The sequence below is a fragment of the Hyperolius riggenbachi genome, chromosome 1, assembly GCF_040937935.1.
Source record: "Hyperolius riggenbachi isolate aHypRig1 chromosome 1, aHypRig1.pri, whole genome shotgun sequence".
NCBI classification, from domain to species: domain Eukaryota; kingdom Metazoa; phylum Chordata; class Amphibia; order Anura; family Hyperoliidae; genus Hyperolius; species Hyperolius riggenbachi.
The window spans coordinates 417,893,990-418,005,814 of NC_090646.1; the positions used below are offsets into that span (position 1 = coordinate 417,893,990).

The following is a 111,825-nucleotide window of genomic DNA, read 5'->3' on the forward strand; positions in this document are numbered from 1 at the left end:
TGGGTGCAGAATAGCGCAATCGGTGGTAGCGGCGAGAATGTGTGGCAGCAATGGTGAAATCTACGTCCTGTCAGAAACAAGTTGCTACAAACAGGATGTAGATTTCAACTAGCGCTGTCTGGAAATAGTTAAAGAACATATGAAGCGAGAAGGATATTAAGGCTTTCATATTTATTTCCTTCTAAGCAATACCAGTTGCCTGTCTATATTGCTGATACTCTGTAGAGATGACCCGAACTGTTCGCCAGCAGACGAGTGTTCGTGTTCACGTCAGCAGGTGAACACATGGCGTGTTTGACCCTTCCCTTTACATCATCATGGAGTCAAAACTTGACCCCTCATCCCAGAGTCAGCAGGCACATGGAAGACATTAAGCTACCCCTCCCTCCTGAACCCCCCCTGCCTGTGTGCTGTGTGAAGCAGTTAAGGGAGAGAGCTGTGCTCCAGATAGGGAAAGTGGTAGTTAGGCCTGTGTTCCGTGTCCCCAGTGCAGTTTTTTTGCTGCTTCAGTACCAATTCACCATCTACATAACCCCAAGAGCCCTTCTAAGGGCTGTGTTTTTTTCTTATGATATTGCTGTTCAGTGTGTCCACACAGTGCACTTTATCTTGTTTCAGATTCGGGCAGTCATTGCTTAGTGCTACAGTAATTCACCCAATCGCCCTTCTAAGGGCTGTTTTTCTTTTTCTTGCTATTGTTATATTGCAGTTCTGTGTGTTCAGTGCACACGATATCTGTTGGAGACAGGTGTGCTGGTCCTAGTAGTGCACCGACCATAACCTAATAATCCTTCACCACCACTAAAGGCATCTAGTATCCATTACTGCGCTGCATAAGGCCTCACTGGCAGGGCCTATATTTTAAGTTGGTTGAACAAAATGCACCTTTTATTTCCAAATAAAATATGGGCGCCATACATTATACTAGGGAAATATTTTAAATGTTGCAATAACTGGGACAAATGGACAAATAAAATGTGTGGCTTAGACATGCAATCTGTCTCTGATGCCTTGGCACCTCTCCTCACACAACCATTCACTGACCCTGACTCGTCAGCTGCACACTATCACTGCTCAATCACGCAAGTCATGGATGAAATCGCACCCCTCACCAATGTCCACCCGCACCGTGTCAGTGGCCAACCCTGGCTGACCAAAGCTACTAAACAGCTAAAGGGGTGCTCTAGGGTAGCTGAACGCCGTTGGAGAAAAACTAATACGAATGAGGATTTCATTACTTACAAAAAAGAGTTGAACAAGTTTAAAACCGCTCTCTCTTCTGCAAAACAATCATACTTCTCCTCCCTCATATCCTCCCACTTGCACAATCCAAAGCGCCTGTTCAGTACTTTCAACTCCCTTCTCCGTCCACCCCCTCTTCCTCCTTCTTCATGCTTATCAGCTGAAGAATTTGCAACATACTTTACAGATAAAATTGCAAAAAATCCGTAGTGTGTTTTCCACGCAGACATCAAACTCCATCTCCACTCCTCTTGTTGACTGCTCTCTTTCCAGTTTCTCTCCACTCTCTGAACATTCGCTCTCTTCCTTATCTCCAAATCCCATCTAACCACCTGTTCTTTGGATCCTATCCCATCACATCTCATTCCACAGCTATCCACATCCCTCATCCCTGCCCTAACATCGCTGTTTAACCTATCCCTCTCCACCGGAATTTTTCCATCCTCACTCAAGAGGGCTGTTGTAACACCACTACTTAAAAAAACATCTCTAGACCCCACCGAACTTGCTAACTACCGCCCAGTGTCACTTCTTCCATTTGCATCTAAATTACTTGAACGCCACATCCATGCAGAACTAAGTCAGTATTTATCTGCAAATTCCTAGCTCGATCAGTTCCAATCTGGCTTCCGGCCAAACCACTCCACAGAAACAGCCCTCACCAAAGTAGCTAATGATCTCCTCACAGCTAAATCCAAAGGCTATTATTCCATACTCATCCTTCTAGATCTGTCATCAGCATTCGACACTGTCAACCACACTCTACTCCTACAGATCCTTTCATCTATAGGAATAAAGGACCTCTCTCTCTCCTGGATATCTTCCTACCTCTCTGGAAGGTCTTTCACTGTTTCTTATTCAGATCAGGCCTCCTCTTCACATCCTCTGTCTGTAGGGGTACCTCAAGGCTCTGTCCTCGGTCCCCTCCTCTTCTCCATCTACATGCACGGTCTTGGTAACTTAATCAGCTCATTTGGTTTCCAATACCACCTATATGCAGACGATACACAACTGTACCTCTCGGCCCCAGACCTTAACTCCCTCCTCACCCGGGTTCCCGACTGCCTGTCCGCTATCTCCTCTTTCATGTCCTCTCGTTTCTTAAAACTTAATATGAATAAAACTGAACTAATAGTCTTTCCACCATCCCTGTCCACCCCTTTGCCTGATATTACAATAAATGTTAACAACACGTCTATAACATCAGTTCCCAAAGCACGGTGCTTGGGGGTAATATTTGATTCCTCTCTCTCATTTACTCCTCACATTAACTCCCTAACCAGCTCCTGCCATTTCCAACTGAAAAACATAGCACGTATCCGACCTTTTCTCTCCCATGACACAACCAAAATGTTAGTACATGCTCTTATTATATCTCGATTGGACTATTGCAATATATTGCTTGGTGGACTTCCAACTAACCGACTAACACCGCTCAATTCTGTACTGAACTCTGCTGCTCGACTCATTCATCTCTCCTCTCGCTCTTCCTCTGCTGACCCTCTCTGTCAAGCTCTTCACTGGCTACCAATTAATGAGAGGATTCAGTTCAAACTCTTAACCATAACCTACAAAGCTCTCCACAATCTCTCTCCCCTGTACATCTCCTCACTAGTCTCCAGATACCAACCCAACCGCAATCTCAGATCTGCACACGAGCTTCTTCTATCCTCTTCTACAATTACCTCCTCACATTCACGTGTACAAGACTTCTCACGTGCCTTACCCCTCCTCTGGAATGCCCTTCCACAACAAATCCGCCACTCTCCCACCTTCGAAATCTTTAAACGCTCCCTCAAAACCCACCTTTTCCGACAAGCATATTCTCTAGCTTAGGCCATGCACCCACTAAATAACCTAATTACGCACTGCCTGTACATATACTGTATACATCCCCACCTCTTGTTTCCACCCCATTCCTTTAGATTGTAAGCTCGCAAGGGCAGGGCTCTCACCCTTTTGTGTCATGGAATGTTACTAATTCAATTGCTTGCACACTGTTAGAAATTTATACATTTTAGTCATCATGTTAAATCAAGTTGTAATCAGCAGTGCTGTATCTTGTATCAGTGTTCATATTTCATGTATAGCATTGTCTGTATCATTATGTATCCCTTGTTTGTTTTCTTGCATTGTACAGCGCCACGGAATATGTTGGCGCTTTATAAATAAATACATAATAATAATAATAATAATAATATACACACTAGTTATTTTAAAACTATAAATGGCCAAAAACTGAGAAATAATTATTTTTTTTTTATTTTTTTCTTATTATTCCCATTAAAATGCAGTTATTATAAAATAATTGTTAGCATAATGTACCACCCAAAGAAAGCCTAATTAGTAGTGAAAAAAACAATAGATATTTTGTTGTGATTAGTAGTGATTAAGTTAATTGCGAAAGAAAGGAAGGAGCGCTGAAAGGTGAAAATTGCTCTGGTCCTAAAACCTCTAAGTGATCAAGTGGTTAAAGACTAGCTGAAAACTTGAACACATTAGGTGGTTACTGATGACACAAAACTGTGTTTTATTATGCAAAATAGACCTTAGTGCAGCTCTGATCTGGCAGCATCTTATTACCTATAACAGGCTAGAAGCCTTTGGGGTTCTTCTCCAGCTGCTTTGATTGCAGTGTAGCTCCTGTGACACCAAACATACAGCTAATTTCTGTAGCATCAGAAAAAGCACCAAGAATCCTAGTAGAGATGATATGGCCATCACCAAATTTTGATCTCTCAACATCATTGAATGTCTGAGTGTAACGATCGGTGTCAGCACGCAGAGAGGATCTGATTATTGGTGATCTGCAGTATCACCAAGAATACAGATCTATACCTGATTATGGATGATCTGCAGAATCACCCATAATACAGATATAGTGCTAACCTCTGGACACCTGTATGTAATTGTGAGTGTTTGGTGTAAAAGTATGACTTTGAGTAACGCACATGCAGAGCAGGTGATATTAGGCAGTATGGGCAATACTGATCTTAGAGAGTACAGAAACCTTCCAGCAGCCTGAGACTCTCCAAGGGGTGGAGTCAGGCTGAAGGTAGGAAGGACCAGAGAGTGAGTGACACCTGAAGGTGGATGTCACTGACTGATCTTGGAGACTATCTCTTAAGTGGAGAGAGATAGCTCCCGAGGTCGAGCAAGCCAGGTCGGCAACAAACAGACAGACAGAGTACAAAGACAGAAGGCTGATTCGGTATCCAAGACAAGCAGGGTTTGGCAACGTAAAATCAGATATGCGTGGTACCGAATCAGAAAGCAGAGGGATAGTCAGAAAAGCAACAGGTCATAACAGATATCAAACAATGCCTAGTCTTGGGTGTGAGGTCCGTGGTCTCTACACCCTGGAACTAGTCTGGAGTATAATAGAATGATAATACAAGTTCCCTAGTCTTGGGTGTGAGGTCCGTGGTCTCTACACCCTGGAACTAGTCTGAAGTATAACAGAATGATAATACAAGTTCCCTAGTCTTGGGTGTGAGGTCCGTGGTCTCTACAACCTGGAACTAGTCTGAAGTATAACAGAATGATAATACAAGTAATCTGGCTCAGTGTGAATTCCCAGGTCCTCCTGGTTCAAACACACTGTTGGATCTGACTAAGGTCTGAGTGCTTCCGTGTAGTGATTGCAACGGCAGACAACTTGAGAGTGGCCAGCAGTAACCATATATAGCGCAGTGCTCTCTGGCGCCACCCTGAAGTGATCAACCAGCTCTGAGGTCAGCTGATCCCTCCTTGGCCATCATAAAAGTTCTACCTTTCAGTGCGCGCGCGTATTCCTAAACCTGTGTGAACTAACAGGCTCAGCCACACTAGCTGCACACTGTTGCGTGCAAACCGCCACGCTGGATGCGGAACCGGCCGCCTTGCTGTCAGTACATGCGGCGGCTTTTCCGCGTTCTGCCATGTCACTAGATGCACAAGATGCACGCTTCCGCGTGCAGACCGCCGCGTTGGACGCGGAATCAGCCGCCTTGCTGTCAGTACACGCGGCGGCTTTTCCACGTTTTCTCACACTGAGATTACCAGAAGAGAAAGTAGCAGCTGGCACATTCTAAAATTCACAGGGGAACTGTAGCTATGGATATTTCATCCAGCTCACCTCAGGGTCTTGTTCCAGTGAGTGAACTGATGTTGAGTCGTCTGATAGACATCATGCCAGTTCACCAGCGGTAGTGTTGTACGGGGCAGCTGCAGGAATCTCAGTGGAGAAGGACTATGGGAAAATGGTGTATGAAGCCCAGCACTGGAGTCTATTTGTGACTCCAGTGCTGTGCTCTCGCCACCATTTTCCTGTAGCCCTGCTCTGCCTGTTGGCATAGTGCAGGAGATATGCATCCGGAATTGCTGCAGTGAAGATCAGGGAGCACAGCTGGAGGACAAGAGAGGAGTCACCTGACAGGTGGGTAAATTATTTTCAGGGGGAGGGACATAAATAACAAAATAACAATGAAAGGGGATGTTTTATGGGGGAAACCCTGTCTAAAGGGAGGGGGGGGGGGGAGATGTCATATGTTTTTATATGTATTTTTGAGGGAAAATGTTGCCAATTGTGTGGGTAAATATTGAAGCATTAGGTGTATTTTGTGGGGAAAAGCTGACACATTATGTGGATTGTGTGGGGAACATTTGTGCATTATGTCAATTTTGTAGGGAAACCCTATTGCATTATGTGTATTTTGGGCGAAATGCTGCTGCATTATGTGTATTTTGTGGGAAACAATGCCACATTATGTGTATTTTGGGGAAAGAGCTGCTTCATTATGTGCATTTTGTGGGGAAAGGCCGTCACATTATGTGGATTTTGTGGGTAAATGCTGCTCCATTATGTGTATTTTGGGAAAGACAATGCCCAATTATGTTTATTTGGGGGGGAGGGGGGGGAATGCTGCTAACTATTCGTGTTTCTGGGTCAACTTATACTTCTAATACTGGGGCACACTGGTTAACTTCAACTGGGGAGTGGGATGCTAATACTGGGGCATACCTTGCAACTTAAATGGGGAGGGGCCTGATATTACTGGGGAACACCTGGTAACAAACTTGGGAGGGGGCTGCTAATATTGGGGCACACTTCGCTACTTAAACTGGGGAGGGGCCTGCTAATACTGGGCCACATCTGACTACCTGTACTGTGAGAGGGGGGTACTTAATACTGGCTGCAAACCTGTGCACCTATACGGGGTTGGGGGAGAGGTCATCGTTTAACTGAACTGGGGCCTGATAGATTACACTAAGATTAGGGGTACATTTGTTTTCCGGGATGGAGGGGATCACATCGGCTACCTACCCTGGCCCTGCCCCTCTGTCAAATTTAAGATCGCTTTCTGGCCCACGAATCAAAATGGTTCATTATATTTTTTTTAATAATACATGTACATTAAAAAACGTTATTTTCCAAAATCACCCTGGTAATTTCTTTCATAGTTACTTTCCCTTTATATTGGCATTTGGGAATAAGGAATTAAATCATTTATTTACGTTTGACAATGGCATACCATTTAGCGTGCCATTAGCACTCTTTTTTGTAGATAAATACTTTTACTGATGTCAATCTTTACACCAGATATAAAGCAGACAACAGAGGTTGAAAGAGGGACAGCGAAAATGTGATTCTGAAAGAGGGAGTGCCCATCCGAAATAGTTGCAGCTGAGAGTTGTGACAAACTGAACCTTGTTAACCACTTGAGGGCCCAGCCTTTACCCCCCCCCCTTAAGGTCCAGCGCTGTTTTTTATGATCTGTGCTGGGTGGGCACTGCAGCCCCCAGCACAGATCATGTTACATGCAGAGCGATCAGATCGCCCCCCCCCTTTTTCCCCCCTATGGGGATGATGTGCAGGGGTGGTCTGATTGCTCCTGCCTGCCTGAGGTTTGCAGAGGGGGGGCACCTCAAAGCCCCCCTCCGCTGCGAAATCCCCCCCGCCCCTGCCTCTCCTCCCTCTCCCCCCTGGTGATCGGCGCTGCACAGGACGCTATCCGTCCTGTGCAGCCTGTGACAGGATGTCCTCTGTCACATGGCGGCGATCCCCGGCTGCTGATTGGCCGGGGATCGCCGATCTGCCTTACAGCGCTGCTGCGCAGCAGCGCCGTTCAATGTAAACAAAGGAGACATACGTCTCCTGCGTTTGATCGCGGCTCGCAGGCTATTCACGGAGACCCGCTCCGTGATCTAACAGGAAACGGCCGGTTAAGCGAGCGGCCTTTCCTGATTAATTAGGGAGGCACCTGGCGACGCAGATGTGCGTCGCTGGTCCTCCAGTTACCACTTTGCCGCCGCACGGTATGAGTGTGCGGTCGGCAAGTGGTTAAAGTGGACCTGAACTCTTGCACAGGACAGAAGGAAAACATAAAGAAATGCACCCTGTATATATTTAGAGAGTTTAGCCTGTTTGTTTAATTCCCCCTCATTTGTGTCTAATCACAGGTTGTAATTTGATCCCTCCCCTGTGTCAAATGGCAGAGAGATGGCAGATGAGCTCATTTGAAAGCAGAGGCATGTTAACAATATGTCTGCTTCCATGAATAGTAGAAACAAAGCAGATTTATTTTAGGATTTGTATCAGCTGTAACAAAGAAATGCTTCTTATTTAAAGGTTATTATGCTGTCGTGTATCCTTTAGAGCAGAGAGGATGTAATCATACCTCTGTCTGTGTATTCTGCTCTACTCATCACATGCTGCGATTCTTATCTTATCTAGAAATAATGAAAAGTTTAACAAGGTCTAGTAAACAAAAAACTTTCAGGCTTGTACACATGTGCAACTTTTCCGCCCAACTGTCATCCAAACTTGTTTATTGGACGATGGGTTGGGCATGTTTATGCATCACAAATGACTAGACTAGCGACTGATAATAGGCAGTTTTCCCGCTTCAACTGGTCAATAGAGATGACCCGAACTGTTCGCCCGCAAGCAGTATTCTGTGAACATCGGCTGTTTACATTCGCGGCGAATAGCGAACATTTGGCGTGTTCGATTCGCCCCCTATACATCATCATTGAGCTAAACTTTGCCACCTTACCTCGCAGTCAGCAGACACATGGCAGCCAATCAGCTAGCAACCCTTCCTCGACCCCCACCCCCCTATCAAAAAGCAGTTGCGGTGGCCATATTGGATTAATTCTCTGCTGGCTGTTGACTGTTAGTTACCGCAGGGTCAGACTTGCTGCAGATAGGTAGGGATAGCACAGTGGCGTACCTAGGGCATTTGGCACCCGGTGTTGGGTATTAAAAGACACACACCCCCTTAAAAATGGGCGTGGCCACAACCTGTGGCGTGCTTCGCGGCAAAAAATGGGCGTGGTCATGACCGGATGAGGGCGGAGCTAACTGTAATTTAAAGTATTAGCTAGTATAGTTGCCCCAGTATAGCTAGTAGTTTCCCCCAGTATAGTTGCCCCCAGTGAAGCTAGTATAGTTGCCCCCAGTGAAACTAGTTGCCCCCAGTATAGCTAGTATAGTTGCCCCCAGTATAGCTGGTTTAGTTGCTCCAGTATAGCTGGTTTAGTTGCCCCAGTATAGCTAGTTTAGTTGCCCCCAGTATAGCTAGTATAGTTGCCCCCAGTATAGCTGCCCCCAGTATAGCTAGTATACCTGCCCTCAGTATAGCTAGTTTAGTTGCCCCCCAGTATAGCTAGTTTAGTTGCCCCCCAGTATAGCTAGTTTAGTTGCCCCCAGTATAGCTAGTTTAGTTGCCCCCAGTATAGCTGCCCCCAGTATAGCTGGTATAGTTGCCCCCAGTATAGCTAGTATAGTTGCCCCCAGTATAGCTGGTATAGTTGCCCCCAGTATAGCTGGTATAGTTGCCCCCAGTATAGCTGGTATAGTTGCCCCCAGTATAGCTGGTATAGTTGCCCCCAGTATAGCTAGTTTAGTTGCCCCCAGTATAGCTAGTATAGTTGCCCCCCAGTATAGCTAGTTTAGTTGCCCCCCCAGTATAGCTAGTTTAGTTGCCCCCAGTATAGCTGCCCCCAGTATAGCTAGTATACCTGCCTCCAGTATAGCTGCCCCCAGTATAGCTAGTATACCTGCCCCCAGTATAGCTAGTTTAGTTGCCCCCAGTATAGTTGCCCCCAGTATAGCTGGTATAGTTGCCCCCAGTATAGCTGCCCCCAGTATAGCTGGTATAGTTGCCCCCAGTATAGCTGGTATAGTTGCCCCCAGTATAGCTGGTATAGTTGCCCCCAGTATAGCTGGTATAGTTGCCCCCAGTATAGCTAGTTTAGTTGCCCCCAGTATAGTTGCCCCCAGTATAGCTGGTATAGTTGCCCCCAGTATAGCTGTCCCCAGTATAGCTAGTACAGTCCCCCCCCCCCAGTAAAGATGCCCAGGAGGGGGAGAAGCAGCGCTAGAAGAAGGGGCAGTGGGGGCAGCGGTGGGGAGGGAGGAAATATCCCCCCCCCCCTCCCTCACCTGGGACCCCTCCTTCTGCCTCTCTCTCCCCCTCCAGAATAGCTGCGACAAGTGCGGGGCGGCCGGAGGCGTATAGACAATTACTCACCTAATCTCCGCGTTCCCAGCGTCATGACTTTACAGGTCTCCGCCTCCAATGCCGCCCACTGTGCTTCCACTAATCAGGAAGCACGGTGGGCGGCATTGAAGACAGAGACCTGTGACGTCATGACGCTGCGCTCCACGCTTGGAACGCGGAAATCAGGTGAGTAATTGTTCATACGCCTCTGGCCGCCCCGCACTTGTCGCCGCTATTCTGGAGGGGGAGAGAGGCAGAAGGAGGGGTCCCAGGTGAGGGAGGGGGGGGGGATATTTCCCCCCTCCCCACCGCTGCCCCCACTGCCCCTCCTTCTAGCCCTGCTTCTCCCTCCTGCTGTGCTGCTGTTGGGGGTCGTGGTGACACCCCCCTGGGTGTCTGACACCCGGTGCGCCCCGCCCCCCTGCGCACTATGGTAGGGACGACACTGGGATAGCATTAGCTAGGCCTGTGTTCTTGTTCCTCACTTGCTGTGAAAACACTTCAAACAGCCCTATCGAGGGCTAGCACATCGGTCTCCTGTGTTTTTTTTATGTGTGACACTCCACAGCCAACTGATACCCAGAGCCATGTGCTCACTGCTGCTGTTGCCTCATTAAGTTGCAGGCACAGAACCACTCCAGTGCATTATTATTTCACTGTATTCTGATACTAGACAAAGACAAGACAAGACAAATAACATTTATATTGCGCTTTTCTCCTTGCGGACTCAAAGCGCCAGAGCAGAGCAGCAGCCACTAGGGCGCGCTCTATTGGCAGTAGCAGTGTAAGGGAGACTTGTAAAAGGTCTCCTATTGAATTAGTGCTGGCTTACTGAACAGGCAGAGCCGAGATTCGAACCCTGGTCTCCTGTGTCAGAGGCAGAGCCCTTAACCATTACACCATCAGCCAACTGCTACTATTGCATTTCTCTGTGTGTGACACTCCACAGCCCACTGACACCCATAGCTGTGCATAATGTGATTCCTGGCCTTTAGGGATTAAAACCAGACTTTGCGTCAACTCCGTAATTTTTGGTGAGACTTTTGGCATGGATCCCCCTCTGGCATGCCCCTGCCCATGTGTCATACCCCTTGAAACATTTTTTTCATCACATTTGTAGCTAGAAGCAGTCTTTGTAGGTTTTAAAAATCGCCTGCCCATTGAAGTCTATGGCGGTTCGCCAGATTCGCCTGTTCGCAAACAGTTTTCAGAAGTTCGCATTTGCCGTTCGCGAACAGAAAATTCTATGTTCGCTACATCTCTACTGGCCAATCAAATGACCAACTATTGTGCAGGTTGGCCACATATGCACAGGTCAAGACCTGATTTTTTTTTCGAATGTGGATATGTGGGCTGATTCACTAAGCAGCATTAAAGCTACCATGCACAAGCAGTGCTGGATAAAATCAGTACGCACAGTCTTTTCTTTAATAATACGTGTACATTAAACTTTTTTTTTAAAAATCACCCTGGTTATTGGACAGTGGAATGTGATTCTGAAAGAGGGAGCGCCCATCCAAAATAGTTGCAGCTGAGAGTTGTGACAAACCCATCCTTGTTATCTAGGTAATTATACCTCTGTCTGTGTATTCTGCTCTACTCATCACACACTGTGACTCTTATCTTATTTAGAAGGAATGAAAAGTTTTACAAGGTCTAGTAAATAAAAACTTTAACCACTTGGGGCTTGATTCACAAAGCGGTGCTAACTGTTAGCACGCCTGTAAAAACCCCCTTAGCACGTCTAAACAAGCTTTTCGCGCATAAAACTTTACTCGCGCAAAACTTTATGCGCGTAAAACTTTATGCGCGTAAAACTTTATGCGCGTACTGCACAGAGCACAGGGCGCACCGCGCGAAGTGCCCATTAAAGCCTATGGGACTTAGCGCGCGTAAAACTTTGCGCGCGTAAAACTTTACGCGCGCAAAGTTAGCGCACGATCTGATTGAGAAATCCGGTGCTAACCTACTTAGCACCCTGGTTAGCGCTTCTAAAGACTTTAGACGTGCTAAGTAGGTTAGCACCGCTTTGTGAATCAAGCCCTTGAGGACTGCAGCATTAAACCCCCCTAAAGACCAAGCCATTTTTTGAGAAATTGGCCACTGCAGCTTTAAGGCCAAGGGCCACACCACGCAGCGTACAAGTGATTTCCCCCCCCCTCCCTTTTCTCCCCACCAACAGAGCTCTCTGTTGGTGGGGTCTGATCGCCCCTCAGATGATTGTTTATTTGTTTTTTTTTCAATAAAAAATGTGTTTTTTCTTAATTCCTTGTTCTCCCCCCTCCCTCCCCCCGCCAGCCAAACCCCGTGATCAGCTGTCATAGGCTTAAGCCTATGACAGCCGATCACTCATGTGACTCTGGAGGGGACAGCCGTGTCACACGGCTGTCCCCAGTACAGCGCTGCTGTAAAACGCAGCTCTGTACCAGTAATTAGACGGCGATCGCTGCTCGGAGACTGAAGGCGGAGCGGATGCGCACGCAGCCTGCACGTGATCTCCTGCAAAACAGAGCCCCAGGACTTTACGCCGATCGGTGGTAGGCGGTCCTGGGGCTGCCGCCGCGGCCACGCCCATCGGCATGATGCGGTCGGCTAGAGGTTAAGGCTTGTACACACGTGCAACTTTTCCACCCAACTGTCTTCCAAACTTGTTTATTGGACAATAGGTTGCACAGGAGTATGCATGGCAAACGACTAGAAGACTGCTAAGAGGCGGTGTGCCCGATCCAACTGGCCGATCAACTGCCCAACTATCAGGTTGGGAACATGTGTATAAGTTGTTTGAAGCCTTTTTTTTTTTTTTTATGCGGATATGCGGGTTGATTCACTAAGCAGCATTACAGCTACCTTGCAAAAGCAGTGCAGGATAAAATTAGTGAGTGAACACTACATGCGGTCTCAGGGGCATAACTAGGAATCACTGGGCCCCCCTGCTAAACTTTGGATGGGGCCCCCTCCCTTCTCCCTCACTTTCTGCACAAGTAAACTGTTATTCAATTGGTTAGTGCACACTCTAATGTGTTTTCCCCATGCAGATAAAAACTGACAACAGTGAAGCACTGCAGGCATTTTCTCTAACAATTACATAAGCTTTGTGATAAAATGGGCATGTTTTCACACATACAGACAGACATGGTATGCAGAAAACGCATACAGAAAACGGACAGACGAGTGTGCTCCCAGCCTCAGCTTATTACACTTACTCTGTCCATCTCTGATGGAGCAGAACTGGCTCTGCAGACTTTTCCAGCATCACTACAGTACAGAGCATTTCGGGATGGGTAAAGAGGTTGGGGGTAGGGCCTGTACACAAGACCCTGCTGAGCACTGAATAGGGACTGTCTACAAATCTTTGCAAACAAAACTTTGTAGGATTGCTTATCGGTGGCCGAGCAGATGCAGTCATGTGCCGCAATTACAAAGAGCACATAACTTAAGAACGCACCCTACGCAACAAAATTGCGGGTAGCGTGCGCTGATTTTATCCCACGCTGCTTGTGCGCAGTAGCTTTAACACTGCTTAGTGAATCAACTCGATGGTGTGTGCGCGCAGCATTTAAATGAATTGGTTGTTTCGTTGGTCATAATGGTCATGCAAACAACAAGTCGTGCGGTTCGTCATGTTAATCGGTTGGTCATGCATTAATTTGCACGTGTGTACGCACCTTTAGTTAGCAGTGGATTAACACAGAGAAAGCAAGTAAAATAGGACTTTCCTTTGGTGGGAGTTGTAGATGAGCTCTGCAAACTGAATAGCCAGTCAGAGAGCTGGAGGAACATCCTTGTGTTGCTAGGTGTGGCTTAGTTTGTACCATCTTGTGAAACCAGAAGCCCTAGGCTGCATTCTTTTGCTCGGCATTCTGTGATACGGATCTACCAGCACTTAACCAGTAAGTATAATATCATTTTATTTTACTTTTTCTCTGTTAGTTCTGTAAAACAAACTGTACTTTTTCAGCAGCGTTTAGTAGAGGTGCATGAGTTAATGCTCAATTTCAGACATACGTGGCATTATAGTCATCTGTAAATCTAGCTGCGTGCAATTTCCTTCACTGTACGAATTACCTCCATAACGGTAACATTATAAAACTTTAAAAAGTATAACGAAGACAGTATAAGCTTTGACTGAATTCTTTTTTACTGTGGTTTGCCTGCAAAGGAAACATACTGGAAATAAGCCAAAGAGTGACTAACACAGATGTAACACGCCCATCTACTGAACTCGGAAAACTAGTTTTTAAAGCATTTCCAAAGTTTCCATCAGACTGCAACTGATAAAATCTTCTCACTGTAATATGCATTCTTTTTTAGAGCCAACTAAATAAGGCATGAGAATAATTAAAATGGAAATTTCTTTTGTATTGATTGTATTACTGGTTTTTCGGGTTTGGAAAACACTAAACTAAAATTGCCTTTAAACTGTAACAGTCACAGGCATAGCTCTGTGTTGAAAAGGCTGCCAGCTATCATACATTAGACCCACTACCTAATTCTCACCTGTAAGGACAGCCATTGCACTAGGGGCACTATTGCTAATTTCATCTTTTTTAGACACTTATACATTCATATGTCTTTCTGGAGTAATGCTCTTGCTAAGTATATAGTCCTATTCAAATGTAATTGTTCACTGACAATATGCATTTAGAGCCAGGCAGTCATGTCAGTAGTTTTACCTTTCCGACGCCAATACAGCCTAATCCTTTTTATAGTAGGGAGGCAGAGGGAAAAAACTACGGACGTGACTGCCTGGCTCTAAATGCATATTGTCAGTGAACAATTACATTTGAATAGGACTATATACTTAGCAAGAGCATTACTCCAGAAAGACATATGAATGTATAAGTGTCTAAAAAAAGATGAAATTAGCAATAGTGCCTCTTTAATCAGCCATTAAAATGAAATTGCATCCAAGATGAATTACAAATGTAAAACTATGATATATTTACTTTATTGAGTATGTGTATACAGAGTCGGGGCAAGGTCCTCCAGCACCCAAGGCTAAGACACCAAATTGATCCTCCATCCCTCCCACCCCAGCCATTACACACTGATTGCTATTACAATAAGAGGGCCCCAGCACCTTCATCTCTAGTTATCTGGCTTTCAGTCACTGCCATGTATCCCCTTTTCTTATTTCTCTCAAACGCAATAGGGGAATGATAGCTGAGTGAGTTGTGCACCCCCTTCTACACTGCGCCCTGAGGCTGGAGCCTCTCTCGCCTCTGCCTCGTCCCGGCCCTATGTGTATGCAATCAGCATGATTACCTTTTTGGTAATTAATCAAAAATTGAGAAACTGAGAAACTCTTTGTTAGAGGCAATAAGTAAATATGATGGAAATCTGATTTATGAAGCCAAGGGGTTGCAATATGTGATGTGAAGTGTCCTGCACATCAGGTGCCCCGCCTAGTTGCATTGAAATAAATAGGGAAATAATGTGGATACATGTACATTTCCTTATTTTTATCCAGGTGTCACATTGCCTGGCGAGTAGGCAGTTGGCATCATTTATCAAATAATGAAATGCTTGATGACATTTCTTTAAACACTGTGCACATGTTTGCATACACCCATGTGCGGTGTATCAAAATTGGGACTTCTACAAGAAAAAGATTGGGGCCCTAACTAAGCCTAATTAACTTCTTTATCCACCATGCTGTCTGGGATTGGTCAGAGGGTGGAGCCTGTAAGCATGGAACTCCACCGCATATCAATACCAGCCAACATGGCTTTTAACAAAAAGAGGGACATCAAGAGCTCAATATAGTGTAATATGCACTGGTAAATGAAAATGTGTGGAAAGAGTATGTGCAGTATACTCACCAGTCAGGGTCACCACATAGGCAACGATTGTAAATGCAGGTGGGGAGATTAGACCTGTCCCCACTCAGGATTAAGAAGTCGCTCTCCGTAGATCAAGGAAAAAAGGGGTAACACCCCCTCCATCAAGGGTGGACTTGTACAATGTAGTATGGATACAGAGGCACCAGAAGGATAAAAAGATCTAAAACATTTAAAAATTAGGAGGTAGTGGTGGTCCACCACTACCTCCTCATTTTTAAACGTTTTAGATATTTTTATCCTTCTGGTGCCTTTGTATCCATACTACAACATGGGTTTTAACATTGGAGTGGTACCTCCCCATGCAAAGTGCCATTGTCCAAATAATAAGGAAACGTTTCCTACCTGCCTGTTGAAGGTTTTCAGGGTTTTTCTCCAGTTCCCCTGTCTTGATCCGCCTCTTTTTCTAAGTAACTAGAAGACTTTTTTTTATTTTTTCATGGCATTTGATGAATATTGTCAACTATCTTGTAGACTTGCTTGAAGAGACACTGACTCCAGCATTTGTTCTTTATGCAGATTCGACCATCAGATAGATTTCTGTCAGATGCCTGTCAAGTCCAATCTGACAGGAATCTATCACACTAGGAACAGATTTCCAATAGATTTCAGAATGAAATCTATTGGAAATCAATCTAAATGCATTATTAGACCATTAGATCCAATGCAACTCAATGGGCCATCGATCTGCTGCCAGCAGCAGATCGACCTAGATCTTCCATCCTGTTAGATCAAATCGATCAAAATCAATTGAAATCGGGAATTTGATACAATCGATTTCTGATTGATCGATTCTATAGAATCAATCGATCGTTCAATGGCTGAAATCGAACAGTGTATGGGCCCCTTTTAGGCTCTGTTCCCACATGATGCGGCTGGAGCCCGGGGCTTGTCAAAGTATATCCCAACTTTCCAGTGTCCCTCTATTATAACCCAGCAACTCAAAATCTCACCTATCTGTCTAGTCCCACCAAGTGTGCCCCTTGGCGTGTTTCCAAACTTTGTAATGCTAAATAACCATAGACAGAGCCTGAGACTACCTGTAAATCACAATTGATACCTTTTCGGAGGAAAAAAAGGGATACAACTTAACTTTTAATTCATAATCCTAAAACGGGTCGGATGCAAATACTACTAATAGTGAACACGTGATACAATTGGGTTGGCAGATATAAGGTTATTAGTCATGACGACAAGCCTTCCAATTTCCCATTGTATACTTATTATAAACCCCACACATTTGGTGTGGGGTTTATAATAAGTATACAATGGAAAATTGGCAGGCTTGTCGTCATGACTAATAACCTTATATCTGCCAACCCAATTGTATCACGTGTTCACTATTAGTGGTATTTGCATCTGACCCGTTTTAGGATTATGAATTAAAAGTTAAGTTTTTTTTTATCCCTATTTTTTCCTCCGAAAAGGTATCAATTGTGAATTTTGCGAAATCAGGTGCGTTGTAAACTACCTGTAAGGGCTCGTTTCCACTATCGCGAATCTGCATGTGTCCAACACATGCGGATTCGCACATGTAATGCAAGTGGATGGGCCTGTTTCCACTGTAGCGTTGTTGAGGTGCGTTTTTTTCAGCGGTAAAAAAACGCACAAAAGAGTCAACGAATTTGCCTGCGAGTGGAATGCATGCGAATCGCCGCTAATGTATTTAATAGGGAAATCGCATGCGGCTTTGTCATGCGGATTTCCCCGCGATTTCGCATGCGATTTCGCATGAAAGCCAATGGAACTTAACACAGGCAGTGACATGGTTAAATTCGCATGGCTCCTTGCCATGCGAAATCGCATGCGAAATCGCGAGGAAATCCGCATGGGGAAACGCAGTCGCATGCGATTTCTTCAGCGGTGGAATCCAGGCGATTCCGCACCGCTACAGTGGAAACAAGCCCTAACTGACTGATTTTGTGGCGCCACTGTGACAGCCAGGAAAATCACCGGCCGGGTGGAGCAACTCTCTCCCCCCCCCCCCCCCCCTCCCCAACAAAAAAGGACTGGTGCTTTACATTCACAGCTATACATGCAGAAATAATGTAAACGTTTATGTAATTTCCATTGGGTCAAAGAGACTGCAATGTCCGCAATGATACATACCAAGCAGTAGAGCATTTACTCTAAAGAGTTAGACAATCGAGTAACAAGAGAACTCAGCTGCAGAGCAGGCTTTGTAAATTACATGTTGTCATGTCTGTGCAAGAAGAAGTATGTGGGAAACACCATGCAAGAGTTACGCTTCAGAGTAGGATAGCGTAACAGAAATATCAAGAATAGATATAATAGCAGCCCCATGTCTATGTGTTCTATCTTATTCAGCAGACAGCAATTTGTTATGTTTTATGGTTAAGTTACAAGCTTGATTACAAGTTTGATTATAATATTAAATGTTTGATTGTAAAGTAACATGAGTACAGAGGATCATGAGGATTATGAGATTATAACAGTCAGTTTTTATGCATAGAGACAGGGTGGATACAGTATACCAACTCATTACAATGAAGCCAATAGATTTAAACAATGATCTGAATTTGAAACCCCATTTGGTGGACTGATGGGTGCAGTGGCGTAGCTAAGTAGTTGTGGGCCCTGATGCAAGTTTTACAATGTCCCCCCCCCCCCCCCAAGTACTCTATACATAGCAAGTGACATGGTGCACCAAAACCTGCCAATGGCAACTACAGTGTCAGAGGAGCAAGAAGGGGATGGGGAGCAGTTTAATAATTACCACTATTCAAAGTATCTACAGAAGTGATTATTATGAGCACAGGACCAATAGAGAGCTAATACTGTAGTTGAGAGAGGGCCCTTTGGGGCCCCTCTGGCCCAAGGGCCCCGATGCGGTGGCTACCTCTGCAACCCCTATTGCTACTCTCCTGGATGGGTATTTGGAGAAAAATGCAGTGTATGCTGGATTATTACTATTATTTTTAGTGTTTTTTATTATATATGTTTACCTATTTTCTAGTATAACCTTAAAGAGAACCCGAGGTGGGTTTGAAGAATATTATCTGCATACAGAGGCTGGATCTGCCTATACAGCCCAGCCTCTGTTGCTATCCCAAACCCCCCTAAGGTCCCCCAGCACTCTGCAATCCTTCATAAATCACAGCCGTGCTGCTGACAAACAGCTTGTCAGAGTTGGCTGTGTTTATCTCTATAGTGTCAGTCTGCTGCTCTCCCCGCCTCCTGTAGAACTCCAGTCCCCGCCTGCATCCCTTCCCTCCCTGCTGATTGGAGGGAAGGGACGGGGGCAGGGACCGGAGCTATGCAGGAGGCGGGGGAGCAGCTGAGACTGACACTACAGATGTAAACACAGCCTCACAGCATAGCTGTGATTTATGAGGGATTGCAGAGTGCAGGGGGACCTTAGTGGGGTTTGGGATAGCAACAGAGGCTGGGCTGTATAGGCAGATCCAGCCTCTGTATGCAGATAACATTCTTTAAACACACCTCGGGTTCTCTTTAAAATTTTGTCATTATGGGCCTGATCCAATCCAGGTTTTCTCCTGAGTGATATTTTCACATCATATCAATAAAATGCCTTTTAAGCCACCAGCAAGCAAGAAAATACTTAGACATTTTTGCAGTACTTTTTCACCTACGTTATGGTTCTATTTCAGTTACAGAGTGCTGAAAAGTTATTGTAACTAAAAGAGGAAAACTTATCTCCTAGGAGAAAACTCAGGAGGAACAGTGAATTGAAGTATGTTATTCAGTAAAACAAATATTGAGGGCTATGGGCATGATTTAAAGAAATAGTTCATATTGCCTGGCTGTCCTGCTGATCCTCTGCCTCTAATACTTCAAGTCATAGACCCTGAACAAGCATGCAAATCAGATGTCTATGACAAATCTGACAAGATTAGCTGTATGACCAGAAAGATCAGTAGGACTCCCAGCCAACTGGTATTGTTTAAAAGGAAATAAATATGGCAGCTTCCATAGATCTCACACCTCGGATTCCTTTGAAATGAGTTTTTTGTCGAATTCATCCTCCAAACCATGTATGCTCCGACATCCCCAGTGTGTGTAGTCCCACCCCTTTACAGCAAAATACCATGGTATTCTCTCTGATTGAGGTAGAGAGTTCCACATGTCTCTGTAAGAGGGCGGGGCTATGTGCCAGAAGTCGGCACACAGGGCTTGGAGGATGAGTGTTGATATCAAAGACTGTACATTTTTGTTAGATTATTATGCACTGTATATGCATTCCTCACATGTAATTGACGGATGTGGTTGTTAGCCTGCATATATGTTTGTTGGTGTGTGTACTGTTTGCAACTGGTTGGTACATAAAAATGTCATAAATAAATCAATTTCCTGCTTTTCTCCATATGTGGTGCTCCATATAAGTACATATGAGGCAGAGATAACTAAAAGTGGAGACTTAGTGTCTCCTAGAATGGGTTAGACTATAATATTAAAATATGTAAAAATCTGACAAAATAAACCGGCAAGACTGCATAATTTACACAATCACTAAGGCGTGGTAAGTTCCGGCTTAGCCAGACCGCATCAAGCACAATATAGTGTTTAATGAGCTCAACTGTGAAGACACAAAGTTGTGAAATAGTTGTTTGGCAGTGTATACAGACTGCTAATCCTATTCTTCGGATACATTCGTGCAGAAACTCCAGCTAGAAAGATGCCGGGAACCGCCCCTTTTGTGCAGTATGAGAAAACACACAAAAGGGGCGGTTCCTGGCTTGAACTGGAGGAGGTTCTCTATCTTGTGTGATGTTTACCTTGCTGGAAGTGGTTTTGGGACCCCTATTGTACGGATTTAAATAGTACACTTTATGGTTGTGTGTCTGTGCAAAACTGAGTGTAGGAAGGCGTGTAACAAAGGAAAATTGCAAGTGTGAACTTAAATAATTAAAGGATTTATTTTCAGCATACTGTTTGCTTGCAGTTCTATACTGCCACTATAGAATCCATCCTCTGCTCCTCAATCATTGGGCTTGATTCACAAAGCGGTGATAACTCAGTTATCACGCCTAAAAGACTTTAGGCGTGATAAGCCGTGCGAAGCTGAGTTATCCCCGATTTTTGCTGCTCTTCGCGCGAAGCTCCCGCGCGCAAAGTTTTGCGCGCGCAAACGCACAGGCGCGCGCGCAAAGTCCCATAGGGTTCAATGGGCGCTTCGCGCGCAATCGCAAAACTTTGCGCGCGGAAAATTTGCGCGAGTTTCTTCTTATCATGCCTAAAGTGAGTTTAGGCGTGATAAGGGGCTTTTCACAGGCGTGCAAACACTTTGCACCGCTTTGTGAATCAAGCCCATTGTATGGTACATGGGTGCAACGGCCAGCGAAAAACACAAACTGCAGAGAGTCATAACTGACGCAGAGAGGATCATCGGGTCTCCTCTCCCACCACTTGATCTCCTCCACTCCGCTAGGATGATAAAGAGGGCCACTGCGATCTCCCGTGACTCCTCCCACCCAGGCAGATGCTACTTCAAGCTTCTCCCATTGGGCCGCCGCTACAGGACTATACCATGCAAAACCTCCAGACGGAAGAACACCTTCTTCCCCCAAGCGGTTCGGCTGCTGAACTCCAACCTCCCCCTGTCAGGCGCGCCTTCTGGCATGCCCTAGCTGGGCCTTCCAGCCAGTTCTCGCTGCCCTGGGCAGTATGGGGGTCACCATTAATCATCATCATTATTACTATTATCATTACCATCACTTGTATCACTATCAGTATTGACTGTTCCTGCACGACAGGAAGAACACTAATCTGATGACCGGGGTCTGCTACTAATGTGGGTTAGACCTATACCATTACTGTAACTCCAACTGTTTGTGTTGTGTTGTGCGTTTTTGTTTTCCTATACTACGCCTATGCCATGTGTACCACAAAGAATTCCGAGTACAGCTCTGTTGTACTTGGCGAAATAAAATTGATTCTGATTCTGAGTGGAGTCACAACATTCCTAGTTCTCTTAAATCTGCACACATCTTTTTTTAATCCTTTTCAAACATGCTGCCAAAGTAAGACTTTCAGGATATGAGTCACTTCTTTAGCATAATATGTGAAAATGCTACAGCGCTTACTTTTAAGTCTGAAATTACCAAATTAAGTCATAGAGACAAAAACGCCCAAGATAAGCCCCTAAAACTTTTTTTTTTTTATTAAATTAAACTATGGAGAGGAAGCAAGTGTATCAATTAACATCCTATCCATTGATATGAAGCCACTGCTGCTACTGATAATGATCTTTTAAATCTTCTAGGTTGCCATATCACACATGCTATTGCCAGTGGTCTCTCTTGCTGCCAGTGCATTGTAGGATGGCTGAAAAAAATGAGGTTACAAATATTAAGTAACAATTGGATTAGTGGTGTTGCTGCCCAAAGAAACCTGCTAAACTAGGCAAAAATGTAATTAATGTGTATGTAGTTTCCTTATACTGTGCTGTTAATTTTTTTCTAAGTACTTACAATCTGTAAGTTTATTTTCCTTCTTTTTATGTGATGTTAGGTCTGGCTGTGTTGCCCTTGACTTTTTGACTTTATTCTGACTTTACCAGGTGCTTCTAATGGCCCATACTCAGGGGCAGCATTTGTGGCCTGTCGCCAGCACACGTGAGCGTGTGGGCGACAGGCCGGCGACAGCTCCTCGCCAGGTCCCTCCGCGTACACACGCAGAAGAGGGACCAGCGGCGCGACGGAAGCTTGTCGCCGACGTTCCTCCTCCCCCCCACCGGAAGCTCCGTAGACTTCAATGGAGGTTGCTGTCGCTAGTCTGCATACTCACGCGGACTAGCGACAGTTGCGGCGGAGTTGCGGCGGCGACTGTCGCCAGGCAATTGACCGCGCCAATCGCCTGCCGACATCAGCGACGGTTTGGGGTGCGCGCCCGTGCAACGCCGCATACTATTAGGGCCTGTTCAGGCGAGTGTCTGATCTGGCTGCCCGGTGTTTCCCCTGAATGTGCAGAAAAGCATTCATCGATTTTAGTCAGCTCCTGATAGACACAGCAATGTGCCACAAAAAAAACCCTGAAGGAACCTGTAGCTTCCAGGGTCGCCTGAAACGATGGTGAAAATCGGGATCAGAATGCATCATTCACGCAATCAAAGGTTTAACACTGACAATGACGGTTTAACACTGCCCATTTATTTGGGCGGCAGTGCTTAATGATGAGTGCCACGGCTGGCGGTAAATATCGTACAACTGAACTGTCTATTTGAACCAGTGTAATCATTCACTTTTCTGTTTCTACAGACACAATGGCATTTCTACAGGCATTCCTTGCACAAGCTTCCTTCTTGCAGGACAATCCTGATGCTTGTAAAGTAAGTACCTGAACCTAAGCATTGCTTCACTTACCTCCTCCTTTGTTGTGCCTCTTAAATAGGGGCAGAGAGTGTCCAAAGGTAGTACTGTATTGGGACTATATTTGCCAATGAACAAGGATTGCCATATTAGGGGATAGGAAGGGCAGGAAACATTTACATTGGGAAGTTAGAATACCAAAGCAGCTTGGGGTGACCGAAAACTACTAGGAAAGTAAAGGGGACTAAAAGAGACTGAAAAGCCCTCCTACTAAAAAAACAATGCTTAGTGCGGTTTGCCTTCTTTAAACAGAAGGTATTTGCAATAACTCAGCTTTAAGTGAACATCCGTGGTTACCCACAATGCACCGCTACTGAATATGCAAATTATAAATATGCAAATTATCTCTTTATGCCCCTGAAGCTAGGCTTACATCCAGATCCGCTGGTGTATAATAAGCCTATAGCTTATAAATTTTACAGAGCCACAACAACCCAACATGCAGACAGCCTGTTTTGGACTTTTGGACCTTATTAGTGCATGGCATGAATTGATATGGCTCTATGGGATAGGGCTTGGACTAGTATAACACAGTAACCAAGTAGTGACCTAAAACCACATGGAAAGCATAGGGGATTAAAAGAGACCGATGGGAAGTTAGTGATAGGTCAGTCTATGAGTCTGGCTAGGGTTAGGATGGATTAAAAAATATAGTTGGATTGCTGCCTTGTCGGGGTGGAAGGGCTTGTGTTGCTCTGTGAAGCTATGAGCCATGTAAATTACAAAGAAGGGCAATTCAAAGGAGTGTTCAAACTACAGACCAACTGACCAATTGCCCTCATTTCACAAGCTAGCAAGGCAGTGCTGAAGATGTTGCAGGCTAGGCTTCAGCAATATGTGACCCAAGAACTACTGGAAAAGCAAACTGGTTTCCAATGAGGCAGGGGAACCAGAGATCAAATTGCCAACATTTGCTTGATTATGGAGAAAGCAAGGGAAGGGGGTTCCAGAATGATGCAACTCTTAGGGCTGGAACCCACAGGAGCGCTTTTGGCAGCGTTTTGGCAGCACTGCGATACGCTAGCAGTTTGCCAAAACGCTGGGCTAATGTTAATGGATGGGGCAACTTCCACAGGAGCGTTTGCGTTTCCCAGAAACGCAAACGCAGGACCTGCAGCATTTTGGGAGCGTTAGCGCTTCAATGTAAAGTATTGAAACGCTCAGCAAAACCTAAACTGAGCGGTTTTGCTAACGTTTTGCGGTTCAGCACACTGTAACAAAATTAAAAATAATTCACAGGACCAATCAGGATAAAAACGCAAAACGCTACGCACCCGCTGGGCAAAAAAATACAATGTTGCAAAACACGACCAAAAACGCGCATGAATCCGCTTGCAAACCGCTCAGACAAAACGCTAGCGGTTGCGTTTTGCGTTTGCTGATTTCAGTGGGTTCCAGGCCTTATGGCAGAAAGTGAGAAGAATTAAGAAACTTCTTGATGAAGGGGAAAAAGGGGAGTGCAAAAGTTGGTCTAAGGATCTAATGTTTAATGTTAGTAAAGCTTTTTACCATAGCAATGATCGTGCTACTGAATAGTACAACACAAATGTATAGGATTAGTACAAACAATTGGGATAAGTGAAATAGTAGATTTAAGCATTGCACATGCATTTAGTAAATGTACCATCCTCTAGTAAATATCTCATTTTTGGGGCAAATATATTTTGCACCTAATATATAGTCATATTATGTTCTTCTTTCAGCAACAAGCTTCTGGAGGTCTTCAAGCATTCCCAGGGTATGATGCATCTGCAGATGCTGCTGCTTTAGACAAAGCCATTAAAGCAAAAGGTATGTCTGTTTACTGCAGGATATATAACTGTGATCAGCACTTTAAGGCAGAGACGGAGTACTCCTACGACCGCATAAAACGACCTTAGTTTTCTGTGGACAATTTTTGTTTACAATGTGCATTTAAACGAGAGCACCATCTACATTCACTGACGGCACCTGAACTTTTCGCTAAGGGGAATCACACTCAGTGTGCAATATTATTCTGTAGACTGTTTTTTTCTGGATCCAAAATTGCATTTCAAGTGTTTTTTATCCCATTGACTTAACAGTTAATAGTTCTTAAAAAGCAAAAAAAGAAAAAACAAATCTACTGAACCCATGTACCCAGGGAATGCCCAGAAAGCTCATGGTGAGTCAGAACCACCTCGAAAGTATAAAGGGCTAAAAAGAGACCAAAAAACCCTCTATCAAAAAATAAAAGCTAAATGTAATCTTAAAACAAAAGTTATTTGTGATAATTCAGCTTTAAGTGAGCAACTTTGGTTTCCCATAATGCATTACTCCTAAATATGTAAATCATTTTTCTATGTCACTGAAATGAAGGCTCTATGTCACTATGAGCTGTCTAGTATTCTTTAGGACTGGTCCATGGTGATCCAGATGCCCCCTTTCAGGGGCAGAAAGAGATGATTTGCATATTGAGGACAAATGCATGGTGGGAAACCAAAATTGCTCACTTAATGCTGAATTACCACAAATGCCTTCTGTTTTACGAAGGCAAAATTATATTTAGCTATGTAACTAGGTAGGACTAATGTGCATGCTGAGTACTAAAAGCAATCTCTACATACTATTGTGAAGGATGTTATGAAAGGTGAGATGTAAATTACAGTATTTGAGGAATTGGTTGTCTTGTAGACATGGAGTTGAAAATCACCATGAAACTAGTTTATGCATGCTGTGCCTAAAGTACAGGCATTAATAATATAAGGCAATATTTCTGTTCCAGCTGCATACACCAGTGAACACTACCTATTGTTTTTACTGACCAGTGTGACCACATGTCACTTCCTGTGTGCATTGAAAGCATTGTGTCTGCTGTACACAGCACTGCCAGGATAAACTGCTGGAAGCAGACATGAGGCTGAGTTTTCTCTTTTTGAGAAAAGGCGAAATACATTGTCATGTCAGGGAAGTGCAGCAACCCCTGGCAATCAAGCAGCATTCACTTTTGTATGTACTCAGTAAATGCAAGCACCTGTGTATCAGAATCAATTTATTTTTTTTTTTTTTCGCCAAGTAAGTTTGCACCTACAAGGAATTTGTCTTGGCAGTTGCTTAACAAACACAAAGAAAAACAATACAAGGACAGACAGTATGTACTCAGCAGGGGCATAGCAATAGTGGTTGCAGAGGTTAGCGACCGCATCGGGGCCCCGAAGAGCCCTCCCTCAACTACAGTATTAGCTCTCTATTGGTCCTGTGCTCATAATAATCACTTCTATAGATACTTTGAATAGTGGTAATCAATAACAAACTGTTGCCACATCCCCTTCTTGCACCTCTGACACTGCAGCTGCCATTGGCAGGTTTTGGTGCACCGTATCAATTGTTATGTATAGAGTGCTTGGGGGCCCCATTGTAAAACTTGCATCGGGGCCCACAGCTCCTTAGCTATGCCACTGGTACTCAGTAAAGGAATTTCAATATATAGATGTCTATATTTGCTTCAACAAAATTTCCTGTATAAGGTGGTTTATTTTACAGTAGCTCCCACAATTATCTCAGAGCCATGTAAATGTATTAGCTAATTATGTTACGTTTGTTATATCTATGTTTTCTAGGTGTTGATGAAGCCAGCATAACTAATATTCTGACCAAGAGAAATAATGCTCAGCGCCAGGCCATAAAGGCTGCTTACAAGACATTAACAGGAAAGGTAATAAGCATTAATCAGTAATTTTAACCACTTCACCACTGAGGGGTTTTACCCCCTGACCACCAGAGCAATTTTCACCTTCCAGCGCTCCTTCCATTCATTCGTCTAAACCTTTATTATTACTTATCCCAATGAAATGAACTATATCTTGTTTTTTTCACCCACCAATTAGGCTTTCTTTAGGTGGGACATTATGCCAAGAATTATTTTATTCTAAATGTGTTTTAATGGGGAAATAGGAAAAAATGTGGGAAAAAATTATTATTTTTCAGTTTTCGGCCATTATAGTTTTTAAATAAAGCATGCTACTGTAATTAAAACCCATGAAATGTATTAACCCATTTGTCCCGGTTATAAAACCATTTAAATTATGTCCCTATCACAACGTTTCAGGCAAAGGCCCATTCTCAAGTGCTTGAGAAAGAGCCTTTGCCGAAACGTTGTGCTGTGTGTGTGCTATATCACCGCAATGTACGCATTAAAAATCTGTTGATTTAATCTTGGAGGGTCGAGTCCTATGTGGATGGTGCGATTTACTGCCTTATGCTTTATGCATTGGTATACTATTGCAATCACACAACTAGAGCCTGTTGTGTTCCCCCAGCAAGTGACAGCTATCCGATGAGAAGAGGGTGTGGGTACGAGTGGAGGCACAGCAGAGGAGTTAAAGGATACCCCAACTGAAATGTGACATAATGAGATAGACATGTGTATGTACAGTGCCCAGCACACAGATAACTATGCTGTGTTCCTTTTTTTCTTTATCTGCCTGAAAGAGTTAAATATCAGGTATGTAAGTGGCTGACTCAGTCCTGACTCAGACAGGAAGTGACTACAGGGTGACCCTCACTGATAAGAAATTCCCCTTTTTTACCTCTTTCTTGCTCTCAGAGGCCATTTTCTGCTAGGAAAGTGTTTTATAGTTGAGTCAGGACTGAGTCAGCCACTTGCATACCTTATATTTAACTCTTTCAGGCAGAAAAATAAAAAAAGGAACACAGCATAGTTATCTGTGTGCTAGGCACTGTACATACACATGTCTATCTCATTATGTCACATTTCAGTTGGGGTATCCTTTAATGATACCTAGAGTCAACCTTATAACTAAATATGTATCTGGACAAGAAAGCTATTCCTCCTCTGTTCAACAAGCAAAAATAGTGTTGTTTCAATCTGTAGTAGTACATTTTCTAATGAAGGGAATTGTAGTCATGTGATTGCTTCCTGCTCATAGCACTGTAGCCACCCGAACTCTTGAGGACTTCATGGGAGGGGGCATGGCGACCTTGTCTGGCAGCCCAGGACAAAATAAAATTACATCATAGTACGACAGAAATCTTAATTTAAAAAGGAGTGCTATTTCTCCTGATTTTTTTTCTTGTTACCTGTTTCCACGGATGAGGAGGAGCAACACTGAATAGCAGGTGATTCCGAGTAACTTTTGACCTAGCAAGGTGTTTGTCGATTAATAATCTAGTGAACAGGCTGACCTCCAAATGGATAAATTGGTCTCATCTCTGTTTCTATGCAGTGTAGCAAAGGTGTGTGAATACAACACTGATTGAACATACATAAAATATATTTTGGCAAATGAAAAAGTTGAATTTCACGTATATTTACAGTGTGCCCACATTCTGTTTATAGTGCTATTCTATTTTACAACATTTACTTGATTAGTAGATTTGAACATCAGCTTTTGCTTCTAGCCTTTGGATGAAGCGATGAAGAAAGCTCTCTCTGGCAACTATGAGGAGGTTGTTATGGCCTTGCTGAAAACTCCAGCTGAATACGATGCAGAGCAGCTGAAACATGCCACAAAGGTAAATACATTATTCACAGCACAAATATAATATCGTAAATAGCATTGCGTCTGATGACTTAGGTTCTCTGAGATAGAGAACATTGGAGAACATGAATGATCCCACAAACCTAGTATGATTTTACTAAAAATTGGGCAGGGAGGTTACAACCTCCCTTATAGCCAGTGATGCTCGGATACCCCCCAATCACGGATTCGACTATTCGGCCGTGATTGAAAAAAAAATCCGGAAATTTCGTGATTAATTTCCGGATTTGAAGCGGACTCACAAATTCGACCCGGATTTTTTATCCGTGAATGAAGCAATCACAGAAATTCACGGCCGTGATCACAGAAATGATCACGGAAAAGCGTTTTAGCTAATAGCAAGGCCCCCATACACGCTACAATACCCCAAATTGCATGGATTATAAAGGTGATAAGGTTCTACAACTTAAACAAAAAAAATCCAAAAAGAACTTTTAGTTTTTGAGAAAATTCATTTTAAAGTTAAATCAACACTTTAAATGTGGCTATTGATTGGTAATAAGTGGTTCTAACCTCCCTAGCGTTCTGGACGAGCTGAGCTTGTCCAGAGGCACTAGAGGGCACCGCTCAGGCCTCGCTGGGCTGATTTTGATTTTTTTTTTTTTTCAAACCTGCAGCTAGCACTTTGCTAGCTACGTGTTTGCCCCGATCGCCGCCGCTCCGCTGCTACCCGACACGAAAGAGGGCCGCCCCCGCAGACCCCGTGCGCAGCCTGGCCAGTCGCCGTCAGGCTGATCTTTGGGGTGGATCGGGAGTCCCTGTGACGTCACAACGTCGATCACGTCACTCCGTTTGTCGCCATGGCGACGGGGGAAGCCCTAAAGCAAATCCCGTTCAGAACGGGATTTCCTTATGTGCGTGATAGCCGGCGGCGATCGGAAGGGTGGGAGGGAGGGGGCAGAAAGGGGACAATCATGTAGCTAGCGCTAGGCTGGCTACATGATCAAAAAAAAAATCGGGCGAAAAAAACCCTGGAACGCCCAGCAAGTTTAAACTGGGAAATACACTTTAAGCCAGACATAGGGCCTGATTCACAAAGCGGTGCAAACTTTTTCGCGGACTTTTGCGCGCGCAATTACCGCTTTGTGAATCAGGCCCATAGTGTACACTATGCACAAAATTTCGAGGTGGAGAAAGTGTGCTGCTTTTTACTGTCAATACGTGTGTTTTGGGCCTGGGGACAGATGGAATATAACAGGGGGCTTTTATTGATTTTTCAGAAAAAAACAAAGAAAAAACTAACAAAATACTGAATACAGTAAAATAAAACACGAAAATCAGTGGACAGTGCAATGGTCTGCCTGCACTATGCGCACAGCAAACTAACCGGCTGCACGCTAGTAGCAAAGTACAAGGTCACTGACTAAACTTAGTGACTGAACAACTGTGGCAGTGACTGCAACTAACTGAAGTTGATCACTGGCTGGCTGGCTTAGCTAGCTAACAAGTATACAGTAATAGAGCAGTAGAATCAGTGTGATGTTGAACCTGCCTGCCTGCACTAAGCACAGCAATCAGTACACTCACTCACATTCTCAACTACACTACAACTAACGTAAGTAATCACTCACTGGCCAGCTAGCTGAATACAAGTATCAGATACAGTATAAGGGCATTGTAAGGACTGAAAACGCTCTTGCTGATGCACAATATGGCCTGGAGATGATCCTCTCAGTGCCACAGAGTCTAGCAATCACTGAGCTCTGGAAATGGCACCCACTTTATATACAGGAGGGGAGAGCAGAGCCTCCCCTCCTATGATTGGTTGCTAGGGCCTGGCTGGGGGCCTCTGATTGGCCCAGGGATGTCAATTCTGCCCATTTCCGCCCAATCACGACCTAATAATGGATTTCCCACCGCAATCACGCCCACAACCGCATTCTGAATATTTGCAATCACGGAATTTCTGTGGCTGATTTCCTTGATCCAGAATCGATCATGAATTCGGAAGTCGAATAATGAAAAAGTGCTCGTGAATCACGGCTATTCCGTGATCACGGAAATTATCCAAGCACCACTGCTTATAGCTATATTTGCAATTTTTTTAAAAGGTTTTGACCAATGACCATATGCTATAGTTCAATTAATGGTACAGTTTAATGGGGTCGCAAAAAGTCAGCTTACCTTGCTCCCAATGAAATCCCCAGCAACGTAAAATACTTTTCCCCCTCTGAGTTGTAGCAGTTCGGGTGGGCACATAATTTGGGATCAGACCATTGGCAGCATCCATAATACAGCTACGCGGGCGCGGACTATAGCATTGCAGTTATAGCCTCTCCGTTATCAAGTGCTACGTGGCGCCAATGTGACCTGCTTCACGAAAGGGCCACCTTTGGATGGAGAGCAGAGAGGAGATTAGGTCAGGTGTGCCTATTGCAGTTACAGTGGTATCATTAAAGGAGTTATCAAGGCTAAAATAGTCAAAATGAGCTTTACTCACCTGGGGCTGTCTCCAGCCCCTTGCAGCCGACTGTCCCACGCTGACCGCTCCCCGCCACTGTCCCGGTCTCCGTTCTCGGTATTCAGGCCGACCACGGCACCAGGTGAGTAAAGCTCATTTTGACTATTTTAGCCTGATAACTGGTTTAAAGTACACCTGACCCAAAGCAAAGCTATATGGATGGCTATATGGGCACATAAATGGCAGATGAAATTCAATGTTGAAAAATGTAAAGTCATGCATTTTGGTCGTACCAATGGTCTAACACAGGCATGGACAAACTTGGCCCTCCAGCTGTTGAGGAACTACAAGTCCCACAATGCATTGCAGGAGTCTGACAGCCACAGTCATGACTCATAAAGGCAAATGCATTGTGGAATTTGTAGTTCCTTAACAGCTGGAGGGCCAAGTTTGCCCATGCCTGGTCTAGCACCATACAAAATAAACGGGATACAGATGGGGACATCAAACTTGGAGAAGGACTTAGGAGTACTCATCAACAACAAATTAATCGTATTCAATGCCAAGCCACTGCAGCTAAAGCTCTCTAGCAAGACCACATCTGGAATATGGAATTCAGTTCTGGGCACCACATTTCAGGAAAGATATTGCAGTTTTAGAGCAGGTGCAGAGAGGAGCAACAAAATTGATACGAGGGATAGGTCTCACTTACCAAGAAAGGTTAGATAAACTGGGTTTATTTAGTCTGGAGAAAAGACGGCTTAGAGGGGATCTAATTAACATTATATAAATACATCAGAGGGCAATATAAAAGCTTGGCGGATGAGCTTTTTGTCCCTACGGTTTTACAAAGGACTAGGGGACATGATTTGCGCATGGAGGAGAAACGTTTTAGCCATTTATTTAGGAAAGGGTTGTTTACAGTAAGAGTGATTACCATGTGGAATGCATTGCCACAGGAAGTCGTTATGGTAAGTGATATATCTGCATTTAAAGGGCTTAGATGCTTTCCTTGTGTTGAAAGACATCCATGGCTATAATTATTAGGTAATGCCCAGTGGTGTTAATCCAGGGATTTTATCTGATTGCCATCTCGGGTCAGGAGGTATTTTATTCCCTTTTGGGGCTAAGTGGACCATGCCTTGTAAGGGTTTTTCGCCTTCCTCTGGATAAACAGGGATATGTGAGGGAGCAGGCTGGTGTTGTACTTTATTTTGTGGTTGAACTCGATGGACGTATGTCTTTTTTCAACCTAACCCAAATAACTCTATGTAACTTTGCAGCTAATTTTGTCAGATTTGTAGTAGGCATCTGATCTGCATGCTTGATCAGGGTCTATGGCTTAAAGTATTAGGCCCGGGTTACATCTGCGTATTTTTGCGTAGCGTAACCAAAACATATACTGTACAAACGGAACGGATGTGAAAGGATCCAATGTTAACCTATTGGACCGTTCACATGCGTCCGTTGGTATGGATACGTGCCGTACATTCCGGTCCCCGGATCAAAAAATTGCTGCAGGCCCTATGTTTCCGGACCGTTCTGCCCAATGGAACCTGACAAAAAATGCTGCAGCATTGGGACAATGGAAAACGGAATGTTTCTTCACGCTAGTGAAGAGACGGACCGTTCCACGTGGGGCTGAGGGTATGTGGGGATGTGAACCTGAGCAGCGGGAGGGTGAGGGGGGACTAGTCACATGACGCACTGTGTAGTCACAGCGAAGAAGAGGAAGCCTCTACCGTTGGCTGCAAAAGAGCATTAGGTATGTATTTGCCGGCAAACTGAGTGAAAACAGATCCGATCGATCGTTGATCAGATCCGTTTTCACTTTCCGTTTGCAGTGTGCACAGAGCCATCCGGATCCAGTGAAGCGGAGACCGGATCCGGTCACCGGATCTGTTTGGCTCACAAACAGCCAGGACAGTCAGGTAATGTGCATTATTTAAAAGTACCATAAATAATCATAACTAAATAAACAAAGTAAACAGCCTCTACCTCGGGTTCTCTTTAACCAAGCTGGACACTAAGGGTCGGTTCACATTCGAAGCGCAAATCGCGAATCACGATTTGCTTTTTTTTTCTCAAATAATTTTTTATTGGAAGTTTTTAACACATACATATAAAAACAATCAAACTGAGAAGAAAGGTTAGCATCAATGATCAGGTTGTCCAATAATGTACGGACACCCAGGTCCCGTTCATGTAGTGAGATTTTGGTTTTAAGCGGTCCTTGTCTGTGACTTAGGCAGTCTATTAGAGTGTAGATAGATAATGATGTTCCAGGTAACTTGAATTGACGGATCTTGATTAACTAGTTTCGCACAGGGTGTAAGCGAGTATATATTGTTTCTATGTGCATAGTTCCTGTTAGTATTTTCCTGGAGTCGCTGATATAGATGCTAGGAAAAAAGAGGGGAAAAGGGGGGATCTGGGGAATGGGGAAGGTAGGAGGCAGAGGAGGGCTGGGGAATGGGAGTAGGGGAGGGGAATCGTCCTGACATCTGCAAATGGGTGAGTTGGTTTTGGTCTCGTATTTAAGTGGAGTGGAGACCTTCCCGCATGAAGGAAGTACCCTAGGTTACCATAAAAGCCCTCCCTCTGTCAGAGTCCCTAAAGTCTAGCCACACTGCCCATCTTGAGACAAAGGCCTCGGCATTATCCTGCACTGGAGTATAGAGGTCTTCCAGGTGCATAATGTTATTTAGTTCCTTGTATAGTTCTATCATAGTTGGGGTCGAGGGTGATTTCCAGTGTCTGGCTATTAACAAGCGGGCTGAGGACAATAATTGGGGGGTCAAAGATTTTTTGATGGAGGAAGTTTTCCCCGGGAGTAGTGTAAGCAATGCTGTTGAGGCCTGGAAGGACAAAGGTGTACAGTATAGGAATTGGTGAATTTTGAAGACCTTTTCCCAGAAATTTTGTATTAGGGGACATGACCACCATATGTGAAGGTATGTTCCGACTGATTTTGTACATCTCCAGCATGTGTTAGTGGTGTCTTTATTAAATTTGGCTACTTGAACTGGGGTCCTGTACCATCTGGCATAGATTTTGAAGTTTCTTTCTTGGAAATTCAGAGAGACTGATGATTTATGTGTTAATTCAAATATTTTTTTCCCAGTTCTCAGCAGTGAGGGGTCGGCCTAGGTCATTATCCCATATATCAGTTAGCTTCAGTAAATCTTTCTCACTATTGGCACATACCAGGTATGTGTATATAAGAGAGACTTTATGTTCTAGCGATTTGTCTGATGAGCAAAGTCGTTCGAAGGGAGTTAGGTTTCTGTGTATATTTTCCTTGTCTGTGAGGGATCTATAAAATTCTGCGAGTTGTAGCCAGAGCAGCCAGTTTATATGTGGGGGGGCTTCTGGGTTGCCCATCTTGTCCCTAGGGGTAAGTTTACCTCCTGATATGATGTGTTTGACTTGGGGCCAAAAATCTCGGTCCCAACCCAGGATAGAACGTTCTTTTATGCCTATTGCCAGGGCAGGGTTATCTAGGAGGGACATGAGAGGGCTATGTTTAGTGGAGAGGTATAGGGTGTCTCTAAGTTCATTCCACCTTTTAATGACTAGTGGGGTCCAAAAGGCGAGGCTGTCTGCCTCAAGCTTTGGATTACCTTTGGTCCATAGTAATGCTCTGGGGTCTAGGTGAGATAGTGTTGTTTCCAAGATAACCCATTGTTTATTTGTCCTGTCCTGGAACCAGTTTAAGATGTGTGTGAGTATGACTGCGTTATAGTAAGCTTTAATGTCTGGGAGGCCCATCCCGCCCTCTGATTTGGGTCTAGTTAGAATTTTAAATTTTGTCCTATGGGTTTTTTGTTGCCAAATGAAATTTAACATTAGTGATTGGAGTTTTTTAAGGTAGGTTGTTGGGAGTCTGATAGGTAGCGCCTGTAGGGTATATAGTGTTTTCGGAAGAGTGTCCATTTTAATTATGTTAATCCGGCTGGACCAGGTGAGTTTGAGGTTGGACCAGTTATCTAGTTCCTGCTGGAGTTTAACTAGGAGATTGGGATAGTTAAGATGGAAGAGCTGGGATGTTTCGTTAGGAATGTACACTCCTAAGTATTTGATGTGGCTAGGTTGCCATCGGAATGTAAAGGAGTTTCTGAGGGTACTGACTGTTCGTGAGGGTAGAGTAATATTAAGTATTTCCGTCTTACTAATATTTATCTTAAAATTACTGACATTTCCAAATTTTTCTAATTCTGCTAGGACATGTGGGAAAGCTATATGTGGGTTTGAGATGTATATTAGGAGATCATCAGCGAACAGTGAGAGTTTGTAATGATGTTCCTCTGTTTGTATCCCCCGTATGGAAGGGTTTTGTCTGAGGGCAATGGCTAAGTGTTCCATGCATATTACATAGAGTAGTGGAGAGAGGGGGCATCCCTGTCTAGTACCGTTTGCTATATTGAAGGCATCCGACAGGGTCCCGTTCACTCTGATTCTGGCACTAGGATTTTTGTATAGGGACATTATTTTGTTTTTGAAGTTTGTACCTAGGCCCATCTGGGCTAGGGAGAGCTCAAGAAAGAGCCAGTGGACCCTGTCGAATGCCTTCTCAGCGTCTACTGACATGATGCATAGAGGGGTTTTGGTTTTTTGGCATGATGTATCAGGGATACTGTTTTCAGGGTGTTGTCCCTAGCTTCTCTACCCATAACGAAGCCTGATTGGTCGGTGTGAATAATATCTGGAAGTAACGGTTTTAGCCTCTCTGCTAGGAGTTTGGCAAAGAGCTTTAAGTCAATATTTATTAACGAGATGGGTCTATAATTTGCGCAACTATTGGGGTCTTTTCCTGGTTTGGGAATGACAGTGATATGAGCCGTTGACGTTTGTGGGGTGAATGTGTGGGAGTCGTCGATGGAGTTAAAGGTTTTGAGTAGGATTGGGGATAATAAGGAACAGAATTGTTTATAAAAAGGGCCTGTGAACCCGTCTGGTCCGGGGCTTTTGCCTTTCTTTAGGGCTCTGATTCCAGATGCTAATTCGATTTCGGTGAATTCTTCCTCTAAGGCCTGGAGGGATTCTGGGGGTAGTGTCGGGAGGGGAGAGGATTTGATGTAATCGGCTATTTTTCCTTTTAGGAGTGTAGGGTCCATATTATGGTACCTACTTTTGATATTGTAGAGGTTAGAGTAGTATTGATGAAATTCCTCAGCTATTTCGGAGGTTTTATATTTGGTACGGCCTTTGGAGTCTCTAATAGTGAATATGTTTGTGGAAGAAGGATTGGGATGAAGGTATCTGGCTAAGAGTGTTCCACATTTCCCTCCTTTATGAAATAAGGTACTACGAAATCTCTCTCTGGCTGATAGGGTTTTCTGGTCTAAAATGGCTAGCAATGAATGTCTGCTGTTTGATAGTTTAAGGTCCCCTGCCGAAGTGTAATTGTCCTTAAGTTCCTGCTCCAGGAGGTTGATTTCTTGTAGGAGGTGTGTAATCTGGGTTGATTGTTCTTTTTTAAGTCTGGAGCCATGGGAGATAAACACTCCTCTTAGAACGCATTTCAGCGCTTCCCATTTAATGGTGTCAGAAGTGTCGTCTGTTGAGTGGTTGATGCAGAAGTTTTCAATAGATTTTTTGATATCTGCTACACACTCTGGATTTTTAAGAAGGTTATCGTTTAATCTCCAATGGCTCTGCGTGAAATTATTTTTACCTAGGGAGAATGAGCAGAAAATGGGGGAATGGTCTGACCATATCCTATTTCCTATAGATGCCTGGACATCGTTTTCTAGAAGTCTTTGGGATATGAAGATGTAGTCTATTCGGCTATGTGTGTGATGCACAGCAGAGAAAAAGGAGTAGTCTCTTTCTGTGGGATGAAGGATCCTCCAGGCATCTACAAGGCTAAGGGCTCTTAGTTTGTTTTTTAGATTAGTTAAGACAGAATTAGGTAAGGGGGAGCGTTGGGAGGAAGCGTCCAACCCTGGGTTTAGGCAGAGATTGAAGTCGCCTCCCAATATGATGGGGCCTTCAGCAAAGTTAGTTAGTTTGTTTAGGTAGGACAGAAGAGTGCGCCCTTGGTTTTGGTTGGGGAGATAGAAATTTGCCAGGGTGTATTTGACTTCATGTATTTGGATTATGATAAAGAGGTATCTCCCCTGTGTATCCGAGAGGTCTTTAATAAAGGTATAGTTCAGGTTTTTATGGAATCCTATTGAGACTCCTTTGGTCTTGCTCAGGGGATTAGTGCTGTGGTGCCATTTATTGTAGTATCTAGATTTGAAGAGAGGGACATGGCCTTCTTTGAAATGTGTTTCTTGAAGAAACAAAATGGAGGCTTTATGTTTGTGTAGGTGGTGCAATACTTGTGACCTTTTAGTAGGTGAATTAAACCCTTTGACATTGTAGGAGGCTATCTGATATCTATCCATTTTGAGGACCAGAGGGGGTTAAGAATTGTAATGATCCCTTAACAGAGGAATTTAGGGGTAAGCTCCAGAGACCTTCCAGGTCGTAGTTGTTATTGGTCAGGACGATGGGGGGGAAAGGGAGAGGAGGCCCTATGGGAAGGGGAAAAAGACAGAAAGTCATAAAAGAAAAAAACAGTAACAACATAAATGTCAGGTGAAAAGTCAGCCTGACTAGTTTTGAAGTTATCTTCAGGGAACACCACTTTGGCAGTGCTAGCAGTGCCAATGTGGTGAGCAATTTGGTGGGGAGTGGAAGCATGACACCGGGGTCGAGAGCTTCCAGCTAACCCTGAATTATTTTGTTAGTCTATTTAACATGGGTACATACAGCTCTCTTAACTCAGGGATGTCTAAGTGAAAACCTTTGTACTGTAATTGTATATTTAAACAAACACATAGACACAGGTGGCGTGACCCGGGAGGAGGAACCTCACATGTTGCTTCATGTATTATGCCCAGCAGAAAGTCCAAGGGGTTATTTTAGTAGCTTGGTATTAGTGGGTTTTGGACCTTTCTGAGGGGTGTTAGATTGGTTTGGTTCCTTTTAGGGGAAAATATGGAGTGTGTATATACATTCTCTAGAGAGAGGATATGGTAGTGGTATAGAGATTTATGGTATTAGTGATCTAATCCCTTCCTCCCTGGGACGCCACCCGTGTGGAACCATTATAACATAACATCACAACAATTGGTTTAACCGGTTCTCTAAACTAGTAACATATCTGACCTTACAGGTGGCAGTTATGTGACCCTGAGCCTCCTGGAAGGGCCACCTTAACAGGTGTAGTATGGTTACATGAGTACTGAGGATATATTTATGCTAATGGTCCATTTCCTAAGAGGAGAGGACAGTGACAATGACAATCGGGCAGCAAGTAAGTCAGAAAAGGCCAAAGATACTTAGCGGTTTGTATTAGCTCGTTGTAGCCTGTGCTTGTTAGGAACTCTTCTCCATCTTTCTCTTTGTGGCATGGCCAGGGTTGTTGGTTGGATTGGCCATTCTTCTAATTCAATTGCCGGCAAGTCGAAAGTGTCTATGACCTTTTGTAGGTCCTGCGGAGAGGCGAAGTTGACAGTTTTACCATCTTTCCCTATATTAACAGAAAAGGGGTAGCCCCAACGGTATGGAATTTCCTTTTCTCTGAGGGCCTCCAGCATAGGCTTGATGGCTTTACGTAGCTGGAGAGTTAGGCTGGAGAGGTCCGGAAGTAATCGGATTGTTGCTCCATCAAAATCGATTTCACCTTTAGAACGGGCAGCCATCATGATCATTTCTTTTTCCTTAAAATAGTGAACCCTGCATAGGATATCTCGGGGTCTGGCGGGATCAGTGCTTGTGGGACCCGCAGTTCTGTGGGCTCTGTCAATCTCTATCTTGTTCCCTGCGGGAGCATCCAGGAACTTATTGAAGATGGCTTCCGTAGTGGCCATTATGTCAGGGGCTCGAGTGGTTTCAGGAACTCCTCTAATACGGATATTGTTCCGTCTCTGGCGGTTTTCCAGGTCGTCTATCTTCAAGTATAAAGCGTTAATGTGACCTGAGTGAGCATTAATGGTAGTCTGGTGGCTCTGCAGGGTTTTTTTTGTGTCTTCCTGCTGCTTTTCCACCTCTTCTACTCGTGTGTTCACATGGCTAAAGTCTTGACGGAATTCCGCCATCTCCTGTTTATACGAGTCCATGATGCGTGTGACACAATTTTCAAGGTCTTGCTTGGTCGGCAGAGACCTGATATATTCATGCAAGTCTACTTCTATGCATGATTCAGCGCCCTCCGAGACGGGAGAGAAGGTGGCCGGTATAGTGTGATTGGGAGATCGGGGGGAGTTACGGGGAGTGGATGGGCCTACGGATCCGTTTGAAACAGAGTCCTGCGTGAGTTGCGGGGATGCCGGGCTCGTACCTTGTTTAGGGGTATCTGTCTTTTTCTGCGTCCGGGAGTTGGATGTCTTGGCCTGAGGTGAGGGCCGTTTGAGGGGATTTGGGCCCGTTGTTCTAGGAGCAGGGCTTTTGTCAGCCGGGGTTTCCGAGTACCTCAGAGAATCGTGCGCCGGCTGGTAGGCCTCGTCGCCATTTTGTTGCACTAGCTCCGGCTGGACCTCTGTGCTGTGGGTCGATTCAAGTGGGGTGGAGATTTCTGCCAGATGGTTCACGGCGCCGGTGGGAGACTTGGAGGTGTGTAGGCCGGTGTCCGGGCTGTTGGGAGGTGAGCGGCCTTTGCTAGCCTTGTGTACGTCTCGGCCTGTGTTGTCCTCTGGTGTCTCCGCCATGTTATCGATCTCGCGCTCCTGGAGTCTTCTCTCCAGGGGACGAAGGAATCGTCTAATTTTTGATTGAGATGGTTTATTCTTTTTGGTATTGCCTCCTCTCTTCTTATTGCTGCCCATTAGCAATTTTTGTCTCCGCTGTAGATCGTAATGGGATCAGGGCTGCGGGAGCTCTTAGCAAAAGCGTCTTCACGCGGCCATCAGCAAGCCACGCCCCACGATTTGCTTTTTGATTCACGTTCAATAGAATGCTGAAGTGAGAATGATCCCATAGGAATACATTAACAGTGCTTTGCAGATCGCTACCGATCAGCAAATCGCTGAACCAGCCCTTAAAGGGACTCTGTAACAAAAATTACAACGTTTTTTCTACCATCCTACAAGTTCCTAAACCTATTCTAATGTGATCTGGCTTGCTGCAGCTCTTTCTACTATAACCATCTCTGTAATAAATTAATGTATCTTTCCCCTGTCAGACTTGTCGGCCTGTGTCTGGAAGGCTGCCAAGTTCTTCAGTGTTGAACTGTTCCTCTATGCACACTCCAGTGTGTGTTTTATTTACATAAGCCAGCAGCTTCTCTGCTATCTTATCAGTGATAGAAGAGAGCTGGATAAAAATCCTCCTCTGGAGGCTGTGAAAGGAGCTGGTCTGTCACATACTGAGGAATTAACGACATAGGCAGAGCTGTCTGCAGGAAGCCTGTAATGTTCAGTGCATGAGAGAAGCTGGGGACAGAAGGTAAACACACACAAGTGATCTCTTGAGATTCAGAAGTAAGGCTGTATACAGCCTGCTTGTGTATGGATGTATTTTCTATGTGTGGACATGCTGTACATCAACCTACTTCCTGTTTTGGTGGCCATTTTGTTTGTTTATAAACAAACTTTTTAAAACAGTTTTTGACTACTTTTAATGCGGCGGGGAGCGGTGAAATTGTGACAGAGGGTAATAGGAGATGTCCCCTAACGCACTGGTATGTTTACCTTTGTGCGATTTTAACAATACAGATTCTCTTTAAAGTGTGTATCCATTTTCATGAAGAAATACAAAACCTTATCTAATAATCTATATATTTAAAATATTTAACAAATTGTTATATACATGCATACTTGAGAGTATTCTCATGTCTGTCCTGATTTCTATGTGATGCTACAGATATGGGAGTGATTACTTTAATGCTGACAGATATGGGAGTAATTACTTTAATGCTGCTCACACATCCTCAGCATCAACAGGATCTGCACAATGCCTCCACCTTGTGGAATGAATGTGTCACTGAGGTCATAACGGGCAAAGGGATGCAGTATGTTTTACTTCTCACTTTGCTCAAACGTATGAGAATTCTGGGTAATTTGCACAGGCATATGCTGCTGCTATAGTTTCCAACAAATTTATGTTAAAGCTTTCAGCAGATAGAGACGGAATTTGAAAGATCTTTTTCGGGTACAACTGATCTGTGCAGTAATGATTTATGTTATGTAGGTTTTTATCTTAAAGTGGAGTTATCCTTTCAGTGTGAGAATTATGTTTGTGTCTGAACTTCAGATTTAGATGTGATTTTTGTGGTATGGTGAGATTAACTTCCATATGTTTCCAAAGGGACTAGGAACTGACGAGGACACATTAGTTGAAATAATAGGATCAAGAACAAATAAGCAGATCAGAGACATAAAGGTGGTCTACAAAGAAAGTAAGTATTACAGGAAACTGTTCCTTTCAGTTATTTTGTAAACGTACATAAAGGTCATTTTTGATGTGTATACAGTATATGTTCTTTTTAAAATATGTATATTTTAACCGCAAAGGGGGATTTTATGAGGCTTTATTACCTGCGAAAGGTTTTGTATTCATGTCTGACGGTAATTATAAGATACAGTGGAAGTTTAGAGTGGCTTATATCTGATTCCTCCCAAGACAATTTTGAGTTAACTTTTTCGCCGTTTTGTGAGTGACTATACCCCATTATTTTTGCTGCTGATTGAATCCTTAAAGCATACCTGAAGCGGAAAAAAACGTATGACATAGTGAATTGTATGCGTAGTAGTTTGGATATTGAATAAAACATTAATGGCTGGACAGTGTAATGGTTAAGGGCTCTGCCTCTGACGCAGGAGACCAGAGTTCGAATCTCGGCTCTGCCTGTTCAGTAGGCAGCACCTATTCAGTAGGAGGCCTTAGGCAAGTCTCCCTAACACCGCTACTGCCTATAGAGCGCGTCCTAGTGGCTGCAGCTCTGGCGCTTTGAGTCCGCCAGGAGAAAAGCTCAATATAAATGTTATGTGTCTTGTCTTGTCTAGTAGCAAAGAAAAGAGTCTCTTTTTTTTATTTTCGGTTATATAGTTGTTTTTTTTATAAAATTGCATCATTCTGTCATATTTGCAGTTTACAAACCACACTGTGCATTTTAAACTATGACCCTTTGAACTTTACTGCAGTAAAATCTTATCCGAAACTATCCCTCACTGTTTCTTGGCTGTGTAAGTGCTTAAAGAGACAATGAATTGTATGTGTAGTAGAGCTAAGTAATAGAACATTAGTAGCAAAGAAAAGAGTCTCTTATTGTTTTCCAGTACAGGAAGCGTTAAGAAACGTCACTTGTTATCTATGCAAAGAGCTTCTCTGACCTTTTCGACCCAAGGTGGGTTGAAGACAGTCCTGTTTTCTTAAAGAGACTAAGAGATAAGTGTCACAAGAGCCCCACTGGCCGTGAACACGCAAAACCGTCCGATCCGATTCTAGCACACAGATTGAGAGCTATGGACGCAATCTGCGTAGAATTGGCGGAGTTTGAGCGTCACGACGCAGTAGGGAGCCTGTGAGGTTACGAAAATACACTTTTACTCCAACCCAGGGGTAGATTTGCCACCATCTCTGTTTTCTATCAGCCCAGAGAAAACTGCTAACTGGCTATAGACCTGTGAAACAAACAACCGGTTAAAACTGTGCAATTCCTATCTATCTATCAAAACAGTAGCGTCCCTTCGGAAGTTTAGGTCTCGTCTGTGTATACTGAATAGAAGGTTTTACTGAGAGGTAAAGACCTTTTAAAAAGCCTTTATTTGTTACAATATAAATAATTAATATATACAGACAATCGTGAACAATTAAACGATGAGAGACAGTGATAACACAGTACATAAAAGAAAAAGGGATAAAAAGAACGAATACTTATGATTCTGTGGAAAGTCCGTTCGGGAAAAGACAAAGTTCCTTTGTTGCAGTTAGTTCGCAATATGGCCGAACCACATGGCCGTTGCTCCGCCTGCAAGATGGCCACTGCTATTTCCCCAAGCAGTGGCAGTCTTTTCGGTATGATGGAAAGTGGGGGAATTGGCTGGGGGTCCTCATGCAATCAGTTTTGAGCACTGACATTTCTGGGCGGAGTCTCAAGCTCAGCCCAGGGGCGTGTCAGGCAGTGAGTTCTCAGGGGAGGAACTTCCAGCCATCCACAAAATATGTCCAATTCCATACCCCGCCGGGGTTTTGTCGCACATGCAAACCGATTTCATATTCAGATTGGGCTGAGAATACACGTTCATAGGACATCAAACTTGCAATATTTGGGGCGCACGGGGACCCCATTATTCATATCTCAGCCCCTGCTCGGGTTACCTGGCTATGTCTAGTATCACCATATTCTACAGAATTAGGGAAACAAAATTATGTAATTTTCATATTCCTCCCATGGATGGTATTTGCAAAATGTGACAAAGTTATCAACACCATGCATTCCATACTCAGTTTAGTCGGTGCCGTCAAGACTGGGAGGAATGTAGGTGTCAATAGACCTCATGCTGTGCTAGCTTCCCCTGTTGAATTGACTCTGTTGGTATTTCAGCTCTGCCCAATTAGCACATTAGTGTCACCAGAGCTTTTCCGGGAGCCTTAACAGGATTTCTTGCTAAACCAGGTTGCTTTAGCCATATGCTAACGCAGGCCCATTCAGCCCTCATGGCAAAAGGGGGGGGAAGGCAGGAAGGAAAAACTTCTATTTTAAAAATAAAGAATGTCAGTTTTCCGATCACGGTTGCGATCGGACAATCGGCCGCGAATCCTCGGACGACTGGGCGTCGCCCGGCGTCACACCTCCCCCTTCCCGAGCTCTGCTCAGGGAGGTGTCAACAGGACGCCTTCCGTAGCAGCTATTGGCGCTGTTGGGTCGGGTTCCCCCTGACACCGCGACAGCCCATCAGCGTTTTGGTGTCGGCTGCCTGCTTTGTGTTGGATCGTAAAGTCGTACTGCTGCAATGACAGGCTCCACCGTAGGAGCTTGCCGTTGGTTCCAGCAGTACGGTTTAGCCAACTCAGGGGATTGTGATCAGTGACGATCGTGAAGGAGCGGCCGTACAGATACGACTGCAGTTTCTGTAGGGCCCACACGATCGCCAGGCACTCCTTTTCAGTTGTGGAGTAGGCTACCTCTCGGGGCAGGAGCTTCCGGCTCAGGTAGAGGATAGGGTGTTCATCCCCCTTTCCATCCACCTGGCTGAGGACTGCGCCGAGACCGTAGTCAGAGGCATCGGTTTGCACCACAAACCGTCGACTGATGTCTGGGGCCTGAAGCACAGGGGCGCTTGCGAGGGCCTGCTTCAAGGCCTGGAAGGCATTCTCGCAAGCGGGGGTCCAGCTAACAACCTTGGGGTGCTTCTTGCTAGTGGCATCGGTCAGGGGCTTCGCCAGTGTACTATAGGCGGGAACAAATTTCCTATAGTAGCTGGCGGTCCCCAGGAACGCCTGGACCTGCTTTTTCGTGATAGGTCGAGGCCATGCCAGGATGGCGTCCACCTTTCCCGTGTCAGGTTTCAGGGTGTTACCCCCCACCCGGTGACCTAAGTACTGCACCTCGGTCATGCCAATCTGACACTTACTCGGTTTAACCGTCAGATTGGCCATGGCCAGCCTCTCTAGTACCTGGGACAGGTGTTTGAGGTGTTCTTCCCAGGTGGGGCTGAACACCGCAATGTCATCCAGATACGCTACAGCGAACCCTTGCATTCCCTCTAGCAGGTCGTTCACGGCCCGCTGAAACGTGGCGGGGGCGTTCTTCATCCCAAAGGGCATCATCGTGAACTCGAAGAGGCCGAAAGGGGTGATGAAGGCCGACTTTTGCCTCGCGTCAGGTGCAAGTGGTATCTGCCAATACCCCCGACTCAGATCCATGATTGATAGGTACCTGGCTGATGCCAGTGTATCTAGCAGCTCATCAATGCGAGGCATGGGGTAGGCGTCTGTAGTGGTGATGGCGTTCAGTTTCCTGTAGTCTACGCAGAACCGAGTTGTCTGGTCCTTCTTGGGGACCAGGACAACAGGGGCTGCCCAGGCACTACTGGACTTTTGAACCACCCCTAACTCCAGCATCTCCCTCACCTCCTTCTGCATGTCCGCCTGTACCTCGGGAGAGACACGGTAAGCGGATTGCCTGATGGGGGGATGGGTACCTGTATCTACCCCATGCACCGCCATACTGGTCCGCCCCGGGATACCGGAGAAGGTGTGCTGGTACTGGCCCAGCACCTTCTGTAACTGCTCTTGCTGGGCTGAGGCGAGCTGTGGATTGACGTTTAGGTCGCCGTCCACATCTCGTACGTCAGCCAGCAGGTCTAACAGGGGGTCTGCCTCTCCCTGCTCTAACCGGCTGCACACTGGCAGCGCATACTGGGTCCTGTCATGGTGGGCCTTCAGCATGTTTACATGAAAGCTCTTCTGCTTCCTGCCCCCCATGTTCACTAGATACGTCAGAGGGTTTAACCGCTGCACTACAGTAAAAGGCCCCTCCCAGGCTGCTTGCAGCTTGTTCTGCCTCACGGGAAGAAGGGCATATACCTTGTCACCCACATCAAATGACCGCTCTCCAGCAGTGCGGTCGTACCATGCTTTTTGTTTGGCCTGAGCCTGGGCCAGGTTGTTGGTCACTACTGCGGACAGGGACTCCATTTTGTCCCTGAACTTGAGGACGTAATCGACCACGGAGACATCAGTGGGGTCGCCCTTGCCCTCCCATGTCTCCCGCATCAATTGTAAGGGTCCTCGGACATTCCTCCCATACAGGAGTTCAAACGGGGAAAACCCGGTTGACTCCTGCGGCACCTCCCTGTACGCAAACAACAGATGAGGCAGGTATCGTTCCCAGTCCCCACCTTGCGACTCAACAAACGTGGTCAGCATTTGCTTCAGCGTCCCGTTGAACCGTTCACACAGTCCATTGGTCTGCGGGTGGTAGGGACTGGAGACAATGTGCGTCATGTGTATCTTTTTGCACAGGGCCTCCATGAGTTCGGACATAAACTGGGATCCCTGATCGGAGAGCATCTCCGCAGGGAACCCGACTCGGGAGAAAATGTTAAGTAGCGCGTCTGCTACCTTGTCCGCCCTCAGGGAGGAAAGCGCCATGGCCTCAGGATAGCGGGTGGCGTAATCCACCACCGTCAGGATGTACCTTTTGCCACTGCTGCTGGGAGTGGGCAATGGTCCAATTATGTCGACTGCCACTCTGTGAAAGGGCTCACCTATGATTGGCAGTGGACACAAGGGAGCCTTGCGGGGGTTCCCAGCCCGTTTTACCTTTTGGCAAACAGTACATGAGCGGCAATAGTTGGTCACATCGATCCGCATCCTGGGCCAGTAGAAATGACCCTGGATACGGTCAAGTGTCTTGTGGATTCCCAAGTGCCCTGCCAGGGGAATGTCATGTGCGGACTTCAGCACATGCCCCCGGAAGGCACTGGGTACCACAAGCAACTTGGTACCCACACTTGTTTCACCTTCGGTGGGCTGTACAGGCTCGCTGTACAGCTTACCACCTTCCCAATATACCTTGAAGGTATCTTCATTCGTGAGGGGCTCCGAAGCCTGTCTTCTGAGTGCCTCGAGGCTAGGGTCAGTCTGGAGTGCTTGCACAAATGCAGCACTCTCGCTCTCAGCCAGCTGGCCCGTGGCATATGCAGTTAGTGGCTGAAGGCTACCATCCCTGTGGTCAGAGGAGGGGGAGGAGGCCGGAACCTCTTCCACCTGCTCTGAGCCCAGGTTCTGAGCAGCGCGGCTGCGTGTTACTGCCAGTACAGGTACACCTTCAGACTGGCACATACTGGCATTACTCACATCCTGGCTGCATGCATGAATTACAGTGACAGGTACAACAACATTTTCATCACAAACAATCGGTATATCAAACACAGGTACCTGTGACACAGGTACTATTGGACTCGGTACCCCTGGACTGGGCACATTCAACCCACCTCCCCCCTGTTCTTGCCCCTTGGTGCAAAGTACCTTAGTGTGGGCGGAGAGTCCGTCTCCCTCCTGGCAGTCTGAGGGGCTTGGGGCAGGTTCATAATAGGACACAAGCTTGCCCAGGTCGGTCCCCAACAAAACTGGGACCGGCAGTTGGTCCAGGACCCCAACAACCTTCTCTTGAACCCCCACCCCCCAATCGATGGACACCCGAGCCTGGGGAATGCGAGAAAGAGTGCCCCCCACTCCAGTGAGGGTAAGGTATTTGTCAGGGAGGATATTTTCCGTCGGGACCAGGTGCGCACGCACCAGGGTGACATCCGCTCCAGTGTCGCGGAAACCGGTAACAAGCTGGTCGTTCACTGTAACCAGCTGGTGGTTGCTCGTAGCGGAGTGGATCCCTCTCCCACCTGCGAACATGACGTTGTTGGGTGCTCCCGGCTGGGGTGCGCTGGCTGGCGGCAGTTGCCGTGGGCGAGGTGTAGGAGGTGCAGGAGCTGGCGCTGTCTGCCTCCGCTCCGGGCAGTTAAACTTCATGTGTCCGGGCTTGCGGCAAAAGTGACAGGTGATGCCCTCTGTTACTGCAGGCCTGGACGCAGCAGCTGCGCTGGAGGGCCTCTGGGGCGCACGGCTCACAGAGGTAGGAGAGTCTGCAAAATTGTGGGACTGACCTCCTCTCCAGCTAGATGGGGCAGTCCTGCGGGTCTCCGGCACCCTGGTCGTTGCAAAGGTCTCAGCGAGGTCTGCAGCGACCGTCGCTGACGCCGGTCGGCGCTCCAGCACAAACTGGCGTACATCAGCCGGGCAAATGTTCAGAAACTGCTCCAGGACGATTAAGTCCTCCAGGACACCGTAAGACCCTTTAGTGAGGCCTAGCGTCCACTGGCGGAGTGTGGTGAGCAGACTGCTGACCACATCTTGATAAGAATCAGTAGATTTTTTCTGCCAGGACCTGAACCTTTTCCGGTAGGCTTCTGGCGTCAGCTGGTACTTAGTGATTATAGCCTCCTTTATAGCGGTATAATCATTGTCCTTTTCCACAGGCAGCTCTGAGAAAGCATCAAGCGCTTTGTAGCGCAGCAAGGGTGTCAGATGTCTGGCCCACTGGTCTTGGGACAGACGATACTGACGGCAGGCCTTTTCAAAAGACCTCAAAAACAAGTCAATGTCAGTGTCTTTTTCGATAATAGCAAATTTAAATTTTGCACTTACTGGAGCGGCAGTCCCTTCAGCAGGGAGGCTGGGCGTTGAACTCCGGCTGGCTTGCTGCACTTTCGCCATGTTCAGCTCATGCTGTCGTCTCTCCCGCGCCTCTGCAGATTGGCGTTCCTCTCGCTTTTGCTCCGCCATGTACTGCAGGTACTTGTCCACATCAGTTTCCATCAGCTTTTGCAATGCCTGCTGCATTACTGGATCAACATAACTGGACAGTCCAGTACTGGCCGGTTCCAGGCGAGTACTTTCAGGGGTTCTGGGGTCGGGGATCACACTGACAGCCTCCTGCGTATCTGTTGCCGCATTGCCCGCGGGTTGCTCAACCTCGGTACGCACAGGATCTTCAGTCTCTGGTTCCCCTCGACTTGCGTTAGATGAGCCGGTGTCCTCCACAGTGGACACCTCCAGCGTCCGCAGATTCTGGCTATCCCATCGGTACAAGTCCGTTATCAGGTCCTGCTGTTTCTTGCCGCGGATGTCCATGCCTCTCGCCTCGCACAGACTCTGCAGGTCGGATAGGACCATGACCTTGTAATTCCCGGACATTTCCATGCCAAATAAAAGAAAACTTAGGGGAGGGGTACTGGTTACACAGTCTCTCTGTATATATGAAAAATATATTGCACTCAGTCACTACCAACGAATTAGTTCGTTTCTCGATAGGGCTAATTCGATAGCCCTACCTGAGATACTATCAGCACACACAGATCCCAAACGCTGCCGACCACTGTCACAAGAGCCCCACTGGCCGTGAACACGCAAAACCGTCCGATCCGATTCTAGCACACAGATTGAGAGCTATGGACGCAATCTGCGTAGAATTGGCGGAGTTTGAGCGTCACGACGCAGTAGGGAGCCTGTGAGGTTACGAAAATACACTTTTACTCCAACCCAGGGGTAGATTTGCCACCATCTCTGTTTTCTATCAGCCCAGAGAAAACTGCTAACTGGCTATAGACCTGTGAAACAAACAACCGGTTAAAACTGTGCAATTCCTATCTATCTATCAAAACAGTAGCGTCCCTTCGGAAGTTTAGGTCTCGTCTGTGTATACTGAATAGAAGGTTTTACTGAGAGGTAAAGACCTTTTAAAAAGCCTTTATTTGTTACAATATAAATAATTAATATATACAGACAATCGTGAACAATTAAACGATGAGAGACAGTGATAACACAGTACATAAAAGAAAAAGGGATAAAAAGAACGAATACTTATGATTCTGTGGAAAGTCCGTTCGGGAAAAGACAAAGTTCCTTTGTTGCAGTTAGTTCGCAATATGGCCGAACCACATGGCCGTTGCTCCGCCTGCAAGATGGCCACTGCTATTTCCCCAAGCAGTGGCAGTCTTTTCGGTATGATGGAAAGTGGGGGAATTGGCTGGGGGTCCTCATGCAATCAGTTTTGAGCACTGACATTTCTGGGCGGAGTCTCAAGCTCAGCCCAGGGGCGTGTCAGGCAGTGAGTTCTCAGGGGAGGAACTTCCAGCCATCCACAAAATATGTCCAATTCCATACCCCGCCGGGGTTTTGTCGCACATGCAAACCGATTTCATATTCAGATTGGGCTGAGAATACACGTTCATAGGACATCAAACTTGCAATATTTGGGGCGCACGGGGACCCCATTATTCATATCTCAGCCCCTGCTCGGGTTACCTGGCTATGTCTAGTATCACCATATTCTACAGAATTAGGGAAACAAAATTATGTAATTTTCATATTCCTCCCATGGATGGTATTTGCAAAATGTGACAAAGTTATCAACACCATGCATTCCATACTCAGTTTAGTCGGTGCCGTCAAGACTGGGAGGAATGTAGGTGTCAATAGACCTCATGCTGTGCTAGCTTCCCCTGTTGAATAGACTCTGTTGGTATTTCAGCTCTGCCCAATTAGCACATTAGTGTCACCAGAGCTTTTCCGGGAGCCTTAACAGGATTTCTTGCTAAACCAGGTTGCTTTAGCCATATGCTAACGCAGGCCCATTCAGCCCTCATGGCAAAAGGGGGGGGAAGGCAGGAAGGAAAAACTTCTATTTTAAAAATAAAGAATGTCAGTTTTCCGATCACGGTTGCGATCGGACAATCGGCCGCGAATCCTCGGACGACTGGGCGTCGCCCGGCGTCACAATAAGTCTCACTGAAGTTTTTTACTTACCCGGGGCCTCCTCCAGCCTCATACGCATGGATGTGTCCCTCGCCGTCCTCCTCAGCGCTCCCGTTCTCCCACAGTCAACCCCCGGTACGCGTCTCAGTCGGACTCAGTCTGACGGAGTGACGTCAGCCGGGGCCTTCTGGCTTGCTCAGAAGATCCACCGCTGACATCACTGAGCTTACTGGGGCTCACCGCAGTTGAACGGGACATCGTAGGAGGACAGCGAGGGACACAGCCATGCTTATGAGGCTGGCGGAAGCCCCGGGTAAGTAAGAAAAACTGTAGTGAGACTTATCTCTGAGTCTCTAAGAAAACAGGACTGTCTTCAATCCAACTTGGGTCGTAAAGCTCAGAGAAGCTCTTTTGCATAGGTAACAAGTGAAGTACTCTTCCTGTACTGGAAAACAAGCTACTAATGTTCTATTTCTTAGCTATACCACACATACAATTCATTATGTCACAAGTTTATCTTCGCTTCAGGTTTGCTTTAAAGGGAAGGTTCAAGCAAAATAAAAAAATGTGTTTTACTTACCTGGGGCTTCTGCCAGCCCCATGCAGCCATCCTGTGCCCTCGTAGTCTCTCACTGCTGCTCCAGTCCCCCGCTGGCAGCTTTCTGACCTCGGAGGTCGGCGGGACGCATTGCGTACATTTTTACGCATTCCCGCGAGTGCAAGAACATTAACACATACATTTTTACGCATTACTGGTTTCATGCGTAAATTTTTACGCATTGAACCAGTAATGCGTAAAAATGTATGTGTTAATGTTCCTGCACTAGCGGGAATGCGTAAAAATGTACGCAGTGCGTCCCGCCGACCTCCGAGGTCATAAAGCTGCCAGCGGGGGACTGGAACAGCAGTGAGAGACTACGAGGGCACAGGATGGCTGCATGGGGCTGGTAGAATCCCCAGGTAAGTGAAACACATTTTTTTTATTTTGCTTGGACATTTCCTTTAAAGCAATTCTGTAGCTACGAGGAAGCTGCTGTATTAGCTTTAGTTTCTGCCCTCCAGGGGGTATATTCACTAAACTGCGGTAAGCAGAATAACATACGTAAAGTCTTACCACGATGAGTAGAGCAGAATGCAATACATGACATGCAATGCGTTACGCTCTACTCATTGCGCAGTAAGACTCGCAAGATGCACTTATATTTCTTGAAGTGAATGGGCGACCGCATTTTTTAAAAAAATGAAGCAAATACTTAAGGAGAGGGAAGGCTCTGGGTCATATAGAGCCTTCCGTTTCCTCTCTCGGTCCTCTCTATCCTGTGCTGGCTCACCCCCATTTCAGTCCCCCGCCGAAAGGGTATTTGGAAGTCTTCGGGAGACGTGTCCTCCCGAAGACGTGTGGCTCCATACTGCACAGGCGTTAGCGTGCAAGAGAGCGTGCTTGCGCAGGTGCAGTACAGGGCCGCCCTTCTTCAGGAGCACTCGGGCTCCCTGAAGACTTCTGAAGCCTCCTTCGGCCGGATAAAGCAGTATTTGAATAATTTAGTCAAATACTGCTACCGGGGCGAGCCAGCACTGGATCGAGGGGACCAGGAGAGGAGCCGGAAGGCTCTATAGGACCCAGAGCCTTCCCTCTCCTTGGGTAAATATCTGTCTCATTTTTTTTAAATGCGGTTCCCATTCACTTTAACACAGTTTACTAAATATTCCTCTAGGATTGCTGAGAACCAGCAAAAATGGAGTTTGGGTGTTCAGTGGTCAAGTTACTCTCAGTAATGATAGCCCGACTGGCTAGCATGGCTGTTGCTGACCATATCTGGTTACCGTTCACTGCAAGAAATACCTAATAAATACCATTAGAATAAAAAGCAAATAATCAGCTTTATACATGCAAGTAGTGAGATTTCGGATATAAACAAAGATCTCATTGGTCAGGAACCCCTGGCCAATCAATCTGTTCATTATTATCAGAGCAGCCAGTGAATTACCTTTGAATGCACACCACCCAGATTGCTGTAGTATTTCTGATCCCAGCAGGAGCCTCATACAGAGAAGATCACATACAATGGAAATGGATGTAGTGTATATTATTAGTTTATGAAATATTACTCTGGGAGTGATGAAAGGGATGGGGACACACAGTGATTCTCTTCATTCTTTCATTGCCTCCTGGGGATAGATTTTAATAAACTCAATAAATTACCTTTGCATATGTCATTAGAAATTATAGGGCTCCTGAATTATAAATTATAGGGTTACCAAAGCAGACCTGCTACTACCATTGGAAACAAGTAACAACTCATCCTCTGTCACTATATAATCCTAACAAATAAATGAAAAGGAGCAAAATGCAACATGGAGGAAGACTATTGCCGGTATTCAACAGCCGGCTTTGGTTTACTTATGTATAATTAAAGAACCCTTTTCTAATGTAGTAATGTAATTGTTTTGTTCCAGAGGGCAGTGAAGAGGTTGTGGTGAATACAATGTGCTTTACTCCCTTCACCACCACCCCAAAATTAGGGTGTTCAGTCTTCAATAAACTGCTGTAGTTGTACTAAAGAGGCACTATAGTGACATAATGTAGAATGTAAACTATTCAGGATACCCACTTTTTTGGTATGTTACCCCCCCCCCCCCCCAGTAATGATTAGCCTAGGCTGTTTAGATATGTGGAAAAAAAAAAAAAAAACAGAAAACACCAGGAGTGCCTGAAAGCGTAGATTTCCAGCCAATTAAATAATGTGTGAAATGAATACTACCTACAAACCTGGGTTGCTGTAAGGCAGGGGTGTCAAACTCAAATACAGAGGGGACCGACATTGTACACTGGGACCTAGTCGCAGGTCAAACTCAATGTCTACTGGCCACCTTCCTCCTTTTATAAAGTTCCCAGGTGTCTAAAGCCCCCCTCTAACAACTATACAGTTCCCTTGTGTCTAGTGGTCCTTCCTCCCCTAATCAGTTCTCTAGTGTTTAGTGCTTTCCCCCCACTTCCCCATATGGCTTTCCTGGTGTTCTAGGGCTTCACCTCCAATATAGCTTCCCTGGTGGTCTAGAGTGGGCCAAACATAATGCAAATTGGGGAAACCAGTTTCGGGCCAAATTTCATGGTTCTGGGGGCCAGATTTGGCCCGCGGGCCAGAGTTTGACATGTATGCTGTCTCCAAGTGGATTGGGGATCCTCTTCAGGATATGTCGAGTTGCGCTCCAGAAAAAGGACCATTGGATAATTATCACATGGGACATGGGAAACTACACAAAATGGAATTAGGTGCCCCAAAGTAGTATGCAATGGGTAAACTTTGGTAATGAAATCTTACCTCAGGTAGGAGGTTTAAAGATGATCATTTTATTGGACACAGGAAAGACACATGTTTTGTGGGACCTGCCCGCTTCCTCAGGTCTACTGTACGGTGTTGTATTATTTGTACTGGTTTCGGGACACAAAGTATACATTCCACAGTCAGCAGTAAAGATGTTGTTGTTAACTGTGATGAATTTTAGAATGTAGATCGGGGCGAGGTAAGGATGAGGGAAGATTTCACGATAGGCAAAAACACACTAAATAATTTATAGCTACCGTAAATAATATAAAAAATAAGCACTTTAAATTCTATCCATTACCCATTCATCCTGTATGGTCACAACTGTCAACTAATATGTATAAAAAAGATTGCTTTAAAAAGTACCTTAAATTTTTATGTTTCAGTGTATAAAACTGACTTGGCAAAGGACATAACATCAGATACATCCGGTGATTTCCAGAAAGGTCTCCTTGCTCTTTTAGAGGTAAATGTCTATATATGTTTTTCTTTAACTTAGTTTTTTAGTAGTGTTAAAGGACAACTGAAGCAAGAGCGATATAGAGGCTGCCATATTTATTTCCTATTAAAGGACCAATATCGGGAAAAAAGTAGGCAGTTAATATCTGACAGAACAGACAGGTATTGGGCCAGTCCATCTCCTCATGGGGGATTCTTCTCAGGGTGTTCTTTGTTTTCAACAGTATTTCCTAAACAGCAGTTGCAAAGTCTAACTGACAAAATAGTGTGCAAGTGATTAGGGAGGCTGGCTGGTATCTTACTACTGTATTTTGTCAGTTAAACTGCTGTTCAGGAAATGCTGTTGAAAACAAAGAAAACACTGAGAATCCCTCATGAGGAGATGGACTGGCGCAAAACTTGTCGGTTCTGTCAAATTTTAACTGCCTACTTTTATCCCGATAGTGCTCCTTCAACCTCCCTGGCAGTATTGATGGATATGCACGTCAATACAAAACATGCTGCAAACAGTATTGAATTGCATACCTGTCAATACTCTCCTGCACTGTACAGTATACTAGACCCTTGCTAGACACATTTTGGCAAGTTACAGGAAAAAAAAAAGGTTATGAAAATTAATTGCATCACTTTTTGCACAGAATTCCTGGGGAAATTGAACACCAGGGAGGTTAAGCAATACCAGTTGCCTGGCTGTCCTGTAAATCCTCTGCCTCTAATACTTTTAGCCATAGACCATGAACAAGCATGTAGCAAATCAGGTGTTTCTGACATTATTGTCAGATCTGACAAGATTAGTTGCATGCTTGTTCATGGTGTTATTCAGACACTACTGCAGCCAAATAGATCAGCAGGGCGGCCAGGCAACTGGTATTGTTTCAATGGAAATAAATATGGCAGCCTCCATATTCTCCTCCTCACTTCAGTTGTCCTTTAATCTTGATGGGTTTGTTCATTTAGGTATCTTTAGCTGTGAATTCACTGTCTGTCAGCTGCTACTGTGCATTGGCTGGGTACTTGCTTGAGCTTGACAGAGGCAGTGGAGCAATGGCCATCATATTTAGTCACAGCGTAGCTGTGCCATATTTTTTTGTCACTGGATAAGGGCCGGTTCACACTTGTTTTAAAAACATATCTGTGGGATACGTTTTAAAGCTCTGCAGAAACGCTGGAAGCGGATTCTATGTTAAAAATAGGACCCGCTCCTAATCGTGCAGAAACACGTGTCACACACGGATCCGTGTTGCACGGAACGAAAACATTGCAGAGAATCTGGATTTGACATTTTTTTCCGGACTGGAAGGGAAAACGTGTCCAATGCAAGCCTATGAGAACGGACTAGTCACCGCATCCGCGTCACCCATTTCGGCCACATTCCGTCGCTGTCGTGACGTCACACTCACGCGTCCTGCCATCCATCATCGCCGCTCAGTCCATTCTGAATACCCTGAGGCTGACAGAAGCATGGGGATTCTCCATTGGGCTCCAATAGACCAATGGGAATCCTCAGCAACAGAGAACAAATGAAAATACTCCCTGTTGCTAGGCAGAATTGGCCTGTTGCAGCCTATGGAGAGCCACACTTCTGCTGGCCTCCAGGCTATAGAAGGGAGCGAGCAGCGAGACAAGCGGGTAGGACAAGCGGTGGCGGCAAGACAGATGAGCGGTGATACATATGTACCGATGCGATCGATGTAAGGAAGCGGAACATGCCCTACCATCCAGATCAGATCTTTGTCAAACGGGTCAGTTTTTCAGAAAACCTGATCCGTTTGACACAGATCCAATCTGGAACCTGACAAGTGTGGATCGGCCCTTATTCTGCCATATGTCAAACACTGACATGCGTGAGGTTACAAACGCTGCCATTTGACTGCATTAAACTGTCCAATTAGTGCAGAGTCCAGCTGTCTGTTTGAAAGAGGCTTTAGCTTTGTATGGTCATATACGGTAGATTTTATTTTATTATATACTTTTATGTATGTATGTTTTTTTTATTTTTTATTAAACTGGTCTCCCTATTTTTAAAAGAGGATAGCAATATTAGATTCCATGTTCCTCTAAATTCAGGCTTCTAGTTCTCTTAGGTCAGGATAATAAGGGGATTATGAACTGGTTTAACGATACCTTTAAAAATGTACTCATCAGAGGCAAGGGGATTTAAGGAACTGGTTAATTAGTGCTCTGTTGTCCACGTTTGAAACAATCCTGTACAGCGAGATTATGAAAGCTACTGTTGTTACTGTTATGCCTATTATGCTATTATTAAGACTTCTTTTTTTTTGAGTCACACACTCAGGCAGACACCTACATTTAAAATGTAAGGCCATACATCAGGCGACTTGGAGGCCGATCAACCATCTGATTATTGTTGAATCGGTTGAAAATCGGTGCATGCTCGATGGAAGGTTCAACTGATTTTGGGCTGAAATTGGTTGATGGTATCTATCGGACATGCTGGGAAATCTTGGGCCGACATGGTTGATCGGGTGTGCAGTGGTTGCAGTATGCAATAATCGCGTATGACAAACATGATGGAAGCCCCGGTGGTTATCCTCCCTAATGTAAATATGCCGCCTGTGCATTAAAATACTTTACCTGTCAGCTGTCGCCTGCTGCAGTGCCCATACATCTGGCGTTTCCGCATTGCTGCCTGATGTGGCTACTGGCATATAGCACTTGGGGCACGTGTGTGATGTCACACATTCACCTCATATGCTATATGCCGGCAGCCACATGGGGGGGTTATGTGGAAGAGGACGATGTATGGGCTCCGCGGCAGGCGACAGTAGACGGGTGAACTATTTTAAATAATGTATGGGGTACACATTTACATTAGGGGTACAGAGGCAGCGAGATGACAGCTGTGCAATAACGAGGCAGTTTTACAAAAGATTTCATGCAGATTCAATCAGAGAGATATCTGTCTCTTGGTCTTATCGCCTATCATCGCTAGAGTGAAGGCTTGTACAGACACTGAATAGTTGTGGCCCAAAATGTTTGCAGTCAGACATGCTGCTCTGCCACAGTCAAACAGTTGGTCCTGTTCTGCGGAGAGGAAGGGGTGGCAAGCATAAACAGGCACCAAATCATAATAGTCATTTATTTGTTCCAGTATAGCACATCTCAGTGGCGTAGCTAAGGAACTGTGGGCCCCGATGCAAGTTTTACAATGGGTCCCCCAAGCACTCTATACATAACAATTAATGCAACGCACCAAAACCTGCCAATGGCAACTACAGTGTCAGAGGTGCAAGTAGATGGGGAACAGTTTGTTAATGATTACTACTATTCAAAGTATCTGTAGAAGTGATTATTATGAGCACAGAACCAATAGAGAGCTAATACTGTAGTTGAGAGAGGGCCCTTCGGGGCTCCACTGGCTCAAGGGCCCCGATGCGGTCGCTACCTTTGCACCCCTTATTGCTACACCCCTTACATCACTAAATTATCTTGCATTAGCCCCTTACTGATGATAGTTTTTGAGATGATTACTGCCATCTGTACAAAGCATAGGATAGAGTTCAATTAGAAAGAATACCTGATCTGTATACACATTTTCAGTCTGTGACTCAGAAAGTGTTTAAATCAAAGGATCACCATGACAGCCAGGTAAGTGACATTTTATAGACCAAGTCTCCGAGACAGACGTTTTAATAACCTCTCAGTACAAAACAAGTGGAAGTCTGTACCCCATCCCATTGACAAACTTGCTGAGCAGGTCTGTTCACCATCTCGAGCTCAAGAGAAAACCACAATCACCCCTATTCATGTCAGTGTGTATTGATGTTTTTTATTATGTGGGGCATGCTTGTGTTGCTTTTTCTAAAGGATATATATATATATATATATATATATATATATATATATATATATATATATATATATATATATATATATATATATATATATATATATATATATATATATATATATATATATATATATATATATATATATATATATATTATATCTATCTCTCATATTGCAGTGTATTTAACAACCAAGTATTTTAATCTTTTGTAGGGTTCAAGAAGTGAAGACACGCGTATTAACAGTGACCTGGTTGATAATGATGCTAGGGTAAGGCAGTTGTTATTGTTAATATTTATATTTTAACAAGACCTGCTTTAGTAGATATAATACAACTGTCTCCCTGACTAAAATGATCTGATATTTATGAAAACTTTTCACAGGAATCAGGTCTTGCTTTAGCCACCATGGGACACTGGGCACAATTGATGAAGGTTGCCCCAACACCCCTTTTATTCTGATTAATCCTGGGGCCCCTGAGTCAGCTGTTGGCCCTCCAGGTCTTGACCTAACTGAATTGTGATCCCCTGGGTCCCTGCAGTGGCATAGCTATGGGTGGGCAAGAGAGGACAGATCTCCCCGGGCGCAGCACTGTGAGGGTGCTCAGCATGGCCGTTGCACCTCCACGTGCATGAGGGGTGGCTCGCTGGCTGCCTGAAGTGCCCCTGCTTCTCTCCCTCCCTCTGCAGAGGAGTGCAGAAGCATTTACAGCAGCAGAATAAGGCTATCTAAGGGGGGCACATCTGGCTATCTAAAGGGGGGCACATCTGGTTATCTGAACGGGGTAAGGGGCACATATGGCTATCTAAATAACATTTGACTCACTCCACCCATGGTTTCGACCACATTCTGATGTGGGACCACGCCCATTTTGTCCAGAGGGGGATGCAAAAACTGTCTTTTGTCCCTGGGCGCTGAAAACCCTAGCTACGGCTCTGGGTCCCTGCAGAATTTTCAGCAGCAAAGCAACTCACCTGTCTAGCCAACATGCTCCTCCATCAGTCTGTGTAGTCCCGTCTTCATCCTTACAGGGGCGACTTCTCTCAGTGACCTGGCAGCATGTTATTATGTAATAGCATGCAGTCAGCACATGGAGAAGATGCAGCCAATGGGGATGTAGAGCACACAGACTAATGGAGGAGCGAGCTGGCCGGACAGATGAGTTGTTCCACTGCTAAAAACTCTTCAGGGGCCCAAGTGACACAATTCAGTTTGGGGGAGACCTGAGAGAGGGGGGCAACAGCAACCGGCTTGAGCTGTCTGGGCAGTTGCTCAGTTTGACCCTATTAAAGCGCCTGCCCTGACAGGATTTTAACTTAATTCAAGGATTTCAATTAGTAGCTGAGTATTTTGGCCCTATTGTTGAGGGACCTGAAAGAGCTGCTATTGCCCTTTATTTGTCAAGCACCAAAATATTCTGCAGCACTTTATGATTGTAGTAAGAGTTAATGCACTGTGGAAGTGCACAAAAGTATTTTTCCGAAAATACATTGAATGCAATCTACTGTTTAGTGAAAATTCTCATCTTCATGATGAAACCATTTTGCAAAAGAAAAATGACCATTACTTTTGTGTAATTAACTAATTGTTTATTTGTAATAACTAATAACATAAATGGCATTAAGAAAACAAACATGGTTTTTCCCCTTTTATAGGCTCTTTATGAAGCTGGTGAAAAGAGAAAGGGGACAGATGTAAAGCTATTTATTGACATCCTGACTACTCGCAGCTATGCCCATCTGCAGAAAGGTGAGTCTAGATTGGATTAAAAGGCCAAAGTGCAAAGATTTTCTATGTAAAGAGCATATAGGAAGGTTTTTCCTGGTTCTATATTAGCATGATTAAATGCAAAAATGTATTTAGACCATTAAGGTGATCATTTGTGTGATGCATACATTTTCAACAAAGTAAACTCCACTGAAACGCGAGTGATTATTTCTGGCAGGAAAGTGAATACAAGTTTTCATTCAGTATCTACTCTATCTATCTATCTATCTATCTAAAATATTGTGTTGATGTATCACATAACCAGCCAACTGGACAATATCAGTAAGAAGTATTAGAACAGTCAGATTCCAGTCAGAACTAGCAATAAGATATTAAAGACTGCACACATTGAGAGTGAGACCGCGCTATGTTTTTTATACATTATGAATTTAGAGGGAAGTGTGGCAGACACAAGACTAAGGCTATGTGGAAAAAGACACAGCATGTACCCAAATGTTTGACTCTAGTAAGATCCATGAGAAAAATGCAACATTGGGGTCAGTTTAAAGTACACCTGTAACAAAAAACAGCCCCTATGGGTGTACTTACCTTGGGAGGGGGAAGCCTCAGGATCCTAATGATGCTACCCTGTGTAGCAACGCATGGTAATATTTACATTCAGTAGAGCGGACCCGATGGGGTTCAGCTATTTCTACCGGAGCCCGATTGGAAAGCTTCTACTGCACCTGCGCTGGAGCCCAAAAGGTAAATATTGCCTCACGTGGAGTTCGGGGGCTTTGTATCCATGAGGCAGAAGAGGATAGGGAAGCCTCCCGAGGTAAGTACTCCCTAGGGACTGTTGTTTTCATTACAGATTTCCTTTAATTCAAAAGTAGGTGCTAATGCTATGCTACAATGTTCTTTTTACCTCCATCCTTCCTTGTCTGCATTTGCTGTGATGTGCTCATTTGTATTTTGAATTGTGTAAACTGAAAAAAAAACAAGTGTTCAAGCAACTACTAAATATATTTTCTCTCTGCAGTCTTCCAGGCTTACACAAAATATAGTAAACATGATGTCAGCAAAGCCTTGGATTTAGAGCTTAAAGGAGACATTGAGAAACTTCTTGTTGCCATTGGTATGTAACAAATGAAACCTAGAACTTGGAACGACTGTCAATTATGTTAACAGTGCCACAGAATAAAACACAACTACGATACATTTTTACAGGTTATTGAATTTCAGCCTGGACACATTGAAAGCTTTGCATTCACTTTTCTCACACTACAAGTATGCAAACAAAGACTGACATCTTTGTAGCAGCCTAAGGTGGCGTAGTGGTTAGCTCTCTCGCCTTGCAGTGCTGGGTCCTTGGTTCGAATCCCAGCCAGGGTACTATCTGCAAAGAGTTTGTATGTTCTCTCCGTGTCTGTGTGGGTTTCCTCCGGGCACTCCAGTTTCCTCCCACATTTCAAAAACATACGGATAAGTTAATTGGCTCCTGCTAAAAATTGGCACTAGACTACAGTACTTACACTACATAATATAGACATATGGCAATGGTAGGGATTAGATTGTGAGCTCCTTTGAGGGACAGTTAGTGACAAGACAATATATATACACTGTACAGCGCTGCGTAATATGTCGGCGCTATATAAATACTAAATAATAATAATAGTATACACTTCAGCGGCACTGACAAGCGGCATCCCCCTACCTAACCCGATCGCCGCCGGCGCTCTCTGAAAGCAGGAATTCCCGTTCAGAACGGGATTTCCTGCTGGGCTTCCCATGGCGACGGGGCGGGATGATGTCATGGATGTCGGGACGTCAGAGGGAATCCCGATCCAGCCCTCAACGCTGCCTGGCACTGATTGGCCAGGCTGCGCAAGGGGTCTGGAGGGGGGGGGGGGGGGGCGGCGAGGCGGGTAGCGGCGAATCGGCGGCGATCAAAATATGCACGCAACTAGCAAAGTGCTAGCTGCGTGCAATAAAAAAAAAAATTGTGAAAATTGGCCCAGCGGGGCCTGAGAAATCCTCCTGCGCAGGTTACCCCGAGCTGAGCTCGGGATAACCGGCAAGGAGCTTAAAAAAGAAAGAAGTGATTGATATCACGACAGTGGGGTCTGGAGAGCTTAGTGTAGAAGCAGGATAATACAATTTACTGTGTCTGTGCCAGGCTGGAACTGTATTAGGCTCCCTGCACACTGCATGCGAATCTGATTTTCAATCGTTTTTTACATCCAATTCCGATTCTGATTTTTAATTGTTACTGCATGCTGTGTTTTTTCCTCCGTGTTTCTGTTGATTGCATTCAGGGAAAATTGGAATTGCAAATCAGAAACGGAATCAGAATCGGAATCGCAAAACGGATTTGCAGTGTGCATGGAGCCTTATGTGGTGCTATAGCTAAACTCACACTCCACTAATGTACAATTAGCAGGGGCGCGACAACAACCCAGCGCTCCCCTGTGAAATTGTAATAGGGCACCCTGGGATCCAAATTTCTGCATGCAGTACCCATCCCCTGTCACACACACACTTACATCATTGCAGAGAAGGGCAGGGAGCGGAGAAATATTTACCTGTTTCCAGTGCTCCATGCCTCACAGCTGCACACTGTCTGCTGCCATTTGCCAGCTCCTGATTATGTGTCTTGCATCAGTCATGTGATTGGGAGCCAACAAATGGCAACATAGAATGTGCAGCTTTGATGCATGGAAGCGATCGGCAGCACAGGAGCAGGTAAATATTGCACCACACTTGTGCTTCTCTGCATTCAGGTAGGGAGAGGAAGGAGGATTTGCCCCCATAGCCCCACCCGTCATTATCACAGGTGTCGCAGGTGCTATTGATACACCCCTGGTACAAAGAGGCTTGTAATATGGATACTCTCCAACTTTACACTTAGGGCCCATTTGTATTTGTGCCAGTGTGCGTCTCCATGACGTTCACTGACATTTGTGATGATGGAAGTAAGCTTCCAAACCCCTGAGCTGTGCCATGAATAGCTATGAGGATTCATATTCACATACATAATGCAAAAAAAACCATGCTGCGACATTTATTGTCCCGCGAATTTGGAAGTAGCTTATTGATTTCAGTAGGCTGCGATTCCCCATTTGAATTTGCAAGCGGGGAATCGCTCCGAATCGCCCCTAGTGGAAACGAGCCCTTGCGATATCTGACAGTTAGTATACATTTAACCAACATACGATGTTGGATATATGATCCTTATTTCTTTTTTCTTTTCAACAGTAAAAATAGCTGTGTGTGCACCTGCGTTCTTTGCTGAAAGACTTCATGATTCAATGAAGGTATAGTATATTTGTAGAAGTTATTGAAGATAAATGAAATGACAAGGATAACTGCTGTTTTTATTAGTGCATTACTCTTCCAAAAACTTTCTATTTAATCATTTTATGTGCAAGTCATCTTTTCGCACTACAAATATTTTAGCAAGCTGTGGGGTTGATGCACAAATTTGAGGTAATATTGCTGCATGCAGACAGCACACAGCAGTATTACCACAGTATTGTGCATCAATCCCTGTATTACACAGAGCTAGCTTTTCTCACTCTGGAACTGGGGTACAGTCAACAATGGCGCCTGTGAAAAATGGCGGGGTGATGCCGATAATGGCATCTTGCTACTAAAGTTATTTAATATTTCAGAAATGTCCTAAAATGTTAAATAACTTTAGTAATAAGATGTCAACGGCATCTCTCATATATTACCTGGCCCCGGCGATCCCGTCTTCTCTTCACTTCCTGTTTAGTTTGCAAGAGTCCTGCAGCCAGCCAATCGCCATGTGGGGACTGAAGTCGCATGGTGATTGGCTGGCTGCTGGACTCATTCAAAATTAAGTAGGAAGTGGAGAGAAGACGCGATCAGGGATCAGGTCAGGGGCGGCGCCAGGGGGGTGCAAGGGGGTGCTCGAGCACCCCCTAGAATTGTCCAAGCACCCCCAAAGCACCCCCTGGAGTGAACTGACTTCAGGCGTCTAAAAGACGCCAAGTCAGTTCACACAGCGGCAGCACGGAGCAGCAGGCAGGGCTACGGTAAGATGGCCGCCCGGAGCCCTGTTCTGCAGACTTCGAGTCTGCAGTGCATGGCTTCGGGCGGCCATTTTCCCGTAGCCCTGCTCTCTGCATGCAGGCAGGAAGTCTCGTCATGACGTCGGGAAGGAAGAGGATCGTGGGCGCGCGGGCGCTGCGCGCCACAATGAGGTCGGGACTCGGGACAGGAGGTCGGGAAAGAAGGTCTTCTGGCTGTAGGTGAGTAAATGGGTTTTTCTTTTCTTTTTCAGGTGATGCTGATTGTGCATATTGGGGTCATATCTGCTACGGATTGTGCATATTGGGGTCATATCTGGTACGGATTGTGCATATTGGGGTCATATCTGCTACGGATTGTGCATATTGGGGTCATATCTGCTACGGATTGTGCATATTGGGGTCATTTCTGCTACCGATTGTGCATATTGGGGTCATTTCTGCTACCGATTGTGCATATTGGGGTCATTTCTGCTACCGATTGTGCATATTGGGGTCATTTCTGCTACAGATTGTGCATATTGGGGTCATATCTGCTACGGATTGTGCATATTGGGGTCATATCTGCTACGGATTGTGCATATTGGGGTCATATCTGCTACCGATTGTGCATATTGGGGTCATATCTGCTACCGATTTTGCATATTGGGGTCATATCTGCTACCGATTGTGCATATTGGGGTCATATCTGCTACCGATTGTGCATATTGGGGTCATATCTGCTACCGATTGTGCATATTGGGGTCATATCTGCCACCGATTGTGCATATTGGGGTCATATCTGCTACCGATTGTGCATATTGGGGTCATATCTGCTACCGATTGTGCATATTGGGGCCATATCTGATAACGATTGTGCATATTGGGACCATATCTGCCACCGATTGTGCATATTGGGACCATATCTGCCACCGATTGTGCATATTGGGACCATATCTGCCACCGATTGTGCATATTGGGACCATATCTGCCACCGATTGTGCATATTGGGACCATATCTGCCACCGATTGTGCATATTGGGACCATATCTGCCACCGATTGTGCATATTGGGACCATATCTGCCACCGATTGTGCATATTGGGACCATATCTGCCACCGATTGTGCATATTGGGACCATATCTGCCACCGATTGTGCATATTGGGACCATATCTGCCACCGATTGTGCATATTGGGACCATATCTGCCACCGATTGTGCATATTGGGACCATATCTGCCACCGATTGTGCATATTGGGACCATATCTGCCACCGATTGTGCATATTGGGACCATATCTGCCACCGATTGTGCATATTGGGACCATATCTGCCACCGATTGTGCATATTGGGACCATATCTGCTACCGATTGTGCATATTGGGACCATATCTGCTACCGATTGTGCATATTGGGACCATATCTGCTACCGATTGTGCATATTGGGACCATATCTGCTACCGATTGTGCATATTGGGGTCATATCTGCTACCGATTGTGCATATTGGGGTCATATCTGCTACCGATTGTGCATATTGGGGTCATATCTGCTACCGATTGTGCATATTGGAGCCATATCTGATAACGATTGTGCATATTGGGGTCATTGGACGTGTTTTTTGTTAAAATCTGCTCACATTACGTGTATTTTCTTGAGAAAACCTGCACAATTATGTGAATTTTCTTGGAAAAGGGTCACCAAAACTTGGGCCCTCTGTCTTTGCGTTGCACTTTTAAAGGGAACCCGAGGTGAGAATAATATTGAGGCTGCCATATTTATCTCCCTTTAAGCAATACCAGTTGCCTGGCTGCCGTGCTGGTCCTCTGCCTCTTATTCTTTCAACCATAGATCCTGAACAAGCATGCAGCCGGTCAGGGGTTTCTGACAATATTGTCAGAACTGACAAGATTAGCTGCATGGCTTGTTTCTGGTGTAATTCAGTTCACTACTACAGCCAAATAGATCAGCAGGGCTGCCAGGCAACTAGTATTGTTTAAAAGGAAATAAATATGGCAGCCACCATATCACTCTCACCCTGGGTTCACTTTAAATTACAGTTAGCCCCACCCTCATCCGGTCATGACCACGCCCATTTTTTCGCCGCGGCGCGCTTTGCGCGCCGCAGGTTGTAGCCACACCCATTTTTTGCCGCGGCGCGCGAAAGGTCGTCAGCTCCCCTGGAAATTGGTCCAGCACCTGCATAGCACCCCCTAAAAAAAATTCCTGGAGCCGCCACTGGATCAGGTAATGTATTAAAACCCCTCTGCCTGTGTCTGCCTCTCTCACACTAAACCCTCCCGCTGCCTAACACTCTCCCCCTCAGACCCCACTGCCAAACTCTAGCCCCCCCATGGATTTTTTTAACACTTATAATGCTATTTAGTGTTATAAGTGTAAGTCACACTGCGTGCACCATCTTTTAACACTGAAAACGCTAAATAGCGTTATATAGTGTAAGTCAATGCGGCGTCATTTTTATAACCTCAGCGATGTGCGCCATTTTTATCTGTCCTGCTGCAACTGACCAGGTAACACACTGCAATAGTTTCCCTGCAGAAAATTTAAGTAATTCACACAAAAAAAAATATGATAATCTCATTATCACCACACATATGTGCTCTATTTTGTATGCTACTGAAAAGGATCCATTTTAATTCTTGATTTCTACGATTAAAGGAAATCCCTAAACACAAATAGAGAGATGAGAGTTTATTCAATTCATATACACCAATCTATATTCTGTTGCCATGGTTAAAGCAACTTTGGTTTAAAATTTTTCCCAGTATTAAACGTTATTATAGCTTTAATCTGAAATTGAAATTTTTTAATAATATTTAATAAAAAATGATTTGTTGTTACCAGCTGCTCCTCAGTTCAGTGACTATGCCCCTTAGAGACATGACTATGTACTTTGTAATACACTGTGGAAGATGTCAGTGGTATATAAATCAATAAAACTGTAATACTCTAAACGTTTCCACTACTTGTGAAAGAGTGTAACATTTAAAATGTGTGTGCATATGTATACATTGTACATGTGTTACAGAGTAAAATGTACTGTAAATTTATTTTATAGGTTGTAAAAATCTGATAGATCTGGCAGTTTAAGGACTAGCCCATTTCCTCATGGGGGATTCTCGGGGGTTTTCTTTATTTACAAAATCACTTACTGAACAGCGGTTGCTCAGTCCAAATGAAAATAGCGGGTAGGTAGGTAGGCTGGCTGCAGCCTCGTTTTTAGCAGCTGTTGGGGCGGGTCCCTGCCTGGGGCGTCACAGCAGAGGGGGCGCAGTGGCAGGGGGAGCAGTAACTCACCTCTCTGAGATCCACAAGCTGCGTATCGTCCTTATCCTTCTGTCCATTCCATTGCAATGGTAACAGCGTCCCCTGTGTTTTTTCACCACAAGGGAGTGCTGTTATCAATGCAACTGAACGAACTGAAGAAGGAAGAAGATATTCAGCATGTGGATCACGGAGGGATGAGGTCCTACCAGAGTAGTGGAGGAGGAGGTAGAGAAGACCTCTCTGGCCACCTATACTGTGGAAGGTGCACCCTGGCTATTTATACGAGGGGGGGGGGGAGCTCACTGGCTTCCTATATTGTGGGAGGGAGGGAGGGTGGCTCTCTGGCCGCCTATACAGAGGGGTGGAAGGGGGAGGCTAAATGGCTACCTATACCGTGGGAGGGAGGAACTCCCTGGCTACCTATACGGGGGGGGGGGGGGGGGTACTGGCTACCTATACTTTGGGAGGGGTGGCACCCTGGCTACCTATACTGGGGGGGGGCTCACTAACTACCTATACAGAAGGTGGTGGGGGGGCTCACTGGTTGCCGATACTGTTGAATGTTAAATTGGAGGGGCTCCCTGGCTACCTATACAGAGGGGAGGGTCAATGACTACCTATGCAGAGGGGAGGGGAGCACACTGGCTACCTATACAGAGGGAAGAGGGGGATCTCAGGCTACCTATACTGAAAGCGGGGAGAGGGACATCTGCATCTGGCTACCTAATACTGGAGGCCACTGTGGCTACCTATACTGAGAAGCTGCAGTGTACTTGAGTCTACGGAAAGGGGGGAGGGAAGGGGGCAATTTTTACACTCTTGCCCTGGGAGCTACATAGCCTAGAAACTGCCCTGGTTGGCTGCCATCTTTGTATCGATCCTTTGAAGTGAGTGCTTTTGTAAAGAATAAAAGAGGTACTTAGAATCCTCTGGTAGGAGATGGACTAGTCCAAAACATGTCAGATCTGTCATAGTTTTACTCTCTACTGTAAGCGATAGCAATACATGACAAAAGTATTTATTGTGCCTTTTACTAGAAATATTTAAGAATATAAGAAATGTACTTCTTATAAATATGTGTACACAGTATACTGTAGGTATTTTTAACTTTCAGACCATTGCAGTTGCCAGTAAGGAGTCTTGTAATTCTCTTTTCCTATTGCTATCCTCGTCTTTCAGTAAAACACTCCCTTATTCCATACACAGGGCTCTGGAACAAGAGACAAAATTTTGATTCGAAATGTTGTGTCCCGTTCGGAAATAGACATGAATGAAATCAGAGAAAATTACAAAAGGATGTATACAAAAACCCTGCGCCAGGACATTTTGGTATGAATAATTCTGTTGCTTCCCATGGTTTCTGAATGTTGTGGATAATATTCCTCGGGATAAATGTAAAAAATAAATATGAAAAACAACAATAAGTGTATGTTTACAATGCAAAGTTATGCAGCTACATCTTGGTGAACCTATTCTGGATGAGCCAGTCAACATCATTACAGCAAAAAGCTGCTCCTGCGGCCTAAAGCTCCATCCTTACTCCCAAAACTCTTGTTTCCTGCTTTGTACCAATATCCTCTTCCTGCTTTTACATTTTATTTGCATTGGTAAGCTGCCTAAGACACAGTGTAGGGCGTACATCAAAAAAGGGCGTCGGGAAAAAAGGGCGCGTGGTGTAAACGATAAGTAGTATTATCGTTTATAAAAATATTGTGTAGAATTTCGTTTACAAATAGTGTTTTAACAATTTATAAATCATTAAATAATGTGTATGAAATCGGCAATTCTTAAAACGTTAATCTTCCCTGTTTCTAAACTGAAACTTATAATTACGTTTGTTAAAAAAAAGTAATATTTGTTTAAACATTATAATTATATATTGTTATGAATAATCTTGATTTATCGTTTATTATTATAATAAAATGTGAAAATATTGTTTATAACAATGATATTAATATAAGTACATTCATAATAACTGTTGATTAGTATTATTAAAATTGTACTAAAACTATACCTAACCCTACTCTCACACAGAACCCTCCCTGTACCTATCTCTAACCCCTAGACCCCCTGGCGGTCCCTAAACCTAAGACCCCCCTGGCGGTCCCTAAACCTAAGACCCCCCTGGCGGTCCCTAAACCTAAGACCCCCCTGGTGGTGCCTAAACCTAAGACCCCCTATGGATAATGTTTTACAAACATTAATAAATAAAAAAATTAAATAAAAACATTTAAATCATTTTTTTGGGTGGATAATAATGTTTTAGAAATGTTTTACAAATAGTGATTGTAAAAAATATATTGCAATTTACTGATCGCTTTATTTTGTGAAAAATAATGTTTTACAAACAGTAAGGATTAAAATGTTAAATAATGTTTTAATTAAATAGGATAAAGTTTAGTATTTTTATAAACGTTATTCGTCACAGGCTCATTTTGTAAAGTTAAATCATCACAAGCACAGTTATAAAACATTAAAAATCTCCGGGCGCCATTTGTAAAACGTTAATAATCTCCGGCGCCCTTTTTTCCCTGTTCGGCGCCCATTAAACGATATTTACAGTGGGAGTGAATGGGGCGCCCTTTTTGTCCACTTGTCTCATGCGCCCAAATCTCCTGCTTCCCAGTGTAGGTGTTACTAGAAATCTGAGATACTGTATGAAAGGCACCATGAAAGAATAGTATATAGACACAGTATGGCATTGGTACGCTAGATCAAAAGGAGGGCACTGAAAAGATTTTACCGGTATACTGTATGGATGGGCAGTGCACTGCAAAATTGTTTTGTGCCATGGGTGCACCAGGTGCCAGCTGTTATGATCACGTCTGCAGCATGTACTGCTGGCTGCAGTTTTACTGAAGACAAGCAGTTTTTGATGTCACTATATGCATTTGCTTGCATAGTTTGGGTTGCACTCAAACTAGTTGCTGATTCCATCTGTTGTGGCTCTGCAGTTCTGGCCAGCTCAGGATTGAATAATTACCATTCACCTGTGTGGGAATCTGCATGTCTGCTCCCATTGGATGACCTCGGTATAAAGATCTGCTTCCTGCAGGGCTCCTCGGGCTATCATAGTTTAAGATCAGTCTGTTACTCTGTCTCGGCCCCCCGTTCCTAGTCCGTGTGGACTGCACTGACTCCTGCGCAGGGGTCAGTGAGTCCTTCTAAGTTCTGTTCTGTTTATCAGTAATTGTTACTTTGCTAGTCTTGCATCATATATCGGTTCATCGCCAATATATACGCATACTAGCGTGTTTGTTATTTTCCTTGTATTTGTGTTACGTTAATACATCAGTGTCGCTGATATATACGTACTCAAACTGTTTATATCCTTTGTTCAGTCAGTCAGTTTCCAGCACGTTTTGGTAGGTTGCGCGTATCGTGATCACCCGTGCTTAGCTAGTACAGTCCTGTTCCTGTTACCTTGCGTAGATTGCGCTCACTTCTGCATAGTAGTGAATCCTTCCTAGTCCTGCTCCAGTTCTTAGTTAGTGTTCCTTGCTTATGTCATATATCGGTTTATCGCCGATATATACATATGTCAGTCAGTCGTTTGTAAATTCATTGATAGCTGTAATCGTAATACGCTAGGAAATCATACCTGTTGTATATTTGTGTGTATTACGTCTGCCTTCTTTGACTCTATTTCCAGACTTTTCTGTCCTGTCCTTGTGAGGCACGCCACCGCTGCAATTGCATTGGCTGGCTCATTCCAGTCTGTCTTGTTATGGACGCTTGCTGTCACTTAAGCAGTGACTAGTTAAGCAAGCGTTCATTCTGTTACCTGTACTGAGCTTCTGAGAATTGGTTTATGCGCTCAGCGCTACCTTTTGCTGAGCCACTATAGTGAAAGGATTGTTTGTGGCTGTTCGGATCTACGCCTGCTCTGTGCGCCACATCTCCTGTTGGATGCAAAAAGTAAAAAAGAACTAGAAGTCCACCTTATCAAGATAATAATCAAGCAAAAATGAGCAAACCAAATACAGGATGCATGGAGAGTACAACAAATCTTTATTCATAAGCCAACCATGATTAAAAACAATTAAGAACAAGGCAGCCAGACCTGAGCCTTAAGCCCCTAATATGCCAATATAAAACCGCAAGCCCTGTGTCTCAGTAAATGGTAATATGCCTGTGTGCGCCTACCTAGGGATCTCTGCAGAAAATATGCATATATATAAATATATATATATATATATATATATATATATATACATATAAAGATATGTGTAACAGTGCCAAAAAGGGGTTCAATTCAAAAAATGCAAGATAATTAACACAGTATTAGGGCACTATACTGCAGAGAAAAAAAAACCCCAGGGAGGCACACACATCCGTGTAAGTATATAATCTCAATATATCGCTGTCACCAATACAATAATGAGGTGCATGTGCAGTGAGATACATACAATATCAATTATTAATAAACAAAAACATATATATATATATATATATATATATATATATATATATATATATAGTGCAAAACCATGTCAGGAAAAAGGGTAATGAGGGAATGAGGTAGACAAGGAGAAAAGGATTATAATCAGGTGAATAAGAGGGAATATTCCCAAAGTGCAGTGAAAACAAAGTTAGATTGAGTAACAGCAAGAAAGGAGAAGATGGCTGCGCAAGGCTCACCTAATGAATGGAAGAAGGATATACACCACGTGCTGACTGTGGAGAATATACCACCAAGCGTAACACCAGCCTAGGTGAGGGTGACAGGTGAGGAGGAGGGGAGGACAGCGTGAGTCGGTGCTATGCGTCTGCAGGACGCATTCTAACCTGTAGTATAGCTAATTGTCATGGGAAATCTTCAATCAAGGTAATTGAAGATCGCAAGATTGGAGGATACTGTAATGGTTGGATCATTTACCAAGGATATTGGCGTGGGAATTTTTTTTAAATGTACAGGTAAGTGTTTCTAGGTTAATTAAGAACATTAAAGGGCTTTTTTGTGATTGTGTTTTTATTTCATTTAACCCTTTGTGGAAATGGGTAAGGGGTACTTTGTACCCCTATAATCATTTCTCCTGTGAGGGGGGTGGGCATCTGGGGTCCCCTTCTTAAAGGGGACTCCCAGATGCCACCATGAACCCCCCCCAGGAGTCGTAACCCCCACCTTCTCCTGGGGCACTGGAGGAGGGGAAGATCCCCTTGTCCATGGATTGGACAAGCGCTCGGGGGAGAGGGGAAGGCTTGGGCGCCCCTCTCCCCCGGAGCCCCCCCATACCATGGACCATGCGGGCTGGTATAGCTCAGGGTGCGAAGCCCCAGTCGGCCGGGGCTCCGCATTCTGGCTATCCCAGCCTGCATGGGGGACAAGGGGTTACAGAGGCTTAGGAAGATACAAAGAAAACCGAGAGCCCAATATGGTGTAGTATTTCAAGGTGAATGGAGTATAGTAAAAATAATAATGATATACTCACAAGGCTGGGTTACCTCAAAGGCAACCACTGGATGTGCAGGTGGGGAGAATTATGACCTGACCCCACTCAGGTAGTAAGAAGTCGCTCTCTGTAGACAGGAAAAGATGGGGATACACCCCTCCACCCAGGGTGGACTAGATCAGTAAAAAAATGGTAGTAACAGAGGCGCCAAAATAGAATAAAATAGTTAAAAACAGTTTAAAAGGAGGGGGGTAGGTGGACACTACTCTCAGGCATATAATGACCAACCAATGAGTCGTTATAAAGAAACAATAATTTACAATTTTATTGTTTCTTTATAACGACTCATTGGCTGGTTATTATATACCTGAGGGTGGTGTCCACCTACCCCCCTTCTTTTAAACTGTTTTTAACTATTTGATTCTATTTTGGTGCCTCTGTTACTACCATTTATCTACCAAAGGGGTTACAGAGGCTCGGATAGGGGGACCCCACGACATTTTTTTCACACTGTTTAATTTTTTTTTTTAAATATTGTTTCCCACTATCTTTTTACCATATCCTTCAAATTTGGTGTTGCTAGGATGTTAAGGGGCCTTTGCTATTAACTGCTGGGAAATATTTCCAACACTCTTTAATGTATTTAAATGTGTGTTCGCCGCAGCTCCGTCCCGGTCCCCGGCGATGACTTCAGGGCGACCTCCAGGTCACCGCCACGTGGGCGCCTGCGCAGTCCACTCCGGCCCACGTGGCGGTGATTGACATCGCCGCTCGCGCGGGTGCAGTACAGGCCGACCTGGAGGTCGCCCTGACATCATCGCCGGGGACCGAGACGGAGCTGAGGTGAATGGCTGCGGGGAGAGCTGCGGCGAGGGACATGCTGGGAGCTTGGGGCTGGAGGAAGCCCCCGGTAAGTAGCACTTATTTTCTTTAATACTGCCTGATGACTCCTTTAAGGGGGCTTTGCTATTAACCGCTAAAGTCGGCGGGCGTTTAATTTTCCCACGGTCAGAAGGAGAATTTTAAAATCGATTTTCTGAAAAAACGATAAGGTCTTTGGGACTTTGCTATTAAACGTTAAAGTTGGCGGGCAGATATTTTCCAAATGGCAGCAAACCAGGGCTTAAAACGATAAATAGCGTTCAGGCAGAACAAAAATGATCTGGTTTTAAAATGATAAATTACGTTCACAAGGTCGGCACCATTTTTTTAACATTTAAAACGATATCATTTGATAATGTAAGTGAATGGGACGCCATTTTTATCTGGCTCGTGAAAAGTTAGTATGACAAGTATAGAGGGACCTAGAAGCTGTGACAAGGCAGAATCTGGAAACCTGTGATGGGTAGTAAGAGATGTAACATACAGTGGGTTGCAAAAGTATTCGGCCCCCTTGAAGTTTTCCACATTTTGTCATATTACTGCCACAAACATGAATCAATTTTATTGGAATTCCACATGAAAGACCAATACAAAGTGCTGTACACATGAGAAGTGGAACGAAAATCATACATGATTCCAAACATTTTTTTACAAATAAATAACTGCAAAGTGGTGTGTGCATAATTATTCGGCCCCCTTTGATCTGAGTGCAGTCAGTTGCCTATAGACATTGCCTGATGAGTGCTAATGACTAAATAGAGTGCGCCTGTGTGTAATCTAATGTCAGTACAAATACAGCTGCTCTGTGACGGCCTCAGAGGTTGTCTAAGAGAATATTGGGAGCAATAACACCATAAAGTCCAGAGAACACACAAGGCAGGTCAGGGATCAAGTTATTGAGAAATTTAAAGCAGGCTTAGGCTACAAAGAGATTTCCAAAACCTTGAACATCCCTCGGAGCACTGTTCAAGCGATCATTCAGAAATGGAAGGAGTATGGCACAACTGTAAACCTACCAAGACAAGTCCGTCCACCTAAACTCACAGGCCGAACAAGGAGAGAGCTGATCAGAACTGCAGTCAAGAGGCCCATGGTGACTCTGGATGAGCTGCAGAGATCTACAGCTCAGGTGGGAGACTCTGTCCATAGGACAACTATTAGTCATGCACTGTACATAGTTGGCCTTTATGGAAGAGTGGCAAGAAGAAAGGCATTGTTAACAGAAAGCATAAGAAGTCCCGTTTGCAGTTTGCCACAGGCCATGTGGGGAACACAGCAAACATGTGGAAGAAGGTGCTCTGGTCAGATGAGACCAAAATGGAACTTTTTGGCCAAAATGCAAACCGCTATGTGTGGCGGAAAACTAACACTGCACATCACTCTGAACACACCATCCCCATTGTCAAATATGGTGGTAGCAGCATCATGCTCGGGGGGTGCATCTCTTCAGCAGGGACAGGGAAGCTGGTCAGAGTTGATGGGAAGATGGATGGAGCCAAATATAGGGCAAACTTGGAAGAAAACCTCTTGGAGACTGCAAAAGACTTGAGACTGGGGCGGAGGTTCACCTTCCAGCAGGACAACGACCCTAAACCTAAAGCCAAGGCAACAATGGAATGGTTTAAAACAAAACATATCTATGTGTTTGAATAGCCCAGTCAAAGTCCAGATCTAAATCCAATCGAGAATCTGTGGCAAGATCTGAAAACTGCTGTTCACAAAAGCTGTCCATCTAATCTGACTGAGCTGGAGCTGTTTTGCAAAGAAGAATGGGCAAGGATTTCAGTCTCTAGATGTGCAAAGCTGGTAGAGACATACCCTAAAAGACTGGCAGCTGTAATTGCAGCAAAAGGTGGTTCTACAAAGTATTGACTCAGGGGCCGAATAATTATGCACACCCTACTTTGCAGTTATTGATTTGAAAAAATGTTTGGAATGATGTATGATATTCGATCCACTTCTCACATGTACACCACTTTGTATTGGTCTGTCACGTGGAATTCCAATAAAATTGATGCATGTTTGTGGCAGTAATGTGACAAAATGAGGAAAACTTCAAGGGGGCCAATACTTTTGCAACCCACTGTATATAGGAGGTATGCATATGCAGTGTCACAGGATATTGACATGCCTCGAAAGATGCAGTTGCTCACTGCTTGGACATGAAAGTTTGCAAACGATGAACCCACTGAACAGGGGCATAACTACAGGAGAGCAGCCCCTGCAACTGCAGGGGGCCACAGAGCTGTGAGGGGGCCCCAACTACTAACCTTCCCTTTCTCCAACAAAGGGGTATTCAGTATCTGTAAGAAATCAGGTGTTTTTGTGGCTACACTTGTAATAGGTGTGAAGATTATAATGGCCACACTTAATTAATGAGTATTGCAAGATGCTGTGAGGGTCACTAAGGGTAGGCAAAGGAAAGGGTGTAAACATCGGGGGGCTTATAAAAGTTCTGCTGGGGGGAGGGGGGCATGAATTGTAGTTATGCCCCTGCCACTGAATAATGTCTGTTATCCTGTAAACACGATTTTTGGGTGGTTAATCCTTGCATTAGATACAAGATTCTAGCATAGCTGGTACTTCTCATGTGACAGTTCATGGCCTGCTTTCCTATTTACTGCTTCATCAGTCAGCTGGCAATCATATGATGTATGAATAGTGATATTGTAACTTGGTTCAGATATAAAAAACCAGCATTACTTACAGTATAAAACATTGCCAAGTCATATGTAAGGCTAGTCTTCTTCAGTAGTACTGGAGGAGTAATCTTAAAGCAGAACCATAATAAATCATCATAAAGTATATGAAATAGGGAGGCATATAGAAAAGTATCTTTACAATGATCATCCTCATAAGTGATGAAGTGAACATCAAATTTTCAGTTTGCGAATTTACCAAAAATGTTTGTAAAACGGCCGTTCGCAGTGGGCTCCATACACTTAAATGGCAGGTGAATGGCCACCGACTTTAGCGGTTAATAGCAAAGCCCCCGTATGTGCTAGAAACACCAGCGTATGTTAAAGAGGAGAGTGGGAACAAGAGGGGGAAAAATCAAAAATACCTTATACTTTTTGAGAAAATTGATTTTAAAGTTCTTGTTCTGAGTGTGGGACATGTTTCAACGGCCACCAACTTTAGCGGTTAATAGCAAAGCCCCCAGATGTGCTAGAAAAAAACAAATTTGCAGGGTATGCTAAGGAGGACATTGGGAACAAGAGGGACTTTAAAAAAAAAAAGTATGGTTTTTGAGAATATCGATGTTAAAGTTAGAGGAAAAAAGTTACTGCGGTAAAATGACAAATAATGTATTAACATGTAAATATTAAAATATGTGGGGTCCCCTCTTTAACCCTTGTCCCCATGCAGAGCTGTTATAGCCAGAATGCGGAGCCCCGGCCGCGTGTGTCTTCGCACCCTGAGCTATACCAGCCTGCATGGTCCAAGCCTCCCTCTCTCCCCCAGAGCCCTTGTCCAATCCATGGACAAGGGGCTCTTCCCCACCTCCGGCGCCCTAGGAGAAGGTGCAGACGACAACACCCTGAAGGGGTTCATGGTGACATCTGGGAGTTCCTCTTGGGGCACTGGAAGTGTGAAAGAGCCCCTTGTCCATGGATTGGCTGACCCTCTCTCCCAGAGCCCCCTATACCATGGACCATGTGGGCTGGTATAGTTCAGGGTGCGAAAACCCAAGTGGCTGGGGCTCTGCATTTTTGCAATCCCAGCCTATATGGGAGACAAGGGGTTAAAGAGGCTCGGGAGGGGGGACCCACATCATTTTTTTATATTTCCCACACTCTGAACATATATAAAAAATAAATACATTTATATACATGTTAATACATTATCTGTCATTTTAACGCAGTAACTTTGCTACTTTTTTCCTCTAACTTTAACATAGATTTTATCAAAAACTATTAGGTCTTTTAGAATTTCTCCCACTTGTTCCCCCTGCCCTTCTTGACATACCCTGCATATTTGGTGATTCTAGCATGTAAGCGGGCTTTTCCATTAACCCTAAAGTCGGCGGGCATTGACTTTAATAAAAAATACGAACGCAAATGTTTTCAAAAAATTATTTTTTTGAATAAAAAAAGTTTGCCAGGAACTGTCCACTGGTGAACTGTTTGGGCCATCTCTAATCCTCATTTTCCATTGTTCTCTTCACTTTGCAGGATGACACCAAAGGAGACTATGAAGCAATATTGCTGCAACTGGTTGGAGGCGCATAAATAAAGTGTGATCTGGTTTGAAGAGAAAGCAACATAATCAAAGCTTTTCACTACAGCCCAGTTATGCCGAGCTTCAGTATGCAAAAGAATAACGTTTCAGTTTAATAAAAAAAACATTTTTTACACAGGTTATTTTACATTGTTTCATTTCATATCATTCTGTTATTTCAGTAAAACAAAAAAATCCACAAAGCCTAAAACACATTTATACCCCAGGCTGTATACATTATTGCAATGCTTTGTGAGATAACTGTTCCCTTACAATCTTTAAAAGATGACTTAAATATGCTTCTTCTGTCCCTTTAAAAGGTAAGGTGACTAAGGCATTTTTAATAAATTTGACATTAGGCTGGGTTCACACTACAAGGCTTCAGTGCTGGGGATGGTGCCACTGCCAACACACAGAACATCCATTGTGCTAGTTGCCTCGGATATGTCATAGATACTGTAGAATGCTATCTATGACATATGAAACATCTATCCAGTGTCCTTAACGTAAACCTGAAGTGTTTTTAAAATAAAAAAACAGATACTTACCTAAGGAGGGAGAAGGGTCTTTGTCCTATTGAGCCTTCCCGCTCCACTCCTGGTTCCCTCTTTCAGCGCTGTCTCCCTCATTTGTAGTCTGTGGCTCACTTCCGCCACAGGAGGCTTCAGAAGTTTTCAGGACCCTGAGTGCTCCCAAAGATGGGCAACTCTGTAGTGCGCTTGCACAAGCTTCCGCTCTCACGCACCCATGTATGCGCATTATAGAAGCACTCAGGCTCCCAAAGATTTCCGAAGCCTCCTGTGGCGGGAGATTTGAACGGGGGAGATAGTGGTTAAATGAATGGACTGTGAGGTCAATAGAAAGGCTCAATAGGGCGCAGAGCCTAAGTGTCTGTTTAAAAAAAAAAAAAAAAAAAAACACTTCAGGTTTACTTTAACCTGAGACAGCCACTGATGTCTGTAGGTGTTTTTGTGTTTCCGCATCCATATGCCACAGATGTCCAAAGGTGGTTTAGTACAAAACTTTTTTTGCCTGCTTCTGTTGTCTATAGGCATTGTTGTTTCCCCATATTCCTGTGCTGTGGACATCTGAAAGTGTTTAGTACTAAGTTTTGGATCAGTGCCGGTTTCGCTATTGCGTCATCATTGGCTTGCAAAAGTCGGGCTAACGGATGGCAGATGGGAGGACTGCACCCCACTGGTATTAGATACGTGCTTGTCTTTTGAGGGTCCCTGTCACAAGGGCCCTTAAGTAAGTGCTGGAGGTGCTTTTATACGCAATAAAGCTTGATTCTTTTTAATGTAATACATTTAGATATGTTGTGGTATTGGGCAATAAGCTCCTGTACCATTTGATTGAAGATACCTGACAGTGTGACATCCAAGGGGGATCACAGAGAAGGACAGCACATCACTGTGACCAAATTGTACGCTCAGACCTTATAATTTGGGTCTCTTGGATAATCGGTAAGCCTACACTTTGAAGGCTGTTTGGTGATGGATAAATGCATTTGAAGGCCCATGCAGCACTGAAGTTTATTTGATTTTATGCATGTGGAGTCTATCTGAGGACTTTTAACTTCTGGCAGATTATGGGACCTAGGACAGTCTTTTGCGCAGATATCAATTTTTATTTAACACCACGCCCCTGTTGACTCACTCTCTCGGGAGATGCATGCATCCATCAATGTCCAGTGATAGAGCTGGCAAGCTCTCAACCACTTGCCCAAAGTCCAGCTATATCCCAGGCTGTGCTGGTATTGCTGCCTCCCATTGCTCTGCCTCCCCCGCTGGACCCACTGCCACCACTGCTGTTCTCTTTTTTACCTGGAGTCCCAGCAAAAGGTTCTTTAAAGTTCCCACTGGGGCTCCACATTCGTACACTAGCTTGGCCAATGAAAATCAGGATTATTTGTGAATAATTGGGGGCCCCGGTGGGAGCTTCAAAAATGCAACAGGTCCTGCAGAATAACTAAAGGTGATGATACCAGTAAAGCCTGAAATGCAGCGCTGACTTCGGGTAAGTGATGAGGACCGGCAGCCAGAGGACCCTACAATCAAGACTTAAAGAGAACGTAAACTGAAAATAAAAAGTCAAAATAACCATACACAGGTCCTACTTACCTCCCATGTAATCTACTACGCAATCTCTTTCTCCTCTCCTGCATCCCATTTGTCCACTGTGATTAATGGATTTCTCCGTCCTCCATTTTAAAAATGGCCATTACCCCCTAACAGCTTCCTGGTCAGCACACTGTTAAACTGGACATTACCTTGCACATTCAGTTGTAACTGACAGCTGCTGATATATAACTGACAGCAACTGGTATATTTTAGTTCTGACAAAATATTGTCAGAACTGGAAGGGATCACTGTAAGAAGAAAATGGTGAGCTTCTGAGAGGAACTGACTGTGAGGTTAGTGTATAATATAAATTTTTAGCTGTCATGTGTTTATTTTAAATAATTGTCCTTGCTTCAGGTTCCCTTTAAAGGAAAAGAATGACAAAAGAAGTAAAAGAAAAAAAAGACATGAAAAACAGAAGTCTCCCCCCAATAAAGTTTGTTATTTTATTGTTAAACATTAAATAGGGTCAGTGGCGTAGCTAAGGAGCTGTGGGCCCTGATGCAAGTTTTACATTGGGGCCCGGCAAAGCACTCTATACATAACAATTGATACGGCGCACCAAAACCTGCCAAGGACAGCTGTAGTGTCAGAGGTGCAAGAGGGGGATGGGGAGCAGTGTATTAAGGATTACTACTAGTCAAAGCATCTATAGAAGTGATCATTACAAGCACAGGATCAATAGAGAGCTAATACTGTGATAGAGGGTGCACCCTTCGGGGCCCCTCTGGCCCAAGGGCTCCGATTCGGTCGCAACCTCTGCACCCCCTATTTCTACGCCCCTGAATAGGGTCATAAGTGCAAGACATCTGGGGTTCCCCTTATTAAAGGAGGCTAAAGGGAGTCATTAAGCTTCGGTGGTACAATTCTAATGATACAATAACATTTGTAAAGCACTTTTCTCCCATAGGACTGAAAGCGCATCAACTGCTGTAATTCTACCAGCTCCACCTATACTTATAGACTTAGCTTGAAGATGAAGAGGGATGGTGCATTCAAACAACCCCCTGCCATTTGATCTGAGTATAAATATAGGCAACAAGATTGGTTGAACACTTTAGTTCAAAGAGGACACACTTGTGAGCAGATATTTTACTTCATAAATCCATAATAGGGATTTTTTTTCTGGAGCTGCCATGCACATTTCGGCAGTGCGTATGGTGTGCGATCAGCAAGAACATCATAAGTGCATAGACAGCACTTCTGACATTCAGACTATGCACACTGCACAGCAGTGCAATGCGCTATCACACTGCTGCATGCATTTTCGGCAAAGCGTATTGGGTGATCTCATTCATTGTAATGAATGGGATCAGCAGTGCAACACACAGCAACGCAGATGGCGTGCGATTGCGTGTGCTTGCATTTCATCTGCGTTGCCTGATATGAACAAGGCCTAACCAAATCAAGCCCAGTGTCTGAGTAGAAGCTCTCTGATTAGCTGATGTGAAATTGTCAAGAACCTAGACATTAGTCACTTTCTGCCTCACAGACTGTCATTGCTGTAGGTTGCAACAGGGGCGTTGCTAGGATCCTAAGAGATCTTGGGCACCTTTGGGCACTCCAGACAAAAAATGGGTGTGGATGTAGGTGTGGTTATGGGTGGAGCCAAATTTACACAAACTTAACAGCGGTGTAAGTAGGCCTGCCCAGCTAATTGTTTAATGACGCCCCCCTCTACACTAATACAAAAATTAATACATAAAAAATGCAGCATATCACATAAATACGCAGCTTCACTTAAACATAACTAGGCAGAGTTACCTGGCTTCGGTGCTGGCTGGTCTGGCTTATTACTGGGCATGCAGGCCTGCTGCCAGGTTGTCTGGCAGTCCTTCCATAGCATCCCCTAACCTTCTACTGGGACCCCCTCCTATGCTCCCACAGGCCTCCCACTGAGGCACCACAACTCCTAGCATGCCCCCATAGAAGAACCACAGCCCTCTGCATGCCCCCCATAAAGGTATTACAGCACCCATCATACCTCCATTGATGCACCACAGATTCCAGCATGCCTGCCATTGAGGCACTGCAGCTCCCAACATGGCTCCATAGAGGTTCCACAGCTCTATGGGGGTATGCTGAGAGCTGTGGTGCCTCAATCACTCCCTAGTAGGGTGACCATATTTTGATTTCCAAAAAAGAGGACAATCACAACAGCATGTGGGCGTGGTCATGGGTGGGGCCAAATATACAAGACCTTAGCAGTGTGCTTGGAGGTCGCAGGTTCACAGGAGTGTGGGAGTGCTGGCGTGTGCGTGAGCCGTACCTGTGAGACGTTTCGGAAGGGCGCCCCGGCTGCCACTTGCCACCCGCTTGGTGCTCTGCCTTGGTGTTCCGCTCTGCTTGCCGCCCGCTTGTTGCTTGCTCGGTGCTCTGCCTTGTCCTGTCTACCTGTCGTTCTCTTGCCGCTTGCTGTTACTTGTTGCCCTGCATTACTTTACTCCTGCCTGTGTGTGCCATCTGTGTCACGTCTGATGCGTGATCTGCATGCCGGGGATGCTGTGGGCCCTCGGTTCTGAGTCATGAGCTACTGATCATGAGCTGGATTGCGAGCCGTTCAATGAATCAGCCGTCCTGAGCCATCCTCAGGGCCGGGTTTACAGCTCAGGAGCCTATAGGCACATAAGCTCTGGTGCCCTAAACTCTGGCCATTAACACAGACCACACCCCCTTTTTCTACATGGTGGTGTAGTGGATAGCACTCTCGCATTTCAGTGCTGGGTCCCTGGTTCCAATCACAGCCAGGGCACTATTTGCATGTAGGCTGTATGTTCTCCCTATGTCTGTGTGGGTTTCCTTCAGGCACTCCGGTTTCCTCCACATCCCAAAAACATACAGATAAGTTAATTGGCTTCCCCCAAAATTGCCCTAGACTATGATATATACATTACATGATACATACATAGACATATGCCTATGGTGGGGATTAGATTGTGAGCTCCACCGAGGGACAGCTAAATGAGAAGACAATATACTGTGTACAGCGCTGTGGTTGGAAGATGTTGGTGCTTTATAAATACTAAATATTAATATGCCAAATAAACTGCAGGAGATAGTAAGAAAAGTGTAAACCTAAGTGAGTGACCACCTTTTAAAAACACAAGAGAAAAACCCTGATGTTGCAAATTAAGTGTAGCATGGTAAGAAAACAGAGCTCCAAGGGTTAAGGCAGCAGCATGAAAGGAGGGAGGGGGGTAGGGGGACTGCTGGGGGAGAGGTGATGTCTGATGAGCAGTGTGCGAGTGTCTGTGTCAGGGGCGTCGCTAGCCCTGTTTTAGGGGGGCACGTGCCCCCAATCTTTCCTGGGGTGCCACGGATCTCCGCCCGGCCGCCCCCTCTGTCAAGACTCAGCGGCTCCCTCCAGCCGCCGCGTCACTGACAGTCTCAGACCTCAGGATCGGGCGGCGAGCCGGCGACCAATCGTGCGGGCGCTAGGACCCAGCGCCCGCACTGATATGCGGAAGTGACATCACTTCCGCATATCAAGCGGGTGCGTCCAGCGCCCGCTCGTACATCTGGTCGGGTCGCCGCTGATCCTGAGGTCTGCTGAGAGGTAGGGGGGGAGCAGCGGCGGCGGCGGCTAGAGGGGGGGCCTCCCTGTCACTCACTCACTCACTCACTCACCAAAGGGGCTCCCTGGCACGCACTCACTCCCTAAAGGGGCTCCCTGTCACTCACTCACTCCCTGAAGGGGCTCCCTGTCACTCACTCACTCCCTAAAGGGGCTCCCTGTCACTCACTCACTCCCTAAAGGGGCTCCCTGTCACTCACTCACTCCCTAAAGGGGCTCCCTGGCACGCACCCACTCCCTAAAGGGGCTCCCTGGCACGCACCCACTCCCTAAAGGGGCTCCCTGGCACGCACCCACTCCCTAAAGGGGCTCCCTGGCACGCACCCACTCCCTAAAGGGGCTCCCTGTCACTCACTCACTCCCTAAAGGGGCTCCCTGTCACTCACTCACTCCCTAAAGGGGCTCCCTGTCACTCACTCACTCCCTAAAGGGGCTCCCTGTCACTCACTCACTCCCTAAAGGGGCTACCTGTCACTCACTCACTCCCTAAAGGGGCTCCCTGTCACTCACTCACTCCCTAAAGGGGCTCCCCTGGCACTCACTCACTCCCTAAAGGGGCTCCCTGGCACTCACTCACTCCCTAAAGGGGCTCCCTGGCACGCACTCACTCCCTAAAGGGGCTTCCTGGCACTCACTCACTCCCTAAAGGGGCTCCCTGTCACTCACTCACTCCCTAAAGGGGCTCCCTGTCACTCACTCACTCCCTAAAGGGGCTCCCTGGCACGCACCCACTCCCTAAAGGGGCTCCCTGGCACGCACGCACTCACTCCCTAAAGGGGCTCCCTGTCACTCACTCACTCCCTAAAGGGGCTCCCTGTCACTCACTCACTCCCTAAAGGGGCTCCCTGGCACGCACCCACTCCCTAAAGGGGCTCCCTGGCACGCACTCACTCCCTAAAGGGGCTCCCTGGCACGCACCCACTCCCTAAAGGGGCTCCCTGGCACGCACCCACTCCCTAAAGGGGCTCCCTGGCACGCACCCACTCCCTAAAGGGGCTCCCTGGCACGCACCCACTCCCTAAAGGGGCTCCCTGGCACGCACCCACTCCCTAAAGGGGCTCCCTGGCACGCACTCACTCCCTAAAGGTGCTCCCTGTCACTCACTCACTCCCTCAAGGGGCTCCCTGTCACTCACTCCCTAAAGGGGCTCCCTGTCACTCACTCCCTAAAGGGGCTCCCTGTCACTCACTCCCTAAAGGGGCTCCCTGTCACTCACCCCCTAAAGGGGCTCCCTGTCACTCACTCACTCCCTAAAGGGGCTCCCTGTCACTCACTCCCTAAAGGGGCTCCCTGGCACGCACTCACTCCCTAAAGGGGCTCCCTGGCACGCACTCACTCCCTAAAGGGGCTCCCTGGCACGCACTCACTTCCTAAAGGGGCTCCCTGGCACTCACTCACTTCCTAAAGGGGCTCCCTGGCACTCACTCACTCCCTAAAGGGGCTCCCTGTCACTCACTCACTCCCTAAAGGGCCTCCCTGTCACTCACTCACTCCCTAAAGGGGCTCCCTGTCACTCACTCACTGCCTAAAGGGGCTCCCTGTCACTCACTCACTGCCTAAAGGGGCTCCCTGTCACTCACTCACTGCCTAAAGGGGCTCCCTGTCACTCACTCACTCCCTAAAGGGGCTCCCTGTCACTCACTCCCTAAAGGGGCTCCCTGGCACGCACTCACTCCCTAAAGGGGCTCCCTGGCACGCACTCACTCCCTAAAGGGGCTCCCTGGCACGCACTCACTTCCTAAAGGGGCTCCCTGGCACTTACTCACTTCCTAAAGGGGCTCCCTGGCACTCACTCACTCCCTAAAGGGCCTCCCTGTCACTCACTCACTCCCTAAAGGGGCTCCCTGTCACTTACTCACTCCCTAAAGGGGCTCCCTGTCACTCACTCACTGCCTAAAGGGGCTCCCTGTCACTCACTCACTGCCTAAAGGGGCTCCCTGTCACTCACTCACTGCCTAAAGGGGCTCCCTGGCACTCACTCACTGCCTAAAGGGGCTTCCTGTCACTCACTCACTGCCTAAAGGGGCTCCCTGGCACTCACTCACTACCTAAAGGTGCTCCCTGTCACTCACTATCGGGGTCCCTGTCACTCACTACCTAACTGGAGGCGCCTGTCACTCACTAGCTAACCTGGGGGTCCCTGTCACTCACTACCTAACTTGGGGGGTCACCATATTAAGGGGGCATTCTGCCTATTTATGTGAAATGCTGTCTATTTATGTGCCTCATGACTGCTGAATGTGTCTTGTTGGGAGCCTTATGATTTGTTGGGGGCCTCATGATTGCTGAATTTGTCTTGGTGTGGGCCTCATGATTTGTTGGGGGCCTCATGATTGCTGAATTTGTCTTGTTGGGGGCCTCATGATTGCTGAATTTGTCTTGTTGGGGGCCTCATGATTTGTTGGAGGCCTCATGATTGCTGAATTTGTCTTGTTGGGGGCCTCCTGATTTGTTGGGGGCCTCATGATTGCTGAATATGTCTTGTTGGGGGTCACATGATTGCTAACTGCGAGACTATGGGAAAAGCTGAATCCTTATCATATGAGACAATAGCATTAAACCTACTTTTTTAGCGTTTTAAAACAGAAAATAAAACTGGGAGGTTCTAAAAAATTGAATACATTTTTCAGGAGTAGGATGGATGAAATTGTTTATCTTCACAGTTTATTTTCAACTTGGATTTTCCATAATGTTCATGTATGAGTTAAAACGTTTGCACAGTATTTAGTTTAAATTGCTGTTGCCACTTTGCGATAGATACCGGTAAGTGACTTTTGGGTTGCAGTTTGGGCACTCGGCCTCCAAAAGGTTCGCCACCACTGTCCTAATCTGATGTCCCACCATTGCTAGGTTCATGTAAATTTGTCTCCACCCGTTACCACACCTATATTCTGGTCCATGGCCCACCCATTTTTTGGTGCGGCGCGATAAGCACGCCGCACAACGTGATCGTCATATTTTTGGCACGCTAGCTGCAGTGTGCTGAATTCTGCTGCCTACAGTATGTACAGTATACGCTGTTCTCTAGTGCTTGCACTGTGTGCTGATTTACCTCCAGTGTGTACAGTGTAAGGTCCTACTCTGTGCCTTTATTGATTGTAAACCAGCTGTATTGTATGCTGATCCCTGCTACTTTCAGTATGTACAGTATTAGCTGTAAAGCCTGGTACACACATACAATTTTGATTAGCCAATTTTAGCTCTGTTCATAAAATTCATTGTCTGTTGGCCCACTTACTGCACGGGGGTGGGAAATTGGGGGTCAGTGATTGACCAATCAAAATTGTATGTGCGTATACATCTTTGATCTATGCCTATACTGATTGTAAATGATCGAAATAAAGGACAGGGGGCTCCGTCCAATATTTCGATGGGCAGGCCCGTTATCCGTAGCTTACACCGCTGCTAAGTTCATGTACATTTGGCCCCACCCATGACCACGCCCACTCACCGCATGGCCACGCCCATTTTTGCCATGTACCTCCCCGCCTGGTGCCCACAGGTGCCACTGATCTCCAAGGACCCTAGAAACGCCCCTGGTCTGTGCAGAGAAAGGAGTAAAGGCAGAGCACAATGAGAGACAGCTCACCAGGGACCAATTGGCTGGATGTCACACTATGCTGTGCTAAGCAACTTTGGGGAGGGTGAAGTGTCCCTGCACACTGGAGCAGACTGGCTGGCTGGAGGGGAGAAGGAAAGGGACAGAGCGTGTTTCACAGCGTGGCCACAGGAAACAGGAAGAGAGCCTTGTTTCTAAGGCAACACAGACGCTCCTGCCTCCTGCTATGCCAATAAACAAGAGTAGGAGGGGGCGCATGGAGCACTCATAGAGCAGCTGGTGGAGCGACTCACTCCAAAGAGCCGGCTCCTGTTCAGCTCCTAAACGGCTCTCTTCACTACCTACCCGGACATTTCAAAACCCCGCCCTGACGCCCCGGACAGGTCAGAAAAAGTGGACCTGTCCGGGCAAAAGAGGACGCCTGGTCAGCCTACTCCCTAGGAGCTGTAGCATCTTATTCATTCTCAGACACTAGGGGGAGAAGCCTGGAAGAGAAGATGTCTGCAGAATCTGGAGACCAAGCAGCCGGAGGTGGGTACTGCGCGTACGTCAAAAAGGGGCGCTGGGAAAAAAAGGGCGCCGGGTTTTTAACGATAAGCATGGATAACGTTTAAAAATGTATTGTACTGTATTTCGTTTAAAATAAATGTTTTTTAAAGTTATAAATCATTAAATAATGTGCATTAAATCGGCAATTGTAAAAACGTTAATCTTTCGTTTAAATACTGAAACGTATAATAACGTTAAAAAAAAAAAATTACTAAGTAACCCTCCCTGTACTTACCCCTAACCCCTAGACCCCCCTGTTAGTGCCTAAACCTAAGACCCCCCCTGTTGGTGCCTAAACCTAAGACCCCCCCTGTTGGTTTTTTCGTTTAAAAATAATGTAAAAAAAATGTACTGTTTTTCGTTTAAAAATAATGTTTGAAAAAAAATATTGTACTGTTTTTCGTTTAAAAATAATATTTAAAAATGTATAAATCATTAAATAATGTGTAATCATGAGAAGCAGTAATAAAACATTAAGTCTCCGGGCGCCGCTTTTAAAACGTTATTTTTCACCGGCGCCCTTTTTTCCTATCGGGCGCCCATTAAACGATATTTATTATAGGAGTGAATGGCGGCGCCCGATTTGTCCACTAGCCTCAGGCGCCCGAATTTACTGTTTCCGGGTACTGCACCTAGCCGCAGGACTCTGCCTGTGGGACATCCGGGGGAACCCCAGAATAGATCCATGGCATGTGCCACTGATCTTTGGGGCTAGCAATGCCCCTGGGTTGCAATCTTTTAAGAGAGATTAAAGTTGGCCATACATCTATCGACTTGGTAGCCGATTGACCATCCGATGCGATAATTGTTTTTGAGTTGGATGAAAATAAGCGATATTGGGACAAGCGATGAATGCAACAAAATCCCGACACTGACTCCCCTAATGTCAAATGTGTCGTCGCCCCCCCCCCCCCCCCCAGAGTGCCTGGTGTACTATACTTTACCTGTCCGTGTCCGCTGCTGGCTCTGGGCTCCTCCGCAATCCACCTGCACACGCCCCACGTGATTGCCGGAGTGACATGGGCACATGTGTGGTGTGACACTCAGGCTCACATATACGGAGGATGTAGTGTCACAAGTTCGATTCCTGGTCACTATAAAATCGATAGGGAATCGGCCTGCGGTGTATGGGTGGCCAACAGATCTCTTTCTAATTAGATTTGATCAGAGAGAGATTTGTCTCTTGGTCGAATCTGCCCATCATCGCTAGATGCATGGCTACCTTAAAGGTGCGTACACAGGCAAAGTGGTTGTTGCCCAAATGTACTGGACTCAATCCCTGTGACAGTTTGGAGGCTGAGTGCTTTACAGATGGCTCGCTCTGCTGTGACAGGGTGACTTCTCTGTTTCTATGGGTAAGGAAAGAGAGATGGTAGTTTGGAGTATGACGGAATGTCTTCTGGTGGAAGTGGTAAGGAGGAGTACAGTGTTCTTGGGGGCCACTGCTGTTTAAAGTTGAGGCATTTATGATCTATAATCACGCTCAGAATACATGAACACCCCAGCGCCACTGTCAATCACTAGTATATGTTTTTTTCTGCCTATGCCTTGACAAAGGGGACCCCTAAAGGCCCCAGAAACGATTGTCAGCCAAAACAGTCAGATGAACATTGCATGTGTGTAATGAAGCAATAAAAACGTGTACTTTTTGCTTCACTAAGTTTGTGTGCAAACCCCTCCTTTAATAACTTGTTTATGCTGCCTAGGAGTCCTGCACCAGCACTCGCACAATAAGGTATGCGGTTCTTTTTCTACACTGTCAATCACTCACATGTGGTGTGGAGTGCACTGCGCCTGTGCAGTACACTCCACTCCACGTGCCAGTGAGTGACAGTGGCGTTCGCGCAGACGCAGTAGAGGACGACCTGGCGAGGTCGGCCTCTGCACTGTCGGGGACCGGGAGCCAGTGGCTGAGAGTGGAGCTGCGGCGAAGGACATAGCGGCTGCTAGGGGCTGGAGGAAGCCCCGGGTAAGTAGATGTCATTTTTTTTCTCAGTTCGGATATTACCTTTAAAGTTTGTCTGGACTTTGGTTGACAGATGAGAGGTATAAATAAGTGTAATTCTATGTTGGTTTAAAACTTGAAGTAATTTGATTAAAGATTTATAACTTAAGATTAGAGTTCTTAGCTGATAAATGTTTTAAATCAATAAAGAATTCCACTGCCTTTAAATTCCAGCCTGAAGTATGTGTCTTATATGTTATTGTTACTTATTAGTGTATATTTAAGTACAATGGGTTTTAACCACTTCACCACTGAGGGGTTTTACCCCCTGACCACCAGAGCAATTTTCACCTTTCAGTGCTCCTTCCACTCATTCGTCTATAACTTTATTATTATTTATCGCAATGAAATGAACTATATCTTGTTTTTTCCGACACCAATTAGGCTTTCTTTAAGTGGGACATTATGCCAAGAATTATTTTATTCTAAATGTGTTTTAATGGTAAAATAGGAAAAATGGGGGAAAAAAATTAATTATTTTTCAGTTTTCGGCCATTATAGTTTTTAAATAATGCATGCTACTGTAATTAAAACCTATGAAATGTATTTGCCCTTTTGTCCCGGTTATAAAACCGTTTAAATTATGCCCCTATCACAATGTTTGGCGCCAATATTTTATTTGGAAATAAAGGTGCATTTTTTTCAGTTTTGCGTCCATCCCTAATTGCAAGCCCATAGTTTATATAGTAACAGTGTTGTACCCTCCTGATATAAATATTTAAAAAGTTCAGTCCCTAAGGTAACTATTTATGTTTTTTTTTTATTGTACATTTTTTAAAAAATTTTTAATTACAAAAAAAAAAAAATTGGGAGTGTGGGAGGTAATGAGTTAATTTTTTGTGTAAAAGTAATTTATTTGTATGGGAAAAATGCTTAGAGTGTAGTTTTACTATTTGGCCACAAGATGGCCACAGTAACTTTTTGTTTTAATGCTACCTCCAAGCGTCCTTCCGGAAGCTTGGAGGAAGTACTTGGAGGCTGGGTAAGATCACAATGATCGCGCTGCCCATCGGAGAGCAGCGGATCATTGCGGGGCTTAGATCAACGAACGGGAATGGATTTTCCCGTTCATTGATCTCCGGGCGAGCGGGCGGCGGCGTGTTTACTAGCAGCGGGCGGCGTGTTTACGAGCGGGAGCGCGGACAGCGGCGGGATTGCGCAAAGTACGGATTTCTCCGTCCCTGGGGGTTAAAGGATGGAAAAAGGGACGGAGAAATTCGTATGCGTGGGGGTAAAGTGGTTAAGAGTGTTACTTACAGCCCCATGATGCACTGTGAGCCAGGGCCGAGCAGAGGGTCCTTTAGTGGGTGGTACTTAAACTTAAAAAAGGGGCCTCCCCCTCCCCTACCAAATGCACTTGTGCCTACAAGTGGTGGGGGACCCCCCCCCCCCCAGTCCCCTTGCCCTGCAGGGACATGTGCTCTTCACCCCCTTGGCTCTCTGTCCCAAACCATACCCCTGAGCACTTCCACTTGACACATACATACAATCACAGAAGCGCTGGCTGCATTCAATTGTGGTGAGTCAGTTGGACCTGTCACCGATGGACGCACATCCCACCCCCTCCTCGTTTCTGGCTAGAGGGTACTCGTTGTCATGTGGGTGCTGAATGCAGATGCTGGGTGCCATGTGGGTTCTGGGTGTGGGTACAGGGTGTCATGTGGGTTCTGGTTATGGGTGGGTATCAAGTGTCATGTGGGTGTTGATCGCAAGTACGTAGTGCCATGTGCGATCTGGGTGCGTGTACTGGATGTCATGTGGGTGCTGGTACTGGCTGTGACATGGGTGCGAATACTTGGTGCCACGCCTATACTAGGTGCTGGCTATTGAGGGGCATTGGGTTTCATGTGAATTTAAAATGCACACCCAGAGCCCTCCCCCCCCCCCTTGCACATGCCTGCTGTGATCACCACCAGTAGCCACACCTACAGAGCCTGAAGCTCAGTCTATGAGAACAGATTCTTCCAAGACAGGATTAATATTATTATTAATATTATTATCATATATTTATATAACACTGACATCTTCTGCATCACTTTACAGAATCCGCAGTCATGTTTCTAACTGGCCTTCAAAGGATATCACAGTCTAATCCTCACCATAGTCATTATCTAATTTCACTTTCATAGTCTAAATGTGCGTACACATGCACTACAAAAGGCAACGACGGGCTGGACCCTCCCGCTGGGCGGTCTTTTAGCCGACAGTAGCGCGTGTGTACGCTCTGTCGGCAGACTGATAAGGCTGTTTCTGAACGATCTGCTGAGCGAATCATTCAGAAACAGCCTTATCAGTCCGCCGACAGCGGGAGGGTCCGGCGGACCTGTCGTTGCCTTTTGTAGTGCATGTGTACGCACCTTAAGGCCAACTTTTGCTGCAGAAGCCTCATCTCGCTCACAAAACTGTAACATTTGAATACTCTGACTTCCGAGATATTGCATGGAGTTTTAGATCTGAGGGTTTTACATGTGTCAGCAATTTCCTACCTTTATCTGGTCAGCAGGCGCCTGTCAGCCAATCAGGTGCACAGTTATACACCCTTTGCCTGCCGAGTTCCAGAGCCTACCCACACTTCCCTCTAGGTATCGCATGGTGGTTTGGGGGCCCCAGCCAGTGAGAGAGTCCAGGCCCCTAGCTGTTGTGTGAACCAGTGTTTGTGGTTTTAAATTCTTTTTTTTTGTAGCTTCCAGGATGTGGGTGACAGGTGAGTGGTTACAGAGGGACTCCTGTGGGAGGGATGCCTGCACGGGGCGGTCCTGCTAGTGACATAATCTACGATTATGTTCAACCCAAGCCTCACACCTTAATGCTGCCTAATTTATGCAATTCCTGCTAGATTTGGTATGGCAGGCAAAGGGTTTATAACTGTGCACCTGATTGGCTGACAGGCGCCTGCTGACCAGATGAAGGTAGGAAATTGCTTTAGCTGGGAGTGAGCAATTGTGTGTGTTGCAGTCAGCATTAAGTATAGAGGCAGTGGGAGTGAATTCCCTGGTGGTGAGAGGTCCAGGGCCCACCCGCAATTCCCTCTATGTATCGCATCATCGTTTAAGGGCCTCGGCCAGTGAGAGAGTCCGGGGCAATCAGCTGTCATGTGAACCAGTGTTTTTGGTTTTAAGGTTTTACACGTGTGCCCTGAGATCACCTTCAAATTGTTCCTGAGACAGCAGGACATAAAGTTTTGTACATACCTGGGGCTTCCTCCAGCCCCCTCCACGCAGATCGCTCCCTCGCAGCCGTACAAAGCGTCCTGGATGCTCCGATAGAAGCTCCGTTATCTTCGGCCAGTCAGCACAGAAGCAGTCCACCCGCGCATGCTCCCCCGTGGTGTCACCACGGCTGAGAGAATTCTGCACCTGCGTAGTACTGCGCAGGCACAGATTGCTCCTAGACACAGACCGCGTATGCTCAGTACACCCTGACTGGTGGAGATAATGGAGCTTCTACCGGAGGATCTAGGAGGCTTCGGATGGCTGCGAGGGAGCGATCGCCATGAAGGAGGCTGGAGGAAGCCCCAGGTATGTACAAAACTTTTATGTCCTGTTGTCTCAGGTTTCCATTAACAAAGAATTATGACTACATTGGCTGTAGTTTCTGTTTAGCTGTAGGATATGAGATGTAACAAGCATGAAGTTGAGAAATTGAAACAAAATGAGGTGTGGTAACCAGTTGAACATGTTTCTTTTTCTCTTGTTTCAACTGCTCACCTTAAGATGTTGTGAAAGCTTTACCTGTAATACTTCTAGAATACATTGAACAATGAAATATGAGAATGCAAAGTACAACACCCTCAAAATCTGACAACCACGAGACCAAATAAAACACTTAAAGAACTCCAGTAAAAACTAAAAACATTTCAGCCGTGCATTAAATAATTTAACTCAGTATTAGTATGACAACCCTGGCTTCTGTGGATTTCTATTATTACTTCATTAATCATGACCCTCATTAGAAACCTCTTATCTTGGTGGAGCCATTGATCATATCTGAATTTAGACCACAAAAAACAAATAAGAGAGAAAAAGGGGGAGGAGGCTTACCTCAATAATGACAAATATATATATGTATATTCATATTTTATATAATTCATTTTAATAAGCACAGGCATAAGCCTGGCATAAGCATAAACCCATGCTTATGAAAAATATGATTTAATTATTTAACATTTCTGTATACACTCCTGTATGCCGCTTACCCCCTTTGTGCCTGTTTCCCTCCTTGTGAGGGCTAAGGCTAAGTGTGGTCACCATGTTGTGATGCCACATCAGGACCTTACTACTGTTTTTCAAGAGTGCAACCATCATCCCCCTATATGAGTACCTGAGCGGAGTCAGGTTTGAGCAATTCCACCTGCTTCCAGTGGTTGGTTGCTTCCTATGCAACCTCCCTTTGTGAGTATTTATTTTGCCTAATTTTCATTTTTATATACTTTGTGATGTACTGACCCATTTGGGCTCCTGTTTTCTCTATGTTTTCTTCTTAGGGTGCTCACCCTTCCACATCATACAGTCTGACTGTATAGAGCCATATAAAGTCCACATGCAGGGCAAGACCACAGGCCATAGCAATAGGGGGTGCAGAAGTTGCAATCTCACTGGGGCCCTTAGGCCAGAGGTGCTCTCCCTCAACTGCAGTATTAGCTCTTTATTGGTACTGTGTTGGTAATACTCATTTCTATAGTTACTTTGAATAGTATTAATCATTAACAAACTGTTTCCCACCCCCTTCTTGCACCTCTGACACTGTGGTTGTCCTTGGCAGGTTTTGGTGCACTAATTGTTATGTATAGAGAGCTTGGGGCTCCTTAGCTACTCCACTTTTTCAAGTAATGGGTGCTGCAAGGCAGAACAATGTGACTCTGCAAGAAGATTTCTTTCCCTCGTTTGATGCCCATTTCACCTACTGACCTCCACTCAAGGCTGCCATATGCTGCTGGGTGGTGGCATACTGGCATTATTAAAGTGTGTTTTTTTTCTAAAGGAAACTAATCGATGAAACTTGGACAACTAGGTGGTGAGGCGTTTTGATATGGTAATCCAACAGTTTTTTTTTTGTTTGTTTGTTTTAGGCTTCATTTCACTTAATTTTGTTAATTGAATGTTTGTGTTTTTGTTTTGCTGTTTTGGAGGAGTGTGGTAAGATTTACATTGCATTTTCAGATTCGGCCTCCAGCTTAGTGAGGATATTTGGAAATTCATATGTGTCATGGGGAGCTTGTTGAGCAAGGCCGGACGTTCGTCAGCTGGGTTTTCCTCATGGACAGATCAGTTTATGGAAGATTGGGTGTCCAGTAGGGAGTGATGTGTGTTTTACCTGAGTTTCATAGATTTGCTCCTCTGCACAGTCCGTCCAATATTTCAGTTCTTCATGTGGGCGGTTTGCGATTTCTAGTGGGTCTCAGCCTTTAGGACAGTTTGATAGGATGTCCCAGTTTTTACCTCTCAGAATTATAAGAAATGTAATAGATGGTTTGAAAACCTCAGACTTTCAGACAAGTGATGACAGGTGACTAGGTAAGCCTCAAGTTCTTAGCCATAAGCAACTCAATATGCTCCATTATATAACTAATTTGAGGTGAGTAAGGTGTGTCATAGGATATCTGTAGCACACCTTTCCCTTCCAGCTCCACAGACAACTGTTAACAGGCATTGCTCCAGGAACACTTTTATGACAGGAAGATTCATGCAGATTACCACACACTGGGCTTGATTCACAAAGCCGTGATAAATGATATCACAGCCGTGATATGCTTAGTACACGGGCTAGCGCACGTACAGGTTTGCACGCTTAATAGTAAAGGTTTCCGCACATTAACTTCCCCGTTCATGCAATAAATATGGGTTAGCGCGTGAATGGGAAAAGTTAATGCGTGCAAACCTTTACTTTTATGCTTGCAAACCTGTACACACGCTAACCCGCGTGCTAAGCATATCACGGCCGTGATATAATGTATCACGGCTTTGTGAATCAAGCCCACTCTCTACTCACATGCATGGGACCAAATTACTGATTCAGCACCACGAGGGAGCTGTAATTTGTAGCTGCAAAGGAAAGAAAGGAAGGAGGCAAAACTCAGTCAGCCAAACAGCACATGTTCTGTATAAGCAAGCATACTAGGGGCTCGATTCACAAAGCCGTGATAAGCCTACCGTGCGGGTTAGCGCGGGTACAGGTTTGCGCGCGTAATAGTAAAGGTTTTCACACATTAACTTTCCCCGTTCACGCGCTAAACCATAGTTAGCGCGTGAACAGGAAAGTTAATGCTCGCAAACCTTTACTATTCACTGGTACACGGAAGGGGGTATTCCGGGTGTCTGGAACCCCCCCTGCACTGAGACCAGAAGAAGTAATATGTGTGTGTGGCGAGGCCTCACGCTGTGGGGGGCCTCGCTTGCTGCTGGCGGCGGGCATAGGGCACCAGGCAGAGCTGCGGGGAGAGAGAATACTTTCCACTTATGGTGCCTGGATTCTGCGCAGCTTCTATGTACTTCCTGTCCCGGCCGGCGTCTGTCGCTATGGTAACAGCCGCCCCCAGTGATGACGTAACCGCATGTCATCACAGGGGGAGCTCTTACCGATGCGACGCACGCCGGGAGAGGCTGAAGATAGAAGCTGCGAGCAGGATGAAGGCAGGTAAGTGGAAACTCCTCTCTCCCTGCTCCCCCCGCCTATTTACCTAATCTATAGTGGGGCATATACATATCTAACTTATACTGGGGACATATACCTATCTAACCTATACTGGGGGACATATACCTATCTAACCTATACTGGGGGACATATACCTATCTAATCTATTACTGGGGCATATACCTATCTAATCTATACTGGGGGACATATACCTATCTAATCTATTACTGGGGGACATATACCTATCTAATGTATTACTGGGGGACATATACCTATCTAATCTATACTGGGGGACATATACCTATCTAACCTATTACTGGGGCATATACCTATCTAATCTATACTGGAGGCATATACCTATCTAACTTTTACTGCTGACATATACCTATCTAACCTATACTGGGGGCATATACCTATCTAACCTATACTGGAGGCAAATACCTATCTAATGTATACTGGGGCATATACCTATCGAACCTATACTTCGGACATATACCTATCTAAGCTATACTGGGGGCATATACCTATCTAACCTATACTGGGGGCAACTATATGGGCTACCTATACTGGAGGGGACCTATAGCTGGCTACCTATACTACGGGCACCTATACCTGTCTCCACGTTGGGGGCGCATTTTACGCCCTCGCCCTGAGTGCAATTTAGCCTACAAACTGCTAGTATTTGGCTCCACCCACATCATGTTTTGGCCATGCCCACACGCCGCTTTCTGGAATCCCCCCCCCCTTGAAAATCCTGGATTTGCCCCTGCTATTATGTGCGCAAACCTGTACCCGCGCTAACCCGCTCGCTAAGCTTATCACGGCCGTCATAGCATTTATCACAGCTTTGTGAATCGAGCGCTATATGTGCTAATTGCACCAAAAATTAGGCTACCACCATGATGATTTGATTGGAAGGTCAGCTCAGATGTACTACAATGCCCCTGAAACGGGTCCATAATGGTACTAGGGATAATGTCTGCAACAGATAGTAAATAAAAACTTAATATTGTGCCTTCCAAATTGATATAAGTGGAGATTAAGGAGGGGGGTACTATTATTATCTTAGCTTTAAAGGTGTTTCATCTAACCTATTGTGCTTTAGTGTATGTATGCTGTTTTCCTTTAAGGCATATTGCTTGTAACTTTGTGCTTTTTCCAGTACCAGGCAAATTACTAAACAGAGGCGTAGCTAGGGTTTTCAGCGCCCGGGGACAAAGACTATTAATGCGCCCCCCAAAGTCAAGGTTGCGGCGCGCAGCGCGCCGCGACAAAAAGGGGCGTGGTCACATAATAAATGTGGGCGTGGTTATGGGTGGAGCCAAATGTATATGGAGGTTAGCAGGCTCACGCTCACCCACCCTCCCTCAGTATGTACCTTCCAGCATGTTCCAAGACAAATTCAGCAATCATGAGCCCCCCCCATCAAGACAAATTCAGCAATCATGAGACCCCCAACATAACCAACTCAGCAATCATGAGGCCCCCAACAAGACAAATTCAGTAACCATGAGGCCCCCAACAAGACAAATTCAGCAGTCATGAGTCACATAAATAGACAGCATTTCACATAAATAGGTAGAATGCCCCCTTAATATGGTAGACACCTCTCACCTGGCAGCAGTTCTCCAAAATACACTCAATATGACGTGGTTCCCCAAAAATAGGTAGCCCCAGGTCTATAGTTGTCCCCAGAATAGGTGGCCAGCAGTATAGATGTCCCCAGAATAGGTGGCCAGCGGTATAGATGTCCCCAGAATAGGTGGCCAGCGGTATAGATGTCCCCAGAACAGGTAGCCAGGGGTAGAGATGTCCACAGAACAGGTAGCCAGGGGTATATGTGCCCAGTATATGTAGGCAGGGATATGTGTGCCCAGTATATGTAGCCAGAGGTATATGTGCCCAGTATATGTAGCCAGGGGTATATATGCCCAGTATATGTAGCCAGGAGAATAATATGTGCCCAGTATATATAGTCAGGCGTATATGTGCCCAGTATATGTAGCCAGGGGTATATATGCCCAGTCCATGTAGCCAGGGGGTATATATGCCCAGTATATGTAGCCAGGGGGTATATATGCCCAGTATATGTAGCCAGGGGGTATATATGCCCAGTATATGTAGCCAGGGGGTATATATGCCCAGTATATGTAGCCAGGGGTATATATGCCCAGAGTAGGTAGCCAGGGGTATATATGCCCAGTATATGTAGCCAGGGGGTATATATGCCCAGTCCATGTAGCCAGGGGGTATATATGCCCAGTATATGTAGCCAGGGGTATATATGCCCAGTATATGTAGCCAGGGGGTATATATGCCCAGTATATGTAGCCAGGGGGTATATATGCCCAGTATATGTAGCCAGGGGTATATATGCCCAGTATATGTAGCCAGGGGGTATATATGCCCAGTCCATGTAGCCAGGGGGTATATATGCCCAGTATATGTAGCCAGGGGTATATATGCCCAGTATATGTAGCCAGGGGGTATATATGCCCAGTCCATGTAGCCAGGGGGTATATATGCCCAGTATATGTAGCCAGGGGTATATATGCCCAGTATATGTAGCCAGGGGTATATATGCCCAGAGTAGGTAGCCAGGGGTATATATGCCCAGTATATGTAGCCAGGGGGTATATATGCCCAGTCCATGTAGCCAGGGGGTATATATGCCCAGTCCATGTAGCCAGGGGGTATATATGCCCAGTATATGTAGCCAGGGGTATATATGCCCAGTATATGTAGCCAGGGGGTATATATGCCCAGTCCATGTAGCCAGGGGGTATATATGCCCAGTATATGTAGCCAGGGGGTATATATAAAAACAACAAAAGTAGCAGAGCGCTCAACAACTCTCAATAGTATTGCAATATTAAAGTCCCTTTAAGACTAATAGCCATAAAGTCCTCCTATTAATGCAAATCACTTCTATGTCTCCCACGATCTTCATGCATTCCACCACTCCGTTACAGGAAAACAGTATACGCTCACCAGAAGAGATGGCTAATCGGTTAAGATCAGCAAAACACGTGTTCAGCCCAGCCTGTAATAACTCTTCCTTTATCTGTTATCGCTCTTCTTGTACTCATTTATCATGTGGAGAAAATAAACTTCAATAGTGTGATACTGTTACACAATGAGCATCTATTGTCCACCAGTGCTTCCCTATTGGCCAACAATAACACCAGCGTGTCTCCACCACCCTAGTAGGTAAGCCTCTCACCAGATTCTGTGGCCGACCCCTCACAGACCAGCAATCCAGCGTGTATATTATAAGTCTTTACCTCCAGCATCCAATGTTCTAAAACTCAAACAACGCTTGACATAGCATAACTCCGTTTATTTTAAGACAAACATTAAAAGTAGTGCACTCACATGTATTCCGTAAAATTTGCGCATATAAAAAGTATCTTTCCCCTCGAGGTCTTAGCGTCTCACCGGCTCTCCAGGCCACGCCCAACTAGTTTCGTCATCCGACTCATCAGGGGCTCAAGCTGAGGAATTTTTAGATACAGAAAAGGATCTGAAAAGAAAGACCTGTACTTTTTCCTTACTTTCAGGCTCCTCCCCCCAATTCAAAATGAGCTATTCCTGGCTGTAAACTGTTTACTTTAGAGTGCATGCCAGAGAAAGAGACACACAGGATCACACAGACAGAGCTTCAGCTGATGATTATTTACACACATTTGAAGCTATATTTCTGCTTTCTGAACAGATTCTAGTCACAGTATTACAGCCAGTGAAGATTGTTTCTGTATGCTGGATGTGCTGGACACAGTCCTTCATAGTAATGCCCACAGTAAAAAATGTTCTCTTTAAAAGTAATATTTGCGTCACATAAAATATGAACAGATGAAAAAAAGCCTTTGTATTGCTATTTGCTAGTAGTTACTGGAAATTTATGTGGCATTTAGAATTTTAGTTAACTATGATAGTTGCCCTTTCTTCATGCAGCTATGCTAGTTTCAATTTCGTTAGTAATAGTATTGTTGCAGTCAACTGCTGCTGATAAGTATGTGAAAGCTTTAACATTATCATACTGATAATCAGGGCCGGGCCGAGGCATAGGCTGGAGAGGCTCCAGCCTCAGGGCGCAGTGTAGGAGGGGGCGCAAAATTCATTCAGCTGTCATTCCTAATTGTGTATGAAGCAGAAAGAAATAAGAAAAGGGGATGCATAGCAGTGACTGCAAGCCAGATAACTAGATATTAAGGTGTTGGGGGCCCTGTGGCCCTCTTAGTCTAATAGCAATCAGTGTGTGACAGCTGGGGTGGGAGGGATGGAGGGGCGCACTTTGGTGTCTCAGCCTTGGGTGCTAGAGGACCTTGTCCCAGCTCTGCTGATAATTGTTCATGTATTATTCTGTTTTCTTGAATTCCTTTTTCTACTCTTAGTTTTCCCACGGTTTACAACCAATCCCATTTGTTTTTCTCAGACTCCACCTCTAAAAATGTATCTCTTATTAATCTCTCACTTCAGGCTATAATTATGAGCTATCAGCATGTGCTGTACCTGAATCATTCCGAAGATTATATTACCATTTGCATCAACTTTTCTAAATACAGCTTCCAGCACCAAGAATAAATCAATTCTGACAGTGTGTCTCCTTGTTTAACTCTTTTGTTTTCTTGACATGGATCCATCACTTGCTACTGACCTTGCCACTAATGTTATTGCAACCATATTTACAAGTTTCTGTGGTATTCCCAGTATCCTCAAACTAGTTCTCACTGTATGTATGGGCTCTGTTGGAAGGTTGCTTGTAGTTGATTAAAAGGTATTTAGTAGGGATGCTCACCGAGAACTTGTGATCACGGAATAGCCATGAATCATGAGCATTTTTCAGGTATTCAGCCTCGAAATCCGAAGCTGTGGATTGATTTTAAACTACGGAACACGGCCATGACAGGTCGTGATTTTTTATATATGGATGCATTCACGATCGTGAACACGGCAGGGAATGCCGTGGTTAGGTCGTGATTAGCGGAAATGGGCGGAAATGACTTCCCTGGGCCAATCAGAGGCCCCCAGCCAGGCCCTAGCAACCAATCATAGGAGGGGAGTCTAAGCTCTCCCCTCCTGTATATAAAGCGGCGGCCATGATGAAAAGCTCCATCCTTGCTAGACTGTGGCACTGAGAGGATCATCTCCAGGCCATTGTTGCTTCAGCATGCGCTTTTCTTTGTTAAAAACTTAGCGTTTTTACTCCTAACATTGCTCTGATACTGTACTTGTCAGTTATATTTAGCTAGCTAATCTGTTAGTGATTTATTATTACTTCAGTTAGCTGTAGTCAGTGTAGTCATAGTAGAGTCACCACCAGGGAATTCACCCCCACTGCCTCTGAACTGAATGCTAACTGCACCACACACAATTGCTCACTCCCATAATACAGTAGATAGACATTTAACATGTAGGTTTTATTACACAATTAACCATTTCTGCCGCCCAGACGTGAAGCTCACGTCCGGGCGGCTGCTCTGCTGCGGTGCTGCGCTTCAGCGCGCTCCCGTGCGTGATCGCGGGCACGCCCCCATGCCCCCATGCTGTCCCCCGGTAGCCCTGGGATCAGTGAACGGGAACATGGTTTCCGATCACCAATCTGTGTCCCCAGGAGAGAAACCGAAGCGCTCTTACTAGAGGCTTCAGTCTTTCTGCACGTAAAAATTTTCGCATCCCCCTTGTGCTTCCGCTCAGCAAGAAGCACAAGGAGGAAAAAAAATCAAGGTGGCCATCTTGTGGCCAAATAGTAAAACTACATCTACATATTTTGTACATTACAATTTACACATATAATAACATTAAAAATTAACTGTTTATTTACCACACCAAATTATTACCCAAATAAAATTTTTAATGGAAAATAAAAATTACAATAAAAAAAAAAAAAGAAAAGAAAAAAGAAAGTTACCTAAGGGTGTGAACTTTTTAAATATGCATTTGAAGGGGTATACTATAAACATTTTTTAAATTACAAGCATGTAAATAGTGATGGATGCTGTAACGATTGTGGAATTCTCTCTGTGATCAGCGCACAGGACGTGCGCTGACACTGCGGAAATCCTCCACAAGCGTATAATTTGAGGGAACCCAGCAAAAGGTGCAACGCACCTGTAGAGGAAAATTCCTGTCGGCAGGTGGAGCTGTGGAGTGCAGAGGAACAGCTCCTCTTCCCTGCCACAGACGCCAGACAGGAATTGTACAAAGGGAAGAACCGCATGGCAAGATAGCCCTGAAAGAGAGAGATCAAAGCGACAGAGGGTATGTGTGTCCACCAATCTAGTCGCCACCCTGCGACGATGAACACACAACCATGAAGACCAGGTGAGAAGGCAATCGCCAGAGATGGCGATTGCTAACAGCGACACAAGACCGAATAAGCACAGATGAGGAATGTATGTATGTCCACCAATCTAGCCGCCAACCTGCGACGGTGGACACACAACAAAGGAAACCAAGTGAGAACGCAATCGCAAGAGAAGCGATTGCGAAAGAGAATGAGCACAGGGACAGAATGTATGTATGTGCCCCAATCTAGTCGCCAACTCGGGACGGTGCACACACAACAGCAGAAACGAAGTAGGAACGCAATCCCGAGAGCGGCGATTGCCAGAGGTGACACAAGGCTTAAGCAAGACAGGGCATGAGAGTAGCAAAGGCACAGTAATCATACAATGAGAAGATAAGGAAAATAACAAACGCTAACTAAACGCGAACACCGCACTCATTCGCAACAGCGAACGCGTTTACTGCGTGGTCTCCGTGTGTTAAGCACAACAGAGACAAGCACGCCTAACTAACCACCGACAGACAAACATGAAACAGAGGACGCGAGCGCTTGCTTAACGGTTACCTCACCGAGCCTCCAGCAAGCGTTCGTATCAGACAAGACAGATACACGAAAACAGGAATAAGTGAGAGATACGATCCACTGCTCTTTCTGCCAGAGCGAGTGTGACCCAAGTAAGGCAACAGGGCTAGCAGGATCCACTGCTCTTTCCGTCAGAGCAAGAGCAATCCAAGTATAGAAACAGAGCGAGCTGGATCCACTGCTCTTTCCGCCAGAGCAAGTGCGATCCAAGTAATGCAACAGAGCTAGCAGGATCCACTGCTCTTTCCGCCAGAGCGAGTGTGATCCAAGTATTGAAACAGAGAGAGCTGGATCCACTGCTCTTTCCGTCAGAGCAAGTGCGATCCAAGTACAGCAAGAGAGTTGTAGATCAGAAAGATCCACAGCCGCTACTGCTAGAGGCTAGTGTGATCCAAGCACGACAGACAGACAGAACAGGCAATACAAATAATACAATCCTGACTGCTCTAGCAAGCATGCCTAATGCAGTCCGAGGAATTACTCTAAGCTAATCTTCAAACGATAAGCATGGCTGACACTCCAGGAGTGTTTCACAGGACAAACCCTTATGACCAGCGACGTACTGTGGAATCACATGGTATATATAGAGCAAGCCTGCAAAGGATGTGGCTAGGCAATTTGCATGACAAATGTATGCAAATCTCTCAGCAGCAGCAAGCTGCAAAACTGACAAAAGGTCTCTTTTCCAGAGACCTGCAGAATAGAGACCTGAACAGTGGTCAAAAAGCTGCCTGCCTGCGCAGGCAGCTGAGCGGATCATTACAGATGCAAAACGGAAAAAATGCACCTTTATTTCCAAATAAAATATTGGCGCCATACATTGTGATAGGGACAAAATTTAAATGGTGTCATAACCGAGACAAACGGGAAAATAAAATACATAGGTTTTAATTATGATAGCATGGATTATTTTAAAGCTATAATGGCCGAAAACTGAGAAATAATGAATTTTTTCCATTTTTTCTTATTAATCCTGTTAAAATGCATTTATAAAAAAATAATTCTTAGCAAAATGTACCACCCAAAAAAAGCCTAATTAGTGGCGGAAAAAACGAGATATAGATCAAAAAATTGTAATAAGTAGTGATAAAGTTATCAGCGAATGAATGGGAGGTGAAAATTGCTCTGATGCATAAGGTGAAAAATCCCTGCGGGCTGAAATGGTTAATTAGCTAAAAACAGTAGCTGTATAGCATAGTGCCACTGCCAAGTGCTGTGGAACCCTCATTCCACATAGAAAGGTTAAGGTAAGTCCTCTGTAATTTTACACTGATGCTCCCTCCCAATCCCACCCACACCCAGAAAATGCAAGAAATTATTCACTAAAACAACAACCACAAATCATACTTGTCAGAAAAGCATTGCAAAATACTGTGCTAGTCCTACATTTTTTTGACAAACATACCATAAACATTCTTCATGGTTATAATAACCTGTGTATCTGCAACAAAAGGGAAGGAATGCATATATGTTAATAACACATCTAAGTGTCTCATTCATTATTTTACAGCAGAAAGAACAATAGAAATTATTTTTAATTGCTTGCTGTATTTTAGTTCAGTTTTAATGTTCTTTTGCAAAACTTGATGAATGAAAGATGTGTTAACTAACACCCTCATACCACCAGCGGATATCAGATAAGAGAACCATTATGAAATATTTCAATTAGGCCCGTTCCCACTGGCATAAAAAAACGGACCGGATCCTAGCAGAGATGAACAGATCCTATGTTGAATCAATAGGATCTATTCACATAGTTCAGTTGCAATCCAAACAAGCTTTGGTTTACTTCAAGAAAAGAGATTATTTTAAGAGTTACTGCATTTCATTAAAGTGAACCTTTAGACTAAAAATCTACTCAGCAGCACTGAAAAGGCTTGGTGTTTCTTTAACAGTTTCACAGCATCAGAACTTTGTTTCTCTAATACAAGCCTCATTTTTAGCTGCACAGAAGATAACTGCCCGGGCAGTTTTCCTGCAGTTTTCCCCTTATGCTGTGCAAAGCATGATGGGATTTCTGATATTGTTGTTCTCGTTCTGCTGTTTTGGTGCAATATATTTTTTTTACATTTTGAATTTGACATTTGAAGCCTAGCGTGTGCAGCTGGGAGGGGTTATCAGGACACAGGACAGTTGGAACTGTGTCTCATGCTCCCTGTCACCTCCTTTTAACCAAAAAGATGGCTGCCCCCATGACAAAGATGGCAGCCCCCATGAATCACAAACATTTGCCTGTTCTTTTAAAACAGGGTGGGTAAAAGATTATATTACTTTTCTGTTCTAATTAACATAACTAATGTAACTTAATAACAGTATATTTGTTTAGGCTGAAGTTCCCCTTTAAGGAGAATAAGGCTGTATCTGAGCAGCATTAGGACTCTTTTACAATAGAATCACAAAAAGCAATCGTAAACTCAATGCAGTTTTAATGCTATTTGCTGCAATTTTGCTGCGATTTTCACTGAGTGCTAGGGATACAAGGAGAAAATGCAGAACCAAATCCAACATTCATGCAGGACTTTTTTAGTCAAGTAAAATCACATCACAACCGCATTACACTAGTATTCTTGTGATTTTCATTATTTTGCTGATGTCTTTGCATTGTGGAATTTGCTTGCAATTGGAAGATGAACTAAACTCGTGTGTAGTATTATTTTAGCACTGTTGCCCAACACACTGTCCACAGCCACTCTTATTCAGAAGCTTCCCTCATAGTGACTGTATGTGCATTTATTAATGTCATCATTTTTGGAAAAGCAGCTCTACCTTTTGCACCAATCCAGAAAGCCGGATAAGACTTCATTTGGGTAGAGTGGGCATCTGGGAGTATTGTCAGATGAGTACAGGAGGCAGGGCCAGAACAGAAACTCAGAATAACCATGTCCGTGGCACCAGCACCTTTGAACCAGGAGCCATAGTTGGGAGCCAATATATATATTGCTTATTTATGTAGGAAGGTAAATACTGTAGGCAGGATGAGTACAGTTACAGTTATTTTTGGAATTATAAACAGAACTTTCAAAATCAATTAAACAATACATTTCACTGGCCATGACAATATTTTAAAAGAATGATAGTTATGGGGACAGGAAAGCACAAAACCAATTCCCTGCTTACTCTTCAACATGAATATTCAGATTTCCCCTCGCAATGCAGGGAGAAAGGATAAAGCTCTAACAGGTTCAATAATGGGTTAATGAAGGTTAACATGCAGCAGTGCACCCTACACAGAACTTGGATCATTGGAGGACTGAAAGACAGTTTATGCTAACCATCTACATCTGCCAAATAATACTATTCAGACCATACTTTAAGTATGAGATAAACAACATTTTAGATTCTCATTTCCAATTCTGACACAGCCCTAAAGCCTCATCTACACGCGTAGATGAGGCGGTGATGTTCCTTATCAATCGAGCCGCTGATGCGGCTCGATTGATAAGTTCCGACAGGTCAGATCTGTGAGCCGCCGATTCCCTGCTCGTTCCCCACGAGGGGACAATGGCAGGGAATCGAGCGGAAGTTAAGCGGCGCCGGGCGGGGAGGAGCGGGGGATCGAATCCGACGCACGAGCGGCGAGCGGGGACGCAGCGGGTACGCGCGGGGATGCGGAAGAGGCGATCCGGCGGCTAATCGAGCCGCCGGATCGCCTCCACATCTCCCCGTGTAGACGGGGCTTTAGATTCATTGGAAAGAATATAGGCATGAGAAGTTTCTGGTCCTGACCAGCAATACCCATGCTGATAGGTCAGAGAATTCTGATTTGTTCTGATTCTGGTAGGCAGGGAAAAGTTATCTTATAGGTCAATACTCTATTAAAAATAGGATTAACTATCTGATTGTGATTTGCGAATTGTACTATTATTTTACTAGTGGGTATTTTCTTGTTACTAGTAGTTGCTGACTTGGCTTGCATTGACCATGTCCGGTCTTTATCTTCCCTAATAATTTTTTGTAATTTTCTTTTGCTATCTGTTATTGACCTCAGCTATTATTGCCCATGTTCTGCTTTATATTGATTATCAGTTTCGGCTAGTCTGACCCTGTTCTAAACCTGTTATCACACCTCGTCTTTATGACCTCAGTATTCCTCTGAACCCAGAGCAGATTAGCCATGTATCCTCATCTCTTCACCTATTCTGTGGAGAAATACTGGGGCCATGATCTGGACCAAAGATTTCCATTCCAAAACAAAATGCTGGTAAAGACCAGGTGTCAATTAGGTGGGCTGAAACCACATACTTGTAAAAATAGAGATCGCTAAAAAAAGCGCTTCATATAGCCATTATTCTAATTTGAAGCTAGAAAAATGGATGCCTGGAAATGCCACAGAATATCAGTAATTTTATTGAAATTCTACTATCCCCGATCCATGATAGTAGAATATCTGCAATTATACCAATATTCTACTGTCCTCCACTGTAACCTAATTCTTACACAAACCCTCCCCTATCAACACCTTACACTAACCTCCCCTCCTACTCCTAACTCTAACCATCCCCCTATATATGCCTAATTCACTAACCTCCCCCTCCTTCTCCTACCTTTAAGCATCCCCCTATATATGCCTAACTCACTAACCTCCCCCACCTACTCCTAACTCCAACTTACCCATATGTTTGCCTGACACTAACTTCCCCCCACCTACTCCTAACTTCAACCTTCCCATCATCCCATGTTATAAAGCCACAATTTACCAAAGTGGCTTTAAAGAAACCCAGAGATGTCAGCTATTAAAGATTTGTTACTTACCCAGGGCTTCCTCCAGCCCCATGAGCATGGATGCATCCCTTGCCGTCCTCCCGCGTGCCTCCGTTAGGCGGCAATAAGCTCCAGTATTCGGCTCAGTTGGGCCCAGTTTGACGCATCCATGCTTATGGGGCTGGAGTAAGCCCCGGACAAGTAAAAAATCTTTAATAGCTAAGCTGACATCTCTTACACTTTAAAGCCACTAATTACAATTTCCGTAAAGCTGCAATTTACCTCAGTAGCTGTAAAAGCACTAATTACAGTGCCTACAGGGTCTATAAAGCTGTAATTTACCCAAAGTCTGTAGAGGCTGCTAATTACAGTCATAAAGCCACAATTTTTCCGGAGCACCCACAATTTAATATTTTAATTAGAACCACTGTGAAGCGTTAATAATAGCTGTGCCTGCAGTTCACTACGGAGTGGCTTTCTGTGGGTAAGGTGAGAGGGAGAACAATGCGCTCTGGGGTCGCTCGGATATTGAACATTGCTACTTAAGGCAACATCAGGGGGCTCCCATACACACGCAATATTGTCACTTAATGTTCTTTAAGGGCACTCTATGCCTGTTTTTGTTTTTGTGGGCTATGCTGTCTATGTGTTTTGGAAACCCCACCCAATATTTAAGGATGCCTGTATTTAGGGATGGTCAGAAAATTTCAGTGGAATACTGATTTTCAAAGTTTAGATTGGAAATGGGCAGGGGCGTAACTAGGAATCGCTGGGCCCCCCTGCAGAAATTCTGAGCCGGCTCCCCCTCCCCCCAGGTCCACTCAGGGCCGTTTTGGGGCTGGAGGGGTCGCAGCATGAAGGGAGAGCTTGGTAGCATGTCGGCGAGGAGGGGGGACGGTCCTCTCCTTAACCTCGGGCTCTCCCCTCTGCACTCCCCTCCAGCATTGAATAGTGTGTGTATGCAGGTGGCGGGCAGCGGCAGATATGTGTAAACAGGAAATAGCGTCAGAAGCTAGAGAGTGGACGCAAGGAAGGTATGTGTCTGCTGCTGTCACGTGAGAAGCTAGAGAGAGGAACATCGGTGGAACGCAAGGAAGGTATGTATCTGCCGCTGCCCGCCGCCTGCATACACACACTATTCAATGCTGGAGGGGAGTGCAGAGGGGAGAGCCCGAGGTGAGGGGAGGGGACTGGGGGGGACTGCCCCCCGCCAACGTGCTACCAAGCTCTCCCTTCATGCTGCGACCCCTCCAGCTCCCCAAAACGACCCTGAGCCCAAGCCCCCCCCCCCCGCGAGAGCAGGGGCTGCATCCCCTATTGTTACGCCCATGGAAATGGGCATACTACCATGGTAATTGGAAATCTGTCTCAGTCAGAAAACGGTATTCCTTGGAAATACCACATTACTGCAACTCGGAAATTTTAGCCTAATCACAAAACTCTGAAGCATTGGACCAATCACAGGAAATTGTTAAAATTAGAATACCGCAGATATTTTAGACCAATCATAAGACTCTGTAAAAATCTGCAGTATTTGTGATTGGTCTAAAATTTTTGTTGCATTTTTGATTTCCGTGGTAAAGTACCGCATTCTCTGATTGCTCCAATATTATAATGGAGTCTGCAAAACAACTTTTTTTCAAATTGCATTACCTCAATAACAAAAATGACAAAAAATATTGGAAATTTTGTGGAAATCCGCAGAACAGTAATTGGCATTTAAGGTAATCAGAATTTCCATGGAATCGGAAAACGTCATTTCCGACCATCCCTACCTGTATTGTCTCATATCCTAGCATACAATGATAGACTTTAGGCACACTGTACACCAGTGGTTCTACATGTGGCCTGGGTTTTAGGGGCATTAAGAGATAATTTTCATATTCAGCAGTGGGGCATCATGGGGTACCTTTCTTGGGTTGAATGACTGCAGACACCTTCTGCAGCTGAGATACCTCACGGCTTTGCCATGAATGGAATGTCAACCAAAACCACCTGGAAAAAGTGTTTTGGATCTTGGTGCAGATAAGCTAGAGTCAGTGTCTGCAGCAGCCATTTCCCCATACTCTAATGGTACCGTGGTGGCTGGTAAAGACTCCCTCAGGTCAGAATATTGCATTTGTACGGGAGCCCCCTGATGTTGTCAGAAATGATGCCCAATGCTGGAGTGACACCAGAGCACATTGTTCTCCCCTCACCTCACCCACTGAAAGCCACTCCAAAGTGCACTGCAGGTACAGTTTTGTTACGCAAAACTGGGCAAAACGAATCATGTTCTGCAGATTTTTAAGAAATCTGATAAAAAGAGAAAAACTTTTTTTAAATAACGTTTTTTTTATATAAATGTTACAAGTTACAAAAAATATTGGACCTGAACAGTCATTAGAGATGGCCAGAACGGTTTGCCGGCGAACGGTTCCCGGCGAAATTCCATGGTTCGCGATCACGGAGAACCGCAAACTTTTCCGGAAGTTCGATTCGCCCCCATAGTGCATTATTAGCGTCAACTTTGACCCTCTACATCACAGTCAGCAGGCACATTGTAGCCAATCAGGCTACACTCCCTCCTGGAGCCCCACCCCCCTTATAAAAGGCAGGCAGCGTCAGGCTTTTCACTCACTCATGTGCCTACAGTAATTAGAGAAGGGAGAGCTGCTGTGCAGAGACATATAGGGAAAGCTTAGTTAGGCTCTTGTAGGCTTCTTGGCTTGCTCCTTGCTGATTCTTATTGCTAAAAAAGCACCCTTCAACAGCTCTTTTAAGAGCTAATCTTGTTCTTGTGATCTATTGTGTGTGTGTGTGTGTGTGTGTGTGTGTATGTATGTGTGTGTGTGTGTGTGTGTGTGTGTGTGTGTGTCCCACAGAGACTTGTGTTGCATAGACAGCCTTGGTAATTCCTACTGTGTGTGCCACTGCCAGGCCCAGCACATTCAGTGACTACCTGTGTGTGTGACAGGTGCACATTGTAATACCCATCACTGTATATACCTACCTGTTGTTCACTTCAGTGCACCCACCTACCTACGTGAGTGCACACAGTGGTACCCGTCTGTGTGTGACAAGTGCACATTATAATACCCATCACTGCATATACCTACCTGCTGTTCACAGTGCACCCACCTACCTACGTGAGCGCACGCAGTGGGATATTCAATACCACCAGTCACTGCACCTGTTCACGGTACATGTGTGTGACAGGTGCACATTTGTAATACCCATCACTGCATATACCTACCTGTTGTGTTCAGTGCACCCACCTCATCAATGCATATACCTACCTATTGTGTTCAGTGCACCCACCAACCTACGTGAGTGCACGCAGTGTGATATACCACTCCTTGCATACCTGTTAACTGCACCTGTGTGACTGCACCTTGTATTAGTCAAGTCAGTGCATACCTTTCACTTCATCCCCCCCAATATGGACAAAACAAAAGGCAGAGGCAGGCCACCTGGCAAGTCTGTTCAAGGTCGCGCTGTCGTGATTTTGTGCGGCCCTCGACCAAAGTACAGTGTTTAGAAGAAGGCACATGCCATCAACCCCCAATATTGTCAGGACGTAGTTGACTATTTAACACAGAACATCTTTCTCAGCTTTTGCACGGAAGCGTGACATATCTTCCTCCTCCTGCTCTGATTCTGGCACCCCACTTAACACTCAGTCGGCCACCACGACCAAAGTGTCATCACCCCAGGGCTCAGCGCTGTGGAAATTTTTTTGTGTGTCTGCCTCAGATGAGAGCAATGCCATCTGTACTCTCTGCCACCGAAAATTGAGCCGTGGAAAGACCAAGACCCGCGTAGGGACAACTACCTTACGAAGGCACATGATTACAAAGCACAAACTGCAATGGGATGACCACTTGAGGAAAAGCAGCACACAAAAGCAAAGCCACACACCGCAGTGGAAGATACCAGGCCGCAATTTTTTCTCAAAAACGGCAATACCTAAATTGTACGTGATGTTGAAAGGCAAGTGGTGACATCTCTGGCACACAGCGTTGGGTCAAGTGTCCATCTGACCACGGATGCCTGGTCTGCAAAGCACGCTCAGGCCTGCCCAAAGACTAAGTCAGTCCCCACACACAGCATCTCTGCCTGCACGCCATGTGACTGCCTGCCCCAAGTCCCTCCCCACACAGCATCTCTGCCTGGTGGCCGGTTGACTGCCTTCTCCACCACCACCAACAGGGTCCAAGACTCCAGGTGGATTCCTGAATTTTTAAGGGCAGTGTCGGGTAGGGGGGGCACACCCATGATAATACGGTCGTTGCTTAATTGTGGACAGACCAAATTCATTCAGCTACCTCAGCCCGGCGACCATATGGGCTGGAAAGCCGCCATCACCTGCACTCTCGTCATGGTGCGCACCAGTCCAGCACGGCCATCACTACACAAACAGCTGTTTGCGGTGCGTTACACAGTGAGTTTGGTGTGTCCATGTGAAGCAGTACTCTAATTACACTCCCTGATTGATTTATACACATGCAAGATGTTTTAAAGCACTTTAGGCCTGCAATTTAGCATTCAATGTGATTTCTGCCCTTAAAACGCTGCTTTGCGTCAAATCCAGATTTTTCCCCGGGACTTTTGGGGTCTATCCCACTC

General features: G+C 45.2%; 1 protein-coding gene across 1 annotated transcript; it reads left to right on the forward strand.

Annotated features, from left to right (window-relative positions):
* Positions 1-13,512: 13,512 nt before the first annotated feature.
* Positions 13,513-77,343, forward strand: LOC137552738 (annexin A1-like). The gene is made up of 13 exons (XM_068271412.1): positions 13,513-13,618; positions 22,807-22,877; positions 24,621-24,708; positions 26,496-26,590; positions 28,297-28,410; positions 41,137-41,227; positions 53,801-53,880; positions 57,897-57,953; positions 59,339-59,432; positions 60,433-60,528; positions 62,649-62,707; positions 67,916-68,038; positions 77,160-77,343. Exons 2-13 carry the CDS (start codon positions 22,812-22,814, stop codon positions 77,214-77,216), a joined length of 1,020 nt encoding a protein of 339 aa, XP_068127513.1. The 5' UTR covers positions 13,513-13,618; positions 22,807-22,811; the 3' UTR covers positions 77,217-77,343.
* Positions 77,344-111,825: the final 34,482 nt, after the last annotated feature.

Excerpts from the sequence above, each read along its gene's own strand:
- LOC137552738 (XM_068271412.1), top strand. The coding sequence starts at position 22,812 with ATGGCATTTCTACAGGCATTCCTTGCACAAGCTTCCTTCTTGCAGGAC. Across the intron at positions 26,591-28,296 it reads ACAAGACATTAACAGGAAAG|CCTTTGGATGAAGCGATGAA; the intron begins GTAATAAGCATT and ends TTTTGCTTCTAG. Across the intron at positions 62,708-67,915 it reads GACTTCATGATTCAATGAAG|GGCTCTGGAACAAGAGACAA; the intron begins GTATAGTATATT and ends TTCCATACACAG.